The sequence below is a fragment of the Mustela nivalis genome (assembly GCF_964662115.1).
Source record: "Mustela nivalis genome assembly, chromosome: 6".
Lineage (NCBI taxonomy): Eukaryota > Metazoa > Chordata > Mammalia > Carnivora > Mustelidae > Mustela > Mustela nivalis.
In genome coordinates, this window is record NC_139025.1 from 78,978,356 (window position 1) to 79,100,251 (window position 121,896).

The following is a 121,896-nucleotide window of genomic DNA, read 5'->3' on the forward strand; positions in this document are numbered from 1 at the left end:
GTCAACACCTTCTCATTCTTAAATATTTTTCAATAACTACCCTAAGTACTGCGTTTCCATTATTCTGTCACAGTTACCCCTTTCTTTCTAGTATTTTCCATAATCCATAATTCTTTTGTGTATTTATTTGCTTGTCTATCAAGACCATAAACTTCTTGAGGACAAGGACATGGTTGTCTTATATTTGGAGAGTTTAGAACAATGTATCTTTATATCTTTAGAACATTTTGGATGACTTGACCAAAGAAGAAACACCAGATGGCCAATAAACTCAGAAAAACTATCTAGTAATTACCTCCTTGTAGTCAAAACAAAACAACAAACAAAAAACAACAGCAACAAAAAAACACACAAGGATTAAAAAAAAAAAAAAAAAGAGTCAGAAATCCCATGCAGGAGGACCCACATATTCTCAGAGACACACAGAGGTATGTGTGTGAAATGTGAGTCACAGCTGGTGTGGGATGAGGTCTGAGCAGGCTAGGGTGAGGCTCCACAGTGAATCAGAAACCAGACCCAAGGGAGCTTAGGTTTTATACTTCTTGTTCCCCTCTGTGCCCTACATTCATTCATCCTTCCTTTTTTTTTTTTTTTTTTAAGATTTTATTTATTTATTTGACAGAGATCACAAGTAGGCAGAGAGGCAGGCAGAGAGAGAGGAGGAAGCAGACTCCCTGCTGAGCAGAGAGCCCGATGCAGGGCTCGATCCCAGGACCCTGGGATCATGACCTGAGCTGAAGGCAGAGGCTTTAACCCACTGAGCCACCCAGGTACCCCATCATTCATCCTTTCAACAAGTATTTGTTGAATGTGTTTCATATGCAGGGCACTGGTCTAGACTTTGGGGACACAGCAAGGAACAGAACAGACAAAAATAAGTTTGACAGTAAGTAGAAGTGATAGAAATAAACAGTTCTAGTGTTAAGGAGAAAAATAAAGTGGGTGAGTAAGGTGTGGAATGTAGGCTGTAATTTATAGAGTGGCCAAGAAAGGACTCAGTGAGAATATACGATGTGCCAGGTGTGGAGTTGCAGGGGAGGGGGTCCGTAATCATACCTAGAGGAAGTAATATCCTGGAGAAGGGCATTCCAGGCAAGGGGCACAGTAAACGCTCAGATCCTGAGGTGTGAACTCAACTGTAGCATGGTGGGTGTGGACTGAAAAGAGTGACAAAGGGTCTTTCAGTTGTAGGAGATGAGATCACAAAAAGGGGAACAGGATCCAGTTGTAGGGCCTTGTAAGCTTCTGTAAGGACTATGGCTTTTCCACTGAGTACACTGAGAAGCCACTGGGAGATTTTGATAAGGGGAGTGACATACTCTCTCTTCATTTCACAGGATCACTTGGGCTGCTATGCAGAATGAGACAGAAAAGAATCAAGACGTGATTCAGGAAGACCCTTGGGGAGGCTGGTTGGTGATCCAGGGGAGAAATGAAGGAGGTGGTATGGATCAGGGAGGTCACAGGTATGGTAAGAAGTGGCTAAATTCTGGGTATATTCTGAAAATGTTAGGGGACAGAGAGAAGTCAAAGGATGACCCCAAGATTCATGGCAAGGGTGGGTCATTGCCATTTATTGAGCTCTGGAAGAGTGCTAAATAAGCAGCTTTGAGAAGGAAGGTCAAGAGCTTGGTTTGGGAGAGATTAAGTCCAAAGTGTACAAGTAATATTTTTCAAAAGATAATTCATCTTGTAAATGTACCTGTAAGCATTAGGATATCATAGAACAAGGCAATCATATCTCTCAAATGCGCTGATTGCTTTAGTGGCTGGCTGGCTAGCTTCACACCTTTCCAGACCTGTCACTGCTTTCTTCCCTGAACTTCCCACCTCACCTGAGAATGTTTCTACCTCTTCTTTGTTGGGAGACAGTACAATAGGAAAATTTGAAAATCCAAGTATATAGTTGCTTTGGAAATAGTAACAGCAAAGCCCATCTGTTGAAATAACCCCTTTTCCTAACCTTTTGGGCATCCAGAAGAGCTGATAAACTGTATTCAGAAGCTCAGGAAAGCCACCAACTTTCCTGAGGGAAAGGGCTGCAGCAGAACAGAGGCCCACGCATGCTTTGGCCCCTAGGGCTCTGCAGCTGGGTCCACAGCTTGGCACGTCTTTCTCTGGTAAGTCAAGTGCTTAGCTTTGGCCCCAAACAGCCCTCTGCTGAGAGGTCATCCAGGCAAGAAAGCAAGCCAAGCCTCTTTGCTCCAGATGTCATTGCTCTCACCTTCTTTGAAGCAATGACATTCATAACCTGCATCTTGGCCTCAACTTCTGAGTTTCCCTTCCACAGTCCTCATCTTGAACTACCCAACCTGAAAATACATTCTTTAAGTCTTATGCAAGAGTGCCGTGAATTCTGCTTCATCGCAGTCATTCCATGTAAATTAATTTTCCAGATAACTGAAGCTTAGCCATCCCTTGACATCAACTATATGAAGAAGAATTTTTCCGAGGATGAACTGCACCTATTCTTGCTGTCTTAACCAGAGTATATGGAACAAAGTCAAACTTTTCGGCCATAAGGCTGTCCTCTCACAAGTGACAATGTCCTCAGGCTCTCGTGAGATATGGAGAGTCTGTGTCTGCTACATTGAACGACCTCAGACTGCCATGTTTTTGAGGTGGGATTTCTTCTTAAAACAGTGTTTTTGATGTTTTGCTGCATCATCCCTGCTGACATTTGTTGTTTATTTATTTGCTGCTCATTTAACGTGCTGGAAAACACTGAAAAACAATGTAATCAGAATTGTGCATGAACATTCTGTCCGAGAGGCTTGGCTTAGTGCTAGATAGAGGATATCTGAGGTCTTTTTCAGCTTTAATTTATTTTAATGGTCCTAGTTCCTGAGAAAGGGGCATCACTCATTATGTGTAGATAGTGGGCTTTTATTTAGATACAACTCAGGGCATTTTTAACTTATTACCTAATTGCCAATTCAGCTCTTAGTGGCTGATACATGAATCTTCAGAAATGTGAGGTAACATTTGTGATAGAATTCTAAGATGGTTCCTTCATGGTCACCCTGTGTCAGCGTCTTCCCTTGAGTTTGGGCAAGACCTATAAGTATGACGGGACAGCACTCCAGTGATTAGGTTACCTTGTATGTTTGACAAAGGTGAAGAGACTTTTTTTTTTAAGGTGAAAGGTTTTGAATATATAATTATAGTTTTTAATCAACCAGTGTTAATTTAATCAAAAGGGAGACTGACTCAGGTAGATCTGGCTTAATGAGGTGAACCCTTTAAAAAAGGGTCTAGAAGAAAGAGGTTGTCTCCTCTACCAGCCTTGAAGAAGTTTCTGGCCATGAGTTCCTCAGTTGCAAGGAAATTAATTTAGCCAAAAACCATGTGAATTTGAAAGACATTGAACCTCAGATGAGACCAAAGCCACTGCCAATACCTTTACTGCAGTGTTGGGAAACCCAGAGCAGAGGACTTGGTTAAGCTAGGTCTGTACTCTCCACCCACGGGAGCTGTGAGATAATAAATGGGCATTGTTTTAACCTGATAAATTTGTGATAGTTATTACGGAGGAACAGAAAATTAAGACAGCATCCTAGTTGGATTTTGTGTTTAAAAAAGTAAAAAAGAGCATACTACACTTGCCATGCATGGGTTCATACAAACTTAATTATATTATTGTAATGACCTCATCCTACCATGGATAATATCAACTCTGAGTTCTATGCAGTCCAGGAAATAAAACCCAAGGATTTATGAAGATTATACTTGTCCTCTCCTGAGCTTCAGTAAATAAAATGTGCAGGGTTGTTACTGACTGTTAAGCCCAAGCCAACATTTCTCTATCACTGTTTTTATCTAGGAGAGAATCACAAGTTTTTGTTTTTGTTTTTTTTAACTCTCACATTTAAAAAAACAAAACAAAAAAAAGACCTAAACTAAACTAAACTTAGTGGGTAGGAGGTAGGATCAAAAAATTTTTATAGTGATGATTTTGTTGCTTATTTTATAGGTAAGTGCAACAGAATCTAATGATGGCATAATATCTCACATTTTTCTGTGCTTTATAAAACTTTTTAAAGCTTGTTACATGTGACCTCATGATATATGTCATTTCAACATGAGTTAGTTAAAATACAACCTGGCAGGCAAGTAGTTCAGTTATTTATGGATTTCACTTTTTAAAATTTTGATGCCAGTATAGTTAACATATAATGTTATATTAGTTTTAGATGTACAGGATACTGACTCAATAGTTCCACACATTATGGATTTCATTTTAAAATATTATTTTTGAGGGGCACCTGGGTGGCTCAGTGGGTTAAACCTGGGCCTTCGGCTCAGCTCATGGTCCCAGGGTCCTGGGATGGAGATCCACACTGGGCTCTCTGCTCAGCGGGGAGCCTGCTTCCTCCAACCCCTCTCTCTGCCTGCCTCTGCCTACTTGTGATCTCTCTCTGTCAAATAAATAAATAAAATCTTTAAAAACTATATTATTTTTGAATAGTCATTATGACAGATTTAAAATTAGATCTCTCTCTCTCTCTCTCTCTCTCACACACACACACACACACACACACACACACATACCTGTGCTTCATTCATCTTGTTTTTTTTAGAGTCAACCCTTACTGGTTATCTGAGCATTCTTCCAGAGGAATTCTATGCAGTTACAATTAAATATTCAATAATTATGCATCAATAAATGGTAGCTAATGCTCAATTTAACTGATTTTCTGACAATAAGGGTGGGTATCTGTATTCCTTATTATAATAAATTATCACTTAATATATCGATAAAATTGAATTGTTAGTCTTTCATTTGAGATTTTTCCATGTTTATTCATACAAGAAAGTTATTTGTCCCTTCCAGTTTTTATGGTGTGTCATCTCTTGGTATTGCGATCATGAGAGTTTCCCAGAATAACTGAAGAAGAGAAAGACTTTTATCTTGCTCCATTCAGCAACAGCTTAAATAGGATTGTAATTATCTTTTCTTTGAAATTTTAAATGGTGTCACCTAGAAAAAAAAAGTCCCTTGGGTGGATACCTTTCTGCAGCTAATTATTTGACAATCCTTACACTTTATTCCAAAGTATTAGATTTTGTCAGGCATTTTTGTCTTCTTGTGTTAATTTTAGTAAAAAATGTAAATTTTGCTGGAAGTAATATATTTCACTGGAACTAAAAAATTTACCAAGTTAGAGTTTTAAAAAACATTCTACTTCAAAGTTGTACTAACAGTCTCTAGCCCATTTGTAAATTTGGATATATTTTTTATCTTTTATGCTTCGATGATTCTTTTTTGTTTTAGTTATAATAGCAATAAACAGCACTTGAGTTTATCAGCTGTACTCTTTTTGTCTTTTATGAAAATAATAACAGCTAACACTTAGTTAAGTATTTACCATCAAGTGCTCAGCCATTAATACACATGATCTCATCTCTTTGCAACAACCCTCAAGGGTAGGTTTTTTAAATAATCCTCAAGTTACAAATGAGAAAATGGATTCTTCAGAAGGCTAGGGAGTGGTCCCTGCACTACTAAGTAGGGACACTGAGACTCTCAGTCTCCTCTCTGATTCCAGACCCTGAGTTTTTTATTTCAATTCCCTCCTTTGCTTCCCTAGTTTTTTCTTCATGCTTTCCTACAGTTACTTGGCACAGCTTCTAACTTCTTGAGTTGAATGTTAACTTCCATTTTTCTTAGTTATGAATGAATCTTTTTATAGGTGTAAATCTACCTTTGAGTTCCGCTTTCTCACCATACATTTTGTTACATGTAGTTATCGATGTTTTGTGTTAATTATTCTAAAATTGCACTTTTAAATTGAATTTAGAAGAATTTTCCTTTCCCAGGGAGTAAGGCTTTTGATGTTGCTACGTATACGTTTGTAAATAATGTTAGCTGGATTGTGATAAAAATATATTAACTATTTCCACATTTGGCATTTACTGAGGTATCTAATATATAAATTGTTTTTATAAACATCCTAAAGATTTCTAAAAGGTAGGGTATTCTCTGTGTATAAGCACTATCATACCTATCAAATTCATTTTTAAATGTAGTTTGAATTCTCTTATCCTTGGTCTGTCAAAAGTTGTGATACAGGTGAGCTGTTTCCCAAGAGCACTAACTTGCTGCAACTTTCCTTGTTTCCAACAATTCTTATATTATTTATGTCAATGTTATGCTATTTGTTTACATAAAATTCCATTATTATTATAGCTATCTTGTGACTATGTATTTTTTTTGAAACATAAAATGGTACTTTTTCTTTCTAATTCTTTTAGTCTTAAACTTTGAATAATATTGCCAATTCCTAGGTGTCTGGGTGGCTCAGCGGGTTAAGCCTTTGCCTTCAGCTCAGGTCATGATCTCAGGGTGCTGGGATTGAGCCCTGCATTGGGCTTTCTGCTCAGCGGGGAGTCTGCTTCCCCCTCCCCGCCACCTGCCTTTCTGCCTACTTGTGATCTCTGTCAAATAATAAAATCTTTAAAAAATATTGCCAACTCTTTTTTATTTGAATGCTTCTGCATTTTTGTTTATTCTTTTGTTTTTAGCCTCTTTGCTATATAATTTAGGATACAGTGCTGGCAGATCATGAACAGAGTTTGATTTTATTTTTCATTAAATTTGAGTCTAAATTAAGAAAGATAAACACATTCGTGGTTTCTGTTTATTTCTTATGTGCATGATCTTCTATTCTTATGTGCATGATCCCATGATATAATTTTTTTCTTGTAGCTTTTCCCCTAATTTTTGTGCTCTTTATGTATTAAAATTTACACACAATGTTTTAAATTCCATTAGAAGACACATTTAACTTATTTTTTTAATAAAAATAATACTTAGACTTACAGTTATCCAAAACATTAATGCCAATAACAAAATAGTGTCTATTGGTTTTCCCTTGTGAGAAACTACATTGCTAGCTCTCCTGGTGGCAGTGAAGTCCTGTGATGTGGAAAAATGGGGACATCAGCTCTGAGTGGAAACATGAATAGAGGAGCAGGACCCTGAAGTGGAACCAAATTTATTTTTTACTTCTCTTTCCCTTTTTTAAAATATGCATAAGAATGGCATATGATTTAAAATTCTATACTTCTATAAGCCTTAAAAAGGTATCTCTATTAATAGAACAAGAATGTCAAGTAATCCAATACCGCATCATTGTTGAAATAGCAGAGATTTTTCTTCCTCAGTGGGAACTAAAATAATGGTGTGTTTAGGATGGTGTCACAGATGAGAAGAAATCTTATATGTTGTTTTGAAAACACTTTTTTTCTGCACGGAAAAGGAAGGCTGAGATCATTGTTTCAACATCAGAAATCCTAAAAGAGGTATGTAAGACTGGCCATGCCTCACTGCAGAGAGGAGATTGCACCTGGTGACCTGGGCTGCTAGGGTGTGTGGGACAGCGGGGGATTCTGCAAGGGCCCCAGGGCCACCTGCTGGGGTCAGAGCAATGGGCTGACTTCTGGGCTCTAACTGCAACTGATGGGGGGTATCATGATCTGTGGGCAGTTGGGACAGAGTAGCACTAAAGTGAGTCACTCCCAAAGAGAAATTTCTCTTCTTCTCCTCTTGTGGAGCCCAGACAGATCTCATCCTTATGTCAGCGTGTCCCTAAATCTCTGCAGAGGAATGCATATCTAGGTGACCCGGGTGGCAATATCCAGACAGCAAGGACCCCAAGGGGTGCAGGGTCTTTTAAACCACACTGATAACAAGGAGATGTGGTGGGACTTGTGTTGGACTCAGGGACCTCTACCGCACCACCCAGTTATTGTGACAATCTTCCTATTTCATCTGCCGCAGAGGCTTGCTTGATAGCAACTCACCGTTGCCAGGTTAGTGACCTGAGAACAGAGACCAAGGGCCGGGATTGTCCCTCTCTATGAATTTTCTTCTTTGCATTAAGAGTTGTGGACTGAGGGGCGCCTGGGTGGCTCAGTGGTTAAGCCGCTGCCTTCGGCTCAGGTCATGATCTCAGCATCCTGGGATCGAGTCCCGCATCGGGCTCTCTGCTCAGCAGGGAGCCTGCTTCCTCCTCTCTCTCTCTCTGCCTGCCTCTCTGCCTACTTGTGATTTCTCTCTGTCAAATAAATAAATAAAATCTTTAAAAAAAAAAAAAAAAAAAAAAAAAAAAAAAAAAAAAGAGTTGTGGACTGAAAGTTGGTTTTTCCTCTTTGGCTCGGCCTCTATGGCAAGCACACATCCTTCGTAGCTTTCAAGGGCATTCATGAGACTCCCCATGGCACAAGCCATGTCTGCTTCAGTGCTTGGGGGGACTCTCTGGGTAGTCTTTTCTGGATACTATCTGTACCCCAGCAAAACAGATCCCACTCGGTGCTCTTCTCTGCCCGACCTCCAGTTTCTCATCTCTAGATGCAAACTGTGGGAGGGGGTTGGTGGAAATCTTTCAGGGTCTCCTGGTGATTTTTCTTCTCTGGAGTACTGGTTGCAAGCTGACCTTTGATAGATTCCTTTAGTCTGGTCCCAGGTAAACTACAGCTTGACTGTTTTTTAAGAAGTATTGTCATACGGATGGCATCCTTCCTTAGTTTCCCACTATGATGCAGACCTTTCCTACCTTTATGTTTCTTTAGTCATTTCAGGGGGGAGCTGATAGACAACCGAGGAAGTCTTTGTTCTAGTTGTGTGTTTTGGGTACTTTTTTTTTTTTTTTCTTTTGAACAGAAGTCTGGTCATCCTGCATCTTCCTGCATCTTACAAAGAGAAACACTGTGAACGTTGGTAGTTGACTATTTGGATCTGAGCCTTTGAGGACATGTGGGTGAGAAATATCAATCTGAGGAACACAGCCCATGGTGGCAGTCAAGTCACAGAAATAGCACAGACTGCCTGGAAAAGGTTCTAAAGTCTTGTAGATCACTGGTCCTTCTCCCAGATTCTAAATTAGTAAGCCTATGGGTCCCAAGAATCACCATCTATTTTTTTTTTTAAGCCTCCAAATAAAGATTTCTAGAATTGGGTATTAAGAGAAGAACTTAAAAGACAATGCTCCCAGGATGGTCCTATTTAGAAAAGAAAGGTTTATGTCTATTACACATAGATATGTGATAGGGATGGAGGCAGAGTCCTCAACTGAAAAAACTGATGAAGGTTTTGAGAAGTCACTATGAGGAAGAAGCAGGGATGCTGATGGAAAACGTAAACAAAGTGAGAGGGCAGAGAAAGTTTGACACCAACGCACATGGTCACGCAACTTTCTCCATCCTGCCCTGAAAGCTGAGGATAGACGTGGAGATGATGAGTGGTTGGCTTAGTGGAGCTGGGTAAAGCAAGGGACAAGGGCAGGACACCAAGGGCTATAAGAATCTTCTGGTGTCTGACCACAGCCTCCGTCCATTCAGTTTCCTGAGACACTAACCTATTCCCAATACAGCTACTCTGGGCCTCAAAACTGCCAGTTCCTGCTGCCACCCGTCCCTCCTCTCTCAGGCCATGTACCCCTCTTTCACTAACCCAGAATCCAGGGACATTACCTCAGTCACTCTCTTGCCATTAGCCCTCAGGAAATTAAATAATTAGTTTAAGGTCAAACCACTAATAAATGATGAGATGAAATCTGAATTCAGGCCAGTCCAAGTTTTTTGTTTTTTTGTGTGTGTTTTGTCTTGGTTTGTTTTAGACCACTCCTTTATAGGACCGCTGTGGCTGGCACAGTGATATCTCACCAGACACTGTTTAATGAGGGACTGTACCCCAGCAGCGGGGACTGTGATCAGCAGACTGGACTTGCGCTCTCAGGCCCCCCAGGGACGCCTCAGCTGCAGAGAACTGCCTCACCCAAGGGCACGCCCCTTCCTGGGCAGCACAGGTCTTAGTGAGGGATCAATGCAGGCGTATAGAGGCCTGGCTTTCTCAGCCCAGCTTGGAACGACTCTGAAGGAACTTTCGGTCTCCAGAGCTCTCTGTGGGGTCGGCTGAAGCTGTCCTTGGGCCCACATTAGAGCTTACCTTCTCCTTCTCCCTCCCTGCTCTCTCCCGCTCCCTTCCTTCCTCCCTCCCTTCTTCCACAGGTGTTGATCCCAAAGGTCCTCCTCAGTAAACATGCTCCATGTTCAATACTCTTTCAGAGTCTGTTTCCCAGGGAACCCAGTGTGCAACAGCCTCTCAAGGATACAAGAGCCAGACTTTCCTATTACAGAAGTTGTATGGCTTCTCACATTTCCCAGAGACCCTCTGAAGTGTTAGTGAGAACTGTCAGGTCCAGATGAAGCTGGATGTTCCTTCCCCTGGGTCACTGTGACCATGTCTAGTGTAGTGTTTGGATTTCAGGCATATAGGGCTCAAGAGAGATGGTTTAAATCTGGGGCTCAGTGACACACATGGCCCCGGACTGGGGAAGTGGCCAGCCTGCTGCTTAAGTTTTACTGTTTCCCCTTTCCTTCCCGGTCATCCTGACTGCCAGTTTTAGACAAGCATCAGATGAGGCAACCGATTGAATTTTTAATGCTCACATCTGCTTGCCATTGCACGGTGTTCTTAGCAACTTAAAAGTAAAAATGTGACCTGGGCCAAAGCAGACAAATTTCAGGTTCATTGTTTCCTTTTATTTTAACAGAATAAACAGTCAAAACATGTTAAGAAAAAAAAAAATCAACTCATCCATCATAAAAAGAAATTTGTTGGTTTTCAATGTGATTAGATATTACAGGAATATTAATAAACATGAAAAAATCAACACTTGTACATTATACACAACATACAATTTTGTAATTTTGTCAGGTTCTCCACTTCACCTTTTAATTATTCCTTACAATCCATACAATCGGTATATAGAGTAACTAAGTATATGATTCAGGATATATTTCTTTATAATGGTTTGAAAGTTGGTGGTGTTTGGTTTTCAATTAGAAATCTACAAAGATCTCATCTGTGTTAACCACTTCATTAGAAACAAATATGCAAAGTCATCCTACGATGGAGATTCCAAAATGTTTAGCAGGCAAAACAAATTTTATATATTAAAAATGGAATCTAGTTCATCTAATTGGAACATTGTCGCCTTCTAATCCAGCTGACATACTCTTCTGTCAGCAGCAAATTGAGGCCATAGGTTATCAATGATCGCTCAGATCTCTCTAAGTATATACGCTGTGTTACATTAAATAACCTTATTTAGGTAACTGCTTTAAACATTTTGTAGACTCAAGGACTTCTTAAAGTTTTCAGTTATTGATTTTCAAATCTTCTTTGTAGGTATAAGCCTCTCAGAAGGCCAAGCATAATCGTGGTTCCTGCCCAGCTGGTCTTTGCCTTTGATAACCACCTACGGTTACTGGACTAGCCTGTCAATAAGCATTTAATGAGGACCTGCTGTGGGGCTGAGGCCTCTACAGGGGCCTAGCAGCAAACACGAGATTAGGTTTGCCTGGAGAAGTTTACAATGAAGTTTGTGATTTTTAGGAGCACAAGCCAGCATGGTTTCCTTAATTTCCTTGTTTATCAACAACCGCAACAATAACGATGTTTTTCTAGGGGTGGCGTTATCCGAGGCTGATAGAAAAAAACCAGCCTCCAATATCTGATGAAAAAAAAAAAATGCTGACACGGTTTATATGGAATCCTGTGCGATTGTCTCAGGTTTGTATATCCACAGATCAGATTTACAACATAAAGCATGAGAATGCGTTTCTGACTTATTCATATATGAAGTTAAGATGTGTTCAAATCTTTTCATGGATTAAGAGTAAAATGTCAGTACATTTTTGTGGTTTCCTCTAACTAGTAAAACAGGAGGGAGGTTCTTGGTGAGGATTTCCAACCAAGCCATGTACAACCAATCGGATATAGATCCTTTTCTTGCCACTGGCAGGCTCCTGACAGTATAGAAGAAAAATTTTAAAAGCGACAATTATTACAGGCAGTAACATCACTAATCATCTGAGCTATTTAATAACCAGTGACCTGAAACTTCTGTAACCCTTCCCCCCCCAACATGAAAGCACTGAAATTATTCTGAATATAGATATCAAACTGATGTATTTCTCAGATAAGACAAATTATCTGTAAACCAGAAAAACAGGCTTAGGCATTGTAGAGCAGCAACAAAACAGAACTATCAATTCTCACTCCTCTTGAAACAAAATTTGATCAACCAGTATCTCTTTTTTTTTTTTTTTTTTCCTGATGGAAAGGATTCTCCCAATAGCTTAAAGCTCTCATATCTGGCAGAAACCTCAGAAAACAGCTAGGTGAAACCTTGTACCCAGTTCTGGAGACTGTTTGAGGCCTCAGGTGGGTAGTCCCCCAGTGCAGACCTTGAAGACATAGGACTCTCCATACACAGGCCTCAGGTCATGACGTATGTGAAAGAGGGGTTTTTCATGTTCAGCTATCAAACCTTAAGGAAACATTCCTATTTCCAGCAGTACACCTCGAACATTTGTGGGGTGAAGAGCAAGAGTATAAAGGGAAGAATCTTCTTCCTTTTTTCCTTACCTTGTCCTCTTTCAACACAGAGAGAAGCCTCCCGCTCATGCTGTGGAATCTACCACAGGAGGACGCGGGGAAGGAGCCCGTGAGCCTCAGTGACTGACGAGAGGCTTGTTGGGCGGGGATTCCAGGGGCGGGTTCCCGGGGCACGGTCGGAAGGGGGAGCCACGGTTCTGCGGGCGGGGCCTCCAGACAGAAAGTCTAAGGGGCAGGGTCCTGGGGTGCCATTTATTTTCCTTCACTAAAATTCCACATGTTCCATTAAAAAAAAAAAAAAAAAAAGCTTTCCACCTGAATCCTCATGACTTTTTAAGTCAATTAACCCATTTACCTACGATCCCCCGTGGAACACTCTTCAGTGTCTGCCGTGGTACTTACAGGACAATGAGATTAGCGGCTCTCGAGTGCTCCTGTAACAGTTCGTTCAGTCGAACTTGGCGGTAGCTCTGTGGACAACATTCAGATTTTGTTGAGGGCAGTTCTACCCAGAATTACGGAGGAGAATCTATCTCTTTGCCCCCAAATTACGGAGAAGTAGAAAAACCTCACTTGAAAAAAAATTAGTTATTTCCTTCAGGTTTGGAAACTAATTTTTTTTTTAAAGATTTTATTAATGTATTTGACAGAGAGAGACACAGTGAGAGAGGGAACACAAGCAGGGGAAGTGGGGCAGGGAGAAGCAGGCTTCCTGCGGAGCAGCAACCCTGCTGTGGGGCTGGAGCCCAGAACCCTGAGATCATGACCTGAGCCGAAGGTAGACGCTCAACCGACTGAGCCACCCAGGCACCCCTGGAAACTCATTTTTTAAAAGCTCATGAGAAATTCTAGAATTATAAAGAATAAGACCAGGTGGTTGTTGTACTAGAGTGGCTTATTAAATTCTAAGGGGGAAAAAAAAGCGAGCAGAAAACATGGATAATAGTAAAGAGAAGGTGAGAATGGTCAAATCTGGATCAGGTTTGAGGGGGAAGAACTAACAATCTTGATACCAGTTTGATATCCTAAAAACATAAATTATATCCTAGTCTACATTGTTTAGGCTCTTTGAATATTTTATCAGCACAGGGGACTGGTTTCAACTAAAAGGCAGCCAAGACTCACTTGGAAAAAATAACAGTATTGATGATTTTTACAGTGGTGAGAATAATACTTATTACTGTATTTCAATGGTTCAGAAACCAAGGCTTAGATGTATGATTTGCTCAATTACGTGAAAAATCTTTGTTACAAGTGGGCAGTTTATTAAAAAGAGAGGGAGAGAGAGGCAAACCAAAAAGCGACTTCTAACTACAGAAAATAAACTGAGGGTTGCTGGAGGAAGGTGGGCAGGGGATGGGCAAAGTATGTGATGGGCTCTAAGGAGGGCACTTGTTGCCAGGAGCCCTCCGTGTTGTATGGAAGTGATGAATCACTAAATTCTACACCTGAAACTGATATTATACTATATGTAAACTAACTGGAATTTAAATTAAAATGTGAAATTAGGGGCTCCTAGGTCGCTCTGTTGATTAAGCGACTCTTGGTTTCATCTCAGGTCATGATCTCAGGGTCCTGAGATAGAGTTCCACATCTGGCTCTGGGCTGGGCATGCAGCCTGATTAGATTCACCTGCTCCTTCTCTCTCTGCCCCTTTGCCAGCTCTCTCTCTCTCCCTCTTGTAAAAATTAAAAAAAAAAATTTAAATTTAAATTTAAAAAATCTTCCCAACCCCCATAATAAATAAACAAGCAAGCAAACAAAGAACTGAGAAGTTTATTATGCACAGTTTATAAATCTTAGCTCAGTAGTTTCTCCACTAAATTTGAAAGGCTTTAGTATCACTTGTTCTAAATTGTTTCAAGTTCAGCCCCTAATGTAGTTTATTTATTATATCCCTCCTACAACATGTGCCTCATCCAACTTTCATAATCATTGTTCCAATTAAGTATTTTCTCAGATTGCTTTGTTAGTTTTTGTAACCTCATCATGTTAAAATTCTTTGTCACTGTGTTAAATTGTGAATCAATTACCTTTATCTACTTTGCACACATATTGACTTGACTTGAATTATTTTAGACCCATGGATCTCTCTCCTGTTCTATAAAATTAAATTTGAAAGGAGACTTCACTATATATCAATAATCTGTTTTTTAAAAAATCTTTTAAAAAAAGAATTGATTTTATATTAAATAAAAGCCATTTTCTAAATCCTCATATGCAGTAATGTGATTGAAAGCACTTGAAAATGCAGAAACCCTAGATCTTGAATAATGAAATTCTATAACAGATGTGTTACTTGTTGATTTTTGAATCAATCACTGTTTTCTTTTTCAGCTAGTTAGACAGTAAAGTAAAAATTAAGACAAGTCCTCACCTTTTCCTTGACTGCTTCCAGTTCTGCATCTGTAATTTTCCATGGGCTTTCTCTCTTTAATTTTTCAGCAGTTGTTAAATCTTTGCAGCTTTCATGGAGACGATATGGTTCAATCATCTCTTCAAAGACTTTCCAGCTGAAATTGGAATTATAAAGGAGGGCTCACAGTGGGAAACTAACTCATTATTTCACAGATACTCTAGGTAGGACCGGCTCTGCTGGCTACAGAATCAGAGATGAATGTCATGGAAATCTTTAAGAATTATCTTTGCAGGGGACTTACTGTGAGTAAAGCCATGGATATAATACAGCCTCCCTACCCAAGGAAAGGTCTTAACATGTTAAAGCCTTGTTAGCCTACTGTGTATTAGATTCTCAATCTAAACAGACCAACACACAGATAGTAATTATTCTGCAAATACATTTTCTACCTGGTATAGCCCAAGACACCACTGTCATGTAGACACTTTAGCCCATAAGTAAGTTTCCATCTCCTTAAATTGAGTTTCCATCTGCTTATTGTACAGACTGTCTAGGAGGTGTTCATGAATTAATGTTGGAGATGAACTAGGTTGCTTGGGATGGGAGTTGGCTAGGCCTGCCCTCTCCTTTAGTCCATGTAACCTTCCGCTTGCTGGCAGTGGGTGGTCAGTGGGGCAGCTAGAAGAATAGCAAATTCAATGGTTAGAGAGCAATTTGAATGTTTGCTGCAAATAATGTAGCCTTTGTCCTTCTGATGACTACTGTTGCTGAGATTTTTAAGTAACTATTTTTCAGGTGCATGTTAGAGGAAAGAACAAAAATCAATAATATTTTAATGTCTACAGATCTGAAGCCATTTTAGAGCAATTAAGAAGAAAGTCATTGAGCAGAAAACTAGCAGCAGTATCACACAGATGTGGAACGTTTTTAAAAGTGCTAGACAAATCTCATTCTTGTCTTTCATAAGAACCTCAAAGATTTTTTTAAAAACAGTAGTACAGAACAAAGCTTACAGTTTATGAGAATAATTGTCTTTAGTGTGCTACTAGAAGATGAGGTCAAATGTAAACGACACCTTTGGTTTTATATAATGTGGCTTACTTACAACTTAGTAACTTTGGGATGAAAAGTAACTAGAATCAATGTGCTATTAGGTTGAGGAGTTAAAATATGATGGCATGAGTTCAATGATCTCATCGCTTGCCCTGATTTAGGATTTGCAGATCTAAGTGCAGAGGTGATAAAGGAGAACCTACTAGTGCCTTCGTTAAGTAATTGAAGAGATGCTTAATGTGGTAGATTTCTGATGCTGATTTGTTTCGAATGGTGAACAGCAATAGGGAGCCACTGATATGCCCTATTATTCTTTCGACTACATAATACTTTTATTTGCTATTCCTTCCAAAGGTGCCATGCCTTCAGAGACCTGTCACAGTAATCTGTGCAATGGAAAGTTGCCAGCCTAGGACAGAAGAGCCTTGGCTCTTGCACTGGCTCTTCCATTGTCCTCCTGGCCCTGGATAACTTTGCCAATGAAAGGAGGTAATGGTGGCTGCTCAGGGCTGGCCTGAAGATTGGTGTAATGGTTAGATGATGATTTGGGTGACTGTGCTCTGGAAAGTGTATAGTGCCCTGCAAAACCAAGGCATTCATTTTAACAAACAGCCACGGGACTGAGTTTAGAAGTTGAGAGGCTCTCTGTTTAAGCTCTACATACACTTATTTTGATCAGGATAAAAGTTTTTGCATCTCAGCCCAGGTGCTTATTAGAAAGACAAGTTCAAAAGTAGTTTCCTAAGAAATGGAAGTGGAGTGGAGGTGGCTTGTTGTCTCCCCAGCAACCACTGTAGTCTGGGTGGGAGTGACTCCATCGCCAGCATCAGCTAATCACACAATTCTATTCTGTCTGCCAGAGTGTTTGGCCAGGATAGCCACATAGCCCAGGCGAGCTTCACCAAGAGGCACCTAGCATTCCACTGACCAAGTAAGTGGCTCAGTGGCTTAGGTTGGTACAACTTTTATGGAGCCCGTGCCCTGAGTTCAATGACTAGAGAAGAAGCAAACTTACTCTCCCACTGAACATAAATGAGTGAGTATGTAGCCCTGGTTGCTGTCATCTTATTTTTATGAGCTAAATCAATTTTGATGATTTCATAATGGACCAAGGCAGAGTACAGATAATGGAAAAGAATTAGTCCTTGATTATATATAAAATTAACCTTCTAGATCAAGCTTTGCCTGAAAGCCAAAACATAATTGGATTTTTCAGTTATGCTTGCCAATAATTTTATTACTTAAGTCATTATAAGTTTTCTTTTCTTTGCATTGAAGCACGATAAGTGACATAATAGGTTATAACGGGAATGTATTTGCCCATTCATATTCTCTCAACTCTTACTGTTTCTTGTCTACATTAATCTTTGACTTCATCCTAAGGTTCATCCCTGAACTGGCCATTTTCCATTCTCCTAGCTAGGTGACGCAAAGGTGGCTCAAGACTTCTATCCTGATTCTCATTATATCTAATTTTTCATATAAATATTTTTTAATTGACTCTAGAATAGGCCAAGTAATTGAGTCTAGAATAGGCAACAGACTCTAGAAAAGGCCAAATAAGTTAGACTATTGAATATAAATGACAATTAATTCAATTTAAAAATTAACTTACACCTGCCCTGCCTTCCCCATCCTTGTTCTTTTTTTTTAAATTTTTTATTTTTTATAAACATATATTTTTATCCCCAGGGGTACAGGTCTGTGAATCACCAGGTTTACATACTTCACAGCACTCACCAAAGCACATCCCATCTTTGTTCTTCATGATAACAAAGTTTAAAAAAATTTTAATTGTTAAAAAAAAACTCTTTAAGTTCATATAAGATTTCCTTTCTCAAGTTAATATAGTAGTTGTTTTGTGGCCATTCTAATATCTTTTTTTTTTAAAGATTTTATTTATTTGAGAGAGCATGTGTGTAGTGAGAGGGGGAGGGGGGAAGGAGAAGCACAGGCAGACTCTGTGCTGAGCACAGAGCCCCACGCAGGGCTGGATCTCATGACTGTGAGTTTATGTCCTGAGCAGAAACTAGGAGTTGGCTGCTTAATGGATGGGATCACCCAGGTGTCCCACCACTCTAGTATCTTTAAATTATCCGGTTAATTGCTTCTACTTTCTCTTTAACTTCTGTATAAGGATTGTTGTCTTTTTGGCCTATGACTTTTTATTCAGTATATTCTATAAAAAATGAAATTTAGCCACAAGAGATTTTCAGTTTCTCCAGGCTCAATCATTTTCTCATTAACTTTGCTTTTGTACTCCCTTTCACCCTTGCCCAGCCATCTTTATGAAGTTTCTATGGTAAATATCTCCATCCACACTTACTGATGTTTTATGGGTCATTGAAAGATTTATTAGAGACAATTTAAGTATGTTTAACATTAGCCTCCAACATGGAAATAATTGACAAACTATTTTTGACATTGTGTGCCCCTGATGACCGAGGAAAAACAGTGATGGGGAGATAATTGTTAATGGTAGGTAGTGGCTGTCTGGCCAAGGAGTGCTGAAATTGAATTGGTGCTGTGAGCATTGGGCCCTGGGACAGGGCCTGCATCAGCCCGGAGGAAGAGTCTTCTTTCTCTAATTGAACTCAGAGGAATTGCCTTTTAAAAATTATCACAAAATCCTCAACAAAGTAGGCTTAAAGGGGACATACCTCAACATAATAAAAGCCTTATATGAAAAACCCACATCTCACCATACTCAATTGTGAATTACTGATAGCTTTCCTCCTAAGATCAGGAACAGCACAAGGATGTCCACTCTCACCAATTTTATTCAACATAGTACCAGAAGTGCTAGCCACAGCAATCAGAGAAGCAAAAGAAACAAAAGACATTCAAATTGGTAAGGAAGAAGTAAATTTTGACTACTTGCAGCTGACATGATACTACATATCAAAACCCTAAAAATCCTACCCCAAACTACTAGAACTGATAAATGAATTTAGTAAGGTCACAGGATACAAAATCAATGTACAGAAATCCATTGTAATTCTATACACTAATTGGGAAGCTAAGGAAATAGAAACTACGAAGGCCATTCCTTTCACAATTGCACCCAAAATAATAAAATATCTGGGGATAAACTAATCAAGGAGGTGAAACACCTGCACTGAAAAGTATAAAACATTATAAAGAAATTGAAGATGACAGAAACAAATGGAAAGATATTTCATGCTCAAAAATTGGAAGAAAAAATATTGTTGAGTGTCTATACTACTTAGAGCAATCTACAGATCTAATGCAATCCCTATGAAAATACCAACCACATTTTTCATAGTACTAGAACAAAGAATCCTAAAATTTGTATAGAACCATGGAAGACCCCAAATAGCCAAAATAATCTTGAAAAAGGAAAACAAAGCTAGAGATACCATAAGTCTGTATTTCGAGTTATACTACAAATCTGTAGCAATCAAAACAGTATAGTACTAGCACAAAAATAGATGCATAGATCAATGGAACAGGACAGAAAGTCCAGAAACAAACCCCTGATTATATGGTCAATTAATTTTCAAAAGGAGACAAGAATATGCAATGGGGAAAAGAGGGCCTCTTCCACAAATGGTGTTGTGGAAACTGGGCAGCCACATGTAGAAGAATAAAGTGGGATCACTATCCTACATCATACACAAAAATAAACTCAAAATGGATTAAAGATGTAAATGTGAGATCTGAAACCATAAAAATCCTAGAAGAGAGCATAGACAGTAATTTCTCTGACATCAGCCACAACAACATTTTTCTATATTTCTTAAGGTAGGGAACATAAAAGCAAAAATAAACTATTGTAGTATATCAAAATGAAAAGTTTGTGCACAGTGAAGGAAACAATAAAACTAGCAGGCAACCTACTGAAGAGAAGACGATATTTGCAAATGACATATCTGATAAAGAGTTAGGATTGAAAAAAATATAAAGAACTTATATAACACAACCCAAAAAGCAAATTATCCAATTTACAGATGGGCAGAAGACATGAACATTTTTTCAAAGAAGACATAGAGATGGACACATGAAAAGATCCTCCACGTCATTCATCATCAGGCAAACATAAATCAAAACTACAATGAGATATGACATCACACCTGTCGGAATGGCTAAAATCAAAAACACAAGAAACAGAGTGTGATGAAAATGTGGAGGAAAAGGAATCATTGTGAACTGTTGGTGGGAATGCAAACTGGTGCTGCTACTCTGGAAAATAGTATGGGGGTTCCTCAAAAAATTTAAGACTACCCTATGATCTAGTAATTTCACTACTGGGTATTTACCCAAAAGAATACAAACACACTAACTTGAAAGGGTATATGCATCCTTATGTTTATTGCAGCATTATTTACAATGGCCAACTTATGCAAATAGCCCAAGGGTCCTTTGACTAATGAATATAAATATCTAATGAATATAAATATAAATGAATATAAATATCTTCTTTATCCATATATATATACACACACATAATATATTATTCAGATATGTAATATATTATACATATACACAATATATGACTCAGCCATAAAAAAAGAATGAAATCTCGTCATTTGCTGCAACATGGATGGTGCTAGAGAGTGTAATGCTATGTGAAATAAGCCAGTCAGAGAAAGACAAATAGCATATGATGTCACGCCTATGTGGAATTTAAGAAACAAAACAATGGACAAAGGAAAATGAGAGAAAGAGAAATAAACTGAGAAACAGATTCTCACCTAGAGAGAACAACCTGATGGTTACCAGAGGAGAGGTGTGTGGGAGGATGGGTGAAATGCCTGAAGGGAATTAAGAGTATACTTGTGACTGGCGCCAAGTCACGTGTAGAATTGTTAAAGCACTATATTGTACACCTGAAACGAATATAACTTGGTTAAATATATGGGAATTAAAATAAAAAACTCAATAAAAAATTATCACCAAGCTACCAGATGTGCTACCAGTGGCCATCTGTGAGACTTACTGAGTGATCACTCCCTGTTTTAAAATAGGGTCGCCTTTATATATTTGAACATTGTTGCCGACACCAGACACGTGACTGTTTTACAAAGCAATACGGTGTCAGTTACCGTGGAGAGCGGAAGGGAGGGGAAGGGCCCTTCCAGCACCTCTCTTCTTGGTGGGATTTCGTCCTCATACCAGGGTATATTAGCTGCAAAGATTCTTCTATTCCAGGAAAAATGGACCTTGTTTTTTTGCATCTTCCTCAAGACCTTGAACCATTAGAGAAAAAGATCTCCCAAACTGTGAAATCTAATTCATTTTTTTCCTGAGAAAGGGAACTAGATCTCTTCATTGCAGGATGATGAGGACATGGAAGAAACAGCACATTAAAATGGTGTCTAACTGCAAATTTAGATACCAGGACAAAAGCAAAAATGTCTGGTCCTTCGTTTTTTACTCATCTCCATAATGTTGGCTCCCTGAAGAGAGAAAAACATGGCACAAAGTTCAGGATTAGCAAAAGAAATTGTGTCTAGCCTCTGATGGGTCCCCAGACAATGGAAAGGCGCTAATGGAAGAAGTACATGGACGTTCTTGGTGATAGGACAGGTAAGTAGGGGGGAACCGTGGCAGCTGGGCAGAGACTAGCATGAAAGAAAGGAAAAGAAACTTGTGTTTCTTACAGAAAACCAGACTGATCTGTAAAGAGGCAAAGATATAGGAACAAACGAATCAGCAAGCACAGACAGCCCTTAACTGTTATTAAGAAAACAGCAGCAAGAAGGATCTGGATACAAAAAGTAGATGACGAATTTGTGCCGAGCACTGAGCCAGGGTTAATAGGAAATCTGAAGTCAGTAGGGGACACCATGACTACCCTCCGGACAACAGAAAGTGGCCCTATGATAGCAGAGCCCTGGTGCGCTCCGGCCTGTTGCAACACGGCACACACTAGGAAATCATTGTGCCTGCTGTGTTATGAAATAGAATGCATTTCCACCAATTAGAGACATAAAAGGAGCCTGTTTGATCACATCACTGCAAATGCCAAAGAGGCGATGACTTAGGAATAAAAATCCTTCAAATGAAATGTGGAAGACCACCAGAGATTACTACATGACAACCCAGTTCATAGCAGAATGTTCATTCCACTTACCAAGGAGTATTATAAACTCATCTCAATTTTTCTCAAGTATTTAAAACTGTAGAAATATAGGAATAGAAAGCATTAGTGGAATATACAGCGTGAAGAAATATTGCCTAGTGATAACCCAGGTGAGCTCTGTTGATTGTAGCTTTCTTATCACAATTAAGATGTTTTGTAAAAGCCATTTTGATGGACCTGTGGCCTTGGAGGAATCATGAATAGCCGCAAATGATATGAAGTTCCAGGTTGTGAATGGTCAACAAGACTGTATCTTATTTTTTTTATAAAGATTTTTATTTATTTATTTGACAGACAGAGATCACAACTAGGCAGAAAGGCAGGCAGAGAGGGAGAGAGAGAAGGAAGCAGGCTTCCCGTGGAGCAGAGAGCTCGATGTGGGGCTCCATCCCAGGACCCTGAGATCATGTCCCGAGCCGAAGGCAGAGGCTTTAACCCACTAGCCACCCAGGCGCGCCAAGACTGTATCTTAGTATGGGTGATTTTCTGTTAGGTATTAAGCTCATATAGGATAACAATGAATGAAAAGAAGGGAAGAACAAGATTTGAGTGTGGAATTGCAGGCCATCAGGAGCTGCAGGAGGAAGGAGAAATGACAGTCAACAGAAGTGAGAACAGGTCCAACAGGCCAGTGAGAACCGGAGCTACACTGAGATCCTGGTGTCCCTTTGTATCCTCAATCTGGAAGGCCCACTTCACACCAAATCACATGTATTAAATCCTTTTCAGGTGCAACAGTAACTATGATTTTGGACTGTAAACAATAGAAAAATATTATAATTGGTAAGTTATCACTCTAAGCAGTTTATATAGTAGTGGCTCTAATTTCCAGTCCATCTTCTTGCACCTCTGGGACTTCCTGGGAGGATTCAATCTACAAGCTGTTTTCCAGTATCATGGACTTGACAAATCAAATGACTAACGGGGGTTAAAATGATACCATGATTTGAAGACACTTAAGCAATTATTTAAATTTCAGCATTTTAAAATTTTGGAGCCAATACATCTCCTTGGTAGGCTTCAGATCGTTTTAGAGGACCCCCAAAATTCCATGGCTCTAGGTGTTGGGTCCTTTGTGCCTAAAAGTGAAAATGGCCATGGAGGGTCGGCTCTGTCATTGTGCCAGGAAGACTCAAGCAGTTTTGTTTCTAGCTTCTGTATCAGAGCTCCCCATCCAGGATGCATCACCAGTTATTTTAAAAAAAATTTTTTTTTAAGATTTATTTGTTTATTTTCGAGGGAAGGGAAGGGCTGAGAGAGAGAGAGAGAGAAAGAGAGAGAATCTCAAGCAGACTCCCCACTGAGCATGAAGCCCAATGCGGGGCTCAATCTCATGTCCTTGAGATCATGACCTGAGCTGAAATCAAGAGTGGACACAGCTGTGCCACCCAGCTGCCCCATGAGTAACTTTAAAGAATGAAAACCTGCCCTGACTGCCCAGTCCAGACTAGTCTGAGCTTGTGCCTCCTGCTACTCTTGCCACCATAGAAACCACGAACATGAAGGGCAATCCTAAAATGCTAACTCACCTGTGTGTCAACAATTCTCCGCCTCAAGCTCGACTTTACCACAAAATCATTTCCTTCCTTTATGATATATTTGATCACTCTGCATGGTTATTCCAAGTCCCTTTTTATTATATCTTATTAGGAGTTCACTACAGTCGATAGATAACATTTTTACTCTTTAATAGTCAGCACAAAGGAAAATGAGAGAGTACTGGGGGCAAACAATGGGTCTTGTTAAATGCGTCATACCTCTCTTTGTTTGGCTTAATGTTGATGTCACCAATGATATGGATATCTGCAAATTTGATCCTAAATTTGCTCAGAAGAGAAGCCATTCTGGAAATACAAGACAGAAATACTTCACCATTGCATATGTAACTATTTTCAGGCAAAGAGTTGACGTCTTATTTCAGCTTCACAGTCAGACAAAGGCTGTGTTTAGTGTTTGATTTCCATCACTGTATATTAAATGTGGACCAAGCATATTCCACTAAAGGTAAAGACAGACACATGTAAATTCAGATCCTAGGAATAGCAAACCTAACTCTGCATTCACATTTCAGGTAAGATAATACAGAGCTGTATATGCTTCCTTACCATTTGGGAAAAAAGAGAACAAGTTTTAACATTGTTGACTATTATCTTGCTGATCATTTTTAGAGTTATTGACAATGTGCTGACAAACTAATAATTATGATATATCATTATATATTGGAGGTTCTTCCCCTGGCAACTGAAATTTTTGATACAATTGCAAAGGTACAGAAAAATTGCAAGGGTGGTGCAAAAAAATCCCCAAATCACCAGGTGTTTATTTGATTACCACCTTTTTCTCTTGCTAGACAGCCGCGTCTGTCTATCTACATCTTCCTTCTTTCTTGCTTGCTTTCTACTCACCCATCCACCTGCCCAGCTAGAGCTATTGCCCCTGTACCTATAAATCCCTCAGTATTTCTTAAGAATAAGAACATTCTCTTATACACACAAGGTATACTTTTTGAAATTAGCAAATTTAAAATTGATGCCATGCTGTTGTCTAATCCACCAACCATTTTTAAATTTCATCACTTGCCCCAGGAAGTTACTGGAGGCTTTAAGAAAATATAAACTATTATAGCCAACATGTTAGTTGCCATTATAATATGACTCTTTTTAAGGGGAATTAAATATATATATATATATATGCTTACTATATATAACTTATATTATATGTGGATATATAAAATATATTTTGTATATGTATATGCATATGTATATGTATATGTGTGTATGTATATAAAATCCTCTCAGCACAGGGGGAAAAAACACAAAAAATGACTGAATAAAAGCCCGTCATTATTTTGTGATTTCTGGAAGGGCTCAGGACTTGGGCCTGCCGTGAGGGATACAGGGCTGCTGAAGGTCCCTCTCCAGATTTCCCCCAGAGATCTTTGGACGCACGGCGTTCCTAACATGCTTATTGCTCCCACAATGACTAAATCATGCTCTCCATGACTAAATCAATGACAAAGATGCAAATTTGCACTCGGGAGACTGATTTTTTTTTTTTTTTAATTACAAGACTTTTCAATAGTCATCCATTTAAACTGTTTTCAAGCTACAGATGAGAAACTGGGCACCCAGGTCTGGGTCCTGGTGACTGTTGCAAGGCCCCACAACTCATGGTGGGAAGGGCTGGGATGAGGACCAGGTTCAGTGTCTCGGTTCTATTTTTTAAGTGTGCGGTGCTGGAGTGGCCACCACAAACCAGCAGTTTCAACTGGCCCCAAAGAAAGTACTGGACGCAAATTTCTTTGGGCTTTTCCTTTCGTGGATACATTCGCTGGTCAACTCCAAGCAAACATTGTACAAGGTAATGACAGTCCCATTCAAGCCTTGAGATGAGGCCTCTGTGTGAAATTCCTTTTTGAAAAGCATTTGTGGCAGGGGATCAAGGAACATGAAGACAGCGATTACAAGTATGCAGATGACTTAATGACCAGAAAGCCAAGTAAACATGAGACCCATCATGGTGGTTTTGTCTTTAAATCTGCTGTGTCTCAAAAAAACACTTACAGTTCTTAGAATTAAAAGCATTAAAGTAACAGACCTCCAAAGGGCTCTAACGGCAGGAGTGATGAGTTACTTACGCAATTTTTTCTTCTTCGATGCGGTTGATCTTCCCTCCAACATAGATTCTTAATTTACAGTCTTTCCATTTTTTTCTGAGAGTCAAGATATAGGGGATAAGGAGTGTTAACCCTGAAAAAAGAATAAATTACGACACAAAGAATGAATCTATCTTGCTGAAAGGAAATGAATAGCTTTACATCTTTATTCATTCCCACATTCATTGCTCCTAAATAATTTAAAATCTTGGGAAAACACTGAAATATCGTTCTCCAGCTGATAGCGTTTTCATATACCTCCCCGTGCAGTTAGTTAAATTGATCAACACGGTAATTCTGCTCCCTAGTGTATATTCTGGAATTGTTTTTACCTCCATCATCAAACAACCACCACACATCAATTGTGCCTTTTCCTTGCTTCTTTTTAAATTGGGTGCTGGCTTCTACCAGTTTCTGGTTGAACTCCCCCACGTGCATTGACTGGATGGTGTTCATGCTGCTGTCTGTAATGAAAGAAAAAGAAATAGACTTATTTGTCTTTTGAAGAAAGAAACAAAATAACTTGCCAATAAATCTATTCAGGAAAATAGAGGGAGGGCCATGAATTTGTAAGCTTTCTTATCCCTATGGGTAAACAGTGAGCTTGGAAAAGGCGAGATAAAGGTCAAGTCCCACAGTAATTTAGATCACCTTGAATAGTTCACAAGAATTTGGTATTGGTTTCATGATTACAGTTTTCGTTATAAAGCAGTAGATTATTTTCAGGTCTCTAGTAATGTGAGGGCAGAATTATTACTTAGGCAGGTAACGATGCTACATGATCTGATACAATAGCCAAAATATCCCCATTTATCAAAATTTCAGTTATAACTCTACTTAATCCTATTTTCAAATTTACTTGAAAGTAGAAAATGTGGTGATTGATCTTCTAGAGATAAGCAATAGAATCAGAAGTGTTTCTTCATTAGAGCATTTATTTGAGTGCAGTTGGTGTCAATTCCACGAATGTCTGGATAACAAAGGTGGCTAGGGACCAGATGTATCTTGACTCTATGACCCTTTGGTCCTAATGTCAGCCTGGCTTGCTTTTCTGTTTCGGAGAAAAACTTGTGAAGTGCAGGGAAAGCCACTGAGCTATTTGAATTTCTGTGAATGAGATGGAGAAGCCAGGAAATATGGAGAGACAAAATTCTTTCACTTGAGGTAGAGATAAGGGTGCACAGAAAGTATTTAATTTTTTTTTTTTAATGCACTTTCCGTTCTATCAAGGATCCAGTGACAGTGTCCTTGGGAACTAGGCCAGTGTTTGAGGAGGACCCTGGCTCCTGTTTGCCAGCAGAGGTTTTCATTGCTCCACTCTAGATATTATTTCTCATTTCCACCTCTTTTAATGTTGTGACTTTTTTGCTCCATTTCAAAGAGTTGGTGTCAGCAAAGTGCTTAGAGTTGAGCTGACGGCTGCTTCAGAGCTTCCTCTCTGATCTGAGAGGTTCTGAAGATGCTTTGTTCTGTCCTTTGCCGTTTCCATGTTTAGGGCCTGTCAGTTCTGAAGCAATTATCTTACATGGCTTCTCTCTCCCTAGGACTACTGAGAGAGAAAGTAAATATCTTTACAAAATGGACCAAACTCGACCCCCACTTCCATGCAAATCAAAGCCCTCAGAGGACCCAGGCATTAGTGCCTGGAGGTAGGGTCTGTCCTGATCTAGAACTCCAAACAGTTGTCAACCAGTGAAAGCCCAGAGAGGTGAAGGGACCTCCTTGAGGGCTGCATTTGAAATTTGAGGTGTGGGAAATATAATGTAATATCTTTTTGCTTTTCTGAGCAGACATGTTGACCTTCAGAGGAATGCATTTCTGCCGAGAGATGTGTGACGCAGAAATAGGCTTCCAGGATAAATAAGAAGTCCCTTCTCATTAATAAGAACACAATGCTTCCCTCTCCCATCAGCCAAAGAACAGTGTTGGGCTATGACTTCTGAATTTGCCACTGCTTTTCCACACTGTAACTAACATTGAATAACTGAATGGTAGAACAGATACAATGAATAGTTAACATTTCTCATGAATAAACCAAATAACTGAAAAGGAAAGAAAACAGTTAGCATCCAGATGGTCTTAGTCTAATATTTACACCCAAAGGTCCTGATGTACCTCCAACTCGAGACTCAAGCGTATCATTTTTTTGGACAATGTCATCTTAAAGTGGACAATACTTAATAGGCTTTCCTATAGCCCGGTGAATATTCCAGAAACCCAAGGATATTTCTATTATTTGAAGAAGGGCGATGTTTACATTTCATGTTATTCTATGTAAATATTGTATTACAGGTGAGACTGTCCTTGGGCTATAGCAGGAAAACAAGCAAACAGAACCAAACGTTTCCTAGGGTATTAGAGGGGCTTATTGAAGGATCTCATTGAAAGGGTGGGTCCTGTCAAACTAGACCAGAAGCCTGCTAAGTCTCCATTTGGATCTTGCTATTTGACTTGAAAACCCTCCCCAGAGAAATGATGTTTTCTCGGACTCACACCAAGTGATTTCTGTTACGTGTAGGATTATTTGTGGATGTTAACATTCTAATTTTCTACCAGCAGAGGTCGCCGTGGACCTCATTAAACGCAAGTGGGCAGTGTTTCTGCAAAGAAGACAATTGTCAATTTTCAAAAAAGTCAGATGTTTGAATCACCTGTTTATACGTTTTATAAAAAGCTTTCATTCTTTAGTCTCCCATGTCTGGGGTGCATACTGGACATTCAGAGGTAAGTGTACCACTCAGCTGAAATCTACAGGTAATTAGTTTCCTAGTCCAAAAGTTCCAAGTCCAAAATTCTGGTTTGCTACAAAGATAGAAGCTTTTCAAAATGAGGGTTCTCATTTACTGTCCTAGTTAACTTTTAGTCTCCTGAAATGTCTGCAAGGGGAATATAAGGGCGTGTGTGTGTATGTGTGTGTGTGTGTGTATAGATAAATCCATTTGGGTATTGGTTCTTAAATTTCTATCCTCTTTCCATCCTAAGAAATGTCCATTTTATGACACTCAAATCCACGTAGGCACCATGAGACTCCCAAACCAAATATTATTAGTTTAAAATTAAGTTTTTACAATGAGATGGCACACAGGGCTTATTGTTACTGATAAATAACTTACATATTTCATCTGTACTAATATCTTGAAAGAAGCGTCTTTCAGTCCTTTGCTGACTAAATGCCCCCAACATCTTAGATGCTGACTTCTGACCCCCAACAATACTCAAGCAGTGGCTCATTTCTGGATATTTCTTGTGAATTTTAAAGGTACTTACCTTTCTTAGGAGCTGGCTTAGTAATGTTCAACTTGCTAGCTTTTTTAAACAAGCCTCGGATGCCTCCACTTCCTTCTTCACATTCGTTATCTTTGATAGTAGCTTCCAAAGCCAGCCTCTCCTGTTCCAATTTCTCTAATTCATCTAATGCAAAAAGACAAAAATTGTTTACTTAACTCAGAGTGATGAAGTTTCTAGGAGCAACTTATAAAGTATTTTAATATAAAAAATGGTGTTCCATTTGCAACGATATGGCTGGAGCTAGAGGGTATTGTGCTAAGTGGAAAAAGTAGAATATTCCACTCTATGTGGAACTTTTAGAAAGAAAACAGACAAACATATGGGGGGAGAGAGGGAAACAAACCATAAGAGGCTCTTTTTAAAAAATTTTTTAAAAAATATTTTATTTATTTATCAGATAGAGAGAGAGAGAGATCACAGAGATCACAGAGAGATCAGGCAGACAGAAAGGGGGAAGCAGGCTTCCCACTGAGCTAAAAGCCCAATGCGGGGCCCAATTCCAGGATCCTGAGATTATGACCCGAGCCGAAGGCAGAGGCTCAACCGATTGAGCCACCCAGGTGCCCCAAGAGACTCTTTAAAAAAAAAATTTTTTTTTTATTTCTTTATTTCACAGAGTGAGAGAGAACACAACAAGAGAGCAGCAGAGGGAAAGGGAGAAGCAGACTCCTCACCGTCCAGGGAACCCAAATGTGGGACTCGATCCCAGGACCCTGAGATCATGACCTGAGCGGAAGGCAACCGCTTAATGGACTGCGCCACCCAGGTGTCCCCATAAGAGATTCTTAATGATACAGAACAAACTGAGGGTTGCTGGAGAGGAGGAGGGTGGCGGATGGGCTGGGTGGGGGATGGGTATTAAGGAGGGCAGTTGTGATGAGCCCTGGGTGGTGTTTCTAGTTGATGAACCACCGAATTTTAAACCAATATTGCACTGTATGTTAACTTAGTGAAACTTAAATAAAAAGAAAACAAAAAATGAAAAACTGTGTCTATGCAATAAAATTATTATACATCATATGACTTTTTCCAAATGATTATTAAAAAGTAATATATATCGACAAGTTATATTCAGAAAGTAATAACTAGCTTGGGAAAGCAGCTCTATGTGTTGTCATAACACATGAAGTCACTAGGTTTTTCTTTGTGAAGATAAGGCAGTCTATTTAATAACCTCTTCATTCGCTTCCAGCAAAACCCAAAAAGCCAGATCCACTGTACATAAGATCTTGTACACAGTGCACCACTGATTTCCTGACCTAAACGACTGGGTAGGATATTTGACAAGTGGATGCCCAAATTACCAAAGTATACCGGGTGTGTACCAGGCACACAACGATGCCTCCTGAATTGCGGCATAAAACTAGACAGGAATTAAGGAATGGTAACCAAACTTTATATAAAGCCTTGTATGGGCTCTAAATTGAAATTACAGTGAAAAATGCCCACTGAGAAATTTCTTTTAGAGAAGGAAGACACAGGAGGCAGGAAGAGGGCAGAGGGAGAGGGAGAGAACCTTAAGCACCTTCACACCCAGCACGGAGCCCTCAAGTCCCTGAGATCATGACCCGAGCTGACATATCAAGAGTTAAATACTTGACCGACTGAGTCACTCAGGCACCCCAACAATTCTTTCTGAGAAGCAACATACTTTCTGGAATGAGTGACCGAAGTGAAAGAAAGAAAAGCTGAGGTTTCTGCGTGCCTGTCAGAGTTCAATAGCTAAGAAACATCTCGTGACACTCAAGTCTGGAGCAAGAGTCAAGCCATGTCCTGGGCTGAGACCCACCCTCCAAGCTTTGATGTTGCCCCTGGCTGCCTTTTATCTTTTTTGGATTCTGATCGTGAAGACAAATTCTTCGCTGCTATGTAATGCCTTGCATTCCTCTCTGATGTCCGCTTGTGGTGGGTCAGGGGAAACAGGGCTTCACAAGCAGTCAGGGGACAGGGCTAAAGAATGACAGGCATCCTTGCTTACACTGGCCAAGGTGGCCTCTTTTCAGATCCCCTCATCTTGCTTGCTTGCTGGGAACAGAGACTTAGAAAACGAGCAGTGTTCTGAGGAACAGAGTAGAAAACCTAGCCTCAGTGTTACAGAGCACTGGTAGGGCTTCTGTAAATGTCAACCCTTGGAGCCTGTTGCCTTATCTATCCGGGAAGCGAAGCTATACAAAGTCTAGATTTATCAATTATGTACTAACTAAATCTGTCAGGACAGTCACATCCCTAGACGGTGTTGTTATTCAGCTCCACAGAATTGTCTGGCCTCTTTCCAGGTCTTAGCAATTAATCTTTTGCCAGTGGCATGAGATTTAAGGTCAAATCACCCATGTGATTTCCCCAAAGCTTCAGAGGTTCTCAAGATCAGCAACTATAGAAAATCTGAGAAATTAGGCTGACGGTATTAAAGCTCAGACAGGAGTTGCTTACCCCTGACTTTCGGAAAGGTGAACAGGAGCCGCATTGCATGGAGGGGGTCATGACCGGCGACAGCTCTACGGAGGGCTTTATGTGACATGAAGCGAGTCATTTACTTTTCCTATGCCTCTGATTTCCTATCTGTGAAATGGAAAATTGTAACCCTTCCCCTTTCCAACTCTCCCAGCTTTGCGAAAAGAATAAACAACCGTTTCTGCAGGGTGCTTTGTGCCTCCTTGAAGAACAAAGCAACGAGCGTGTTCTATAGGTGGCGTATTTATGCAACCACTGGAAATGGGCTTAGTCAAGCAAAGCAAATGGAGTATTTCGAGAAGCCCGGGAGTTATTTCAGCAGTTACTATTTTTTGCACACTCTTTGGGTGTCCGGCACTGTGCTGCATATGATTCCTTCTCAAATGACTCCGAGATGGCTACTATTATTACTCTCACTTTTGTAGATGAGGAAACTGAGGCTCAGAAAGGTTGAGTAATCTGTCTGATGCCACCCAGAAAATAACAGGGTTCAAATGCAAAGAAGCCGGCTTGACTCCAATCCTGCCGGCTTCCCACTCTGAAGACCTTTGGCTTTTGGCTTGGTACTCTTATCTCAGAGTTGTTCCATTACCTTCCAACACATCATGGTCAGGCAAACCTCATCACTCTTGGGCGTGTGGTGTCATGCCAAGTTATTCCACCGAAACGACGGTCCCTCCCATATGTCATTTTAAAGGCAGGACCCTGAAGACACAGGTACAAATGACAGGCTGGCCCAGAGTAACAGGATGGGCAACATCACCCACTGGGGGATGGCCCCCTAACTGTTATCTCCTGTTTGGGGTGCTGCAGGGGTCCAGCTGTGGGGTAACCGGGTAACCTCTTCTTTGGTGATGTCTGGAAGGTGCATATTTGCGAGTTTCTTTGGGGGGGGCAATGGCTACAGCCACGCTGGAAAATGGTTTCTTTTGCTTTCCTTTTTTGGCAAGCTCCCGCACACCCCATGATGAGGAGCTAGTCACCGCGTTCTTTGTCCTCGAGTTTGGACAAAGGAGGAGAAAAGATAAATCCTGCTTTGTCACAGAGTCAGCTGGCTGAGTGAGCCGGGAACTACTCCAACTATTTGCTCAAAGGTATGTACACAACCCATCCTGGACAGAGCAGACTGCAAAATCTCAGGCCCCAGAGACAAAACCAGACTTCACCGGAACGCGTCAGATCGGCTGTCCCCTCCAAGATGGGAGACAGAGGCCGACACCGGCAGAGAAAGGTCTGTGCTATGGGCTAAGATCTGCCTGTATGGCCCTCTTGGATTTTCCCATCCACCCAGTGTCTGATCCCGTGCACCGTGATTTTACAAATTCCTATTAGAGCTAATTCTTAATCATTCCCTTTGTAGGTGATCTAAGGCCTCCCCCCATGCCATCTGTCCTTTCCTAATTTCAGCGCTAAGCAGAAGGGACGGTTTGATGATCTGTTCTGCACAACCTAGCTGGCGTCCTGCTCGCCTCTGTCCACACGTGAGTCCAGAGCACACTCTGTCAAAAGATTTCTTTCAACAAGAGCACAGGCTAGCCGACCTGCCAAAGTGTGCCATTGGCCACGAGGGGGTGAACCCAGGGAGTACAGTCGGAGAGGCAGGAATTGATTTCCACGAGGCTGAGGATAACAATCCCTCATTCCATCCCAGCTGCATCTGATTCTCCGGATTCACAAAGCCCTTTCCCCAGAGGATCTTATTTGATCCCAACGCCAGTGCTGGGATGCAAGCAGAGCTCGCAGGCATTCCCACCATTTTCCTGGGAAGGAAAGGGGCTCAGCCCGTTCAAGGTTGCACAGCTGGGGATGTACGCTCCTGCTTCCAATTCTAGCGTTCTCCCTAGTTCCCACCCTTCCTCGGCGATGCGCTCGGACTGCCAATATCCGCCTGCTGAAGAAATACATGGTCTGCATTTTTTCTGAAGAAGCCGTTGACCCAATTCCCCAACCGGACAAATTTTTATAATGCTTTATCTTTCCACAGTGCTCTGCTCCGAACTTTATTCCAGTAACTACACCTGTGTGACAGGGACTAGTTTTAAGACACATGTTTATTTTATGCTTTCTGGACTGCAAATTCCTGGGGGGTAGCTTATGTCGTATTTTGTCACCTACGTTTATTGAGAGTTTCTTTTGTGCTATGCACCATGCCAAACATTTTGGGGCCATAATATCCTTTCACACAAGACAGTAAATCTGTGAGATAGGAGCTATGATTATTTCCAACCGGAAATGTGAAAAGTGAAACGGAAAAGATGAGTAATTTGACTAAGGCTGCACAGTCCAAAAGCATCGAGCTGGACTTTGAACCCAGGTCTGACCAATTTCAAAGCCTATGCCTAGACTTTTCACATTATTCGTTGTGCCCGCGCCTCCCTACTCATGTCTACCACCATGATAAACACTCACGAAGAGTCTGTTGGAATAAAAGGACAAGTCAGTGCTATTCAACACAGTTCAAACCATTTGAAAGTATCTCCGGAAAGGAAGGGAAACAAAAAGATGGTGGTCAGGCAGGGGTGAGTGAGTGCAAAGTCCTGTGGGGAGGGGCTACAGAAGACGGTGTGGAGAAGAAGCAGGGTTAATGCTGTATACAGAGTTATAAAATGAGGACCCAATAGGGGCTGATGGTACAAACCAGGATGCAATGTGACAGAAGGTAGGACAGGCAGGACTGAGCAGAAGAATGAGAGGCAAGGAAAGGGATCCTTTTCCTAAAAAGATCTACTACCTGAGCATCAGGTAGGAACTCGAAGCTTCTAGAGTAGGTAATTCTACATGTCTATCATGATTTATAAAAACTACAATGCTAGGGACACATGGGTGGCTCAGTGGGTTAAAGCCTCTGCCTTCAGCTCAGGTCATGATCCCAGGGTCCTGGGATCGCGCCCCACACTGGGCTCTCTGCTCAGCGAGGATCCTGCTTCCTCCTTTCTCTCTCTCTCTCTCTCTCTGCGCCTGCCTCTCTGCCTACTTGTGATCTATGTGTCAAATAAATAAATAAATAATCTTTTAAAATAAATTAAAAAAAAAACCCACACTGCTAGAGAGAAAGAGGGAGAGCTAGAGAGAGAGAGAGAATAAAGTTCTGCCTGTCTCTCATTCCAAGAGTAAGGGAATCCCTGAGGTTCTAATGATGGAAGAAAAAGCTTAGGCCTTTCTGTTCTCTCAGTCGAGGGGGTTTCTAACCAATTCTTCAGACATAACCCAAACAGTTCTCATAGTAAGAATCCTGAGCCCCATCTTCATGCAAATGCCAAGACCACTTGAAGAACAGTTACCCCTTCTCAAGTGTTTCATAAATTGGCATTGTATGGTAACCAACTGGAGGCACTGTAGTTTGAAATTCAACTTACTCGTCATGATTGCCTCAAATGTTCTATCCCCAGTCTTTTTTTTTTTTTTTCTTTAAAGATGTTTTTAGAAACAGGCGGGAGTCTACACATTACGATTCACTTCGAATCTCAAGGATGGAGAACAGTCAATTATCTGACAGCAGAAGAGGGAGTGGGGAAACCCACTGAGGAATCTCGTCCCCTCCCACTTCACAGCAACCTTTCTCTTTATTAATTATTAAATTATGATTCTTTCCTGGGTCCATCAGCTCGGAGCTGTAAACGCTCACATGAATCAACGTGACTTACCCCAGGTGAAGTCTCGCTGAATTGAAGGCAGGAAGCAATCCTGCAGTGGACGTCTTCCAATGAAATAATTATTTACTACACCGCCATCTGTCTTTATTTGGCTAAGCCACTCCAGCAGACACGGCAGAATCCCCGTGCTCTGAGATGGTCATAAATCGTGCAGTACTTACACGGAACACTTGACCGCAATAGACTGCGGATCACGTTTCGTCACTTTATTCCTACCAGGACAGTGTGCACGCTTTGTTGTAGTTGGCAAACTTGCTAAATACCTCTGGGAATCGAACAATATGAAATATCGCATTTTTTGATGTTGTCAGGCAATAAATTAATTTATTAAGAGAAACTATCAGCCATCGGTACTGGAAGATTTGCTGCGGTATACATGTTAGAATGTTATGAGCATCGATCTTATTTATATACAATAGTTATTCTCCTCACATAAGCCCGTGACACAGTATAGAAATAATTGCCATTAGCTGGTAAATTACCTATAAAGCTGATTTCTATTCACTGCTTTATTAACTACAGTATATGGGCACTCTGAATTGCTAATATTTCCTTTAAATTATAATCTGTGATGACACTGTGGTGCCTGTGTTGGAAAAGCTATGATGATAATCATTAACATAGTGTAATGCAATACTTAAGATTTATCAGGCTCTTATTAAGCCCTATATTACAGTATAATATAATGAAACGCAAGCTTATTTCTTCCAATTCAAAATCTAATATGAGGCTGGTGTCATAAATTACATAAACTTCAAAACAATGCATGGAAATGTGGCATAAAGTTAATTTCTATCATTATGCTGTTGTTTTTCTGCACGTTCTTCACGTAGTGATACAACACCGTTTTTTGTTTACCCTAGATAATCGGTACTTAGAATTATTTTATTAGCATCCAACTGTATTTTCCCTTTTCTGACTAAGAAGCAGAAAGATTTCAAACATCAAAGTTGATATAAATTGGATACATCCCATGGGAAATTAAAAGGGGATGCAGTTCACTGCCAGGATTTTTTCAGAAATACTACAGAATTTGCTTGCTCTGTCGACTTACAGGACTAAATTGGTGGGGTGCTTTGGCGGATGGAGCGGTAAAGGTGGGAACGTTATTTTCCAGCTACAACACATCTTTCGGCTCAAAGAGGTCAACGTAATGTACAAAGCAAATGTGTAATCTAAACACAAATTGAATTTTGTATTCTCATTTTTTAGATGGGAAAACATAGCACAAAAGACAGAAAAGAGCACAGTGTAGAAAGTTAGCAATCGAGCAAGTCTCTTATTAGATTTTTGTAACTGTCCTTAATGTCATGTCTATCTTATCATAGATAGGCAGCTCCCCTCTCCCCCTTAAAGGAATTATTCCATCCCCATATCTCAGATTTCACCACTGGCTCTCTTTATCTTAGTCATTGTCCTCTCTAGATCTCCTTAAAAGTTAGAATAGTGGTTTTAAACAGACATAGATTTGAATCTTATTTCTACCAATCGCTAGCCTCATAAATCTTGGGGGAATATCTCAATTTATTAGCTATAAAATGGGGACAAAGATAGTATTTTCTCTGTAGGGTAGTTGGGATGACAAGTGTTATATGTGAACAGGAAGCATACACATGGCACATGATAACTGCTCAAAAATGGTTAAGGGCACCTGGCTGGGTGCGGAGCATGTGACTCTTGATCCAGGGGTTGTGAGTTCAACCCCACTTTGGGCATGGAGCCTACTTTAAAAAAATGCTAACTGTTGTTGCTGCTAATGTATTAAGTTCTACTAGAAAGAACTATAAATTAATCATGGACACTGAGTGGGAATTAGTATATCCATCTGGAGATGTAAAATGTCCATAAAAGAGAATAGGGGCATAAAAAAGAAGCCTGAAGGCTCCAGAGTATCGTCTTTGCTACAGTTTTGCACCGGATAGACTCTCCATTTTACTTTTAAAGATCTTCATGTGGGGTGCCTGGGTGGCTCAGTGGGTTAAAGCCTCCACTTCAGCTCAGGTCATGATCCCAGGGTCCTGGGATTGAGCCCCACATCGGGCTCTCTGCTCAGCGGGGAGCCTGCTTCCTCCTCTCTCTCTGCCTGCCTCTCTGCCTACTTGTGATCTCTGTCTGCCAAATAAGTGAATAAAATCTTAAAAAAAAAAATAAAGCTCTTCATACATAATCGTAGAGTATATATGTCAGACAGTGGTTCTCTAGCCCTTATAGACACTTGATCTCCAATTTTGCCTTCCTCTTCCTCCCTTACAACTCACCAGAATGGCTGCCTCAGAAAGTTCACCAAATCCTCTCACCCCACCTTCTGTTATGATGAAGACAATCCTACATGGCCAGATAGAATCTGGACCCTCAGGCACCAGCACTCCCAGATCTCTTACAGGCTGTTCCTTTCTGCTGAACCGATCCAGCAAAATCCCGAGTCTCCTCTACCTGGAGATCAAATGCCCCTAGACAAAACCTGGACAACCAGCGGGACTGCTGCACCTTCAAAAAGAACTGAGAGCAATTTCTTTTCTCCTGTTTCAGGCCCCTTCTTCCATCCACACCCTTGCCTTGATTCATCCTGCTCCTCCAGAATCTTACTCCATGGGTCATCCTTCATTTTATTTCACTAATTGATTAATTAATTAATTAATTAATTAATTTTTTACCTCCTCCTTCAATCTCCTGCATTTTCTTGAGCCCATTTCCTCAGTCTGAAAACATCCCCCTCTCTTCCGTTCTCAGGTCGATGGGTCTTCCTATGGTCAACCTCCTCAATCTCATTCTTCTCCGTTGCATACAGACTTCTCAAGGTGGTAGGCCACACCCAGATTCTCTGCTTTGTCATCTCATATTTTGTGTTCAACCTACTGCAATCTGGAGCCTGCCAACACCGCTCTGCAGATACTAGTATCACTAAGATTATCTGTGCCTTGTTAACCGCATTTCATTCACCATCTTACGTGTGTTTCCCGCTCTGTTGGACAGTAATGGTGATTCTCATTCTGAGCACACTGCTCCCATGGCTTCGGTGACACCACAGGCTCCTGGTTCCTTTTGCTTTCTGAAAACTCCTTTCCTGTTCTTTCTTTGGGGTCTCTCTGTCTGTGTCTTGTGCATGTCTGACTACATGCACTCTTTGGATTATTTTTTCCAGTGCTGTTGTTTCAATTTTCACCTGAACTATGATGTCATCTGTATTGGTCTACTCGACTTGCCATAACACATACCCCAGACTGAGTGCTTAAACAATGGGCATTTATTCTCTCACAGCTCTGGAGGCTAGAAATCCAAGATCAAGGTGTTGGCAGGGTGGTTTCATTCTGAAGCTTCACTCCTTGGATTGTAGAGAGTTGTCTCCTTCCTTTCCTCTGTGCTTATCTGTGTCTTAATCTTCTCTTTTCATAACAACGTCAGCCATACTGGGTTAACTCTCTCTAGTGATCTTATTTTATCTGACTTACCTCTTAAAAGACCTTGTCTCCAAATACAGTCACACTCTGAAGTTAGGACTTCACCATAGAATTCACAGAAAATAGTTTGGTCCATAACATCTCCTAAATCTGCATCTCCAGCTCACACTTCTCCTTTAAAACCAGGACTGTCTAAATGCCTACTGGACATTTCTGGTAAAATTTCCCACAAGAGATTATTTAAGCCCACTCTTCCTCTGTGTTTCCCATTTCCACAGGCAGCACCACCCTTCATGTAGTCAGCCAAGGGGTATTTTTTCATTCCTTCCTCTCCAGTATCCCACACATTCAACCAACCCCCAGACGTTGCTCTCTGGACCTCCAAAGTACTCCTGTCCTTTCCTCTCCTCTCCATCCCTGGCTTTAGTTCAGGCTGTCCCCTTCTCTGCCTTTGATTATCATATAAATCTTTTTTATTTTTGATTTGCTTCCCTGTTTCCATTCTAGTCCCCTTTGAGTCCACGTCCCTTCAATTAAATCTCTTCAGTGGTTCCTCATTGTCTGCGGAACATGCGTACACTTTTTAATATGGCAAATGAAACTTTTAAAATGAGGATCTTATATCAGCAGCCTCAAATTTCACTATTGTCTGTTCATACTTTCTACTTCAGTAACATGAATCTGCTTTGGGTAGCCCACACATTCCATTCTTCCTTAAACTCGTGTATTTACACCTTTGCTGATTCTCTCCTCTTTGTCCGGAATGCTGTTCCTCAAACTCTCTCATTTCTCTCTCGCCTATCATTGTCTAGTTAACTCTACTCATCCCTAGAGTAATTTCTTCCAGAAAGACTTCTTGGAGTAAGAGGTCCCCCTCTCTTTCCCATAATACTCTCTTGATATGCTTATTAGCACAGTAGTGATAATGCCCATCCCCATTTCTAGGCTGTGTGTCTCTTGAAGATACAGACTTTTATTAGCCTTGGTTTACCTAGCACTGTCATTTACACCATGCCTGGTACACAAGAGACACCTAAAAAAAACCTCTTTGTTTTAGTCTCAGTCATTAGTGGACTCTATTTTGAAGTTCATCTAAAGAGGTAAGTCACGAGTGAGGGCCCTGTCCTAATATTTCAATGACTCTTTAGATGTGTCCTTTATTTCATACATAAGAGGGTATGTTTAAACTCTTAAGATTAAACAAGTATACTAAATCCTCTACAGGGAAAAGCAGAACCACTAATCTGAATTAGTGTTTCTGCCTTGGACTTAGATTAGTGATTCACAGCATGATACACTCAGGCTCATTTCCATGTTAGCTGCAAACCAGATCATAGTCTCTTAAAAACAAAATACATGGTTCTTCAAGGAAAGAATTAATCTTTATTTTCTCAAACATCTTGCAGAAATTAATTTGGCAGTTATTTTACCAAAGGTGTTTATTTTCAATGATGCTGGCTTTGTGGTTTTATGATAAAAAGAATAATTTATGACTGCCCCGGATTACTCTATATTTCTATATATTTCCGAAGCAGGATAAAGGCCTTTTATGTTAGCAATGGGGAAAGCAGTGGGGAAGTGGACACACTTCAGGTCAGCACAAGGATAAGGAAGCTCCATCATTGGGGGTTTTGTCTGTGTTGTACACTGCTCTATCCCCAACACCTAGGAAAAGGACAGGCATGGAGTAGGTGCTCAATAAATATCTGTTGTTTGAGTAAAGAAAGTACATACCTTGCACTTGAAGAACCTGAGAGATGTCAAACCCTTGGCTGATTCTGACTATGACCACACCAATCTCAAAGTCAAACGCATCACTGAAAGTAGAAGCAAAGTAGTTAGGGATTTGAAAGACTCCTTTAATCTTGAGGATTTGTACGAATAATAAGAGAGCCTAAGAGTCTCAATTCTAAGATTTTAATGTAACTAAACTATGAAAATTCACTTTAGAATATAGAGAAGAGCTGACGCCTCTTTTGTTAGTTTTTTTTTTTTTTTCTTTCCCTTTCTGTCATTTAAAAAGGTATTCTGGATAAAGGTAATTAATTCATTTACTCTGGAATCAAATTATTCAAATAATACTGTCACCTAGAATTTTGATTAAGAACTTGCCACATACTTTTAAAGTAATTGTTTCTTTTCTAATGTAAGTACATATTTAGAACAGAGAGTTTCCAGGCTGCAAAGACCCTTTGAAATTATCAGCCAAATCTCTACTTATTGAGAAAGTATCCTACAACATTGCTGATGTCAAGTTGCTTCTTAAAGATACATCCAGTTCCTCCAAAGAATGTTCACCATTGACTCTGAGCAGACCACTTGAAGCAATGCTTTTTCATGACAATCCTTTGCCATTAAGGTTGGCTGTTGCCTTCTCTACACTCAATCCAACAGAATTAGGTTATCTATAAGGTAAAGAAAAGCTCTTTCTTGTATGTCTATTCTTGTAGAATATTGTTTTCTCTGTTCCTAAATTGGGTTAAACAAATTAGTACTTTGAGTTTTATTTAAAATTTCCTCCTCGGAGGTTCCCTTGTTCAGTCTCTACTGGATCTAAAGCCTTCCCACTGAATGTCGCCCTCTATCAGAAATAATGAAATTTGTGATTGTCTCACCACAGGCAAACGAGTTTCGATTAGCCAAAGTGAACCTGAATTTTCAAATAACGATATAAGTAAATTCAGTGTAATGTGAACATTCATTCAAAATTTAAACCTTAAGTGATTGTCACTGAGCAACATGGACGCATTCGAGCAAAAGTTGCTACAAAATAAATTTCTGAGAAATCTTGTTTCTATTTGTCCTTGTGTATAAAAAGTGGACCACGTGTTCCACAAATAATATTTGGGTCCTGTGTCAGGCAGGATAATTTTAAACCCTCCAAAGACATCCACATTCTCATCCCTGGAACCTCTGAATATGTCACCTTCCATGGTGAAAGGAACTTTGCCCATGTGATTAAATTGGGGACCTTGAGATGAGGAGATTAACCTAGATTATCTGTCAGGGCTCTGTGTCTTTTACCACCAGGCTCCCTAAAGAACGTTTGGGAAGTAGGAGAGGAGGTCAGAAAATAATGAGAAGGATATGACCCATCAGAGCTTTGAAGGTAAAGGAAGAGGGCCAGGAGCAGTGGGCTGCCTCTAGAATTTAGGAAAGGCAAGGCTAAGGATTCTCTCCTAGAGTTTCCAGAAGAGAATAGCCCACAGTTTAGCCCACACCTCGATGTTAGCCTATTGAATTAGTATCAGACTTTTAGCCCATGCATCCATAGGCTATGAAATTTGTGTTGTTTTAAACCACCAAGTCTGAGGTAATTTTTTTACAGCTGTCAGTGAAAACTAACACAGATTCTAATTAAAATTAAACCATATCTAAGAATATTTATAAACATTTAAAATCTTTTATTCAAAGAAAAATGAGAAATACTATGCTATTTGTAATAATACCCCTATGTTAACAATAATACCATGCTTTTAGTCATAAAACAAAACAAAACGAAACGAAATGGAAGGGAAATATAATACAATGTGGAGGTATGATGGTCTTCCTTCTATATTGACCTCACTGCTATGGTACTAAAGTCATTTAAATTTACTAAACCAGCTAAGCTTTATACTAGTACAAATTCAAGCCACCTTAACATTGAATTTTATTACCAAGAAGACCAATTATTAATTTGGTATAAAAGCCAGAAGTCTCCTTGGCCTAATATTACTGGGTTTGATTATTTTGGTCCCTTTTAATTTCTAGAATGTTTGGGACAGTGGAGGTTGGAAGATGACCCCAGATAATTTTGTTATCAACTATTGGACGTTTAATCACTGAAGGTTTACATTAGTCTTCCTGTTTGTTCCAATCCTTTTCTTCCCAAAGATGAAGAAGAAATTTCTTTCCTTTCCACACCTCTCTGCCAGTGGTAAACATGAAATTTTACTGAACAATCTGGATTACAGAGAGCAGATCTGATCTATTTCCAAGAATGGTCAGTGACTGACTGTGATTATCAATATATCAAAATGCTGGTTGCTGAGCACAGTAAAATTCTGATCCTGATCACCTGCTTTGGCCTTAACCTGCTGAACTCAAGGTACATGGTCGCATGAGGCATCCAGGCTTCATACCTTTGGGGAACACGATTTGGGAGGATGCATTTAATACACAGGTTCTCTGTGTTAGGAAGATTTTTACGTGAATTTCTGTTTGGTCAGTAATGCATATAAATTTCAGAAGATGGAAATGGTCTTCTTCAACGTCTTTTCAGCAAACTCATACTAGAATGCTTTTGCAATGCTGCGCAAATCTCCCCCAGGTAATGATAAAAGGGACGCTCGTTCTAGCAGGGCCCAGCGACACAGGCTGGTGTAAGGAGCACTGTGTATGTACATGTTTGTTTTGAAGGGGTGAGGATTTCTTTCCTGTGTATTACAGATTTTTAAAGTACAGTCGGACTTCTCAGGGCACACTCTCTGCCCTGTGGTGTGGAATCAGAGCAAAGCCAGACTCCAGACTGGAAATGTTCCATTTTCAGAGCTGTTGACAAAAGAGGGCTGTTACCATAGCTAACATTGCCCCCTGTGAGACAAATTCGGTTAAACATGTTCAAGCCCGGAAGAAAGGCTCAGTTTTCTAGAATGGTCACTGAGGACACTCTGAGCCTTTTTGTATGTGAAGAATTTGTTTTCTCTTATTCAGAGAAACCAAGGAACCGAGCCAGATAATACTTCAGCTCTACATATACTTTCGGAGGCAGCAGAGCATTGTGGACATGAGTCTAAACTTTCAATTCAGGAGCCCTGGGTGGGAATTCCAGCTCTGTCACAACACGGTCATTTTCTGCAGCCTAATTGATTTTTAACATCTGTATCTCCACTTATAAAACCACAACAGTATTTGTACTACAAAGGCCTCTCGTGAGAATTCAATGGGATAATTCATGTCAAGGACGCTAGCCTGCGACCTGCTTGTCTTTTGGGGACTATCATGATTGCCCTTGTCCCAAGACTTCCTCGATGTTTAGATATGAGATGTCACGTTCCACTGAAAACTCACTTTTTGTTCTTAAACCCAACACAGAAGCATCTATACATGACAGCCTCAGATCAGCAGAAGGGGAGCCGAGGAGGCTCTGGGGTAGTCAATTCCTGATCCAAGCCTCAGGAGAAGACAATGACACAGCAGGGTACACGGGCCAACCCAAGATTCTTGGTGTTTTGAATGACCATTTCCTTTCTCACCTAGCTGTCCTTGCTCTTAATCTTGTGAATAGGTTTCAAGATTGTAATGCTTAATATTTACCTTTTCCTGTGACATCGAGTTTCCCCCACGCTGCCTCCTCTGATGCTATGATCCCATGCAGCCCTACTTGTGGCAGTGTTTTTTCACTTTGGTAAAGAACTCAGGGTACCAGGGGAATGAATGCCCTCTTCCCAGGCAATTTCATCTACAAGAGCGTCTGTTATGTACTGCCCTGTTTAGTGCTTTGTAAACAAGAACACGTCTTTGAAAGCCATCACTTACTGTATAATTCCCACATAGTTCTCAATCTCTGTCAAGGGAGCTTTCCTCCAGTTTTTTTTATATCCAATCACCAGAGTGTTTGGTTTCATTCTTCCTAAGCCCGAGGCCTAAACAGAGGAGATAAACACATGGGCAATCCTTTCCATACCAGGAAACTACCACAGCAAAATGAAGAATAATGTCCACAAGAGCACCGAAGTAATGTCCGGAAGATTTCTGAAGATGAGATTACATTTTAGTGCATGTCCTTCATGCCCGTACCCAAGCATAAAATAGAAAGATTAGTTCTAAATCATCTCAGCCATAAATGGATTTTAGATGACAGAAATGTAGCTTTTCTAAATTAGCAGTCATTTGCATTTCTTCTGACACACTCATTAAAATGGTTCAATAATTTAAAATCAAGTGAGGGTCGGCTTAACCGTTGGCATGCATGTTGTAACTTAGTGGTTCAAAGCTCATTTCCACCTGTTTTACCCATAATGTCGTTAGCAATAAAATCCATGTTTGGAAAAATGCTTAGATGCAAGCATCACTGAAACTTTAACTTCCATTATTTCGTGGAGAGTAAGTGAGCTATGTCTCTAGGACCTAATTCTCTCGCAGGACAGTATCGCGAATAGTCATCTTCCACTGCAGTTTTTACTCCCCCCATTAGGTGATGGGATATGGCTTCTGGTTAATTAAACTTCACTCAGCAATATTATTGAGCACCTATTAATTGCAGAATGTTATGGTGGGTGCCGTGGAAGAGCAGTGAGGCATAGTCTTCGGCCCTAAAGAGATTAGAATACTGTGAAGGAGGCAAGATATACACAGATAATTATAACTCAAGTGTACAAGCAGTAGGAGCTCCTATGGAAGCAAAAAGGAAGAAACCTTGAATTCCAGCTGTGGACTCAAGGCTGGCTTCAAGGGAGAGGTGGGATCTCATTATTACAAGTTGGTGAGAGGTTGACAGGCACAGAAAGGAGAGTGGAGGGAGTGAAGGAAGGACACTTTGGATCACAGGAAGAGTGAAACCAGTGACCAGAGTGGGACATGTGAAAGGGGGCAGTAGCAAGCAGGAGGAGATGGGAATCAATGGGAGGGTTCCTGCCGCCATATTTGTTGTGTTTCTCCCGGAATGGTAGAGGTAGCAGGACAGCTCCTTAGCGCTCTCATTTGGTGCTCAGCGGGATGGACTTGTCTTTTCTGTGACTGCAGTCCGGGGAATGTGATCATTCGTCCTGTCCTTTTTTTTTCTAAGATTTTATTTATTTGTTTGACAGAGATCACAAGTAGGCAGAGAGGCAGGCAGAGGGAGAGAGGAGGAAGCAGGCTCCCTGCTGAGCAGAGAGCCCATGTGGGGCTCGATCCCAGGACCCCGAGATCATGACCTGAGCAGAGGGCAGAGGCATTAACCCACTGAGCCACCCAGATGCCCCTTGTCCTATCTTTTTGTCCTGGTACAGGACTATACTCCACTTTTCTTTAAGCAAATCCAAGTGAACAAGCTTTCTGCATTATTATTATTTTTTTTTTTTTTACAGTTTCTTCCAGAGTCGTGTAACAATTGTTTTCCAGACCCATCTTTTCTCTCCCTGTTTATTCCATGTTAGTCCACCCATTCCTCCCTGAAAATTTGATTTACCAATCTTTTGTGATAATTTTACCTGATATGTGTAATATTCTCAACATATTTCACCAAAGAGCTACTGAAAAGTAGTAACTTGCTACAAAAGAAATCAGCCTCTTAAAAGCGCATCTATTCCCATGGCTTAGCAAATTCATAACAGATGAAAAGATGCTCACTGGGGGTAATAGGTCTTTCAGAAATGGTTTCTCTGCATGTGCAGCTACTTTGCAAGAGTTCTTCAGGAATATTAGTGACAGGAATGCACCAAATACTCTTCATCTCCAAAATACGACAGTTTAACCAATTTTTTTCTTTCCAGCTTGCGTAAGCATCAGAGTTCCTAGACAACGCCCTGAATTTTGATACTCCTAGAAATGGTAACTCTGAAAGCGAGTACTTGGTATATGTAGAATCAGGGCTTTCCAACCATATTAAAGCCAAAATGTTTAGAAAGCCAAGCCCTACAGTTTCTCAGGATCTCCTTGGATTGTTTTAAGGATACCGCACCATTCTAAGCTATGGTCAGGCCTCGGGAAAGATTCTATATACTTATTATGGAATCGAGGAAAAAGGAAAGAATAAGGGAGAAAAGATAGAGTTGTGGGTTTTAGCGTGCAACCGCAGAGATTATTACATTTTATTCAACATTCTGGAAATAATTTAGGAGGATAGGGAGACTTTACACCCAGATCACCACACGTTTATTCAGTGGAAGCTAGCAGCTTGCCCTCGTGCCATTTGCAGGAGAAAAAAGGAGCAGAATGCCTGACTTGAGCATTGCTACATGCAGTATGAAATGCAAAAATAGTTTGAAGTTTTAATAGGAACCTGAATGTCGTCAACCATCAGAACAAATTTGCATTTCAATAAGTGTGGGGACAGAATGTATGCTGGTGGCCAAAGGCAACCTCATTTTCCATTTCCAGCGTATCATCCATAGTTCATTGTAATAGAACCTCTCTGCTTTTGTTTCAGCTTTGTCTCTCCTCGGGAATTCCAAATGAATTCCTTAAGCATCTGCATTGATCTCTGGGCCTGCGCTAACTGGAGCCGTTCGCGATGGGAGCTTCATTAACGGGGGAGGGCTAATCGTCTTTTGCCTCCGTGCTCCGTGCTCATTCCCTCAATGCCAGCCTTACCTGAAGGAGACTTCGGACACCATCTCGGAAACAGTCTGCCGCCACCGCAGCATAAAAAGCCTTGATTTTGTTCTTTATAAGCCAGGCCTGCTTTTTTGCCATGCCACTGTTCATCTCTTTAACACACAGCTTGCGTGGTCCCTGTACGACACAATGAAATATTGGTTAGAAGCCCTGCTGTTACCTGACGCGCTGCTGATGTTTTCTAAAGGACAAAAATAGCCAGCGATGCCCCATCGAGTTAAGAAATGGGAAAGAGGGGAAAACACCTCACTAAACAGGGTTCACGCAGATTGAACCTTGTGGAGTGGGTCTGTGCTGCTCCCATCACTCACTTGCCACGCAGAATGTCCAGATGCATGAACACCTGCTTAATTAACTGCCTCGTGCCAATGGAAGAAATAGCCGAGGGCATCATAGCGCAGGAAAATGAAAATGCGACGGAAGAAATTCAGGAAAAATAACACGATCAAACTTTGACTCAACAGTAAAAGGCATGTTAGTTACACTAAGGGAATCTCAGCTAGAGCCCAATTTGAAGAAATGGACTGAGCTCCTGGGAGCAGAACATGGTGGGTTCTAAGTTCTACCATGAACTACCACATCTTGACAATTCTACTAGGCCCATTCATTGCTTTTTGTGTGCGGTAAAAACACCCTTGCGTCACTTTTCCTTATGTAATGTAGACTTATTCCTACCCAAATAAATTAAGATCTCCCTCCACTCATAGAATTTGGTGAGAACAGAGGTTCACAAGTCTATAGCACAGGAAGAATAGTAGAGCTGAAGAGAGGAGGAGACAGGTGTTTTCGTGGCAGATGAAACGGCTTATAATATTAAGATTTGAGTTCTGGAAACTCATTTTAACTAAAATTTTGATTCTTTTCCTTCTTCCCCAAAAGTCCAAGCTAGCTCTTTTCTTTGTAAGTTTCAAAGCAAACCCCAAAAGTGTTTCTGATGATCTATAATACGGCTGATAAGCTAAAGAATCTGCTACTATTTTCCCTAGGAAAATTCTCTCAACTCATGGAGAGATTAGGTATGCTGTTGAATTGTCTTAGATTTCTTACAAGCCACTTGGGATCTTGATGAAATGCAGTGTGTAGGTCTGGAATGAGGCTTAAGATTGTGCATTCTAGGGATGCCTGGGTGGCTCAATGAGCTAAGCCTCTGCCTTCAGGTTGGGTCATGATCCCAGAGTCCTAGGATGGAGCCCTGCATCAGGCTCTCTGCTCAGCAGGGAGCCTGCTCCCCCCCCCCAGTGCTCCCCTCCCCCCCGCCTGCCTCTCTGCCTACTTGTGATCTCTGTCAAATAAATAAATAAAATCTTTTTAAAAAATCTGCATTCTAACAAACCCACAGGTGACACGGATGCTGCTGGTCCTCAGGCCATGCTTAGGGCCACAGTCTTAGAGGGTATTAGATTGGAAAGGGCTTGCAATGTATGAGAAAGATGCCAGGCTTCATGGTCTGCAGAACTGGTTTCAAATCTAAGTGTGGCCACTTTGGAAGTATTATTTCTGTGTTTTGGTCGATTTTTCTCAAAACAGGGGTAAAATCTCTATTCTGCAAGGTTGTTTTGAATAGTAATGATAAAGTGCCTAGTCTGATGTCTCGAAGGTAGTAGGTACTCTTCCAAAGTTGGATGATATTTATTACCGTAAATGAGTGCTTACGATCTCATAGAAGCCCCAGATTTATTTCCATCACTGTGTTTGCTCTACGACAGAGTAATAAACTGGAAGCCAGAGTGTTGGGTGTAGATCTAGCTCTCACACTGACTGGCAGGTACCCCGGTGCCATGCAACCTCTCTTGGTGTGAGTTTTACATCTATTAAAATAAGGAAATTCGGGGTGCCTGGGTGGCTCAGTGGGTTAAGCTGTTGCCTTCAGCTCAGGTCATGATCTCGGGGTCCTGGGATTGAGCCCCACATCGGGTTCTCTGCTCAGCAGGGAGCCTGCTTCCCTCTCTCTCTCTCTCTGCCTGCCTCTCTGCCTCCTTGAGATCTCTGCCTGTCAAATAAATAAATAAAATCTTTAAAAAAAAATAAGGAAATTGTCTAGTTCATCACTGCCAAGTACAGTAGGCCCTGCCCATCTGCTGCTGAGCATATGAGATATGTCTGGTCCACACTGAGATGTACTGGAAATGGAAAATACACACTGGATTTTGCAACCTTAGAATGGAAAGAAAAATGTTAAATATCTCACTAAAGTTTTTATAGTGTGCATATTGAAATAATAACATTTAGGACACATGATATTAAATAAAATCTATTAAAATTAACTATTCTTGTCTCCTTAAATTTGCTTTTTCCAATGGCTGCTAGAAAACTTTGAATTACATATGTTACACATATTATATTGCTATTCCATAATACTAGATGATCTCTGTGATCACTTCCTTTTTAATATTTTATTTGAATTGATCAGATTCTTTATGTACTGATTTTCACCAGTGTATTTTCTAGAACTTGCCAACTTTTCAAAAGATTTTTCAAAAACAGCTTGGATGACTTACATTAAATTAAAAAAACAAGAGACTTCAATGAAGATGGGCTAGGGACAGTAGTTATTAAACCAGAAGACCTAACCTAAAGAAACACATGTCATTATGGATCAAATTTTGCTCAGGGTTCTAGAACGTCAATGCATTTTTGAACCATTAGTTCTTCTTGGGCTTTCTAGGCTCTGTCAGCAGCAAAGAAAGAAGAAATATTTTATTCAGGAAAATTCAATGGTAACCCTGAGACAGAAGAATAACCAACAGCTGGAAAGGGTATTGGGCCATCAGTATATTGATTTGTACCACAATGACTATGAGCCCCTGGGGAAAGTGGCATTTATTTAAATAAATACAGTCTAATGTATGTCTATTACTGCCACAAAAATCCAGATTAAGCATTAATTGTGACAGAAAGATTTACATGAATGCCTAAATTTGCCATACTGAGAAGTCATAAAAATATTTCAGGCAGAATCTCTCTTTGCTAAAAGCGATTATAATATCTTTGTAGCACACTTATGAATGTGAGAGAAGGTGGCAACACAAATGGAATAGGGAAAAACTAACTAACAAAGAGAGAAGACATACTTGAATATAGTTATTCGACATTCAAATTTATCATAGTCACCAAAATGGATTTTACCACTCAATTAAAATATTGGAGAGATTAGCTCAGTGAGGCTCCAAAATATGAATGCATAAATTAATTTAGAATTTGAACAAAAAAGCTCCAAAAATCTTATATATATATTATAACTTTGACATCGACTGAGAAAAGGGTAAACAAATTCTATTTAGTCTACAGAAGTAGTTGATGTGATGTTACTACAAAAAAATGAGAATTATGAAAAGAATTTGCAAAGGAGTTCCAATATCATTAGTATCAAATAGAGAAATTTGGGCTAAAAGCAACATTCTTTCCAGCATTCATTTTTCAAGACACTGAGAGTCTTGCTGCTCTGTCTTTGTTTTCATTGTCACTCTGGTTGGAAGGGTGGGAGAGAGAATTTTTCCTTTCTGTTTTGGTCCATATTTTGTCTTGCCTTGTGCCTAGTGCCCATTCATAGGTCATTTCATTTTCCCTGCGCTGGGCCATGTCACTATCTTATACACATTGTAACAGAGACTCGATGGCTAAAGAAGAATAGATGCATCTATAAACATGCATCGACTTGGTGGTTGTGAACATTAAAAAGAGGTTGAAGGGGCAGCTGGGTGGCTCAGTGGGTTAAGCCTGCTTTCGGCTCAGGTCATGATCTGAGGGTCCTAGGATCGAGCCCTGCATCCAGCCCCGCATGCAGCCCCACAATGGGCTCTCTGCTCAGCAGGGAGCCTGCTTCCCCTCTCTCTCTGTCTGCCTCTCTGCATACTTGTGATCTCTCTCTCTCTGTCAAGTAAATAAATAAAATCTTAAAAAAAAAAAAAAGGTTGAAGAGAGAAGAAAAAATGAGAATTGTAGTTTCCCCTGGTTTGTCTGTCCTTGAAATGCATAGGATTTGGTTGCATTCCCTGACTTTTCTGAAGAGCATCTTTGAATTCCAATAGAGCTTTAAGTTTTATTAAGATATTTTATAAATTTGGGGTGCCTGGACGGCTCAGTCGTTAAGTGTCTGCCTTTGGCTCAGGTCCTGATCCCTGGGTCCTGGGATTGAGCTCTGCATTGGGTTCCCTGCACGGCGGGAAGCCTGCTTTCCCCTGCTTGTGTTTCCTCTCTCGCTGTGTCTCTCTCTGTCAAATAAATAAATAAAATCTTTTAAAAAATAAGATATTTTATAAATTTTAAGGAAAAAAGAGAAAGGGAAACAGTAAGGGTGAAATTTTGTTAAAAGGAGATCTACATGAGGAAGCTAATCAAAAACTATCTGTTATCTCCTTTATCATGAAAGGAAAGAACAGGACAATCAAAGTTTAAAGGACGAGAAAGAGTAGGAAACATTAATCAAAATAGATCTATACCTTGGTACGTTTAGGTGAACTGAGTAGAAGAATACCAGTAAACCTCAGATAACATTGCTTTGGAGAGGGAGAGAGCCATGAAATGGTTTTAACAGGGACTTGAGTGATGATGGTTTATTTCATTCTAAAAGTGAGTAGGAACATCCATGACAAAAATGGTAACAGTCATTAATTAAAATGAGTAGGATATGGGTGTCCTTTAATTTTATATAGTTTACTCAGATGAAATTACCCATGCTCCACAGTTTTGACTGACAAAAGTGTAAATTTCATATGATTCAATCTACTATTTTTCTTAATGTTTCAAAATTTAAAAAATAGAAGCAATCTTAAAAAAAAAATCTTTATGTTTCAGCCACCAGAGCGACCAAATGTACTGAAAAGATGCTACTGCACCCTTGAAAGCCTTTTGCAACTTTAAGACAAACCAAATCTCGTAAAGAGGTAAGTGTTACATTTGGGGCACAAAAAAGGCTTGATCTGATTTGCGTTCTAAATCCCAGATCAATTGGATCACGTTTCCATCTTTAGGTTATTTTTGTCTTTGATTTGTTTTAAATAAAAAAATACCCTGCCTTTAAACTAAAACTGAGAAGTAGATGAATGAGGGACTGTCGACGCCGGCGTGATGCCTACCCACGTGGAGAAGAGAAATGTGAGCTGACACCTTACAATTTTTAGAACCAGAGTGTACCCAGAGAAAGAAGACTCCCTACGCCCAAACTAAGTTATTGCAATGATTGGTTTTATTGTCTTCCTAACTCCTATAAATAAGTGAGGAAACTGATGGACAAAGAAAGAAAGTGTGTTTTTATGTCATGGTACACGGGGTACAATCGGTGGAGACTGCAACTCCTGACTTAATACTTGCCTGTTGCCAACCCCCCTGATCTGGACAATGCTTGACAATATGAGAAGATGCTAGAAGGGTGGAGTCCTCCTCCCTCTGATCTTTCTGTGACTATAGGAACGAAGCATAGAAGAAGAAGAAAATTACTTTTGTTCAATAAAGCCTCTTTGGGAGATATATATGTCGATGATTTAGCACGTGTTAACTCCGAGGAGGAGTAGACAATATTGTGAGTTACCAAGCTGGATTCCTTAAAACAAAACAAAACAAAACAAAACAAAACAAAAGATGCTCCTATCTGAAAGATGAAGGATACTTCTGAAATATTTAGGCTGGGTAGGAAAGAAGCAAGAAGGAGGAAGAGGCTCCGATGGGGGAGTGTTAAGAGTTGGAGAGTTGGAAGGACACGGTGGGGGGCTTGGGGTCCAGCAAAAAGAATAACTCTTTCCATTTCACTTTCATCAGCTCCAAGGGCAAGTCCTTTAAAAACACCTTTGCTGTAGAAAATGGCAGCTGTAGCCACATACTTCCCATCCACCCACCGGCAATGAAATACCAGTGATCTCTGAGTCTTGCTCCTTCCTTGTAGCATAACCACATTTTAAGTCAGCACCAAGATAAGCAAAGACCACCAGATGGACGGAGCATAGAGCCTGCTGTCCTATGTTTATTCAGCAGGAATATGTAGCTCATTGTTCTATCATGATCATGTTGGATGCCCACAAATAGTCCAAAATCCAGTACTGGGATCTGGTTTCCCTAAGAAAGGATGTTTTTGGTTTTGTTGAAAGGGATATATTTTTGGAGTGAAAATGGCAAGCAACTGTGCTATACCAAAAATAATGGTGATGAAAATAACAGTTCCAGCAATAACAAGTACAATTAGTTGTGTAATTACTATTTGACAGGTGATGTGCCGAGCCCTGGAAAGCTCACCTGCTAGAATTCTCACAACAGCTCTACAACATAGGTGCTAATATTCTTATGATTCCCATTTTATAAGGAAAGAGAGAAAACTGCGGTTCAGAAAGACTAAATTCTGTACAAAAGGGACTCACAGCTAACAGGTGGCAAAGAGTGATGCAGAACTTGACCGTGTGTCTCAGAAGCCCATGAGCACCAGCATCCCAGAGCTAAGAACTGCATTGTCACCTCTCAAGATCATCGTTCCTATTTAACCTTCCAATAAGGATGGCCCAACTACCGACAACTGTGCTTTTGGAAAAAGTTTTCTAAGGGTATGCAGCGGACTTCTCCCGTACCCCATTTCATCTGTTTCTTTGCAAAGATGATTGACGACTGAGCCTAGAGTTGAAATGCTGATGGCATCTGCAGCCCCAGGGGCTCACAGACAGCGACTAACTGGAGAGTCATTAACTGATGCAGCAACTCTTTTCTGTCCTCAAGAGAACCTCAGCACCTGGGAGCATGACTCGCAAGCCTTACTCAGAGAGACCAGCACTGTGATATATAACGTGGTCCAAAAATACATGTTGAACACCAGGGCCATTGGAGGCACAGACACAGGTGCATACTTCATATGATATTCCACAATCATGCTCTTTTATTAGAGTGAAAGCAGCAAAGGATCGATTACGTAGTGATCCAAAGGGGCACGTGCACCCGAATGTTTATAGCAGCAATGTCCACAATAGCCAAACTATGGAAGGAACCTAGATGTCCATCAACAGATGAATGGATCAAGAAGATGTGGTATATATACACAATGGAATACTATGCAGCCATCAAAAGAAATGAAATCTTGCCATTTGCGACAACATGGATGGAACTAGAGTGTATCATGCTTAGCGAAATAAGTCAAGCAGAGAAAGACAACTATCATATGATCTCCCTGATAAGAGGAAGTGGTGTTGCAACATGGGGACTTAAGTGGGTAGAAGAAGAATCAATGAAACAAGATGGGATTGGGAGGGAGACAAACCATAAGTGACTCTTAATCTCACAAAAGAAACTGAGGGTTGCTGGGGGGAGGGGAGTTGGGAGAAGGGGGTGGGATTATGGACATTGGGGAGGGTATGTGCTTTGTTGAGTGCTGTGAAGTGTGTAAACCTGGTGATTCACAGACCTGTACCCCTGGGGACAAAAATACATGTTTATAAAAAGTAAAAAATTAAAAAAAAAAAAAAAAAGCTGTATCTCTCGGGTGCCTGGGTGGCTCAGTGGGTTAAATCCTCTGCCTTCGGCTCGGGTCATGATCCCAGGTCCTGGGATTGAGCCCCGCATCAGGCTCTCTGCTCAGCAGGGAGCCTGCTTCCTCCTCTCTCTCTCCACCTACTTGCGATCTCTGTCTGTCAAATAAATAAATAAAATCTTAAAAAAAAAAAAAGCTGTATCTCTCATCTCTATGAAAAGATCTATTCTCCTTTGCCAACATATGACTTTTTATACTCTCAGTTTATTTCTCCTGTCCTAAAAATATTTTATTGCCTGCTAAACTAAGTTTTCTCTAAATTGGGAAAAGAAAAACACCCCAAACTGCTTATTCCATCAAAACCGGCTCCTGTATTATCTTGGCCAAAATGAAATTCAGTAATCCAGGGCACCAAAATTGATAATAGAGAGAAGGGTTCTTGATAAGATTTTCAAAAGTCCTCTGGCATCACAGCGGGTCATTACTTAACCTGTCAATCTTATGTAGTCAGTAGCGTTCCTTCCACTCCCTTCTGGATAATTATGTTGAGCTCTATTGTCTCAGTTACTAGCATATAAGCACTGAGAGGAAGGAGAATATGACCAGTATGGCATCTAGAGTATTGCCAAGTGTACAAAATGCTTAAGTGCTGGTCATGATGATGTGTAGTAAATTTGTCCCCGCGTCGTGGCACAGCCAGTGGGTCCCAGAATTACACGGCTTTCTGTCAGCCCTTCTCCCTGACAGGTGTTGGAAGTTTGGGTAGCAGTGCCTGAGTCTATCGGCACTTCCAGGGACACAAGTCTGCTAAGATCTTCTCCTCATGAGGTAACCCAGAGCACAGCTGGGTGGCCTGGACTGACACCCTGCTTCTCTCACTTTCTTGTCACGTGACCCCGTGCAAGAATTTCATTTTCTTAAATCTCACTTTTCTAACCAGTAAAAACAAGAACAGAGATCCTTTCTCCTTTCTCCTCACTAGACTGTAATATAGGTCAAATAAGAAAAATTGTAGGAAAATGCTTCGAGGAATAGGTATGTCCTAAAAAAATTCATTGAAGTAGCTAAGGACTTTGAGTGGCATGTGCGTGTGTGTGGGAGAGACAGAGATGGAGATAGAGAGAGCGAGATTGTTATGGGAACGCAGTGGAGATAGACTGGTTTGAAGGGCCTAGACTTACTATTTTGCTATAATTTTAATGCTTTCTCCTCACTTTGGAGACTGGTGATTGGTCGATAAATATGGTTCAATTTTTAGAATTTGCTTTGCATTCCTCCCAGGATAACCACCAATAAGTTACCATTAGTCTACCACATACTTCCTGAACAAAAAGGAACTCATTCATGTCTGAATGTTTATCCAAAGCATGGGAAACTTGGTTTAATTCTCTAGATATTTGTAGGGTCATCAATTTTATCCAAATATTTAATCTAAATTCTATGTGCTGTCATTTCAGGACATTATGTCTGTTTTTCATCTCTTCAGTTAATCTACATAATAGCACTCTCTGGCTCATTCCATCCTTTTATATTTCTGTGGACAGTTACTACCCCAAATGCCTTCCTTTTATTTCTGAGCCAGTTCTCTTTTTCTTGTCTCAAAGGCCATAATTTGGAAATATTTATCACTTTTAGTTGGTCTCCTATGAAATCTGAAACACTTTTTATCCACTCGTTTAAATTCGGGATCATGGTCCTTGCCAGTCCTTGCTCTGTGAACCAAGGAAAGGGGCTCTTGTCCAAACTGCCTTGCCATTTTCCTGTCACGGCCTGTACCCACCTGACTCGCCTAAAACAATACAAGGTGAGCAGGGAGGGAGGCATCTTCCTGGGGTGAAGTAGCACTTACCACAAAGACCTCACAGCAGATGCAAAGGCCACTATTCTTAGTAAAGGCGTGAGTAATGTCCAAGAGAGCAGGTCTTGTCATTGGTCCCCCCGTTAAGACAATGCACTGGGGCCTGGAAATGGAGAAAAGAAGATGTAAGAACTGGCCATTATAGGAAGCCTATGAGCCAGAACAATCTCAGTGGAAATGGCAGGAATGGAGTGTTTGACCAACTAGGACAACCTCCCCGCTAAATATTTTCTTGGGTTCCTCGCCAGAATTCTTGAATCATCCTATCTATTCATCTTTCCACCTTTGTATCCTTAGTTTATTAGTGATGGCAAAATGTGAAGTAAGGGGGCGCCTGGGTGGCTCAGTGGGTTAAGCCGCTGCCTTCGGCTCAGGTCATGATCTCAGGGTCCTGGGATGGAGTCCCACATCGGGCTCTCTGCTCAGCAGGGGGCCTGCTTCCCTTCCTCTCTCTCTGCCTGCCTCTCTGCCTACTTGTGATCTCTGTCTGTCAAATAAATAAATAAAATCTTTAAAAAAAAAAAAAGTGAAGTAAGGAAAAGGTGGTCTTGTGTTCCCTTTTTCTCTCCAGGCACCACCCTTTCCTAAATCCCCAGTACAGCCTGTCCTGCTCCAGCAGCTATCTCCAGGCCACTTTCCTTCATCGTCCCTGCAAAGGGAGGGGTGGTCCATTCAAAATAAGATATAACTAGTGAAGAGTTTAAAATGTTGCTTTTGGGGGCACCCGGGTGTTGCAGATGGTTAGGCCTCTGCCTTCAGCTCAGGTCATGATCCCAAGGTCCTGAGATCGAGGCCCACATTGGGCTCCCTGCTCAGCAGAGAGTCTGCTTTCCCCTCTGCCTCTCTCCCCTGCTCATGTTCTCTCTCTCTATCTCTCAAATGAATAAATAAAATAATAAAAAAATAAAATTCTACTTTTCCTAAGAGAATTCAGTAAGCCACAGAGCCTTAAGCTGAATGGAGACAGCACCAAGGATTAACTTCCTTAGGGGGTGTCTCTCTGAAATCGCATCCTGAGATCACCTCTCTATCTCTGTGCGTGAAGGTGACACCCAGCATCACGAAAGTTTACAGCTGGGGGTAAGCTTAGCTCAGAGTGGAAGAGAAGAAGCACACATTCACAGAGATGTCGTTGTGAAAATGAGGCAGTTCTGTAGGACTCTCTAGACTTAGAATGTACCCATAAAGCATATCACTACTCGAGTGCATCTGTCTCCGCTAAAGGAAAGCCACTTCTACTGTGGAGAGACACCAGGATGCCTGAGAAGCCGACTTTACCTGAAATTTTTCACGTGGTCTTCCACGGTAGTCAATTCGAGGGCATTGTCTAACGCACTGACATAGGAAAGAGCCTGTGTGGAGGAGCCCCAGTTCACATCTGCGGACAACAGAAGATTTTGGCATTAAAAGCATTGACCTTTCTCTCTGTATGCTGTGAATAATTTTTATAAGTCATTGCCTTCTATGATTTTCCTTGGCTAGGTCATCAGTGAGGAGTGCCCAAATTAGAGAAAACACAATGTAGTATTTCCTAGAAAGAGCATTGTGTCTTTCTATGAATGCTTTATGAATTTTTAGAAGTGAGACGGCTCTTTCCAGTTAAGGATCAGACTTTAAAGCTGTAGCCCCAGCAATTTTACCTGGTGGGAGAGGCTATGTGATAACCACATTGCAAGTGGATAGACTTGGATAAATGGTTAACCCTTAAATAAATTCAAAACGTCTTCACAAATTCTTGGATTGAAAAGAGGCATTTCTTTTTTTTTTTTTTAAGATTTTATTTATTTATTTGACAGACAAAGATCACAAGGAGGCAGAGAGGCAGACAGAGAGAGAGGAAGGGAAGCAGGCTTCCTGTTGAGCAGAGAGTCCGATGCGGAGCTCGATCCCAGGACCCTGGGATCATGACCCGAGCCGAAGGCAGAGGCTTTAACCCACTGAGCCACCCAGGCGCCCCTGAAAAGAGGCATTTCTGTAGACACGGATCATGAGCTATTTTGAATAGCTCAGGAATTCTCATTTTTTGGGGTATCCATGAAGAGGTTTCAGCAAGCATTTTAATTTTTGATCTTTTAGGACCTAATCTTCGTCATGAGGGAGGTAAATACTACCATTTCCTACCCGCTTTTTTTCCCTACCTTTTTTTGAAGAAAAAAAAAATTAGATGGACCCTTTCATCAGGAAGTCCCTGGTGGGAATGTACAGATTTACTCCAGAGGGCAGACAGAATCATTTCCCTAGTCTTACTTGGAAGAGTCAGGGAAATGGTGGGGAATGATCTGGAGATAAAAAGATTAATATTGCCTAAAGTGTTGACTATGAGCCAAGTATTTAACGTACCTTAGGTATGCTACTTAACTTACACTCTACTTAAAATATCAGCTCCATCATGTCCTGCTACCTTGGCAAGTGATCAAGTTTCTTCATCTGTAAAATGGGTCTAAAAATACCCAATATGGAGCCTTATTGTGAGGATTCAATGAGTGCATGGTCTATAATAGATGCTCAACATAGTTAAATATTATGCTGTATTAAATTATTAATATCCACTGTCCACATGGCACACCCAAGCACATAGGGGCTGATCAATATACCTTTGTTGAAGGAATGGTTAGTCGAGGAGTGCTTTCAACGTCCCCCCCCATACAGTCCTTATCTTACCTGGCTTCTTGTAAGTCACATAGATATAGAGGAAGAACTCAATGACGTAGGTGATGACAGCTGCCCACCAGTTGATGACAAACATAACTGCACAGCACAAAATAGCTCCAAAAAGAGATACCCACATGTTGTAAATTCCATATGCAGGTCTCCATCCTGAAAAAAAAAGTCTCAGTGCATAAAAAAACTTTTACACTATTGCTTCATATCACCGCATATGATTAAAACGCAGGCAACAGTTTTTCCTAGCATAAAAATCAGAATGTTTGGGTCAAGCTCCCAATTCTGTTATTAGTTTTCTGTGATCTTGGGTCCTTGGCTTAGGAAAGTATACCAAATGAGAACGCTGTGAAATACCGAAAAGGTGTCATTTATGGCTTTCTTCCTATGTCCTGCATGCCCCAATCATCTTCCTCAACTATGAGACCTTAAGCCTCTCCTATCTCTACCATCAGGAGCTGAAAGGAGGCAGGAGAGATGAGAAGAGTGGGTTCGAGTGGGAAGGATGGGGAAAACGCCTTGGTGGCTCAAGAAAGAGGAAGTTAAGACAATGGGCTTATTGTTCCGATGAAAAAGGCAGAGCATCCTCAAAAGTCAAGCCACTAACTTTCTGCTAGTTCTGTCTTTACCTTAAGAGGATAGTACTTGGGGATGGGAGGTCGAGGTACCAGGTGGTGGGTATTATAGAGGGCACGGATTGCATGGAGCACTGGGTGTGGTGCAAAAATAATGAATACTGTTATGCTGAAAATAAAAAATAAATAAAGGGGGAAAAAAAAAGAGAATAGTACTTGCCCTTTCAGAAATAATAATCTATGGGAAAAGAGGGAGACATTTCTCAGCATTGGCTTCTTAAACCCAATGCGTTCATAAGATTTTGCATTTTACAGTGAAAATTTCTCAGGGTTGGTATATGCATGGGAGAGTCCCCTGTTCTCTTAGTTCCCTGCCATGCAGAAGCTGGGGAAGCTCTGATTTGAAGGGCATTTGGACAATGGACATTTTAAATTTGGAGTTGCCAAAATACAGAGCTTTCCAAGTCTTCAGGAGCAATTTCTGAAGTGGCCACAAGATGGAAATAGCACTTTGAGGACATCACTGAAAATGCCCTTATTTCTCGGAGTCTGGCTGTGTGTGTGTCACAGGGGCACTGTGTGTGTCATTTCGTGGTTTTGTGTATCCACTTGTCTCTATGTGGGCTGCTCTTTTTCCTCTCTCTCCTTTTCTCTCTTCCCCTTTCGCTCCTTCCTTTCCGGTCTTTCCCTTACCTACTCTATTATTTCACCTTGTTTTTCAAAGATGAACATAACGTGGTGCAGAGGCACCCATTACTATAACTCGTATTCACCAGCTAGGACTTTTGGTTCTCTGCTTAAAAGAAGACAACACAACAGAAATAAAAATTCTTCAGTTATCGTCTGGAGCCGAGTGACGTTGGATGGACGAAAGCTTCCCTTCCATCCATATTCTGTCTTATTGGCAGCAGGTTTTCCAAAGGAAGCTGGAGACCACAGCAGGCCCTAACAGAGTGGAAATGCGTTCATATCCCTGAGAAAGACCCTCCTGGGGAAGAACTTTCTGAAGGTCAACGGTGACGAGTGTCTATTCTGGTGGAATGGCAGAAGGAATTCTAATAGCCAATGAAAGTGAGGAAGAGGGGGAGGTAGGAAAGGTTGTTCGGTGTGAAATTCTGCACCTCTTTCAACCACAGTCTGCGGAGGGCAGGGATGTCACTGGCTTCAGCGCGAATCTGCATTGACTATACTCAGCAGGTAATTATGGGAACTACTCATCCTTCTCTTCTGCACCATGGGCAGGAAACAAATTGATAGTAAGGAAGTTTCAAATATATACATTTATTCCACTTCTGTGGTCACTTTCACCCTGGAAATAAATAGTGGTGTTTTTCTACTGCTGAAATAAATGTGGTTTCTCTTGCAATGAATAATTTATTGCCGCAGGAGAAAATTGACTTTACGGTTGGTCAAAAAGGCCATTGCTCAAATGACTCTTTTTCTATTTCAGAAGTCACCATCCCCCTACCAACTCACCAAAATAAAGTAGATTATGCTGCCCACGAGGATATAAGGATGCATTCAAACACAGATTGATCACTTTTCACTGATTTCTTTCATCTTATTGAGACAAACTAACTGTCTGCTTAGGGTTCTTTTAGTTTTGAAGAGTCAACTTACCCGGAGATTTGGCATATGAGGCATGGAAGCAGGAGAAATTAATAAGTGCGTATGAGGCCAGGAAGAAGTTGGAGATGATGGGAGCAATGGTGTTCAGTTCCGCTGTGAACGAAGCAGAAGCGAGCATGTCCGTGTGAGTTATGGGACCAGGGGCTGAACAGCTGTCAGAGCCTGGAAGCTTGACTTTATTTGGAAATTGAAAACATAGCTAGCATCTGTCAAAGTTTAAGAAGTTAGTGATTTTTCTTTGGGATTGCATTCATTTAAAAATATATTCTCAGCCAGGGTTTCCATAAAGCAAGGAGCAAGAAAACCTCCCAACGAGAAAATAGATGACAGACAAGGCTTCTACCTAGCAAACATTCAGAGGGGCGTGGGTAGAGGGTTTGGCGACTGGGCAGATGATAAACTCCCCTGCTGCTCTTCCAGACGTACCAAATCCTGCAATCTTTCTCTGCTGTGGATCTAAGCAAAAAACTCTGCAGGGCAACAGATTAGTTAAATACAGGGGCACCCGAAATGCCTACCTGGAAATTTCTATGCCCAACTTGCTCTCCCTGACTCTCAGAACTCTTGCTAGTCCTTTGGCCTTTTCTTAACATTTCTAGAGAGTTCTACCTCTTTGCCAAAAAAAAATATTTACCCCAGTAGCTAAATATCAGCATAATTTAATCCTAGCCAAATGGTTTGCTGTATAAGAAATAATTTAGAAACATTCTCATTTATCAACCTCAGTGACACAAATGCAGGTGGTAGCTGGGCGTGATTCTAGAGCCTAGATGCCAGCAAGGACGTAGGCAAAAATAGCTGCCACGGAGCTTGTGCAATGAAGCTCATCTAGGTTGATCTGAGCAATTTTTAAGGATAACATTTAATTTACACAATTTTTTTAAACACTTCGGCTATTTGATCACATAAATGCATTATAGAACAATGATTCGAGATCTTAAAAGTTATGTAATGGGATATTTAAAAGGTATGTAATGGGATATTTCTGTACATAATCACTTTTTGTTTAATTTCTTAAAAAAATCTAACAAACATAGTCCTACCTTCCCCCTCTTCAACCCTGTACAAATCTTATAAGGATTTAGGAATTACAGCCACTCTCTGAGTTTATGTGATGATGAAGGGCTTTTACTATTTGGCACCACTGTGCTGAGGAAGGGTCTGCCCTGCTAGACCGAGTGGCATCACACGTGGCCTTGCCTTTTGCTTCTTTTCCTCTGATATGCTCACCAATAAAGGTGGCACCTTCGGGAGGAACGAGGAATGCGCAGGCTCCAGCTGATGAACGTGCCTCTCCAAGATTATGCAGCTGTTTCTATAATGCTAAGGGAGAGGGAGTCGAGATGATGGTCTGAGCAAGTGGTTCTCAAACCTCAGTGGGCTACAGATCTCTTGAGGAGCCTGTATACATGCAGATTCTTTATCTCCAGAGACTGATTCTAACTCTGAGGTTGGGCCTGAAAAATCATTTTGTTAACAAACCCCAAGTAGTTGGTTCTGATATAGGTGGTCAGTGGGCCACATTTTGTAAATGACACTTTAATTCTCCCAGTAGCTGCCAGCCCAGGAGATGTAGAAACAGGTGGCAGCTGGGGAAGGCTCTGGAATTAGACGATATTGGGTGGCTTGGAGGAAGGATTTGGTTGCATTTGCTTGGATGGATTTCCAACATTCGGATTCAAAGAAGAGATTAAAGTCCAAAGTCTACCTCTAGTCCTCAAATGCTCGCTACACACAAGGATTCCTCATTACCTTCTTAGTCAGACTCCAATAGTCCCAGTTGGGATATTAAACAGAAAACAGGTAATTCTGCAATCTAAAAGGAAAACCCTACGAGTAATCAGAAGAATGCTTTGGTTTTCAGTAAGACAAGAAAACTACGAACCAATAAGAATGAACGCCATGGCTATAACGAAAGTAAGAAAGTATCCTCTCAGGGGTTCGTTGTTTTTCCCATATCCCTTTGCAAAGAACTGCAAGGCTTTGTAGATGTTGTCCTTGCACAGAGCCTAATGGAAAAGAAGGGGAGAAATTCGTCATTTAGATCTATGCACAGTCATTTTCCCTAGGTGATTCAAACAAGAAGATTTGGAGAAAGATGAAGCGATACACAATACGGGCACAAGTTAACACTGCAGTTTATCATTCTTTATATTATTTGAATCGATCTTGACTATGTGGCAGACAGCATTTGAGCCAGATGCAAACGTTAAACTGTTTCAGAAAATGATGGAAAATGATGGCTGGTGAGAACAAGTATTTCAGCTTGATCCACGTTCAGTGGGAACAGACATAGGGGAAAGCATGTGCTCTTGGCCTCTATCACCTGGAACACTTTGGGCGCGCTGACGAGGGAGGCCAGGGCTGAGGAGAGCGTTGCAGAAAAGATGCCAGCTGTGATGAGGGGGCCGAACCCTGATACCATGCTCATGACCTTGAGAAAAGACACACCAGTAAGGAGACTCACCCAACACACCATTAAAAAACAGACAGACAAACCAAGCCAAAATCTTACGCAAACGCTTCCCCTTCCACTTTCTGTGATTTGGAATCTCCGTTATAAAAGCCAGTTGCTTCTAAACAGATTTCTACACCCCTGCCCCCACCGCTTCACTCTCCAGGACCATGGCAGGGGCTTTCCCAAAACTGAGATCCATGCACAAAGTACTGTCCACATATTAACTATCTAAGTCTCTCCTCCCCACCATGAAATCTTGCACCATTGATTGGAAGATGCCATATATCAGGCAGCAATACTTCCCTGGTGATGTAATTCATGCAACTGCCTGCTATCTCCCCACCGTAGGTAATGCAACCACAGGATGTGCTGCCTCATGTTCACAGGGGCTCCCCTCCCTCACACATGAATTGTTCTGTGCTGAATTCAAATGGACCAATAATCAATCCGTTGTAAACTCAGAAGTTTACATGATATTACATGTGACATTCTACAAATGAAAGCAATAGCAATAAACATTTTTTTTTCTCTTCAAACCTGGAAATTGTTCATTAGCCCATATTGACATGGTTCATGTCGACATCTTGAGAAGTCGTAGCCCAACCCACAGGCTGCTGAACCATTGCAGTTCATCCCAGAAATGACGGTGTCATTCATGCTTCCAGTGGCATCTCGGACCACACAGGCCCCTGGGGAAACAAGCGTGGCTTGTCAGTTCTTTATAAGGGTTCTGCTCCCGTAGGATTTTCTCCCGAAAACATAGTTTAATTTGAGTTGGTGCAGGTCCACTGCCATCCTCTCTGGTCATCCTGGGGACATGGTACCTGGAGGTTCCCATTCTCAGAGACTCAAGAGCGCCCCCTGACTCTGACTGTCTGCCACTTCTACTGACTTGGGGGTTTAGGTCCAAGCTCTCACCTACATTTGCAAGATACTTAGGGTTTGGAACTCTCTTCTTTCTGAAACACACATGGCAGTGCTTTGCACATAATATTAAATTCATATTTCTAGCTAGGTGCTACTGGCTAGGTGTTTTTCAGGTAGAACAATTTATTTCCTCATCTGCAAGAGAACTAAGGGATGGCATTTTCAAATTCTGGTAATTAAGAAAACTGAGCCCTTATTTTCAACTGATGATAGTCAGTGCATAATTTTTTAAACTGTTATAATTCTACTTTATATAGAATTTTAAAGGTTTAAATAATAAAAAAATGTTTGGGGATAAAATATTGAGATTTCCTTAGTAATATTAATGGTCAAAAAATATTCTATCAAGTGTCAGTTTAATCCATTACTTTTACCCATTTTGCTATTTTTGTTATTTACCATTATAAACATTCTACGATGAACATCTTTGTGCACAATTTTTTTCTTCTCTATTTCAAAATATTCCTCTAGGATAGATCCCTAGATCAAAAAGTTAAGAACTTTTTGAAGATTCTTGATATATATTTTTTCACTAACCCTCCATAGGAATTTTATAATGATAATCTCTGCCACTATGTATTTGATAGAATTATGGAAGTATATGAATATATGTGAGAAATATATAGAAACATCTCTGAACTACCTGAACTAGGATAAATATTTTACAAACTAAATCCCAAACAGTAAAACTGTTTATTTTGCTCGTCAAACTCCAGCTGGTAGGAGTTTTCATGCCTTGCTAATAACTTTAAGAGAGGTCCCAGTGACAGGTACTAATGGGAACCCTTAATTTTATCCATGGAATTCATATCCTGTGAATCTGTGAAAGACTTAGAAATGACAGGATCTTTGAGTTGAAATAATCAGTTTAGGAATCCTGTTTACATAGCTCTGAGGGGTGATCGCCTAGCCTCTGCTTAAACAGTTGAAATTATGAATGTTGCTTACCAGGTAAAACCATCTGTTCCAGATTTTACCTTTTTACTTTGTTAATTTTTGTTGAGCTTTTTGGGTATCATACTTTTTGACTTCTGTATAGCACAACTCCCTAAATTTCCATGAAGCCATGCCATGAGCCAAAATTTGCACTAATGACAGGCTGAGGAAACCAAGACTATCCTCTTTTCCAGGGAAAAGTATAGAAATGGAATCTTCTCCCACGCAAAAACTGGAAGAATCTCTGAAATGAGGTCTATAACTTTACTCATTTCTTCATTTTTACATTGTGTGAGCTAGGAAACCATTTGGGAAATTTAACTTAAGGTGATTTCAATGTCATTTAAAAATATGTCAATTTTATAAGTATTGGAGTAAAATCTCTCTTCATGTAACTAAACTTGGAAGTGCCACAGCCAACATACCTAACATTATCCAATTTCCTCAAATAAGAGACAGTGAGAGAAGTGAGGGTCTCAGTTGACTGTTTTGCTTTTCTCTCCAGAAACCAATGTAAGATAAATGCACTTCCCTGATTTCCTTTAAGCAGACAATTGGGATGTGCCCTTCAGTAAAATGGTCATTCGGGCTTCCGCAGTGGGGAGCTATATTCCCTAGTGTGCACAGAAAAGAGTTTTCTTCTCTGAATGTTCCACATTTCTTCTTCTCCTCCTACGGGATAAGCGTGAGGTGAGCCCCAGCCAGGAGGAGGCGTGGCTGCGGCAGCAGGTGGAACGAAAGTCAGCCTAGAAACAGCAGGTGCATCCACATATTTTCTGCTTAGTGAGCAATGTGGGGGCTGACCACCCACACGGCTGGCAGCTGGATCTTGTTCTGATTTCCTGCCAACTGGTGACAGTGACATTTCCATATTAGGGACAGTAGTGCCAGGAGGAGATACAACGATCAATTCTATATCTTTCATACATTCCTCAGGCTTTTCTTTTTGTTTTTGTCTCGTTTTATTCCTGGCTTCATTTCTCTTGCTCGTTTCTCACCTGCCTCCCAGGGCAAGGGAAGTGGATGCTGGGAGTGGTGGCTTCTTTGATGGTGGGATTATCACCTAGAGCAGCTACATGGGATTCTCTTTGTGTTCAGGGAGAATAACAATCTGATTAACTCTACCCTAGCCCTGACCCAGAGGTGCCGGTATTACAGCTTAATTATATTCAAACTCCTAAAGCGCCCAGGAGGGGAATTAAAAATGTTGTCTTTTAGAAAAAAACTTTCTACTTATGATCCCCTGAAAGCCCACTGGACATGTAGGACCAGACTCCTTGTAATTCCAGCATTTGGACACCAGAGACACACGACTTACCTACACAAATAGCAACTCCTATGTAGGCAACAGTGGTGATGAAAATGGCCAGCATGGTTCCTCTGGGGATGGCATCTTGGGGATCCTTTGGAGAAATAATATGGTGGGATGAAGAGACAGGGTGAAGTAAGAAACAGAAATGACTTGGAGTTATTACGGTATTTCCAATGTTTAGGCTACCCTTCCTGAGGCAGGTTCGAAAGAAAAGATAAGCAAATGGCAAAGTGGTGAGCCTGAGCTCTTTTTCGACAAAGAACAGGTGTTGAGGTGAAAAAAGAAATGTCTAGAATTTTGTGCTGAATAGATCTCTAATTGTCCAGGACAGAGTTTTTATAGAAAAGTAGACCAGTTAGCTCACTCATTAATGCGTCTCCCTCCCCTTTATCTCCTGTGAATTTCATGCAGATATGTCAAACCTTAAAGTATTAGGGGAAAGACACAAACATACTCCGCACATTGATGCACCTTGACAGTATCTGTATATGGGTATTAGTTTTGTACTAAGCTTAGGCTTGCCTTAAAAAAAAAAAAAAAAACATACTTGAAGCAAAAAGGATGATCTGCTAAGTTCTCCAATCCCTCAAATTTCCCATTTGGAATCTAGTTCAGGAATGACTGCAATGGGAGATATTTCATTTCCATAAGCAGGCATAAAGAAAGAGGCAAATTTAAGCTTATACCAGAAAATGGGCTTCTCTTTTGCTTATGCATGCATATAAATTTACTGGACTGAGCTCACATCATATGTAACATACCATTTTATATCCTATTTTGGGAGCTAAATCATAGCATAATCAATTTCCAAGCAGCATAACTTCTAAATAATTGAATTCATCTTAACAGGGATTATTTTTTTAACAGGAATTATTAAATAGAGATTTCAATGTATTCTTGGTTATAGAAGACAGTGCCTGGCATATAGTAGGAGTCAATAAATATTGAATTGAGGGAGGCACTATCTCAGTAGATATTAGTTCCCCACCAGACAATCTGAGATGTAGTACTACAAATATGCAATAAATGCAGTCAAAGTTCGAGCTTTTCTGTTTTTGTTTTTAACTTAAATCTGCTGATCAAAATCCATCAGAGAGACCAATTCATGGTAAATTTCCAACCTGACACCTGGAAATAACTTTACCAGTAAATTTGCCCTTAATGAGACTAAGTCAGCTCTGTGGATCCGCTCTGAACATTGATTCCTTCCCACTCTTTTAGGAATATTTGCACAGAGGCATGGTTCTGCTGCATATATACCTAGCCTCCTCCTTCCAAACTGTTGTCTACAAAAGTGATTTTGGGCCAACAGGTGCAGGGGAACAGCATGTCAAAGGAAGAAGAAGGTAATTAATGGTGGCTGACATGAGCCCCACTCAATCTCCCAATTCATGCTGTGTTTCAAGTTTTGTTTTATTAACTATTTTTTGTGATCTGAGTGGAAGAGAAGATTAAATTAAATGGGAGGAAAGGAGACATAGATACAGATATAGATATATGAGGTGTGAAGGTGGAAGGCAGTCATGTACCTCAAACATGAAAACTTAGTCTTCATGTTGAACTACTTCATGCTACAAACTCCGAAGTTACTTACTTAGAATTTACCTAAGGGCCAGACTTGACCCAATATAAATTAGGATGTCAGTATCTCAATGTATGATCATATATTCACACTGCCTGCTCTGGCTCCCTTTCCCCTAAACAGAGACCAGGACTTCAACAAATTCTTCGTTTTCACTCTAAATGTTAGTTTCCATCTCTCCAGCTGTAACCTAAAAAATCTAACCTTCCTTCGCCTTTCTTCGTGAGATGTTACATTTTTTTCTTAAGACAGAAAACATAAACAATCTACTAGATAACTGTTTCCTGAGGGTCAACCACTTCTTAAACTTATATTTTGCACATGATTCTGTTCTTGCTTCTCATGACTCAGAGTAAGTCTGTCTTCACCTTAGACCATGAACAGCTTGGAGGACTAAGTGCTTCTTTGCTTCCCTAGTGCCTAGCGACATGTTGGCTGAGCTGAACTGATGACTTGTTTCTAAGGAAAGTGTAATATTCTTTCATTTAAATGTGTGCTTAGGGGCGCCTGAGTGGCTCAGTGGGTTGAGCCACTGCCTTCGGCTCAGGTCACGATCTCGGGGTTCTGGGATGGAGTCCTGCATCGGGCTTTCTGCTCAGCAGAGAGCCTGGTTCTCTCTCTCTCTCTCTCTCTCTCTCTCTGCCTGCTTCTCTGCCTACTTGTAATCTCTCTCTGTCAAATAAATAAATAAAATCTTAAATGTGTGCTTACAGTTTGCAGAATTTTATTTATTTATTTATTATTTTTTAGAAAAAATTTTATTTATTTATTTGTCAGAGAGAGAGGCAGGCAGAGGGAGAAGCAGGCTCCCTGTTGAGCAAGGAGCCCAATGTGGGACCCAGTTCCAGGACTCTGGGATCATGGCCCCAACCAAAGGCAAATGCTTAACGACTAAGCCACCCAGGAGTCCCTACAGAATTTTAGATCAGTGACCTCTGATACTTTTCCAAATCTGAGGACATAGCAGCTCCACATACATAGCTAAATTTCATTAAGCAGTGATATTTAACTACTAGAATCATTTTGAACAAGTTACTTACTTTTCTGAGCTTCCACATAATCTATTTTATGCCATATCTCAACTCAAGAATTTACCATAGCACTGTGGTCCCTAATATGACAAATAGAAATGCCTTTATTCATTCACTAAATAAATATTTACTGAAATCTTCCTAGCTCTGAAGAGGCAACAATGAGTATAACCAAAAGCAAGGTCCCCACCCTCATGGGCTTACATTCCAGGGTAAGCACCTCTTGCTCCGGTCCCACCAATGCCGATTTCCCCTTGTATTATAAGGTCATCCAGCCTCGTCAGGACTTCTCCAATTAAATTGTGAGGGATCCCTTACTATTTCCCAAATCCCCATGCCTAAACTCTTCTTTAGTGTTCTCTACCTGGAATATGCTTATATTTTCTCACCAACAATCAGTATTGAGCTTTTGCTCTAAGTTCACACTTCAAAGTAACATTATTGAGGAAACCATCCCGGCTTTAACAATTACCTGTTTCTTATGTTTATCTCACAACTTATTTAAACAGTCTATATGATTTTCATTTATACGAAAATGAAATCTTCATGGCTCTTACAAATATTTCTTGTCTTCCAAAGTTGATTATAAGCGTATTGAGGTAAAACCGGTGTCTTCTTTTGTGTATATGGTAGGGATTATTTACTGTCCCCTAATAATCATTCTCACCTTCCTCCTTTTAACACAAGAACTCCCTAAAATTCTAGTCACATGGCTGCACAGCTAGAGACTACATTTCCCAGCCTTCTTTGCAACTAGGCTAGGTCACAGAGATTAAATTCTGGCCAATGGAATGTTAGCAGAAGTAATATATGCAAGATTCAGGAATTGCTTGCCCTCTATTCCTTACTCCTCTTCCTGTGGGCTGGAACATGATCTTGGAATTGACCAGTCATCTTTGCAGGTGAGGGCAAACCATAAGGGAGTGGTCAATCAAGGGAGGTCATCTGGGATCCTGGTCTACTGTTTGGAACAGACTTTTCTTTTTCGACCCCATGGCCTATGAGCTCAGATTTTGATCCACTAGAAAAATAAACTTCTATCTTGTTTAGGCCCATCACTACCAGTCTTTTATAAAACATTCAAACCAATATTCTAACAGTGCTCATTACAGTACTTAACATAAACTAATATGAATGCAGTGCTAAATAAATACCATTTAAATAAGTGAATATATCTCTGAATGTAATGTCATAAAAATTCACTAATAAAGTGATTTTGAAGGGGGAGTGGGGAGGGTGTTTTTGTTTTGTTTTGTTTTCCCTGAATGATATGTGCTTTTGTTCCTTAGGTGTTTAAAAGAAAAAAGATGGTTCTGATATTTTTTTTCACTGGGATATATTCATTTTGTTGGAAATGTTACACACTTCCCAATTTTCTCTACCCTTCCGATATCACTGAATAAGTCCATCCAAAAAAATGGACTATCAAAAATAGAATGGTCTGGCATTAAAAATTTTGGCATTAAAAGAGAGAACTTTTAAATTACTGGGGACCCCTAACAGAAATTTTGGTTTTAACATCGATAGAGAATTATGGTCACTGTTGACTTCTATAGCTCGTGCTGCTCACCAACGGCACCACCACTTCCCAGGATTACAAAAGCAGAGGAAAACGACATACCTCCAAGTCTCCTGAGATATTGGCACCAGCAAGAATCCCAGTAGCTGCTGGGAAAAAAATGGCAAAGACAGAGAAGAAGCCTTCTCCTTTTGTGAAGCTTGGCCCAAAGTTTTCTGCAAATATTGACGCTGCAACACAAATAATGAGAACATTATCTTGTAGACTTTCTTTCTTTCTTTTTTTTTTAAAGATTTTATTTATTTATTTGACAGAGAGAGATCACAAGTAGGCATAGAGGCAGGCAGAGAGAGAGAGGAGGAAGCAGGCTCCCCGCTGAGCAGAGAGCCTGATGCGAGGCTCGATTCCAGGACCCTGAGATCATGACCTGAGCCGAAGGCAGCGGCTTAACCCACTGAGCCACCCAGGTGCCCCATCTTATAGACTTTCTTTACAGAAAAGGAGACAGAGTTTCCTTTAGCTTCTATCAATGTATCATGCAAATGGGTCCCTATATTCTAAATGGGATGAATCTGAAGATGTTGCTATACTCCTGATGAACCTCATGTTAGTATTTGCCAAGAGACAGTATATGTATTGCAGGGTTTTAGATTTCTAGGATATAACTCTGAAAACTTTTTTGTGCCAACAGAGACCCAGGCCTCCAGATATTTTTGAATCTAAAAGACTGAAAAAGAGGCAAATGGAGAATTTTTCTCATGACCATGCTGTCATATTCCCAAGTATAACACACATGTATACTGCCTTCAACATACACAACTCATTTCTTATGTGCATAAATATTCTAACCAAACACAGCTTTTCTATGCTTTTTTTTTTTTTTAATTGTAGGGGGTGGGTGAAACTATCTTAAAATTTGGCTACTTATGTTCTAACCTTCCCACTCCTTGCTCCCAGAGATTAGATCTTAAATTCTATGTCAAATTGTCATACATAGGAGAATGATAGTAGCAAGGAACTTTAGTCATAAAATAATACTATCCCATAGGGGTCTCAACAAATTACTTAAATGAGAAGGGAAAAATGCAGAAGAAAAACAGAAAAGAAGGGAAGAAAAACAACAAACAAAAGATCTAGGGTGATGCAGAAACAAGGAAAAAAATTAAGTCATGAGAAAAAGTACAGCAGGAGCTAGAAGGAGGGAAAAGAATAGAAAGGAAAAGGATGTTAATATGCAAAAAAAAAGACAAACTTTATAAAGAAAAAGAATCAAGAAGAAAGAGGTGATCTGATACCAAAAGGAAACAGACACTAGTGACTGAATAAATGATGAACGGAAATATTTTTTAAATCTCAGCAGTGGATTCTTGAGCAAGCTAGAGTGGAAAGCTAGGAAGGTGTGCAGAGGTGGAGGAGAATTTCATGCTTTGTGACATTCCCTCAGGATGTTATGCCAACTCCTACAATATTTTGTGCTTGCAAACCTGACAGTGATGCTTAACTAGGTAATGCTATAGAAAAGCAAGGTGCAAAAAAGTTCAGCAGGGGGGGGCACCTGGCTGGCTCAGTAGGTGGAGCGTACAACTCTTGATCTCAGGTTGTGAGTTCCAGCCCCACAATGGGTATAAAGATTGCTTAAAAATAAAATTTCTTTAAAAAAAAAAAGTCTAAAAGGAAAATGATTATGTTATTATTAATGTTCTCAGGGGTTGAACAAACTATCTGAACTCTGTTCTCTTTCCTTGCATATACAACTCTATTTCTACTATTTGATGGCAACAACGATTTGTCCCATACTTGAAGGTTTTCAAAGCACTTTTGCATCCACTATCTTATTGACTTCTCAACAATCCCCTCAGGAAGTTGCTATCACTCACACTACCTCAGGCAAATTTGAACCTCAAACGTGTTAGGTGACCAGTCTTGCTGGCAAGCAGTAGGATTAAGACTCACTCTGGATCTCCTGAGTCTAACTAACCCCCGGCTCCTCCCTGGATCACACTGGGATTCTAATGGCTGATGCAGGGGTTAAAAGGGGTTAAAAGGGTAGATGGATGGAGGCAGGCAGTGGAGAACCATTGATTGCAAAGCAACTCATTTGTAACACGTACCTTGGTAGTTAAAGAAACCTCTGGACTTCTTCTCATTGTTGGACGGAATAACGGTTCCAATGAAGAAGTTTGCAATAGCAATGAGGAGAATGACCAGGAGTATTACCTGAGCCTAGAATGGCAAAGTGAAAGGAGGCCACCTTAGAATGAACAACTTTTTATACAGTTATAAAAGTCATGTCCGCAGAAAGTCCACTGGACCAAGACTACGTGGTTATTCTGATTAGAACTACTATCCAGAGTCGGTAATAGTGTTCTCTTACAGAATGGCATCTTAACAAGACTTATCTGACCCGAGTGTGGAAGTTACATTTTCAATGGCGGCATATGCGTGGGCACTTGAAGGTGACATTTCAAAAACATTCCAAGTTCTATGTGAGTAACTTACTGCAGTGCCCTCAGGAGTATAAATGGAGCCCAGAGTTTTATTGCTGATAGCGTATTTCTTTTCTAGGCAGAGTGCCTATGGATTCTTTCCTTTCCCATTAATAACACAAAATTCATAGAGTTCTGAGATGCCTTGTACACTTGATGTCCGACCACCTGTGTGTGCCCAGCACAAGTGGTTTGCAAGGTTGACCAACTGAATTGTCTGTCTTTGTCCCCCTTCTCTCCCTGCTGACATTTCAAGGGTCTATTGGCTTGGTATTCCTATATGCCGTTCCCTCTGTAGGGAATACACTTCTCCCTATGCTTTGTGTAACTATTTCCTTCTTCTCATCCTTTAAGTCTTAGTTACTTCCCCTGAGAGGACTTTCTTGACTGCTGAATCTAAATAATAACAGCTAACATTCATGGAGGGCTTACAATAACAGACAGATTTCACTTTATCAATATTTCTTAGATAAATAGTATCACCAATAACTATACGAAGTAGGTAATATTGTTATCATCATTTAAAAGGTAAAGACCCTGAGGTACAGAGAGATTAGGCACCTTTCTCAAGGTCATACATTACAAGGTCATACAATATAAACCAGATTCAAATCTAGGTGCTGCGGCAACAAAGCCAGAGCTATAAACCTACCCTTTATCACCATGAAACTACATTGCCTCCCTCAGGGAACAAAGTCATTGTAAGTAGATACCCCATATTTTCTATCTTAGTACCCTGTTTATTTTCTTTAAAGCATGTTCACAATTTACCGTTCTATATTTACTTGTTTATCTACTTGATCATTACTCATATCTCCACAGACCATATGCTCAACTAGGGCCAGGATCGTGCCTGTTTGGGTCACCACTGAATATCCAGTACCTAGCAGAATGCCCAGCACCTAGTAATCACTGAATTAATTTTGGTTTGATGTGTGAATACATAATCCACAAACAAATGCTGTGTAGGAATGCTTCTCATTGTCTTATGAAGATGGGTGGGTTTGGCCACTTTTCAATCTCTGGAAATCTCCTTAAGTCTAGGTACGGTATCTCCAGGGACTTAAGACCAGTTGCAATTATATCAGTAACTGGAGAGTTATAAATCAGACAAAAGACATTCTCCTATCATTCAGAAATTTACTGTATTACTACTAGTTAAATCCACCCAGTGTCTAGTTCCAGGACTTACTCCCAAAATACTGTATCTTGGAGGAGAATGATAGTTGCTGCCTCTATGCCCTTCTCCCATCACATGTGAGAGAAGCCCATTTCTGTTGGGTCTCTGCACCCAGGTCAGCTGGAAAATGAGACACCAGGGGTGGGACTGGGAGACACAGGTTTCCAGCATGGACTGTTGCTACGACCATAAGGGGCCTGGGTGTGAAGATGGCAGCAACCATGGTGTCTCTGTCAAGGTGATGACAGCACAAAGAAGGAAAAAGTGCAGGCCTGATCACGTGACACAGGAGCGGGAAGTCATGACTGCCTGGACCCCGTGGGTTTGGAGGGCTTGGATTTCCCTCCAGTGCTAACCCGCAGCTTCTACCAGAGCAAGTAATAATAACAATTCTTTTTGAATATGGGGTTTGTTCTATTTCTGCAATTTGGTCAAGACCTCAGCAGCAGTGGTTGATAACATCATTTTGAGAAAATCACCTTTGCTTCCCATTCCATTCCAGCTACTGAAATTCCTAAGAGAATCACCACTGTGATGGAGCCTATTATCCGGATGTCATTGGTGGGATCCACCATCATTGAATTGCTCTCCTGGAATAGAAACAAAATTCATGAAAATGGTTAGAGATGGAGGTGTTTTATTTTTTGTTTTGTTTTTTTGCCTGTATGTTGTATTGTAGAATTGAATAGTAAGAAGAACTACTATGCACTAACGACCATATAGGATCATGGAAAAACAAGCTGTTCCTAAATCAGAGATTAACATTATTTTGTCCTATAATAATAGGCCATTGATAGCCAAGGTTGGAAGTTGGAAATTCTAGATGCTCATTCTAGTCACAGCTTCTAAAGCTATTGCAGCACTGAGATAAGTATGGGTACATATAAACATACGGTTTTGTTTCAGAAGAATGACTACTTTTGTGTCTCAAGGGGAATCTTAGAGAAATAAAAACGAGTGATTTTCAATGTGAATATTGGAAAATAAGCGTTATTCAATTAAATAACAAACTCCATAAACCAGATAACACATTTCTTGAAGATCACATAACTTATGAACTGTATAATCCCCCCATTTTCTCAACTAATTTTCAAATAAAGGTACTGCTACTAATTGAATTCAACGAATGCTATCACTACCGTGAAAGAACTAGAAGTTAGTTCACCTACCAGCTAGTTAACACTCTCAAAGACAGACCAACTAGATGGTGTACTTAAACTAGGAAATGCTTAGTTTTCTGCAGTGAGTTGTTCTAATGTTTGAACTGTCTTTCATTTGGAAATCGATACCCATGGTAGTAATATTGCTGCTGATAACAGCATCCATTATTTATCTTTTGTTTCATGTTTTACACAGTGTTTCATGTATATTATCTGTTCTGTACCACATTTCTATGAAATCTATAGAACAGTATTATTAACCCATATGATAGATTTGAGAAATAATGTTCAGATGAATGGAGGGACTGGCCGTCTCTCTGAGAATCTCTCAGCTGATCAATATGAGAGCCAGGATTTCAAGTTCTGATGCCAAGCCTAAAGCTCCTTCAACTATATTCAACTTATGCCTTCTACAGAATAAATCTATTTCCTCTCATTCTGCCATAAAGATATCCCCTAGTGCCCTGAAAAGGCAAATTGAACTGAATTATCTTATGTGGCTGAAGTAAAGAGAAACTTTTACTTACCTTAAGAAGATCTACCACTGTTTCAGCAAATCCCACCACATACATGGCAACAGCCACGGCATTGGCAAAAGCAAAGATCAAGCCTATAGACCCACCGAACTCGGGCCCTAAGCTTCTGGAAATAAGATAGTAGGCCCCACCTAAAACAAAAAATGAACATGCTTTACTCTGAGGAAGTGCTAAGGGATTTAGTTTCTATGACCAAATAATTTTGAATAATTTTTTAAAGATTTTATTTATTTATTTGACAGACAGAGATCACAAGGAGGGGCAGTAAGCAGGCTCCCCACTGAGCAGAAAGCCCAATGCGGGGCTCGATCCCAGGACCCTGGGATCATGACCTGAGCCGAAGGCAGAGGCTTAACCCACTGAGCCACCCAGGTGCCCCAATTTTGAATAATTTTTATTCTGTTAAAAATATTGCAACTTCCCAATGATTTTTAGAATCTTGTATCACTTTAATGAATAAGTTAGCCATCCTTTCTTTGTACTCTGTGAACTATAATAGAACACAGTAGAATTATCCTGATTTAGTAAGTTCTGATTTACCAAAAGCCAATTATATTCAAATTGTATACAAATAAGACTACAGCAAACTTTACTAAAACAAAATACCTTGCCTTCTAAAAAAAAATTCATTGGTGAGTTCAAATCAGTAATGTAACCAAAGTAAAGTTTTATATTTGAAATTTTCCGGAGCAGGCAGGCTTAGGCAGAAAATGAAGTAAGTGAAGTTTATCATTGCTATTCTAACTTCCTTACTGGTGTACTTTTCTTGTATTATTTGCTGCATTAAAAGGTGTCTGTTTATAGGTCCCCTGGGTAGTACTGTTAGTTGAGCACCAACTCTTGGTTTTGGCTCAGGTCCTGGTCTCAGGGTGGTGGAATTGAACCCAATGTTGGGCTCTGCTCTCAGCTCAGAGTCTGCTAAAATTTCTCTCTCCCTCTGCTCCTCCACCATGAAATACATAAATTAATCTTTTAAAAGGGGCGGGGGGTATCTGATTATCCACTCTATAAATTGGAATTGGTTCTCTATGTTTTTAGGTCAAGAAGGCCAAATACCCATATGAGTATGGGGGTGGCAAAAGGGAAGAAAGGTAGGTTTGGAACAATCACTTCTCCTTTGGACCTTGAAAAGATCAAAATATGTGTCTATGAACTTCTTTCTGTACACATGAAAGACTGAGCTGCCTGGTTACTCCTAGTGGGTAGTGAGAACAGGTAAAAAAATACTAGGTGTAGAGAGGCCTAGGTAGCTAGAAGCTCTGATAGACTGTAGGAAACTAATGACTTCCTGCTCTGAGCTAGTCTTGGAGGTGGGCAGAAGTGGTAGGGGAAAGACACTGAGGGCGCCTGGCTGGCTCAGTCATCAGGCTCCCTGCTCCGCGGTAAACCTGCTTTCCCTCTCCTTGTCCCCTGCTTGTGTTCCCTCTCTCGCTGTGTCTCTCTCTGTCAAATAAATAAATAAAATCTTAAACAAGCAAAGAAAAAAAAAAAAAAAGGAAAGAAGGAAAAACACTGGACAAATATATCTTAAAACAAAACAAAAACCTATCTTTTTTATTTTTTTTTTAATTTATTTGACAGACAGAGATCACAAGTAGGCAGAGAGGTTGGGGGGGCGGAGAGCTGGGGAAGCAGGCTCCCTGCTGACCGAATGCAGGGCTTGACCTGAGCCAAAGGCAGAGGCTTTAACCCACTGAGCCACCCAGACACCCTCAAAACCTATCTTTTAAGGAAAAGGAATTTCCTCCACTGTAGTAACTCCTCTGGGTTAAAGGGTCAAAGCTCTCTTTGGAAATGTAACCAATTATCTGGGTGGAGTGAATCACTTCCTTTGTCTGGAGGTCCTTTAAATAACTTAGCGAGCAAGTTATTTTGGCCTGGTCAAAAGGAGAGAGGGGCAGGGGAAGCTGTGAGTGGGGGTGTGTTTGTGGGAGGGAGGGTGCCTTAAGAGGCCCTGGGTAGGGAAACCTGGATAAGATCCCCAAGTTGCAGCCCCAGGAGCCAAATAGAATGGGAGGGGGAAGACAGGAATTAGAAGCAATGATAAACCTCGCCCTCTTCATTTTAGGCCTAGGCCTGCTTTTTCCTGGATGATTTAAAGGTAACTCTTTTTTCTGTTGTTTCTATTGTTGTTTCTATAGTTGTTTCTATTTTCTTCTGAAGGATCTTTTCAGACCTGGGGCCACTGGGAATGTCCTGTTGGGCAGAACTCAGGGCTTACTAAACTGGAAGTGTCGGCTGGGGTGCTGAGTGGGCCTGGGAGAGGGCCAGCCGGGCCCAGCTAAGGCACCAAGAAACCATGTATTTTACTGTAATTATTTATGCCTTCTTTCTAGACACCTAGTCACTCTCTATAAACATGTTTAATCACAGGAAACGGGTCAAAGAAAACCTTCTGGAGATCTCTTAATTTTAGTTGAGAGAATTTTGCCTTGATGTTTACATTTGGGTTAGTTCGTTTTACTTTAGAACTTTGGGGACTAATTATGAATATGAAAATTTTCCTTCCAACATTAAACCAACTGTAGACTTTACTCCGTAAGCCAAGCTTGTCGTCATAAGTAAATGAATTGACTTACCTCCTCTTACTACTCCATTTGTGCAAATAGCGGACATAGAAATACCTGTGAGTGTTGTCACCACCACACTCAGGCCGATGATGATGACTCCGAGACCTGCAAAATCCCCCAAGAAAGGAGTTTGGCTCCAGTAGGTCAAGAGGTCACCAGCAACTGGAGGAGGCAGCAGTCTGCGTCCTGTCACAGTAGGGTCTGTCTCCCCATGAAAAAACCTGAAATGTTCTAAACGATCCCAGTCCATGAAGGTCTCGGAAGCACCTGCAATGTACTAAACTTTAAAGCTGAAGCCACGTTGGGAACCATTTCCCCAGAAACACCGGCAAGAGGCTTGCCGACTGGCCTGAAAAAGAAAACATTTGTCGGAGGAATTTGAGCACCTGGAAACTATGAGTTGCAGATGGGCCCGCGAGGTCCATTAGAGGCGATCCCTCCGCTGAATGGCACGGACCAGGACTGAGCTCACGGTACCTTAGGTTTCCTTCTGCATCTGGCGTCAAGAACAGTGGGCTCCTTGCTTGCTCCAGTCAAAAAGAAATATATAAAAACTTTTCCTACCCGTGGCAAGCGTTGAGGACATTAGGTATCTTAGAAATGTTACCTCCACGAACAAACCCGTTAGTCGCTATTGCAGAAGTTGACAACCCGGTAATAGAAGTTACCATGGTGGAAAGAAGAATTATGAGAACTCCAAGACCTGTTAGCAATGAAAGATAAAAGACAGTACGTTTTACTTTCCTTACTTGGGTTCCCTATTGCTGCAAACTACACTGCCTCTGATGTAAGTTTTCAAGTCCACGCCTTGGGCCCCAGTGGAGTTGCTTTCTACTCGAGAGAAACAGGCTTGCCTGGCATAAAGATAAAGTCCGAGGCCTGCTCATTACGATGAAGGATGGCTTCCAAAAGTAAACACAATCTAAAAGGTGCCCTGGAAAGGAAAAGTTGACTTATGCTGGTGTCCTGGGAAAGAAACTACCCCGGCTGCGGAAAGAGAAAACATGACATTTGACTTTCTCTCTTACTTGAGAGGAACCTGCGTGAGAGAGTTGGGGGTTTGACAAAGGTTAAATCCTTTCCCGTTTTTCTTGCATCTGTCTTGCCTGGAGGAGGAAAAAAAGGAGCCAACTTGGATTACCTTTGAAAACACTCCAGAAAGGTCAGTGGTGAACTATCTGAGCCTGTGTTGCCTTTACCTTACAAATGATCATGCAGGTCACAAGTCTAATTACCTCCTCTGACATATCCATTTGTGGCAATAGCAGAGGTGGATAAACCAGTGATACCAGTCACTGTCACGGCTAAGCCGATGATAATCACACCAAGACCTCAGTTGAGAGAGGAAAAATAAAGGCAATTAAACAGTGGAACAATCCATTAGATCGTTTACATAAAAGCCAGCACGTCTAGGGTAATCACCAAAGGACCACGTTGAAATGAACAAGTTGGCTGGAAATCACCAGAGTAAATGCTCAGCTTTGAAGTTTTCTGCCTGTAGCAGCACAGATCCTAGAAAAAGAAGAGCTAAGATGTGCAGCAAAAATTGCCCACAATTGAACAACGATGGCTGGTCAAAATTTGACAGAACCCCATTTTTTATGCTGTTCTAGATACCTACAAACATAACAACTGGTCCATCCAATTCCAAGCTGCTCATATAACTGAAGAGTAAATGTTCGTCCTTCCAGGTGACTCTCTTTTCCTGTCCATTTGGTTGTGTGGGAGTGCAAAATTACATACAATATAACGAGTTGTTCATCTGGCAGATAAGTAAAGTGCAAAGAATCAAATGGAACTATATTCATTTGTTGGCTACATGACCTCTAGCAAGTTACTTATTTTCTGAGCCAAACATGGCAATAGAATTAGAAAGGAGACACGCGTAAAGTGGAGACACGCGTAAAGTGTCCGACACACTGAGTGGCCCTGCTTTTTTGGCCCGTGTCCACAATAGTTACAATAGCTATTGTTTATTGAAAGTCTACTATACATCCAGCCAGGTGTCAGGTAGCAAGAGAAATGCAAGGAACAAATAAAATGAAATGAAAAAAGCTGCCCTCAAGCAACTTACAGCACCGAAGGCCAATGATTCTAGGAGAGAGAAAGTGATAAACCAGGATTCCGAGAAAGGCAAGGCTACTTTCAGTTTCAGGAAGGACACAGTCAGGATGATACTGAAGGGTACCAGAATCTGCTACCCTGAAATGTACCCCTTTAGGAGAAAAATTAGTTTGAGCTAAAGGCAAAAAGAAAAAAGCAGATACTTCCCCCTATTTGCCTAAAAGCAAGACACAAGTTTGTAAAGTGACTCCATTTTCTCTACAGCAGGAAGAAGTTAAACATCAGAGCCAATTCTAGACCCTTATCAGCTGGAGGAGCACCAGAGGAACCTGCATAACGAACTCTTCTGATTTTCCAGTAGTCCCCCCACACGTCTGCCTTCCCACAATCTGCCACCACCCTAGAAACTCAGTCCTTGCCCTTTGTCTTGTGACTTCTCTAAGAAAATCTCATACTCTTGTTAAAATGCTATGTAAGCCCGCTCCTTTGAATTACTCATTGCTGGGTCTTTTGTATGTACACACAATGTGGAACTTAATAAACTTGTGAATGTTTTTCTCTTGTTGGGCTGTCTTTTGCCAGTGTTGCAGAAAGAAGTTTGGGGGCACAGGCACTGAAATCCCCCTGGCGCTAGCCAGAATGCCGTCCCCTGGGTCTGTTTGGCATGCTCCGTAATTGTTGGTGGCAGACTGTCTTGCTCCTTCTTAGATGAGAGGCCGTGATCCCTCTGGCCATGAGAAGGGGGAAGTGGAGGAGAGGAAAGAGAGACAGAAATGGAAACAGGGCACTGGAGGCTGCCTCTTTTGAAGCTCCCAGCTGTATCCTGGCTCTAAGAGAAGTCTCGAGGCTACTTCACAGTTTGAAGTGCAGTAGGAAGAGGCTAACTATAAGCCTGAGATGTAAACTTGGACCATATTGCTTCGGACCCTACAAAGTTTGGTGTTGTAAGAAAGAGCTGCACTAAATTCTTCGAATCTGTTGCAAGGGATCATCTCCACATTACCAGGTGGCCTCAGTTCTGTGTACCCCTACAGATAATTTCCTCTTATCTTTTGCACACTATTTTGCTTCTGATTTTGTTTTGATGACTTTTGATGTCAAATGTTCAGCTGACCCCAGCAACTTTGCAGAACTATATAGTTTGCATTTCAGGACATTAAACCTACTCTCATTACTTCCTTACCCTTAGTTTCCCTTTGCTTCTATTTTACTAACAATTCTTATTTATTCTCTTACATTGTATATATTTCTGTAGAACATTTGAAATCCCAGAACAAACCTTTATACATTTAAACGGCAAGAGATTTACTTTTCTCTCACAATCAAACATAAAATCCCAGGGTAAGAGGCAACTTCTGGAACATTCAGTTTGTAGTTTCCTCCAAGAGAGTTGAACCATCTGCTTCAGGAAAGACCTGAAGTGTTTATTAAAAATGCCCAGACCCACAGGGTACCTGGGTGGCTCAATCCATTAAGCATCTGCCTTCAGATCAGGTGGGGCCGAGCCCCACCTTGGGCTCACCCTGGAAACTACCTTTCCCTCTGCCTCTGCCTGCTGCTCCCCCTGCTTGTGCTCTCTCTCTCTCAAATAAATACATAAAATGCTAAAAAAAAAAAAAAAAAAAAAAAAAAAAAGTGCCTAGACCCACTGAATTTGAATCTTGCAAAGTGAATCCCAGGATTCTGTGGTTTTGTAACCCAGCTTTCCAGGTCATTCTTAGGCACCCCACAGTCTGGAGACTACTGCACTACCCCAGCCTATCTTAATTTGTGTTGCTTAGACAGCAAGGTTCTTTAGCTTTATCTTCAAAGAATTGGTTGGCAAATAATTAATCCAGCTCCTTCATTTTGAGATGAGAAAATGAAACTCATGGAGTATAAATGACTTGCTTCAGGTCCTACCTGTTTCATGCCTTTCTTCCATGCCTGATGTTTATTAGGAACTATCTTGCCCTAGCCAAAGTCTCTGAGACAGAGAAGAACAATTCAATGGCATTAATGGCTTATTCTACTATTGGCTTTTGGGGAAGAGAGAGCCCAAACTCATGGCCTTAGAGCAGCTACCCAAGGGCTGTAGCTACTGTGACTCGTGGCTCCAGCTTCCTTCTGGCTTCGTTCCCAGGATCTCCTCTAGAAAGTGTATTCAGTCTTTTTCTCCAGACTATCCCCACAACATGGTAAAACTACTTGGATTTGCTTCTCTTCTTACCCAATAAAAGGACTCCACAGGGACCCAGAAGATGACTTAATCAATTCATTTAGCTTTAAGTTCACAGCAAAGGCCAGTAAAACTGAGTAAGGCTGGTGATAAATTTCTACAACTCACTAAAGTCTACTTTCTGAGAACTAAAACAATGACAGACAAACCTTCATTCAAAGGAAAACCCGCTGGACACCCTCTTAAAGTAGGATATGACTACTTAAAAAAAAAAGTCTTTATTAAAACAATGCTGATATCTGAAAGTAGAATACAGTTTAGCAGAAGATGGGGTTCTCCATATTTTACAATTTTATAATAAGCGTGAAACTGAGAAGACTAATGTAAAATCTGATTAAAGTTCAGATTATGGCCCAAACTCGTGGATGTTAAATAAGTTGCATTAGAAAGAATTACTCTTGCCCTTGGCTATGCTCACACCTCCAAACAAAGTAATGTTGCTTGATGATCTCAATAAGTTACTAAACTGCCCTTAAAAAACTAATTTTGCATGAAACCCTGGAGCAAACACTTGGCAATGCTAAGATGCAGATTTTCCATGGAACAGCATACACTTACTTTGGGCCCTGCGGCTGTAAGCATTCATTTGATATGCATCATAAAGCTGGCAAGCAGCCCTTTGTCAGGAACCCAGCAGTTGCCAAACATGAAACGTGGAAACACTATGGGAACTGGTTCCAGTGTTTCAATTTACAGCTCAGCCCTTTCTTGTTGCGAGTTAGTCTGCCGTTGATGCTCAATATGTTTTGAGGGGCAACGGCAATAAATAAGGACCAAGTACCTTTGAATGTGAATTGAGGTACATTCTGGAGCAGTTATCTAAAAGCGCATTTGAACCTCTATGGTCATGATACTCATGATTTATAGGTGTTCTCCAAAAGGGATCTATAATGTATTTCCCAAAATAGAGAGTAGAACATCATTAATTTTTATCACATTGAACCAGGAACTTTGATAAAACTCAATCAAATTTTTCATATAAATTTTACCACTATATTCTAGATTAAAAAATGTTTGCCACAGGAAACGATATTTTATAAAAGACCATCTTTAAGAACATCAAATAATGGTGTGGAAAGTTGTCAGCATTTGGTGTCAGAAGGGAAGTGTTCTCTGAGTATACATAGGTGTTTTTCCTTTTGGTAACACAGTGTTTGGCAATAATAGGCACTCAATTGATGTCAAAGGGATGGTGAATTATACATTAAAAAAATCAAATAATCACTCAAAATAATTTCAACATCATGCATTCTCCATTAGAAAAATTAGTAATAGTTATATATCGTAGTCATTTTATTTATTATTTTTAAGCCTCTATCTGGCAACATTTTATTAATCTTTGTTTTCTTACCCCAGGTACCTGAAAGTAACACAGTTATTTTCTTTGGAAAATGTTCAACTAATTCAGCATTAACCTGGTCACACTGTTACCACTTTTCCCACAAGCTGTTTTCGATGAGTGAAATGTTGCCAGTAATCAATCATAAGGGAGATACACAAATGTCAGTATGTCCCCAAATATGAATAGTACTACTTCAAATGTATATGTCTCTCTATATCTGTACACCTAAAACTCAAGGGAAAGGTAAAAATATTTGCCTGAGCATTTATCTGGCTAGTGAGCTGGAAAATTCCAGTCTCCCAGAAGTTAACGCTTCACCTTTCCTCTCTGACAAACATCGTCAAAGAGGCAAAGGGAAAGAGCTGGCGCACAGATTATTTCTGTGACCTTCATCTCACATTCAGCGTTCATGGTCAAAACAAGTTGTGTATGGAGTTTATCCCTGACATTGAAAACTATACGCGGGGCATGGGGAAACATGCTTACCAATTCCAGCTTCTCCAACGATCCAGGAGAGGCGAATGAAGAGCATCACACCCCAGATGTTCAGCATGCATCTTACCTGTGGGTTGAAGGAGCATCAAAAGGGATGTGAGACACGAGAGTGGGGCAAAACCCAGCCCTCTCCATAATTCTGGTGTCCAGGCTTTGCTAACCCTGAATCCCCAAGGACACTGAACAAACAGATTTTATTTGGAAACATAGGAGCTTTCTCACCAGCACACCTTTCACCCATCCAAACTTCACAGCACCGGCTTTATCCTCCCCTTCCTTGTTTTCGGCTTCTTCATCTCCAGGCATCCCATCCCCGTTAGCAACCCTGTCGGCGGAACCTGGCGCCACTGCGACGTTCTGCGTTTTTACAGGTAGCAAAAGCATAATATTTGGTCAACACAGGGACCCGTAAAACTTTCAAAAGCAAATCAGAACAACTGACACAAAATTTTAGACACGCGCAAAAAAAGGAAACATATTCTAGCATTTGAATAAAATAATAATTTTTTTTTTTTTTTTTTTTTGCCCTGGGCGCTGATGGGTTGTTTTGTGAGTGATTTCAGGCACAGCAAGGCTGCATGGGTGGTAAAGGAACTTGGGCAGTTCTACTGGTGAAAATATTACCTTAAAAAACCAGTTAGATTTGGGTACATTTAGAAGACAAAAAAGAACAAAGGAGAAAAAAAGAAACTCAAGGTAGGGTGCAAAGCCTATCAAAGTGAATGAGGGTCTTTGAGGCATAGTAGGAAGTTAATCTCATTGACACAGACACTCTGGACTTCTTTCCAGTAACCTCCCTGGGCTTCACTTGATTCACTTAAAATAATAATAATAACACTTCTCTAATCACCATCTTTAAGAAGATTGAATGAAAGAACACACAAAGCGTTTCTTTAAAAACAAGAAGAAAAGGGTTACAGTTCCAAAGAGATTTAAAGATGCTATCTGGTGACAAGAATGCTATTCCTGTAGAGAAAGTTTCTTTTACATTTGATATGTCTTTGCCTGAAAATTGCTGGATGTCCTAGTAGTCTTGTACAAAGGGTAAGAAGTCTCGTGACTGACTGACTACTAAAAAGGTAGGTTGAGTAGAAATAAGGAGTAAGTTGCATAAAAAATGTCAAAAGCTTATTTAGTGGTTTTTTGTGACCTGATTTTGAAGACATTCCTTGTCAGTAGGATAATCTGAATTTAATGGGGGAAGAAAATAGCCCTGTTTCTCTCAAGTAAAGAACAAATCTAATTTCTCTTTTAGATATGACTTTGAATACTTTCAGATGCAGCCACTTGATTTAGCCTATCTGGCACCTACCTGACTCTGGCACCTGAGTTACCCACTGAGTTCCCCAAAACAATCTTATCCAATAAGGGGTGGAAACCACTGGGGATGTCTTTTAGATTCAGCACTTAATTACCATTATTAAAGAACAAGCTTATTCTATTTAAGTGCTCTAAATTAGTTTAAAGCTGGGACTACGTGTTCCCGCATTACTAGTTAAGGAGTCTCAGACAAGGACAATTGTTTCCCCCTCTAAAATGGGACTGGTATGAACTAAATATTCAGTATTTATTATAAGGACTTTATTTGAAGGTGATCAAAATCCTTGTCCTTACTATGCTCAAGGTTTATTGCTTCTTTGGGCTTTGATGTATCATTAACATACCCACTGTAAGCTGACTCTAATTTGGGCTATTTGCTCCAAGTGACTGACTTCTTGTCTCCATGTTCTTCTACTGCTCTGTGTAAATAAGGATTTCCTCCAACTTTGTTTTCCCACAAGATTTTTTTCATACTAGTACGACACTTGGGTAACCAGTGCAATTCAGTTTGGTAAGTCATGGTATATTAACTGGGGGATATGGGCTACTTCTCCTCAATGCCTGCCAAGAGCCAACCATATAGCAGGTCATCAAAAAAGAGTATTGAATCCATAAAGTGGATTTGAAGACCACCTGACCTCTACCATTGAAGAACAGATGACCTTGTTTCTTATTCATTTTTGCCTCCTATTTCTTTTCTCTTCCATCCCTATTGGGTATTACATTTCTCATGGTTTCCTCTATGTAACCTACATTTGCAAAAGGGAGGGGGAAGAGAATGAATCTCAAGGTCGACCATCTTACTGTTTTTCCAAAAGAACTGGGAGTAAAATTCAGTGAAATGAATAGTTAAAATTTAGTCTTGAATTACCTGAGGAATATCTTAATTTTAAGCATCCCCAGTCCCTATTTGTACAGAAAATTGAAAACTGACATCATATATTCACATCAGAGTAAGATACGGATAAAAAGAAGTCCACAGAAATTCAGGCTGAACGAGCAAGGCAGAAACTGATTATCTATACCAGCTAGAGATGCAAGTCATGTGTGTAATTCAAATATTTCCAGTAGCTCCTTCTAAAAAAGTAAAGGGAAATTAAAAAAATAACTTGGGTTCAGATTTGGACCCTCAAGTTTTAAAAATATACTTAACTTTTTTTTTTTTTTTTAGAGATTTTATTTATTTATCAGAGAGAGAGAGAGAGAGAGAGAGAGAGAGAGAGAGGGAGAGCGAGCACAGGCAGACAGAATGGCAGACAGAGGCAGAAGGAGAAGCAGGCTCCCTGCCGAGCAAGGATCCCGATGTGGGACTCGTCCCAGGATGCTGGGATCATGACCTGAGCCGAAGGCAGCTGCTTAACCAACTGAGCCACCCAGGCGTCCCTATACTTAACTTTTGAACAATATATTCTTAATGTTTGCAATTAATTCATTAGCTATAGTGGCATCCCACCTTGGAGGAGGAACCTGAAAATGGACTGTTTTAATAATATATTTAATAATATATTTTACTTAATAGACTTCTATAAAACATTATCATTTTAACATGAAAGCAATAAAAAAATTAATGAGACATTTTACATTGTTTTTCACACTACGCCTTTGAAATCTGGTCTGTAGTTTACACTGATAGCACATCTCAATTTGTACTAGCCACAGTTCAAGGGATCAAGGGCAGCAGGTGGCCAGGGTTATCCTATTGGAGCGCACCTGTCTGTACACTGCAGTCTATTACAGATGGATGAAGCATTTGAGGTTTCTCTCCAGGCAATTAAAAATTCTGTTTTTTCTCTGAATGGATTCTATACTCATAAGGCAGCTGAGTGATTCATATGTAACTTTCATTTTCCATAACTAGAAAATCAATGAAAGCACAGAATTGAGGAATGTGTTAAGATGCCCACGAATGTTGAATAGATTATTTCATTAAGAAATTCAGGGGCGCCTGGGTGGCTCAGTGGGTTAAGGCCTCTGCCTTTGGCTTGGGTCATGATCTCAGGGTCCTCGGATTGAACCCCACATCGGACTCTCTGCTCAGCAGGGAGCCTGCTTCCTCCTCTCTCTCTGCCTGCCTCTCTGCCTACTTGTGATCTCTGCCTGTCAAATAAATAAATAAAAATCTTTAAAAAAAAAAGAAAAGAAATTCATTTATTTGTGGGCGCCTGGGTGGCTCAGTGGGTTAAACCCCCTGCCTTCGGCTCAGGTCATGATCCCAGGGTGCTGGGATCCAGCCCCGCATCAGGCTCTCTGCTCAGCGGGGAGCCTGCTTCCCTCCCTTCTCGCTGCCTGCTTCTCTGCCTACTTGTGATCTCTGTCTGTCAAATGAATAAATAAATAATCTTAAACAAACAAACAAAAAATTCATTTATTTGACTTGGTTTGAGAAAAACTTTTAAAATTGTCAATATTCTAGTTAATCAAGATCTCATGGCCAGACTCTCAACAGCTACTCATTCAGGGAGAAGGCAATTTCCTTTCCCTCAGTTAATTGTGGATCCCATGAGACAGAGCCCCTGGCCACTTGCTTTTTAAAGGCAATCTTGGGAATAAAACCTATGTTTTCTGATTAAACCTAAACTTGAGGGTTTGGTGCAGGAAATTGCTTTGTTCCTGGCTGAACTCCGGAGGTAACTGTGCCCCCTTACATCTGGATTAATGGGAATACCAATGATTGTTTAAAAAAAAATAAAAAAACAACAACTTACAAAATAGGCTAAAGGATGAATAAGATATTTAAAATTTCTCCTTAAATGGGCATTTCTACCTGGCAGATGCCCTTCTGAGCACAGTTTAACAGTTCTTCAATTTGTCATTAGGACATCACAATATGAAGCAAAAGGACTATTCTATGAGGGCACATCAGGGAACTCATCATATATGGAAGTTAGTAAGGCCATAATTTTTAAAAACTTCAAAAATAGAGCCAGTGTAGGATGTTCCACTCTTTCTTAGGTGAATATTTTCCATCTCCTAGAGTTTCAAAGTTTTTAATATATTTATGCCATAGAGGGGGAAAACCTTTAAATGTATATTTCTTCTCTTGACTATAAAGGACTGTAGTGAATTTTTAAGTACAGAATCCATTTCCATTGCTTACTCTCTTACAGGAGCTGAAAAATCACTGCACCATATAATCTAGGAGACTTGGAATCTGGTTTCAGCTATGCAATTAATTCAGGGTGTGTCCTCCAGCAAGTTACTTAACCTCTCCTGGATACTGCCAAGGAGAATAAATCCAAGGGGTTTTCTGAAAATCTTGCTTTGAAATAATTTACTCTAAGGAAAAATCATTTTTCTGTGTTTGTCAGCTTCTCTTCTAACATGGCAAAGCAAAACTTGATTTCACTCTTTAATAGATGTCTCCTTTGTACGCCCTACAGCAATTATAAAGTCAACTTATCATCAAAGTACTGAAAAGACTGGGTCGAGGGTTTGTGGGCACTTGATGGCTGAGAGCTATAACCAACCAGTGGCTGGCAGGCTTCTGGCTGGTGCATGTTCTTGAGACCAAAGTCTCAAAGACTAAAAGTTTCATGATTGCTGCCTGAAACCAGTTTTTTCCCTCATACTTTGGATTAATTTGTTTGTTCACACTCCATTACCATAAATGATGACCCACCACCTTTCGTAAATGCATTTTAAATTGCATGGCTTTAGGGAGTGATTATTTATTTATCGAAAGTTTTACCTGGGCATTAAGTTTTCGAGAAGGTAAAAGGAGATGCATTAGGAAGAAAGAAAGAAAGAGAGAGATAGAGAGAAAGAAAGAAAAATAAATAAATAAATAAATAAATAAAAGCCATTTCTCCCCTCCAATACTGATAAACTAGTGAAGTTTCAATCACATAAAATCTTTTACTTAATATAAAATGTGTGATTTTTCAGACCTCAGAAAAATGACAAATACCTTTCTAGCTGTCATCGAAGAAGAAAGAAATAAATATATTTATTCTTTAAATTCTAACTAGATAATATTTGCTACTATGCATGTCTTTAGGTTTCACCTTTTAATCTCAGGATGGTAGAAATCTTATCCCATCATTGAGAAATAGCTCCATAGATGTTTAGGACTACATGATTCCCTCCCAATTGTTTTAAACTTTCTTTTATTATTGAAATATTTAAATATATGCAGTAGTGGGGAGAATAAATAGATCTCATGTGCCTGTCACTCAATTTCAACAATTACCAACATATGGCCAGTATTATTCTACTTAAACCTCTTACAACGCTGGGATTTTTTTTTTTTTTAAACCAATCCCAGTAAGGATCAGATAATTCCCAAGGTTCATTTCAGAATGAAAAGCACAAGTCTAATCACATGTCTATATTTTATTGATCAATGTTATTATAGTTGTACATTACTAGCCCTTTATGATAAAGGGGAGTATTTTAAATTTGGAAAATGAAGGGTTTTTTTTTTTCTTGTTTTAACAGTTACTATAAACCATGCCTCTCAATTACTGCCAATGGTCACAATTTGTAATCACAATATTTTTACTGTACCTGAAAACACTTAGTTCACACACGAATTGACATATTTTTAGTAACTTAGGCCAAAAGGTGGCTACTGTGTGTAATAAACAGCATAAAAAAACAAAACCAAAAGATTCTTAATATTTTCCACATATACTTCAAAGAAACTTCTACTTTACTTACCATCTATTACTGAATGCTAGAGACTACAGCTAAAACTTCTAACAAATATTAGAATGAGTCTTTAGTTGCAGATTTTCACTCCAACAAATATTTTAGGCCACTGGTCCTTACTGACCTTCAAAGCATTTATTGCCTCAATTTTCATGTCTATTTTATTTGGCTTGGTGATATTTCTAATGTTGGATACCCCTAGTCTGAATGCTAAAGTTCCAAATTTGAACTTCAAAATACTTTAGAAAATATTATTTTCCAGAGAATGTATTTGTACACCTTTGTCTTTTTATAGACTATAAACACTTATACATCTACCCATAATAATGCCGTTTGACATATAAAATAAATTCTGGGTAGTAGATATCAAATCTCTTTAACTGACTTTATACAGCAGCTCTTATAAACAAAAGCTTAATAAATGCTTTTGATGATGACAATGAAAAGGATTGAGACCGACAATTAATTCTATAGGAGAAGCAACATGATCTTTTGGCACAGTCCCCAAGTAAGGAATTGGAATCTCCTGTTCTGCCCATCAGGACTGAGAAGCAATTTCTTCTTTGAGCTTGAATTCCACTATTTCCTATTTCCACTATTTCTTCTTCTTCTTATTCCTCTTCTTATTATTCCTATCACTATCCACTACTTCCTATTTCCTAATTCCACTATTTCCTATTTCCAAAGTGCTATGGGAGAGCAGACTGAGGATGAAAAGTTCTGAAAAAGAACATGGACTCTAGAGTCAGGCAGACACGGGTTCAACTTATTAGACACATGACCTTGGCTTCTTGACCTTGGAAGTATACTGACTTGAGTTTTTGTTTTCTCTTCTAAAGGATCCATAGGATTTTATGAAACCTTTGCTATCTATAAAATAGCAATAATAACATTAGTTACCCTGAAGTGTTGTTCTAAGGACTGAATGAGAATTTGCCAAGTGTGAGCATCCCATCTGATACATTAAAAAATGCTCAATAAATAGTTTGTTTTTACACCAGAGCGTGTGTATTGGTTTTTATTCACAAATTACTTTTTCTAATGCTTTTTATTCACAAATTACTTTTTATCGATGATAGCCTAATGGCCCCAATGTGAAGTCACCCCATTGTTTTTATTTTGGAAGAGTTTGTAAATGGTTGGTTTCCTTTAAAATAATAGTTCTATCTTAATTTTTACAGTATTTTATACTTTTCATAGACAGTTTATTTCAATAACATGAGAATGCTGACTTTGATTGAAAGGCTGGATATTTTCCTGATTTCTATATAATTATATTTTTCTGAAATGCTGACAACAATGGTGGTTAGTAAGGCTGAAAACAAATTTCATTTTGGTTAGCCCTGTAGTTAGGAACTGTGTACTAAAAGGTAGCCACAGGAGTATACTGGACACTAAAAGTGGAATTATTTTTACAAAGTAAAAATACGAGATTAAACTTGTCAGATGTCCAACAATCATTATACATGTTTTGATATGAAAAGACCTCCAATGTATATTACTTAGTGAAAATAGTAGCATGCAAGGCAATGTGTAAAGTATGTTTCAATATGTGTTTGAAAAAAATTACAGACAGAAAATTAAATTGATAGGAATAGAGAGACATAGATATATTTGTATGTTTGTATAAGCATAGAAAATTTCTGGGAGGATTTATAAGAAACTGCCAGTAATGATTGTCCTACAGAGAATAACTGAAGATCTATCTTAGATAAGAAACATTTATATATATTTTTAGTACTTGTTAAATATGTTATCAGTGCATATTTTACTTTTTAAATAAAAATCAGCTAATATGAAAATTACCATCATTATTATCAACAACCATTTATTGAGTTTCTAACAATTGTAGGCACTGTACTACACTTTGCATACATATAAACTCAAGTATTTACAAACATCCTACAATATCAGTTGAAATTATGTAGCTTGTATAGTATTGCAGAGAAAGTAAAGGATGGAGTCATTATTTTCCTGCTTTTGACTAGTTTTTGGAAATCCATAATTCATAGCCACCTGTATAGGCATTTAGCTCTTTACTACACAGAAAATGAAAAGATTTCTTCAACCCTGATCGCAAATCATTGGGATTACAAGTTTTGTCAGTATGTATTACTCCTAGAGTTTCAGTTAAGGTAGAGACTTAAAATAATGTCTTTCAAATCTATTTTTCATTTCAACTATAAGGAAAACCTTTCACATTTTTTTTTTCTGACTTGGAAGTTGTAATTGGGATTTGCACAAAATCCAAATAGTCTCTGTCTAAATATGTTCTGTCATGTAGTATGAATGTACGATTCTCATATGGATTTTTAAAGCATTAGAATCATGGGTACAAAAAATTGTCACTCGGGTGCCTGGGTGGCTCAGTTGGTTAAATGGCCTTCAGCTTAGGTCATGATCCTGGAGTCCCGGGATCGAGTCCCGCATCGGGCTCCCTGCTCCACGGGGAGTCTGCGTCTCCCTCTGACCTTCTCCCCTCTCATGCTCTCTCTCACTTTCTCTCTCAAATAAATAAATAAAATCTTTAAAAAAAAAGTCACTTGTACTATGTTAATTGGTTCCCACTTTTAAATTGTTTAGGTAAACATTATCATTTATAATTTTTTGCATACAAAATCTGTGATGTGTCTGGGTATTATTACACAGCATTTGCTCTATTGATCGTTCCTAGTTGTAGTCTGAGGGACCGCCATTAAAATGTCAAGGGCCAGGAAGGAGCAGCAAGCATAGCTACATTCCACTACATTCCTCATCTATTATGCTGTGAAGCAGGGGAAAATAGAATCAAATTCACTAACAAAGAAGAAAGAGATGAATTGAAGAAGGCCTGGATGATTCATGTTTGATATCAAAGGAGAGCACAGAAGTAGAACATGTGGAGAGGTGAACGGGGCCCTACAATTTGAGAAACATTAGAATGTGTATTCCACTGTTTGTATTTGAATTCTGCTCCTAGTTTAGCTATGTGGATATTTCCGTATGATTTAATCAAGATGAGTAAGATCTTGGTAAGTAAAGGTTGAATTAATAAAAAGAGTGACTTATTACTATACCTATCCATGGAGAATGATTATTCAGGGCATTGGGCCTAAACGTGATTTTTTTTTTTTTTATTTTTTAAGATTTTTATTTGTTTATTTGACAGAGACAGATCACAAGTAGGCAGAGAGGCAGGCAGAGAGGGGGAAGCAGGCTCCCCGCTGAGCAGAGAGCCCGATGCGGGGCTCGATCCCAGGACCCTGAGATCATGACCTGAGCCGAAGGCAGAGGCTTAACCACTGAGCCACCCAGGCGCCTGTAAACCTGATTTTTTAAAAAAAGTTTTAATTATTTTAGAGAGAGAGAGCACAAGCAAGAGGGGCAGAGAGAGAGAGAGAAAGAATCTCAAGCAGATTCTGCATCAAGAGCAAAAGCCACCACAGGGCTCAGTCTCATGATCCTGAGATTAGGACTGAGCCTAAACAGAGTGGCATATTTAATGGACTGATATTTAATATTTAATGCCATCCAAGCACCCCGGACCGAAACCTAATTTTTAAACTATTTAATTTGCTACTTCTTTGTAGCTGAGAAAAAAGTGTTTGGGGTCAAGGTTCAGTCCTTTGTCTCATTACATCTTTCCAAAAAGAATATGATATCCCAGGGATGCCTGGGTGGCTCAGTTGGTTGAGCGGCTGCCTTCGGCTCAGGTCATGATCCCAGCGTCCTGGGATCGAGTCCCACATCGGGCTCCTTGCTCGGCAGGGAGCCTGCTTCTCCCTCTGCCTGCCATTCTGTCTGCCTGTACTCGCTCGCTCTCCCTCTCTCTCTCTCTGACAAATAAATAAATAAAATCTTAAAAAAAAAAAAGATTTAAAAAAAGAATATGATATCCCAAGAATATGATATCCCAAACAGCTGTGCAATCTGTCAAATACAGCTACTTCATTTCGACCCCGGTCATTCAGATGGCTTTGGAACAACCAACCCGACTACTGTTCCCTGAGAGGTTTTCTCCCCTAACATAAAGATTGCCTTAAACTGTGGCTTTGGGAATTGTAAACAAGCTACATATCACGCTCAGTATCGGTCCAAAGAACAATGCGAGTTTGCTCCATTTCCTTGTTAATGGAATTAGAGTTTTATTTTGTTTTGTTGTAAATTAGGAGAGGAATGTGAGTGAGGATATTTAAATTTTGATGGCAGTTTTGTGAAAGATGCAGGTTTTAAAAATTATCATGTGTAATGAGGTTGATTATGGTAGGAGAGAATTTCAGGTCTTTTAAAAGTCTCATTTTCCTTCTTCAGAATAAATTGAAACCTCTTTAGAAGGCCCTAAATTTCTTCTTCTGCCCTTCCCGTATCTTGAAAACTTCTCTCCTCTTGCAACACACTTCTCATTCTTTGCCTTCTCCCCTTTCTCTCTTCTTTCCTCTCTCCTACATGATGCAAAGTGACACCTCAGTCTGATTTCGGGAGCTTCAAATCAACCTCCTTCTCAACATTCTTAATGGGGGCTGCCATTTTTTTCTCACATTGTCACCTTGCTAACATCTTTTGATGAAAATGTCAAATATCCCAGACAAATTCTAAATCTTCTATCTGTAAAGAAACCAGCCTTTCAGCCCAGTGTTTGCCAGTATGGTCCATGGGACAAGTAAGGCTTGGTGGGGAGAAGGGATAAGGGTACAGAGTTCACAGCATAGTCTCCCCTCAGGAAGTCTCTCAGTCTCTGCTAGTAGGATGCAGAGTCAGCGATGCTGGGAATAAGGGGAATAAGTTTTAAAGATGGGTGTCCTTGTGGAAAAAAGAATGAGCAGAAACTGGGTGCCTGGGTGGCTCAGTGGGTTAAACCCCCTGCCTTCGGCTCAGGTCATGATCTCAGGGTCCTGAGATCGAGTCCCACATTGGGCTCTCTGCTCAGCAGGGAGCCTGCTTCCTCCTCTCTCTCTCTGCCTGCTTCTCTGCCTACTTGTGATCTCTCTCTGTCAAATAAATAAATAAAATCTTAAAAAAAAAAAAAAAGAATGAGCAGAAACTAAAGGGAAATCTTCAACTTTATCAGCATCTTTCTTGGGAGCAATATTCTAAGACTCCCCAGAGTGGGTGATCATTTGATTAGAAAAAAAAAAATTGTTAAATGAATGAATATGAAAGGAATTGTTTCAGTCAATTTTTTCTTTTACCTCAAAAGCTGTGCAAAAGTAAACTACATTTGGCTATGTGACAGCTAATTATTCTTTTGAGCAAGTAGTTATATCCATAAAGAATGATATTCATTCCAAACCCTGTTCCAGAAGAGCAGAAAGATAAAGTGCTTCAACCTATTTTGGAGCAAGGTTTAGAAGAAGCAATCTACTGAGTTTATAACTGATTGCTACAAGATTAGAAAAAGTGCTGCCTCATGCTTCTAGCAGATTTGGGAACCCTGGCTATATTCCTTAAATAATGAAAAGTTTAGCCATGTCTGTTGCTTCTGTACTTAAATTTAATTTAGTTACTTTTACATGCTTAAGAGCATTCAGGAGCCTTAGGCAAAGTTTTGAAGAAGAAGGGATAAAATGCTGAATCTTATAAATCTTTGCTCTCTCTTTAAAGAATATAAAATACCCATGTGCTCCAAAGGCTTGCATCACGGTATGAAGTACAGCAAGGGCCTGTGATTGTTTCTTTTTTTTGCAACAGCTGCGGAGGCCTTAATACTAAGGTGAAACCAGCTTAGTATTTAGCTTGACATGTTTAACCAAGTGTGCATTGAGCAGACGATAACGGTAAACAAGATACGACACATTGCCTAACTTTCAGAGCTAATTTTTTCTTTCTCTGTGCTCAGTCCATGAACGTTCGTGAGTCACTTCTGTGCATTTTCTGGTTATCGGGAAGTAAGGGGGCACCTGGGTGGTTCAGGGAAGTAGGGACAATCATGTCAGGAAGAAGGGTGGTTTGGAATAGACCTCTCCACCAGACATGGTGACATTCAGTGCGTTCTTAGAGAGCAGGAGATCGCCTGAAGGAGCAAAGGAGGACACGTGCCTGTGCCCTGAAACTTACCTTTGCAAGTTGCTCATGAATCTCAAGCAGGCTGGGTCGGTTGACCTTGGGCCCACTGATGCTACCGGTGTTGCGATAGTACTCAATCTTGGGAACGGCATCCACCGTGTTGTGGCCAAAGGTTTGTAGGTAGTATGTGTTTGTGTGAGAATCGTAAGCATGAAAACTGGCATCTGTTTTAGCGTTTTCTCCATTTTGGAGGAAATTGTCATAGCACTCCTGATTCCCAGGCCTAAAGCTGATTCTGAATCTGTTATGGGTTTCATCCCCAAAAGAGGTTTCCTCATAATGTGGAGGGTCGGCATTGTTATCCACAGCTGCGCTGCTTTCATGACTCTCGTTTATGACATTAACTTGAAAGCGATTGCTATTCCCTGGCACTGAATCCAGAAATACATTGGAAGTGTTGTTCAGAGACATCTTCCAAAGTGGATTTTTTGTTTTTGTTTTTGTTTTTTGGACTAGGCTGTCTACTTTGTGGTTGCTTTTTTTTTTTTTTAATCTATGTCTTTTCTCCTCAAAATAAACTCTATGTGTTTACTTTAGGGAGTTCCTGGCTTTTGTTTGAGAAGGACTCAATAAATAGATTCTTGATGCATTGTCTCCTATACAGTCTTCAGAATGTTCTTCAAAGCTGTCATTGAAAAAGAAAAATAAACTTGTTTCAAGAAATATAAATACATTTAAGTAGGGATGGGGCTATGAGGAAACAGTTTTATGTCACAAGACATACAATTTTAAGTTTGTTTCATTAAAAACTACCTGTCCAGGAACTTTAGTCACCGGAACAATTAAATCCCATAGTAAATAACTGGAGAACTGTTTCAGCAAACATAATTTTCAATGCAGTCACCAAACTGTTATATGTGTTTGTAGTATTTGTTTAGACTCAGTGCAGTTGGATTTAACGTGATTTTAGAAAAGATATAACTCTACCAACTGAGTACAGGAAGAGCTGATGAGAATAGTCTCAGTTCTCAGTCTGAAACACAGTTCATTGACCATACTAAATGTTGAAACTGCAATCTATTTTATTACTGCTATGAATACATATTATGTGATAGTGGATAATTTTATTATATGATGATTATAAAATTTTAAAAATATTTTTAAAACTTCTAAGAAATACATGCTATTAGTTTATAAAAATACATCCTGTGAAGAAGATAGCTTTGTAAATTTCTGGATTTTTAAAAAATTTCTGGATCTTTTACTGGCCTTTTTTTTGCTCATACATTTATATTTTACAAATGCTATCATGGAATCTTTAAAAAAATATGAATATTAGGATAAGGAAATAAATTTCAGTCCTTAATAAAGTTATATGCTATATTTAGGTAAAAATCACACCCTATTGATTCCCTTTAATGAAATAGTCTCAAATACATAGAGAAGCTTATATTTAACCATGAGATAAATAGATTACATAATCACTTTACAATCCATGAGCCCATCTTAGAACATTCTTTAATTAGAATAATATTTCTTTATTGATACCTTAAATTTTGGCTTTTTAGAAAAACAGACAAATACAAACAAAACCTGCCTCTCTCCTAAAGTTCTTAAGCTATCTATTTGAACTAAAAACAAAACAAAACAAAAAAAAAAAGAAAGAAAGAAAGAAAATTTTAACTTTAACTTGCAAATAAACTTTTATGGGGGAAATTATAAGTGAAGTTGTCATCTCTTTAATTTTTATAGAATATACCACTTCTTATTGTAGTCTTCAACATCTTTTACTTTTACTCCACTCCTCAGAATCTACTTTATGACATAATATTAAGTGTGATTTTTACCCCACCCAACAATATTTAACTTACCACCAGAAGAAGGAGAGTTCTTCTCAGGAAATGTTACCTGTTTCAACATCACCCAGACATATATGGGGCACTCAGCTTTCAGCCCAGAATCGTAGGCTTCTTCTCATTGGTTGGAATCTTCCTTGAAAGAGATGATTGAGCAGTGATTGGTGTGGGATCAAACTGTGGGTGCTGCCCAGTCATTAGCCCTGAGGAAACTTAAGTAACGCCTCAGCTAGTAACCAGTAGTAAACCATTAATCCGTTTAGACAGGAAGTCATATAAAGTTTCTTTAATTCATAAGGGGAGTTGGATTGCTCAACAGTAATCATCCAATAAAATATAAGCAGTGCTTCAGTCATTCGGTGCTAAGTAAATTGAATCCCATTGTCTTCACATGATTCCTGGTGACTTCTTATTGTTTAGCATGTATAGCAAAATCTAGGCTTCCAGAGATAATTTCTATACTTTGTAACTAGAATATGGTAGTTGAGGTCATTTCATCTTGCTTACAGTAGATATTAGCTTAATTCTTCTCTGCATGGGAAGTGAGCAGATTGAATGTAGACTCAGTGATTTACTGAAAATATTTCTGCTTAGTGGGAAAACCGTTTCAAGCAAGAATGAAACTATGTTAAGTTTCCCAGTGGCCTTTTTGTCTCTACCTGACAAAACATTTATTTCAAACCCGGTTTTTTAGTTTTGTTGAGGGAAAGGTTTTGTTCAAATCTGTGAGGTGCTGATTATTAAGAGAGCACAAACAATTCCTCTGTGCAAGTTCTGTCACTGGTTTTCGATCGGGGTGACTGAATGAATCCTCCTTGTCTTTTATAGAAGAAGCTGTCCAAGTGATTTCCAGCTATCTGAGCAGCATGATTGTAGCTTGATGCAGTGGCTAGGAGCAAGACTCTGAAGTCTGTATACTCAACTCACATCCAGTTTTGCCACTTCCTGTGTGAGCTCTGGCAAATTGGTTGATCTCTCTGTGCCTTGACTTTCGCAACTGTAAAATGCACTTGTGAATAATAATGATACCCACCTTGCTGTAAAGTTATCAAAGGGATAAAATGAGTTAATTTGTGTTGGATTTAGACTAGTCCTCGTTTGTACTTAAGCACTTTCACTGTTTTGGAAATATTTACAATTCACTGATGATTTTACTTAGTCACATCGGAGATTCCAGGGTGAATCATTAGAGATTGAGAGAGGTACTATGCCTATTAAAGTAGGAGAAAAGGTAGGTCAGTGAACCAATGCTGGATTGTAGAAAAGGGTAGATGTTAGGCGAATGTCATGTGAATCAATCAGGCTAATGTCATGAGGCTGTTTCAGAAATAGAGACAGAATTACAACTATGTACCACTAACTCACTCTGCTCTTAAGTACAAGGCATTTATCTGTTCAACAAAAGGTTCCGAGTCTCCACATAGAAGGCACAGATTCAAATTCATTTGAGATTATTCCAGCTCTTGCTATTATTTAAACTGCTAAGATGGGGCTGGGACTCAAAACAAGCCCTCATCACTGGCCCTGGATGGAAGCTGTGAACTCACTGGCAGTTACTTCTGCTACCTCTAGTCCCCTTTTCCTTCAACCATTCCTTCAGCACCCCCCCTTCAGGAACCCACCTATTTATTCCTTAATCTTTTTCCTCTGCCGAAGATTGGGAATGTGTCCTATAGTGATCAATTTCCTTTTTCCTTGCTGCTTGTCTGCCTGACTACAGTGTCGTGTGAGTTAGTTTTAGTCTTGGTCTTATATCAATCAGACATTTTCATTCTAAGCCTTTTATCTGTAACTGTGAAATGAAAGTCTTTGTTCTCTATTAAGGGGATTCAGACGTTCTGGAGCAGATGGGAGATGGTTTGGGGGATATGGATGAAATTATACCATCCATAAAGCCAACCTTGAAAGGTAAACCCAACTTGGGCTTTTCAGACATGTGGGTAAAGTAACAGGAGGAAAATGTCTGGAGGTATGCTCCTCTATTTTTTCTCTTGTCTTTTCTGATGGGGCTCTCAGGAAGGGGCAGCTAGGGAATCATCTGACTGTAACATTGGACATTCCTAGAAGAATTAGCATCTCATGAAGTTTTCATGATGTATGCATACTGTAACCATTCTTCATATTTTTTATATTGTTTCTGGCTCTGAAAAAAAGACACTGATGATTCTTTCCCTGCTGCTACCCTCCAAAAGTCTAAGGTAAACAACAGATCATGAATAAATGCTATGGATGAAGAGATGTTTGGTTAAAAGATTTTTCATTTAGTGGGACTGAAAATAATACTATGGTGGAATTGATGATATCTGAAAAGCTTTCAAGTGTTGAACTTTCAGAAACAAGGCTCATATGTCATAAACTTTTCTTGTGTTTTGGGTTTTATGGTCTTTCTTCTTTTTGAAGGAAAAATCTGTCCTTGTTATGTTCTAGTCACCAAAATGGAGGGTCTTGCTGGGTATCCTCCTTGGGGGACAAATGGTGCATCTCATACTTGGATGTATATCTTAATAAATACTTAAGAAGCCTGGGTCTCAAAGGAGATGCTTAGTGTTCTGGGCACACATAATTTTCAGTACATCCAGCTGACTTGGCTCAATGAGATGTTCTTGGACAAAACTAACTGGCTATAAGGTGTCCCAGGCCCACACTCCTGTACCTACTGGGGTTCAAAGAGCTCCTTGAGGTGTGGATTTGGTCCAGAAGATTTAACACCGATGTGTTCTAAGTCTACTGGGAGATAGAAAGTATCAGGAATGAGACAACTTGTTTTGGAATGTCATAGACTTGAGCAATAACCATACTTGTAAGGTGTACAGAAATTCTCAGGATAGTGTCTTGGAGTACATCATGGTCTTTATAAACAAGGCATCTGACATTGGACTGCCCATGTTCAATTCCTTAATCCACTGAGCCACCCAGGTGCCTGCCCATGTTCAATTCCTAACACAACCACTCTCTCACTGGATGACCTTGGAAAGTTATTTAATCTCTCTCAGCTTTAGCTCCTCATCTGTGACATTAATATAATAAAATTGAAATAGTAGTATTGAACTCAGAAGATTCATAAGGGTATCAAATCACATAATAAATGGAAAGCACTCAATTTAGTGCTAACTCATAGTAAATATTAGCCTTTTTTTTAGTGTGTTTGGCAGTTTTGTGTTCTGGTGACACAAATAGTTTTGTATTTATTTATCTCCTACTATATTCTTCCATTTGTTCATCAGAAAGAATTTCATAGTTGGAAAGAATTTTAGAGTAATATAATTCTATCTTTTCATACATCAAATGAAGATAATGAAGATTGAAGAGGAATAACTTACACTAAACCATTCCTTCTTGAGGTTTGAGAATCTCTATTTCTATTGCCAATGAGGGTAATAAATAATGATGGCATGGTATGTTCCAACAATATTTTATGATTTTCAAGTTGCTTTCACATTCATTACACATCACTTGGTCCTCTCAACATCCCTGTAAAATATGCAGGATAGGTTTCTTTATCCTTGTTTTGCAGATCTGGAAAAGTGTTCCTTAGTCATAAGGCTAGTTCTTGACTAAGTCAACATTAGAATTCAAATCACAAGAGATTAGACTCCTAAACTGAAAAACATCTAATGACATCTTAAATCTTCATTCTTCTCAGGTCTCTGGCTTCCAGATACATTCACTGGGTTCATAGGGCACTAGAATCTAAAGGGACATTAAAAATGCTTTAATTAGCCTCTTCCTTGAAGTCCATACAGGTTAGATGACTTGTCCAACCACACGTGTTTATTGAATTTACTGAATGAAATGAGCTTCTTCCAGCATGCTCAAGGAAATTACAATTGTATCTTCCATGTGTCGTAGTGGCATAGCCCTAAAAGCCTTAATGGTGGAACTCTCACGCAAGTGCATATTCAAATGTCCCTTTATCAAACTCTTCAACTTCATCTTCCCATGTAGAGGAAGGCATGCTACTATATGGGTCTAAGAGGATTTTGAAGCATCTGATAATAAGAAGTCCCAAGAATATACACAAAATCCCAACAAAAGCAAAGCCAGTTTTTTGCTCCAGAGTCAATGAAAAAGCTGATACTTCGTTGACACTCATCTTAGTTGAAGAGTTGCCACAATAGGTACTACTCATTATTCACTGTCACAGCATTATGGCTCTTCAGAAGTGCTGAGGGAGTCACCTCTTGACCTAGACACAAAATTGGACTCAGTTTAGTGTTATTCGTGTATGGTATTGAGCAGGTAACCTTTCTAAAATCTGGCAGTTTTCAAACTCTCTTGACTTAGCTCACAAAAGACATGTGAAAACATCAGATATGGATCAGGATCAAATTGGCATTGGAGATGTTACTTCTATTGTACTCATTACGGAGTTGCCTTTGGGGACGCCTGAAACTACCCATACGCACTGAATATAAAATCAGGTATGAAAGTGAATATTCAAATAATTAGCCCCAGAAGCTTTTGGTTCAGTGTAAGATGGTTAAGTCATGGCTTCCTTGACCTGAATTGTCACCTAATATTTACTTTGATTTTTGCATGTGTAGATAACATCATAAATAATCATGGGGTGTAGGCTGGTCACACCCAGGTCACCTGGTGACCCTGTAGGCTGGTCACACCATGTTTTAAGGTCTCTCTCCAGTGCCATTTTGTCTGATGCAGATTCTGATCCTTCTAAATAGGTGCAATGTCTTCTGTCTTTTTCATTCTCTTAGCTTTTAGACTTATATACCTGTGTTTTCTTTCCCACGACCGCTCCATATGCTAAATATTAATTTCTTAAAGAGATAGATTGTGTTTACAAAATTATTTTAATAAAAGCAGTATCCAATATAGCATCTTGTAAGTAGTAAGCAGCAGTAGCTGTGCATTAACCGTCTCCCCACCGGCCCCATTAGCTTTCAGCACCCTAAATAAACATAAAACCAAGTGAAACAGCATTATTTGCTATAAACATTCAGCTTCAAGATGAGATCCCCAGTTCTCTTCCCAAACAGATTTCCAGTCCTAAGCTCCTTCTGTACTGAGATTTTAAAACTACAGCAAAAGTATTCACAAAGTATGTGTTGGATTGAAGCAAAACAGATTTTCCCATTTGATGTCTTAATGTTAATTAAATTAAGATTGTTTAATTAAATCAAATGGTTACTAACCCATAGCCACCCTTCTTGAGTGGACTTCTAGCAAGTAACTTGTCATCCAGTAACAAAGAATAATAGATTTTTCTTGTTTGCATTTTTATTACTGCTTTTTCTTATAATTTTTAAGAATTACTTACTAAAATGGCTGACCAAATTTTTTTGGATTTGATTTTCAGAAAACGACGGATACAGAAGAGATACGGGATGTAAAGAGTAAAGGGAAGTAACTAATAAGAACAAACTTGTAGCTTTCACAGTTATTCACTAATGAATAAGCCAGTTGATATTAAACAATATTTTACTTTATAATAGTTTGGATTACAAAACAGCTTTACCTTCAAACCTTAAGTGTCAGGAATATTTAATACATTGTGCAGTATGCAGTAACGGAAAAATATTGTTTCAAACTTCTCTGTTACACTTCATCCCATCAAACCATTTTTTTTCTTCCTTAATATGTATAGTACAGTGACTATACTTTAATTTTTTAAAAATTTAGTATCACTTAGATGGATCAGAGTGATTTTTCTGATTGAGCTCTTGTACGATTTATCCTGTAGAAGACATGAGACTGGACTGAATATCTAATGACCTTGGGACTTAACAAGAACTTTTTTCCCTGAGGAAATCTCCACTTTTATTGCTTTTATCAGTTAAAGGTCTTTTGCTGAGATCCATACATTCTCTGGTTCATTTGTTTAACAAGTGAAGACACGAAAAGCAGGATGTTTCTACATGGACATGCTGAACCAAACCTTTGTTGTGTAACTGATTCAGCCAAGTAGCTAGTTTGAACTATTTTTTTCATTAGAGTCTTGACTTTGCTAGGCTGTATCATTTGACTATTTCAGAGGATATGCTGATAAGAGGAAGCAATAAACCTGCTTTACTGGTGGATGTGTGTGGTGTGTCTAACAGGCTCCCTTCAATGCAGGACTTCTTGCCCAGAAGCTGGGAGTGCTGCCACTAGATAATCTTCAGCTGTCTGTAGCCCCTTTCGTGGGGAGCTGCCTGCCTCATGCAAGGTCACAGTCTGTTCCCAGGGCAGACCATTTCTAATGACTGATTGATGCAAAATTAAAAAGCCTGGTCATTTCGACTCAGTAGAGCACAACTCTGAAAGACCATTCTAGGTCTAGAGTTGTATATACAGTAAACTAAGACTGCACTGGTTCTACATTATAGTTCAACTTCTGCACACTCCTGCCTATTCCCCACTCTTTCACAAGTGTTGGGCCCTAGGGCACCACTTAATAAATGTCCTCACACTGAACTCTGCCTCAGAGACCAGTTTCTGAGGAACACACTTGCAACAATTGCTAATGCAAAAGTTAAAACATCTGGGCAGTTTTAGTAATAATCTGTACATTTTTCAACTGGTCCATATTGACATTATGTAGAAAAACCTAAACTATGTATAATTATGATATTAGTTCAATTTATTTATGTTGTAAAAAATCATACTGCAGACAGAAACAAAGGGTTGTAGCTAAGCATTAAAAGAGTTGTCAGTTAGCTCCTAATGAATAATCCGCTAGTCTCTGTTATTTATATTAGAGCCCATCAATTGACGAAACAAACAAACAAAAAGAGGCATTTTCTAGCTGTAGCAATAAAACATTTATCTCATTTGTCACTATTAAAATTAAAACACAGTATCTTCCAAGTTTGAGATACAAGATATCTTATTAAATTACCTAACACACCAGATAATGCCTCCTCCTGAGAGTCTCAGACAATCTGAATTACTTTCCTTTTTAATGCAAAAATAACTAGTTTTCAAGTACTAATTACAGTTCTCAGCTTCTATCATAGTTATCCAAAAAAGTATCTGAACTGAATCAAAATAAATGTATTGAAAAATCTAATTTTTGATGAATAAAGTTCTGGTTTCTGAAAATCTGATTTTTAGGCATCCAGAAAACATGTCAAAAAATATTTAACATTTAGTTGAAGTGAATAAGAAAACTTCTGTTTGATTTTAAAAAATTGGCCTCGGAGATAAATATCAAAATTCAGCAGCTCAGAGTTCAGTGTTTCTTATTTATTTTTATCAGATTGATTAATGATAGCACTCCTAGAAAGATTCACATGATTTGTACTCTAGGTGATTCCAACCCGTAAGGGCAAGGGTCCATGCACAAACAGGAAGAAAACAGCATAGGTTTCTACAAAGGCAATAGAAGGGAAGAGGGATGGGGCGCCTGGGTGGCTCAGTGGGTTAAAGCCTCTGCTTTCGGCTCAGGTCATGGTCCCAGGGTCCTGGGATCAAGCCCCACATCAGGCTCTCTGCTTGGCAGGGAGCCTGCTTCCTCCTCTCTCTCTCTCTGCCTGCCTCTCTGCCTATTCATGATCTCTCTGTCAAATAAATAAATAAAATCTTAAAAAAAAAAAAAAGAAGGGAAGAGGGAATAAGCTTGTATTTAGCATACACCATATACCAAACATTGCTTTAGATCTATTATTTTTATTTAACCCCCATAATAACCATACAAGGTTAATATTATTATCTTTAATATCCTGACAACAGAAGAGATGCAAAGCCAACAAAGTTAGAGGAAATAGAGATTTCACTCATTTAAGGATCAGGAAAGAGATTGTAAGAAATTGTATTTGAGCTTAGTCTTGAAAAACAGAAGATTTAGGTATGTGCAGAAGGAAACAGCATGACAATAAACACGAAGGTAGAAAAGTGCTGAATTTGTTCACAGTTTGGCACAAGTAAAGCGGAGTATGGGAAACAGTACATTAGAAAGGTAGGTTGAGCCAAGATGGGAAATTCTTTGACTGTTAGGCTGAGTTTGCAATTTATTTGCCTAAAGGTTGAGTTGCTTGATGATGAGGCCAAAATAGACAAAGATTTCAGGGAGCGAGCACCATGGGAAAGAAATGGTCCAGGGGAGAAGCAATGAGGGCTTGGACTAACAAAATAGATATGTGGGAGAGGAAATGGGTTTTGCAGATATTTGTAAAGATATTGGGGAAGTTCTGGCAAATGATGGAAGGTAGAGGGCCATGGAGAGAGAGGTATCAAAGATGACTCCACTCTATTAAGCCTGGACAAGTGTAAAGACAGTGCTTTCATTAACCAAAATTAAGAAAATATGTACAAAGTGTCAATTTAGAAAGTAAATGAAGATTTAGTTCTGTGCTTAACGAACTTATGGTGTCCATACCTGGGACATAGTAGATACTCAATAGGCAGTTTTAAACAAATTAACCCAGATCGTGTTGTTTAGCATAAAATTACTGGTGAGAAGAATATCTTAAGGATATTACTGACAAATAAAATTTGTGTGGAAAAATAGCTCCAGGATGAAGAGAGTTTAATACACAGAAGAATTTATAGATCAAAACTTAAGAGAAAGAAAGAGTTGCTGACTTTTGCAGAAAAGGAAGACCAAGGAGGGTGCTAACTGCATTCAGATATTTGAAATGTTACTGTAGGAAGCCAGATCTACTTGTTCTGGATTGATCCAGAAAGCAATTTTTATGTCATCCCATTAAGGTTCTATTTGCAGTCACCAAAAAGGATTGAAGATGAAAGAAACCTAGCAATGAACCTCTGAGAATCCTTCTCTTACAAGAGGAAAGCAGGATCTGCTAGTGGAGTTGTATTAGGAATGATCAGAGTCATAAGTGACACTGTAGTAGGAAGTTCACTTAGAACAAAGGAAGCTAGAGATTCTAAAGGTATTGGTAAACATTGTCAAATTCTGCAGTGGTGATAGAAACTACGTGCTGAAAAACAGGGCCTTGGGTTTGGCCTTCAGGATATTTTCATTACTTTAAAAATTGTGGTGGCATGTCCAGGAGGGACACTACATTGAAGAGGGTTTTGGAGTGATGGGTAATGAATAAATAAAGCCAAATGTTAAAAGAAACTTGGCAAAAAAGATGTTTTACTTGCACAAAAATTTAAGTGCAAAAGTTTAGATCTAAAAAACAATTATTTCTAATAATAAGGACATGATTATATATTCAAATTTTAAAAGTAGAACCAAATAAATTCAGTTGGGGTTCAAAGAACTGGGGAATTTCTATTTTTAGCCAGAAATTGGGGAGATAAAGAACAGAGGTTTTATTAATATCTTAAAAGAATTTGGACTTTTAAATTCATTTTAAAATTCTATCTATACTAAAGATGAAAACAAGGTACAAGTCAAGGTAAACAATTTAAGGGTAGTATTTAAGATGGGAAAAAAGTCTGACCATTGCTGCAGGCTGTCTCCATAAGCAAATAAATAAAAAGTTAAGCAATTGTCTAACAATATGTTCAGCAAATAGATGCCCTTGGTAATTTAAGCCATAGGTGTAGCAAATGAAATACCAATATTTTCAGGCCTATTTTTTTTTCAAACATTTGCCCAAACTTTCCATTTTACTTGCTGTGTGAAATGAACAACTTGTCTCATTTCAACAGCAAGTTCTAAAGTTTTTGAGAATATATTGTAAGTGCAATGAGCTTTGTACTTTTCTATTGATATAGAGCATAATTTGATGAAAGAAAGTATTGCTAGTAACAAAATACTGTTAAAAATAAATAGAACTCTCCACTTACAATACTGACTTCTTCATAATCAATAAGATATCTGAAATTACTCGATGAATGTGGATAAAAGATACATTTTCACTTTCTCTAGTCTGTGACAGAGATGGAAAAGCAAAATAAATCATTAGTTTCTGTAAAACAGACATTTTAATGCCTACCTCAGAAGGAAAACATCATCTTAATATCTTGTTTACTGGGAAATAGAAAAATGAGAGACATTTAGACCATGAAGTTATAATACCAGGACAAATAAACCCTGTTGAGAAAAAAGAAATGAATTTTCAAAAAAAGAGTAGATGTAAAATTGTGTAGTAGAAGTTATTTTAAATATGCTACACCACAAAAAATGAACAAGATCAACATATAGGTACTTTAGAAATGAGCAATTGAGTTGAAAGTACATAATTTCCTTCATGACAACTGTCAGGAACTAAGATTTTTAAGTCCTGATGAATCATAGGATTGGGCCAACAGTATAGCTGTAGACCAAAAGGCCAAAATCTCACTCAATAGCTTTGTAATTAATAACCAATAAACAAAGTCTTTCTATGATCATACAAATCATACCATTGTGAGTAGTCAAAGATACCAGTATTTTTATACCATATATATGTGTGTGTATATATATAATATGCATATACATACACACACATATATATATAACCACATATGACATGGATGTTGTATGTGATTTTTTCTTCTGTGAATAAGTTACTGATTAGAAATATAAAATTTCACTTTTCAGAAACCTATAGTTCGTTTGCATGCCACAATGTTGCAACTGTAGAAACCAATATTGAAAAGTATATGCCCATTTAAAAAAAAAAGAGAGAGAACCTCTTGTATTTTATTTTAATCAACAGGTTTTTTCCCTCTGGTATATTTATCTAGTAATGATAGTCCATACAGTATATCTGAAATGACAACTATTATAGTGGAATATGGTATTCTCGGTGAAAAGTATTTTGATACTGGATATCAGATATAGTGATCTTTAATGCTAATAATATGAACACACATGATTTCATAAAATGAGACATGTAAGAAAACCTAGGCTAAAAAAATGATGACTCCTCCCATATACACATATATACATCCCCCACCAAATATCAAGGTTATTAAATCCCATTCAAAGTAATCAGGGAAATGAAGCATTGTTCAGACCATTTCTGCACAGACTAGTTAATCATTAGGAATGGAATGTGTTGGAATTAAAGGAAAACCTTAAATTACAAACCCAGATGTCGTCATAATGGTGAAGTACATACATTTCAGGCCTTGCCAGAGATCCAGAACCCTGGGATCTTCCAAAACCAATACCCTCCCCTCAACCTTTCAGATTTCAACCTTTAGAGAATCTTCGTATGACTCCCCAAGGACTCTGACATTGGATCTTTTCAAATACTGGATATCTGGTCTGAAATTTTTCAAAATGTCTCACTAGAGAAACCTGGACTGTCATTATCGTTCTGCTTTGTCTCCAGTTCTCTTTGGACATAGTAAACTAAAGAAGCGTAGAAACCTCCTACAAAACATGGGAGAATCATCAGAAAGCTAACTGCAAACACAAAACACATTTTATTTTTTCTTTTTGACAGCAGCAGCAGCAGCAGCAGCAGCAGCAGCAGCAGCAGCAGCAACATCAGGGCTCTTTTCTCCTTTAGAATTTGAACTGACCAGACCTGCAGGCTGTATCCCCCCACCCCCCTCCCCTTTCCGGCTCCCTAGCTTCAGAAATACAAGAGAAGGAGAACAGGCTTCTCCTCTGGACCTTCACTGAAACCCTGTCAGTCAATGCGGAGGGTAGGGGGAGAAAGTTACTTCGCAGGCAGCGATGTCTCACCTTCCATGCTTGTTGCCATGGAGATGAAATCCAGCGAGTAGACTTAAGTGTTGGCAGGTTTGTCTGTGTTCGCTGATCGGTTCAGTAACAGTGTAAAAGGCGTGTCCTGGGAAACTGCGTGGAGTCACAGGACCGTGGTTAGCGCTCTCCTGGCCTAGGTGTGTAAATGTCTGTATCTGTCAGGGAGAGACAGAGGACGTGGGCGCCCGCGAAGTACGTGTGCGCGCGCTAGTGTATTTGCAGGAAAATGTGCCTGGATTTATTCGATGTGGCAGAGTGTAAATATTTGCGCGCGCGCGCGTGTATGTGAAGGCGTCTGTGTTTGTGACACAGAGGAGTTGGGAAATGAGAGGGGGGGAGGGGAATGAGCCACCGCAGCAACAGGCTCTATTCCTCAGTGTTTCTAAAAAGAAAAGGGGAAAAAAAAAAAAGGTGCTCATTTTCACTATCACACTGCAGGGTAGCAATCGGAGTTCATCATTCATCTGGCTTCCCAAGGCAGTGGAGGTTTAATTAATTTATTCTTAAAATCCGTGTTTTCCTCTCCTCTGCATCCGTAGCTGTGCCGCGGGCATTTTGTTGTACTGGTTGACCGCAGTCTCAGCCGAGGAGTTGACGCTAAATACGTCTTCCTTCTCGTCTGATAAGAGAAAGACGAGAGTGAAAGTGTGTTGGTTTAACTGGGGACCGCATGCGTCATTTGGAGTTATTTTTCCCTATTCTTCACCTTTTCTTTTCTGCGCAAACCCAACCGGATCCTGCCCTCCCTGCCCGCCCCTGCTTTTTAGGGATTGGCGTCTAGGCGCTGTCCGTAGTGCTGAAAAATTGCGTAGTAAGACCTACCAATGAGCGAGAATACACCAAGACAGGAATGTTCCATAAAAGCCCATATGTGATTGCATGGCACGTTTTCTAAACACTGTTCAGTACATAGACTCTAAACTTAAACGGCATTGAAAGCAAAACAAAAACAAAACAAAAGAAAACAACAACAATACAATCTCTTCCTGTATTTTTACTTGGGGGTCTTGTCCAACTCAATTATAAGGGTCCAATTCTATTTATGTTTGGATACTATATTCAGAACCTTCAAATTGCAAACACCTGTAGATTCTCTAAAAACGTAATTATTAGTCCTGTATGTTATTAAATTGTCAGCAATTGGGGGAAACGTTGATGCAGAATTGGGTCATTGTTAGTGTAAAAAATGCTGAAAGCCCATGATGTAAAGATGAGTTAGAATTCAACAATAAAGTGAAGACAATGTATTTAGAGTATTTACTAATTTAGGAAATTTCATGGTCTTACAAGAAATGGGCAATGTATAAATGGGAGTTCATACAAGACTATACTGAAAAATACTTATTCTTTTTCATTTAAAACTTTTAAACACCCTGGGGATACACAGGTGGTTCAGTTGTTTACGTGCCCAACTCTTGATTTCTGCTCAGGTCATGATCTCAGATTGGTGAGATTGAGCCCCACAGTGGGCTCAGCACTTAGCCTGGCGCCTGCTTGGAAATCTCTCTCACCTATTCCTCTCTCTCAAATAAATAAATAAATATAAATCTTAAAAAAACAAAACACCAAAACTATTAAACACTCTATAATATAGGTGGACTGCCCACCAATGAAGAAAGTGGAAGAAGTTCTTCTAGTAACATGTTCCTAGCCATGTCTTTATCGACTTTTTTTTTTTTTTTAAACTTGCTAAGGGGAGCGCCCGGGTGGCTCAGTGGGCTAAAGCCTCTGCCTTTGGCTCAGTCATGATCCCAGGGTCCTGGGATGATGAGATACATTGTAAAACAACATCCTCTCTGCTCAGTGGGGAGCCTGCTTCCTCCTCTCACTCCATCTGCCTCTCTGCCTACTTGTGATATCTCTCTCCATGTCAAATCAATAAATAAAATCTTAAAAATAAAATAAAATAAAACTTGCTAAGGGCCCCCATCCTATTTTGGTAGTATATGCTAGAGCAGTGCCTCCTGAAATTTAATGTGCATATGAAACCCCTCAGGATCTTGAAAAAAATGCAGGTTTTCATTCAGCAAGAATGAGTTTGGGTCTCAGATTCTGCATTTCTAATATCCACGTGATGCCAGAGGTTGCTAGTTCAGGACCACACTTCAAGCAACAAGTTCCAGAAATATTGTGTTCTGGCAATACAGTCACTCATAGAGTATGGGAAAGGAGGTCATTTTCTTCCATCTATTATTCTCTGTATGTTTCTAGACTGTTGCAAGAATGTTCTATTCAAATAAGTTCACAGGTTAACCATTTAATTTACACATTTAATTTACACAATATTAACCAACTGTTTGTATCTCAAACTGCTTTTAAATTTGTTCATTTGGTTTTGATTTTGACACTGTCTAGACACATACCGCAGTTTACATCACCCTATATTTTCATACTATAACTGGCAATTACTCATTCTCTTTGCATTCCAAACTCAAGGAAAAAAAAAAAAAAAACCTAAGTAACTGATTTTACTGCTGTATGGGCCCCACACCAAGGATTTATTCTCATGATTTTGACTTGTCATTTTATGACTTTTAGTATGGCTTCATACTAAATGCTCATTATACTGACTTTACAAATCTGAATGTTACAATCTAATTCTCATCTAACTTCGAAAGTGAGATAGGGCTATTGTTTCATAGATCCTTTGAGTAAATGCTGATCTGTCATGTCACTGACATAGCCTAAGTATAGTTAGATTTTGAAGATTCTTCTGGATGGTTTCCTCCTCCTCCTCCTTCTTCTTAAATTCATACATATATCAGTTGATACTCTGTTTTTAGTCAATATTTTTGAATTGATGCAAAAGATAAGTTTTGACTATATATTAAGTTCCTTGGTGTTAGTTTATGCATGATCTTGACCTTTCTCAAGCTATATGAAAGGTGATGATGTTCTGGAAAGTCTGCAAAGTGGCTCACTTAGGAAAATATAATGAATTAAAATCCATTATGTTCTACTTACTTTGCTAGTGGCTGGGATACAAAGATAGATGATCTTTGGTCTCTGACCTTGATGAGATACATTGCAAAACAACATGGCAAGTCTACTACGTTTTATAGAAGTGCAGAGATTAGTAATTTATATTCTATTCTCCATTGCCAAAGAAGTGATGAAGAATAGCAAAATAGACAAAACCCAGAATACCTGCATTTCAGGTCCTTGTCAATGCCTGCTGCTTAATTTTTATTTTAAAAAATTATTGACAGATAAGAAACATATAAATGCTTTTCTAAAGCACACATGATTAATCCATACTTCTGGATAGTCTATTATTTATTTTCAGACAATACAAATTATTGGAAAGGTAAATATATAGGTAGCATTGTTTAGACCTCCTCCAAACTGAATTGCCTTTCCTATGCTTCAACATTCTACTTTCAGCTTATATGCAAATATTCTGTATAAAAAAATCCTCAGTTTACATGCCCTGCTCTATATGTATATAGGGTTGTTACTACAGACTCGAATTTGCCCAACACATCACTTAATATTCCTTATATTAAATCTCTTCAAAAACATTTTTTTCATTGACAGTTTCCTGAATTGAACTCTCATACTCCTCCTCACTTAAACCATCCAAAGTTAAGTGGGGTGTTCTCTTATACACAATGTGCATCATAAAATTGATCCCCTTTGCTTTTTCTTTTAGTCACTAGGGATGGCCAAGTAAAGTTAATATCTAGAAATTAATAACTGTGTAAAATATTAAGGCCTTTATGGTTTTTTTCCTCTATTGCCTTGACTACTGCAATTTTGTTTTCTCATGTATTGGTATATTACTTTTTTTTTCATTATCTGTTTTAATGTGTGTCCTATATAAATGTCCTCACAAAATCAGAAATGAAGTAAAGAAATTAGAAGTAAGTAAATACATTTATTTTTCTACATTTATTTTTCTGCTTTTTGGCCAAAAATGTTGACTACTGTGTGGGTATATATAGCTAGCTGTTCTAAAAGTTTATTTTTAATAAGACACTAAAATATAGAAAAAATCATATAGTTAGCTATGAATATAAACATATAATTTATTATGACTACATAAATGTTACGCTAGTGGAAGAAATTTTAACTTAGATGACTATAGATCAGGTTTATTTCAAAACACTTTGTTTCTCTGTCTATATGCTAAATAGTATCCTTTGTATGAGTAGGACTTGCAGAAGTGTTGATTATCCAACTTCCTAGAAGATGTGGCAACTATAGAAATTTTAAAAACATGACAGCCCCACTTTTATGAACATACATTGGAATAATAGTGCAACAAAGGAACTAAAATCAAGAATTTCTTCTAACAAGCTGGCTCAGGATACTTTTCAGAGGGAAATTTTCCTTGCTGTGAATTCTTGCTACCCTGGTTCCAGCTGAATTCTTGCGCTCATGTTTTCTATGGTGAGATCATCTCTTGAACCTATTAGGCCAACATGTTACCTTCAGCTTTTTTGGAAACCTACATCTTGTCTGGTTGAAGTTTGATTATTCTTTCTAAACTAAAATGTCTTAATATAGCTGGGTCTTTTTATTTGAAGTATTGCTATTTTCTCAACTACTGAACTCTAAAAAATGTATTAAAAACAAATATAAATTATTTTTGCTATAAACACTAAAAAATTAATCCAATGCTTATTTGGCTTTAGATGGTAGGCAATAATTAGCTATATCCAAAAGTCCCTTTTATCTTTAAAAGTACATTCTTACCTATTCTAGTGTCATTTTTATCTAGCCATGCCCTTTTCTCATGTGAGTGGTTTTAATTTTTTTTGAGTGTTAAGATTGATTGAAAATACCATAAGAAATACATGACCTCTACCTAAAAAAAATTCTGCTCACAGCTTAGAGCATTCAGGGGGCTTGGAAGTCCATTTCTATTATTCCAAAGTAATTCAAGGAACAATCTAAAAACCTCAGCAAAAATGAATGGTCCATGGTCTTTTCTCAGTCTTGTAACTTAGTGTTGACTGGCTTAAAGTCCTATACTTTTTTTGTTTTAACCATCCTATTAGTTTTCTATTTTCTTTCCTTGGAGTTCTTCCTCTAGGTCATTTTACCATCTCATCTCTAGAGAATAGCCAATGCTGAATATGCTGACATAAGATTAGAGAGTACAGGGGTGCCTGGGTGGCTCAGTGGGTTAAGCCTCTGCCTTGGGCTCAGGTCATGATCTCAGGGTCCTGGGATCAAGCCCTGTATCAGACTCTCTGCTCAGCAGGGAGCCTGCTTCCTCCTCTCTCTCTGCCTGCCTCTCTGCCTACTTGTGATCTCTGTCTGTCAAATAAATAAATAAAATAAAATAAAAATTAGGTAGTCCTCTCCCGATTTTACATATATTAAAAAAAAAATTAGAGAGTACAATAATAGGATGATTAGATTTGATTAGAAAATGACTGTGGGATTTTTGTCAACAGTGAAGAAATTATCTAAAATAACTGGACTCATAAGTGAATTGAGCATGATGACACTTCAGTGTGGATAATGATCTAATGCTGCTCTGTTTGATGAGCACCCTTGGAAATGAGATGTTATGTTTTGCTGGTAAACTTTTCTGCAAAGAAAAAAATGTGCTAAATGCTTCAGTTCAGAGTGATCTATTTGAATGAAGTTTCATTTAATTGGCTTTAATTTATAGCCCATAAGCCTTAAATTGTTTCATTTAAAGTATACTTGAAGCCCTCTACTATATTTACTGTTGAATCTAATGAGTATGAAAGGATACCTTGGGCACAATCTCCATAAATGTGTGAGCAATAACCATGGTATAATATATTAAATTGGTTTATTTTACTGGGTTAAAGAAACAAAGAAACAGAAGGAGTTTATTTTGCTGCAGTGCATGTGTCAGTACTATGAATCAGTTAATACATAATTGGCAAATAAGTATGTCAATAGCATGTGGAAATCAATTGATTTATATACAGTTTTCCTCCAAACGTTAGGGCTTGACTATCAAGTGAAAGCAGCTTGAACCCAAGTCTACATTAACACAGCTGAATGCAGTGAACTGTGGAGGAAAGCAGTCCTATACACATGCCCATTTCACTCCTTCTTACTCTTGGCTCAGTCTGGCCATGTGCTCTGTCTTGTAAATGCATACGTATCAGTTTTTCCTGGTCTTTGTGCATTGGTCCCTATATTCATAATTCAAACTTTCTTTACACTTTTTCTATCATTCTTTCCTAACTAAAAAATTTCTTGTGAGGTTCTAGTTATATTGTAATGTATATTTTTAACTATGTTAGATTTTCATTTTTTGTAAATGTTTTTTGTGGTGTTCAGGCTGTGAAGATGAACGGGTTTTACATTTTCCCCCCAATGTGATTTTTTTCTCCTAAATATTTTCAGTTTTTTTTAATTGAGTGGGCTTTATTTTTAATTTTTTTTCTGGGATGGGGGCAGAGGGAGAGAAAGAATCTTAAGCAGGCTCCACACCCAGCACAGCCCAGGTGCGGCTCAATCTCACAACCCTGAGATCATAACCTGAGCCAAAATGAAGTCTGATGCTTAACTGACTGAGCCACCCAGGCATCCCAAGTGGGCTTTATTTTTTAGAGAAGTTTTAGTATTACAGAAAAATGGATCAGAAAGTACAGCAAGTTCCCAAATGCCTCTTCTCCCCTTGCCCTACAATTTCATCTACTATTAACATATTGCATTAGTGTGGTGCATTTGGTACAATTGGTAAACCAATATCGATACATTATTATTAACTAAAGTCCATAGTTTAGAGTTCCTCTTTGTGTTTCAGTTCTATGGGTTTTGACAAATGTTTAATGTTACCCATCCACCATTATAGTATTATAATAGTTTTACTTCTTTAAATATCTGGTCCCCCACTTACTTATTTTCTCCCCTCCCTTCTACCCACCGGCAGCACGAACCCCTGGAAACTATTGATCTTTCTACTGTTTCTATAGTTTTTCTTTTCCAGAATTGTATATATGGAGTCATATAGACTGTTACTTTTTCAGGACAGCTTTTTTCACTTAGCAATATGCATTTAAGTGTCCTTCCTGACTTTTCATGATTTGATCCCTCATTTCTTTTTTTTTAAAAATATTATTTATTTGAGAGAGAAGGACAGATTAAGCACGAGAGAGCACAAGCTCGGGGAGAAACAGAGGGAGAGGGAAAAGCAGACTCCATGCTGAGCAAGGAGCCTGATGCAGGACTCGATTCCTGGACCCTGGCATCATGACCTGAGCTGAAGGCAGATGCTTAACCGACTGAGCCACCCAGACGCCCTCATTTCTTTTTATTGCCTAACAATGTTTCACTGCATGGTTATACCACAGTTCAGCCATTCACTTATTGAAGGACAGCTTGGTTGCTTCCAATTTTTGAAAATTATGAATAAAGATGCTATAAATGTTCATGTACATGTGTGGTAAATAACCCGAGTTCGATTGCTGGGTTGAATGCTAAGACTATGTTTAGCTTTGTAAGAAACCGCCATACTGTCCTTCCAAGTGACTATACCATTTTGCATTCTTACCAGCAATGAATGAGAGTAAAAGTTCATGACCAGCATTTGGTATTGTCAATGTTTGGATTCTAACCATTTTAATGGTTAATCATCATATCTCATTGTTTTAATTTTCAATTCTCTAATGATATAAGATTTGGAACATCTTATGCTTATTTTCCATCTTTGTATCTTCTTTGGTGAGGTGTCTGTTCAGATCTTTTTTTTTAGTTTTTAATTGGATTGTTGCTTTCTTATCATTGAGTTTTGAATATTTTGGATAAGTGTTCTTTATCATATATGTGTTTTGCAAAGATCTTATCCCAGTCTGTCTTTTTACTTTTTTAAGTGGCTAGTTATTTTCCGGGGATAATTTTTTAGAACAGGAATTTTTCCCCCCAACCCCCTCCAGGAATGTGTGCATTATTAAAGAAGAAGCACTTGTATAATTGATATCAGATTTCTACAACTAAGCTAGACAAGTAAAACTCACACTTCTCATATTCTAAGTAAAACTAAACTGTATGAGTGTTTAATCACTTTAGGCAACTATAGACGTTAACTAGAAAGGCCTACATAGGGACCCTATCTTTCAATACTACCTAAAAATCAGTAAAAGAAGTTCAAGTTAGTGAGTAGAGCACAAGGGGATACTTGAAAGTATGAAAATTCTAAGGAGAAAATATAAACCTAATGTTATGAGGACTGATTAATTTTATAATTTTTATATAATCTATATAGTAGTTCTTAGTTAACTGTTCTTAGATGATACTCAAAGCAATAAACCGTTGGGAAGAATGAGGTATGATTTTTCAGAAATATTTTTGACACTGGCTTCCAGAAATATTAAGAGTCTATATGTGGAAATCTAGGTTGAAGTAAATGGAAATTTATGTACACCTAAATTTCCTCAATGACTTTGGGACTATCAGAACAATGACCTTAACAGTACTACCATACAGTTTCCTTAAAAATCTGAAGGATAGCTCAAAGCACTCACAATTGAGATTTGTTGATGTATTCAAAAGAGTAACATTGCTGGGGCACCTGGGTGGCTCAGTGGGTTAAGCCCCTGCCTTCGGCTCAGGTCTTGATCCCAGGACCTTGGGATGGAGCCCTGCATCTGGTTCTCTGCTCAGCAGGGAGCCTGCTTTCCCCCTATTCTGCCCCCCCCCGTCCCCACCTATCTGCCTGCTTGTGATCCGTGTCTGTCAAATAAATAAATAAAATCTTTTTTAAAAAAAGTTAAAAAAAACAGTAACATTGCTCTAAGTATTTTTACATATTTAACCTTATTTAGAGGCACAGACATTCCTAAATTTAACAGATACAATGAATGAACTGATGAATGAAAAAATGGACATCGTAATTCTCTCTTTTGTTTTGGTGTACCTCAGAATATATACTAAATGGCCTAGACACTGTGCCAAATATGATCAACTGATACCCAGCCCCATCTCCTTTATGAGACATCTCAGATTCTGTAGCCTGCAGTAGTTCAATGTAAATTATACCAATGAGAGGCACTGGTTTAAAATTTAAGATGGGGGGGAAAGAAAAAGAAATCTTTAATCTCACTAAACTTATAGTTATTAGCAAGTGGCAGGTGAGGTGTTACACCAGCAGTTTTGGGGTGTTAGTAAGCTCTGAGACTTAACTTTCTCCTATAGGCATAGGGCTCACTGGTGATAGATTCTCCATGATTCCTGCTCTTCCCAATTTTTCAAATTCTAGCAGTAGCTCCTAGACCTTTTTTTTCACCAGCCCTAATTATTGTGTAAACCTCAGTCTTTCTGCATTAAAACTTACATGAACTATCTACCATGTTTGGTTGGATATTGGTTAATATTTTTAGCATGTTTAGTTTGTGAATAGAAATGTAATGACATGAAATCACTCGTGCCTACCATTCTGTAATACACTATGAAAAAAATGTACCACATTTGTCTACTACCAAAAACCATTGCTTCCGATGAACTAGGCTCATAAGCAGCCATCAGGAATGGTGTGTCCTTTGTTACAAAAGGTAGTAAGAGGGTAGGATTTTTGAATTCTGTTCAGTTTCATGAAACTGAGGTAACAGAAATCCAACAACAATGTCTAAGGTAAAGGAAGTTATTTTTCTCCCCAAATAAGAAGTTTGAGTATAGGCAGGCTGGGAGTTTTACAATGGCTATGTAAGATCCTAAGTGTTTCAGTCCCCTGTTTTTCTGATCTGTCATCCTTAGCTGTGGGTTTTGTTCTCATTCCTATTCTCTCATGGTTTCCAAAGGGATACTCTACCCTCTAGCCTCACAGGAAAGAAAGAAGGCAAATAACTTGTTAAGAAAGACCCCCTGGAATCCCTAGTGTATTTCTCCTTACAGCTTCTTAGGTAGAGTTGTGTTCCAAAGCCACTCCCAGGATTTTAGCTGGGCACATTGCTAGTTTAACCAAAACCGTGGTTCTAACAGTAAGGAAAAAAGGGAGAATGAATACCATATAGGTAATTTATAGTGTTCTAAACCATAAAGCAAAGGAGCAAACAAAAACCAATGTAAATGATGTCTTCAGAAAAAAACATTTTTAAAAGTAGTGTTGTGTGACCGCAGTGTAGAAGAAAGTATTAAAGTAACTCAGTCATTTCTATAAAAATACTGATCATCAGGACTAAGTTTAGCTGTATAGAAGAAGAAGACTCCAAATAGTAGCAATTTAATTAGGATAGAAATTTATTTCCTCCTTTTGACAACAGTTTTGGGTGGGAATGTGAAGGTTGTTACTGTGGCTATCTAAGGATGGGCTGATTAATCTATTAGTCTATTTTCTTTCTTTCTTTTTTTTTTTTCTTATTAGTCTATTTTCAAGTTCCATCATCCTTAGCACTTAGTTTCCAATCACAAAATTACTTTATGGTCAAACATGGTTGCTACTGCTACAGACATCATTTTTTCATTTAAAGCCAGCCAGCAGCAGGCAGCAAGGGAGGACAAAAAAGTCCATTCTTCCAATTAAGTCAGTTCTTTCTAAGGAACCTCCTGTTCGGTCCTCACAACCTTTCTGCTTATATTTTCCTAGTCAGAACAGAGTTACTTGGTCATGGAGAGCTATAAGTGAGACTAGGGAATAGGGACTTTTATCAATTTTCATAGTCACCTTAAATCAATTTCTATTATCAAATAAGAAGAGGAATATGGATTATGTTAGTTATTATCTCTATCACCACGATTTATAGGATTATCTTCAAATATGTGGGGAAACATATGGATTGAATCTTATTCATCACTGTAAGAAATCTATTTTCTCTTCCAAATGTTGTAGTTGAAAATTGAGAATAATAGTTCTAAAAAAAGTAATTATTTAAATGAAAAACAATTATTTGTTATAATCATTTTCATCAGTATTCTTTAGATTAGGACTAAACCTAGAATAATTAAAATAATATTACCATACAATACTCATTGCCTTGGACAGAGGAAGCCCAGTTCATTGGATTATTAAAGAAGAGGGAGCAGGGCGCTTGGGTGGCTCAGTGGGTTAAGCCGCTGCCTTCGGCTCAGGTCATGATCTCAGGGTCCTAGGATCGAGTCCCGCATCGGGCTCTCTGCTCAGGGGGGAGCCTGCTTCCTCCTCTCTCTCTGCCTACTTGTGATCTCTCTCTGTCAAAGAAATAAAATCTTAAAGAAAAAAAAAAAAGAAGAGGGAGCAACTAAGCCTATAGGCAGAAAAGCAGGGCAGAAACCTTAGAAATTGGCTCTTCTGAGCCACCTTTTAATGGAGTTACTGGGGTGAGATTGAGGAAAAAGCAGGATGATTAAGAAATTAGAAAGTGGACAAAAATTGAGACAAGTAAATGTATAGGAGTTATAGGAGTCTTTAGTCTTCAAGGGAAAAAAGTCCAAATATTGCTTATAAAAATCAAAAGTAAATTTGTGATTGGGTGATGACCCTGGCATTGTAAAGTTGAAAAATGAAACAGTTACCCAAGGAATTCAAGCAAAACCCTTTGTATTATCTGAGTTATTTGAATAATTGAGGTGAACGTGGGATTTCTGCCTGGATTATTCAGATAATTGCCTTAATTCCAAGATTCATTTAGTTGGTGGAGACCTTTCCTTAGGATGTATTTTTAGAATGCTAAATGTGAAAAATTAGATTCCTAAATTAAGCAGAGCAATAGAATGAGGGAATGTGGGAGGAGAGAGAGAGAAACAATGAGAGAGAGGGGAGAGAAGAGAGAGAGAAATATAACCAGTTCATTGTCAGAATAAACCATACTTTTCCCCACACTTTTTTTTTTTTAAAGATTTTATTTATTTATTTGTCAGAGAGAGAGTGAGTGAGAGCGAGCACAGGCAGACAGAGTGGAAGGAAGAGTCAGAGGGAGAAGCAGGCTCCCTGTGGAGCAAGGAGCCCGATGTGGGACTCCATCCCAGGACGCCG

At 39.4% G+C, this 121,896-nt stretch overlaps 2 protein-coding genes and 2 long non-coding RNA genes across 7 annotated transcripts; 2 read left to right on the forward strand and 2 right to left on the reverse strand.

Annotated features, from left to right (window-relative positions):
• Window positions 1-10,523: 10,523 nt before the first annotated feature.
• On the reverse strand, window positions 10,524-98,582 carry SLC12A1 (solute carrier family 12 member 1). 4 transcript variants are annotated; one of them, XM_082734846.1, is made up of 27 exons: window positions 98,474-98,582; window positions 96,654-97,287; window positions 84,873-85,007; window positions 84,642-84,717; window positions 78,541-78,636; window positions 75,953-76,092; window positions 74,745-74,855; window positions 72,711-72,822; window positions 70,702-70,829; window positions 66,474-66,558; window positions 63,830-63,981; window positions 63,161-63,268; window positions 62,720-62,843; window positions 60,826-60,927; window positions 58,631-58,786; window positions 57,248-57,347; window positions 55,961-56,072; window positions 46,647-46,787; window positions 43,890-43,996; window positions 40,104-40,186; window positions 28,847-28,990; window positions 25,912-26,043; window positions 25,562-25,673; window positions 23,682-23,768; window positions 14,784-14,919; window positions 12,809-12,876; window positions 10,524-11,814 (listed from the first exon to the last, which is right to left on the reverse strand). In XM_082734846.1, exons 2-27 carry the CDS (start codon window positions 97,071-97,073, stop codon window positions 11,679-11,681), a joined length of 3,303 nt encoding a protein of 1,100 aa, XP_082590972.1. In that variant the 5' UTR covers window positions 97,074-97,287; window positions 98,474-98,582; the 3' UTR covers window positions 10,524-11,678. The 4 variants fall into 4 exon arrangements, with proteins under 4 accessions (XP_082590972.1, XP_082590970.1, XP_082590971.1 ...); XM_082734844.1 differs by lacking the exon at window positions 78,541-78,636 and adding an exon at window positions 79,139-79,234; XM_082734845.1 differs by lacking the exon at window positions 78,541-78,636 and adding an exon at window positions 79,767-79,862.
• On the forward strand, window positions 28,998-51,553 carry LOC309866841. Its single transcript, XR_014312826.1, has 3 exons — window positions 28,998-32,549; window positions 32,679-32,799; window positions 51,465-51,553. It is a non-coding gene; the product is annotated as an uncharacterized lncRNA (long non-coding RNA).
• LOC309866844 lies at window positions 76,099-81,150 on the forward strand. Its single transcript, XR_014312829.1, has 2 exons — window positions 76,099-78,062; window positions 80,860-81,150. It is a non-coding gene; the product is annotated as an uncharacterized lncRNA (long non-coding RNA).
• Window positions 98,583-102,207: 3,625 nt separating the features above from the next.
• On the reverse strand, window positions 102,208-110,279 carry CTXN2 (cortexin 2). Its single transcript, XM_082737721.1, has 2 exons — window positions 109,995-110,279; window positions 102,208-102,644 (listed from the first exon to the last, which is right to left on the reverse strand). Exon 2 carries the CDS (start codon window positions 102,585-102,587, stop codon window positions 102,342-102,344), a length of 246 nt encoding a protein of 81 aa, XP_082593847.1. The 5' UTR covers window positions 102,588-102,644; window positions 109,995-110,279; the 3' UTR covers window positions 102,208-102,341.
• Window positions 110,280-121,896: the final 11,617 nt, after the last annotated feature.

Bases quoted from the DNA above. Each gene is read 5' to 3' on its own strand.
- SLC12A1 (XM_082734846.1), bottom strand. From the start codon at position 97,073: ATGTCTCTGAACAACACTTCCAATGTATTTCTGGATTCAGTGCCAGGG. The intron at 70,830-72,710 runs GTACGTGTTACA...TTTGTGTTGCAG, and splicing joins AGGTTTCTTTAACTACCAAG to CGTCAATATTTGCAGAAAAC. The intron at 28,991-40,103 runs GTATGTACTTTC...TTTTTGCATTAG, and splicing joins TCAGGTTCTTCAAGTGCAAG to ATGAATTAGAGAAATTGGAA.
- CTXN2 (XM_082737721.1), bottom strand. From the start codon at position 102,587: ATGAGTAGTACCTATTGTGGCAACTCTTCAACTAAGATGAGTGTCAAC.